This window comes from Pristiophorus japonicus, chromosome 10 (genome assembly GCF_044704955.1).
Source record: "Pristiophorus japonicus isolate sPriJap1 chromosome 10, sPriJap1.hap1, whole genome shotgun sequence".
NCBI classification, from domain to species: Eukaryota; Metazoa; Chordata; class Chondrichthyes; family Pristiophoridae; genus Pristiophorus; species Pristiophorus japonicus.
The window spans coordinates 41,372,815-41,496,577 of record NC_091986.1 but is presented as its reverse complement, the minus strand read 5'-3'; the positions used below and the strand labels follow the sequence as shown (position 1 = coordinate 41,496,577).

Sequence of the window (123,763 nt, the reverse complement as noted above, 5' to 3'; positions counted from 1 at the left end):
CCCACATCTTTGTTATCTCCAGACTCAACTATTCCATTGCTTACCTGGCCGACCTCCCATCTGCCATCCTTTGTAAACTTTAGCTCTTACAAAACTTTGCTGCCCGTATCCTATCTCGCACCTAGTCCCATTCAACCATTACCTCTGTTCTTGCTGACCTACGTTGGCTCCCAGTCCAGCAACACCGTGAATTTAAAATTCTCATGTTCAAGTCCCTCCCATTTCTAACCTCCTCCAGCCCTCCAAGAACTCATGTTCCTTCAACGCTGGCCTCTTGTCCATTCCCCACCCCACCACTGGTGGCCTTGCCTTCAGCTGTCTCGATCCTAAGCTCTGGTAATTCGCAAACTAAATATCTCAGCCTCCCTAAACCTCCATTTCCTTTAATACAACAACCTGTATTTATACAATACCTTTAAAAGTAGTAAAATATCCCAAGGCACTTCACAGGAGTGTTAAGACAAAAAAAATTGACACCAAGCCACAAGGGGAAATTAGGGCAGATCAAAGAGGTAGGTTTTAAGGAGCGTCTTAAAGGAGGAAAGAGAGGTAGAGACGGGTGAGATTTAGGGAGGGAATTCCAGAGCTTGGGGCCTCAGCAGCTGAAGGCACGGCCACCAATGGTTGAGGGATTAAAATCAGGGATGCTCAAGAGGGCAGAATTAGAGGAGTGCAGATATCTGAGGGTCGTGGGTTGGAGATTACAAAGATAGGGAGGGATGAGGCTGTGCAGAGATTTGAAAACAAGGATGTAGGTCAGTGAGCACATGGGGTAATAGGAGAACGGGACTTGGCATAAACAGCAGAGTTTTGGATGACTCATGTTTACATGGGGTAGAATGTGGGAGGCCAGCCAGGAGTGCATTGGAGTAGTCAAGTCTAGAAGTAACAAAGGCATGGTGAGGGTTTCAGCAGCAGATGAGCTGAGGCAGCGAGACACATGATATTATGGAGGTGGAAATAGGCGGTCTTAGCTATGGCTCAGATATGTGGTCGAAAGCAGATTTCAGGGTCAGATATGATTCCAAGGTTGCGAACAGTCCAGTTCAGCCTCAGACAGATGCCAGGGAGAGGAATGGAGTCAATGGCTAGGGAACAGAGTTTGTGACGGTACAAAAGACAATGGCTTCGGTCTTTCCAATATTTAATTGGTGAAAATTTCTGCTCATCCAGTACTGGATGTTGAACAAGCAGTCTGACAATTGAAAGACAGTGGAATGATCGAGAGAATACCCTCCTTGCAACCTACCTCTTTGACCAAGCTTTTGATTGACTGTCCTAATATCTCCTTTGGCTTGGACAACTTTTGTCTGATTTACATTCCTATGTACATTTTACTAAGTAAAAGGCATTATATAAATGCAAATTATTAAGTGTCTATTGATAAATGAAATATAGAATCTGACCGATCACTGAAATGTTGAATGTGTCTTTGGGCTTCCCTGCTGAGATTATGGAGTCGGCTATGAACTGGAACAACATTAAATTGAGCTTTTATAATTATAATAATTCAGCAAATTTACTGTCTGGCAGGAAAGTAAAGGCTGGCATATAAGCCATTTTTACTAAAATACCAAATTATGTTTTACCAGTTATTGGAGATCAGAGGTAGAGTTTCCACCACTTAAAAAGTACATGTTTAAAACTGGCAGTCACATATCAGCCAAAAAGCAATAACCATTATCCATTTGCATTAATGTCAATTTCAAAGTTGCTGTTCTTACGTGCCAAGTTTTCTCATTAAATCCACCTCCATTTCCAGTCCTTTCCTCTAGATTGGCATGTTCCACAGTTGCATTCTGATCTTCTTGCCCAATTCACATTCCTGTAGATTTTACACTGCCAGTTGTTAGCACTGCTTATTTTCAATTTGTTTCTTCAGCCTTCATGAGCTTTGCTAGTGTGGAGACAATTGCATTGTACAAATGGAGACCCCCGATGTAACACAATGATCACTCTGGCAATGCCTCGATTTTAAAATTCCCATTGTAGTTTTCAAATCTCTGTGGCCTCATCCCCTCCCCATGTCTGTAACCTCTTCCAGACCTACAACCCTGAGATCTCTGCACTCCTCCAATTCTGACCTCATGCACATCACCCATTCCCTTCGCTCCAGCTGCCTAGGCCCCAAGCTCTGGCATTCCCTCCCTAAACCTCTCTCTCCTCCTTTAAGAGACTCCTTAAACCCTGCCTCTTTAACCACGCTTTTCATCATCTGTCCTAATATCTTATGTGGCTCAGTGTCAAATATTGTCTGATAACACTCCTGTGAAACGCACTGAGAATTTTTACTACTTTAAAGCCCGCTAGTGCCAGAGTAAAGTTTATTTTCTCTCTCCCTGGAATGAGCCACCTGCAGCTTCCCGATTTCCAGAGGCCTCATTTGCTCTCAGCTGGACGTAAAAGATCCCATGGCACTATTTTGAAGAGCAGGGGAGTTATCTCCGGAGTTCTGGCCAATACTTATCCCATAATCAACATAACAAAACCAATTACTGGTCATCACATTGCTGTTTGAGAGCGCTTGCTGTGTGCAAAGTGGCTGCCGCGTTTCCTATATCACAACAGTGACTACACTCCAAAAGTACTTCATTGGCTGTAAAGCACTTTGAGACATCTGGTGGTCGTGAAAATGCAAGTCTTTCTTTAGTTTAAATGAATGAAACTATTAAATGGATAAGTGGTTTAAAAAAAGTGATTTTCAAATCGGGGTACTCACAGGCGGGGGACTGGACGCCACGATTAAAAATGTTTATTTTGTGTGATAAACCCATTTTCAGTGAAGTTAAACAAACTGCACCAGGTTACCACTCAAACACATCAAGGAATACTTAAAATAGAAATTAAAATTAAAATAAATGATTACGTCCTATTACACTGCCCAATTGCGCTGGTTCATAGAAGGTTTTAAGTTTGTGATCATGCAAATGAATCTTAGCGGAAACTTGGATCGTAACGTAACCAGCATTTTGGGAGTAATTTCTGGATTCTGGCCAAAGCGTAAAGTCTATCCCATGGTCTTTACAATGAAGGTATCCATCTGGTTTCTAACTTGTCAACACAGATCAACAGTATTGAGATGTTAACTACATAGGGAGTACCTGCCATCATCCCCCCCCGGGCAATATCCCCACTGACACCTGGGAGTCCCTGGCCAAAGACCGCCCTGTGGAGGAAGCGCATCCGGGAGGGTGCTGAGCACCTAGAGATTCATCGCCGAGAGCATGCAGAAATCAAGCGCAGGCAGAAGAGCGAGCGTGAGGCAAACCAGTCCCACCCACCCCTTTCCCTCAACAACACTCTGCCCCACCTGTGACAGAGACTGTGGTTCTCGTATTGGACTGTACAATCACCTAAGAACTCATGTTAAGAGTGGAAGCAAATCTTCCTCGATTCCGAGGGACTGCCTGTGATGATGATGACCTGCCATCACCTTCATAGCAGCACTCAGTGAAGCAGGCTTTTCCATTGAATTTCCTCAGAGTAGTCACCATTTCTCCACTCCTTTAAAAGGCACCGACACACTTCCAGATTGTTCCATGGAGGACCAAAGTGTTTATTCTAAATGTGAGCCTTGACAATATCACCAGTCACCATCATGGGAGGCACTGTAACCAAGCCCAAATCCTATCCTCATCCGACAAGCGTACTTTCCTTCAGGATTACTGGAGAGATGACCAGAAACAGGTACCCAGTCTGATTTTCTCCTCCACTCCGCAGCACGATGATGCCAAGGTCTGTGTGGCTTAGTGCTACATTCACTTACCATGGCAGTGAAAGTCTTGTTTAGTGAGCTCTCATTAGCTCACAAGCTGCCACTATGCAAAATACAGCAACGGTAAGCTTATGAAGTTAGGAATGAACGAGAGGCAGCACCTGCACATTTATAGCTACATACAAGGACAGCAGGGGAGGGGGAAAAGAGAGAGAGCGAGAGAAGAAAGAGAGGGAGGATAGGAGAGCGACAGCAAGGGAGGAGCAGGGGAGAGAGAGAAAGGGAAGCACCTCAAACAAGCGCAATCCTGAATCCTATCCTCATCTGATACTTATTTTCCCGCCGGGTTAATGGAGACGTGACTAAGAACAGGTATCTTCCCGATTTTCTCCTCCACACTGCAACATGGGTGGGAAGGAGGAGAGAAAAAGGGGAAAAGAGGGTCAAAGAAAGGAAGGAGGGGGAAGAGAGAAGAAGAGACGTTTGAACTAATTGATAAATAAACTAATGCTGGTGTGTGGATACAATACAAGAGAGAAAAAAAGTTCTGCACTTATTTCCAGATTTTAAAAACAGCAAATCTAAAATGCTTATTTATTTGGCAAACACCGACAGCCCCAGAACAAAACGTAATCTACAAAAAAAACTAATTACTAGGACAAGTCAGGTTTTGCATTATGTTTATTCTGAAATTGCAATTACATTAAGAGTTGCTTTCTACAGAAGTCAAATCCAAAATTTAGCAATGTGGAAAAAAAGAGAGAATGTCTAGGAAAATGAACTATAAATATTTGGAATACTGCCAAAGCAGCTATTAGCAGAATAAAAGTCTGCCATTATTCATTAAACCTCCAGCTAATTTCAAATATTTCTTTGATTCCATTGCTAAATTTACTTCTATTTTCTTCAAATTATCTAAATGTAAGGGAAATTAAGTCAGTCAGTCAGCTTTGTAAAACATCTCTTCATTTGCCCCAAATGTAAAAATAAAACATTAAAACCTGCTTTACATCCGTGCACTAACTGTAGTGCTATTCTCTGCCTCTGAACAGTAGCACCACATGGCCAACTCTAAAGTTTGCACATCTCACCAAAAAACCTTTCTACTTAAGAGCGCAAATGTCTCCATTTCCTAGTTTCAGGTTTGCATTTCCTATAAAACATACATTGGGTTGGAAGTGGCAATGTACTGAAATGTGAACGAAAATCATTGAAAGCAATGGTTGAAATATAAATAGTGCACCTTTTGAATGCATATAAATCTGCAACACCAAGCAATTTAATAATGTCACTTTTATTGATGCAATTTTGAAGTTGCATAATAAAGCAAGGTACAATTACCAATTTGTCTTTAGAAATACCCCAATCTCGTTTTCCCTCACCCACCTCTGGAAACAAATTAGCAGTGGCGGAGGACCGTCTCTGTGGGAAGGTGATATTTCACAATAGCTAAGTCACCATGTAATTCATTAGCAGATCTGTCTGTTCATGGACAACAGGACATCAAATGAAAACTGCGTTCAAGTTAATAAAGGCGCACGTCACGTAGATTTGCCATTGCATTTGATCGTTTATTGGACAGAGGTAAATGAGGTGCTGCTGGACACGTTAAAGAAATTCACATTTCAGAATTGTTTGCAGGATAGCAGTCGGCACTCAGAATTAAAAAAAAAAGAGGGCGGGATTATCTAAACAATAGCACAAATGAGAGATCTTGCATGCCGCGGTTTTAACAGGCAGGAAAATCTATTGCCTATCCGAGAAAAGACAATCGCCACACTATTTAGTAGTACAATACTAGATGTATAGAAATATCTTACCAGTTCAATGCACACCAACACTAGAGCAACTTGTTTCAAAATAGTTATGGCTGATATGAGAAAGTCCTTTTTTGTTTAAACTGACTGCATTTGTGCCATGTTTTGGTGATACAAATAGAAAAATAACTATCAGTGCTGTTAGGGGGTGGGGTATGAAGATATTCCTCTGTAATTTGCAGCAAGTCTTGTTACACAAATGTGCTGAACCACAGAGCTTCCTGCTACTCACTGTGGTCTGCATAAGTGACCCACACAACAGTTCTCTCAGAAGAGGGAGAAAAAGGACAAATCATGAATGATTTTTGCATGTTAAGAATATTTAAGGCCGTTCAAGCAGTGTTCAACAGATTTTGTATCGCTGCCTGCTGAGCTTCGTTGAGCGATGTCATGCACTCGGTCCACAGTGCCCCTGAACCCTGAAATCAAAAAGGGGAAAAAGAAAACAGGCCTTTCAGCAAATTCAACGCAGGATATTTTCAATCCAGCATAATACGTTTTGACAGTTAAGCAATCGCTACCCTCAGTAAGTAAACTGCATGTGGTATGCTTTTAGTGTCCATTAAAGTATAGCGAGAAAAAAGAGACTGTGCCAAGTATGTTTGGAAATGTTTAAGTTATATACACACATTTTTTAAAAAAGCACATCAAGTATTATGCAACATACATTCAGTTGGTACATTGTAACAAACCAGTCTGTTTTAACGGTAGAAGTTTCCCTAACTATTTTGAAATTGATAATTCTCCAACCTCCCGCCCCCCCCCCCTCCCAACCATTAGTTTTGTTTTGACATACTAACCTGTACTTGTCGAATTACATTGGCCAACCGTTTGCTACAGCCATCTTCATTCTTTATAGCTTCATTAGTAAGGCCATCAGCAATGATAGCAAACACTCTAGGAAGGCTGGAATTATTAGGCCCAAGCACAATCGGATTGTTACTGCGGAGAAAACAGTACAATGATTCTGCATGTGTAATCAGGGAGCGAGCTTTGAATTTCAGCAACAAAATTTGCCGTTTCACTCTCCCCAAACTATTTGCTAAAATTAGCCATTTTCCCCCTTGTTCTATGCCTTCGTAAATGTTTTTCCATCGGTAGTATCTTTCAGTTGTGAAAAAGGGTTTATACCCAAAACTCTGCAGCCCCATCTCTCCAAGGTCTTTCAGCCTCAACCCTCAGAGAACGCTGCGTCCCTCCAATTCTGGCCTCTTGCGGATCCCCGATTTCCTTCACCCCACCATTGGCGGCCGTGCCTTCAGCTGTCTGGGCCCGAAGTGTTGGAATTCCCTGTCTAAACCTCACCACCTCTCTCCTTGAAACCTACCTCTGAGCAAGCTTTTGGTCACCCAATATTTCCTGATGTGGCTCGGTGATCATCAATTCTTTAGGATGCCTACACTTTCTAAAAAAAAAATCAGGGTCATGCTTGCTAAGTCTAGGAAAATGTGAATAGTGTGTTGACACCCCAGAGCACCTGCTTTCACTGTGCTGTAGCACCACCGAGAGGCTCACATGTGCATACACAGCATCCAGTCCATAAACTACAGCAGCAACAGTTAACTTTCAATTATAACCACCACCACCCAATCTGTCTATGTTATGCTGGACAGCTGCTTATAAATCGGGCGAATGGCGCTGACTATTTGGCATCACTGTAGGAAGGCAATTACAAAGGTGCCGGCTATTTCAGGCAGTTTGAGTAGCTGTGCAATCTCGCAAGTCCTCACCCTCCCTATGCAAGTCTGAACAAGTGACGTTAATTGTCTATCGAGGAGCAGTTTTGCCCAGTCCAATAAACTCGGGTGACCAACAGGCAAGAGCTCTTACGAAATGGGAGGTTGTTGGGAATACGGCGACTTGGTGTTCCAGATTCAGAATCATCTTCCGACCGCCTGCCCCGTCATAGCCAAAGCGCCTTTTTAAACGGTTCCAGGGCTTTAATCTCAGCAAAGTTTACAGATTTGTCAGTGTGCTGACTGCTGGCACAAGGCCCCTTCCCCTCACCATTGTTGGGATAAATTGTTTTGCAGTAAAGCTAGGGTAAGCAAATGCTCATCCATGAGATTTGCTCTTGCGCTATGGGGTTGTCAGGGAGTCCGGCACACACAGCTCAAATCGCGTTAGGACGAGCGCGCCCGCTTTAAGAGGTGGGGACTGTATACATCTTCAGGAGCATTCAGTTGACTCATAAGCTAGTTGCTTCAGTAATAGCTTACAGTACTCAACATACCGGGGGTAGAATTCCCTTGGGAGCTTTCCCAGTCAACACACAAAACTTCAGTACGTAAATGGAGTTTCTGTCACCCAAATTCCAGCTTGGGAGAACCCCCCCACCCAACATTCCCTATAGGAGGCCCTACATCTCTGCTGGTCCTGCTCAGCCCAGGATCAACTTTTCAAAGGCCTTGCAGCCCCTTAAAGGGACCACACACAAAAAAAAAGAGAGAATATTGGCCCCACCCACCCCAAGGAGATGCCCCCCAATATTGGTGGGCCACAAACTAGGACAGCAGCATTTGAATTATTCAGTTCAGGTTCCATCGCCGCTTGTGATGTGTCTCCGGTTCAGACTTAGAAAGAGAATCAGGATCTCTCATCTACGCTTTAGCACTAAACTTGTACCCTCGCATCCTTTACCCAATTAAAAAACACCAGAGATAGATTCAACTCAGCCAAATATATTCGGGGTTCCACAATATGCATCCTTTTGTGACAAAGGCAATTTGAACACATGAAAGTTAAGATTCCTGTTCTGATAACTCTTAGTCAGGTCATTTTAGCAGGATCCTTTTAAGGCATTGGAGCTAGAAGTGGAGGCAAGTGGGATCCACTACCCCTGTGCGCAAATTATTTTGAGACTGTCAGAGTGGGTTAGGAAAGAATGACGTTGGCATTTCCCCAGAGTACTGGTTAGCAATCTCCTCTCAGGGCTCTGTCAACATAGTTAGAAGCCAGTCGTGAGAAGATGCACAAGCTTCCTTCCGGTTTTCACAGAATCATAGAATAGTACAGCACAGAAGGAGGCCATTGTGTCCATCGAGTCTGTGCCAGCTCTTTCCAAGAGCAATCCAGTTAGTTCCACTCCCCCAGCTCTTTTCCCATATCAATGCAACTTTTTCTCCTTGGGAGTGTTCATCCAATTCCTTTTTGAAGGCTACTATTGAATCTGTATCCACCACCTGAGACGTCAAACCAAGCTCTCTCAGGTGGATGTAAAAGATCCCATGGCACTATTTCGAAGAGCAGGGGAGTTCGCCCACAGTATTTATCCCTCAATAAACATCACTAAAACAGATGATCTGGTCATTGCTGTATGTGGGAGCTTGCGGTGTGTAAATTGCGTTTCCTACATTACAACAGTGACTACACTTCAAAAGTACTTCATTGGGTGTAAAGAGCTTTGGGACGCCCAGAGGTCGTGCAAGACGCTATATAAACGCAGTTTATTTATTTTCTTCCACCTATGTTTAACCTGGCTTCTTCTGCAAATCTTCAATCTCCCAACATAACAGAATTTGCACCGGGGGAAACAAAAGGGTGGTTGACTGAACCAAGCAAGATTAGCAACAGGACCAGGGAAACAGACATTACTTTCTGAATACCATGACTTTGTAGAAGAGGAGATTATTTGGTTGTTTTTGTTCTTAGAAAAAACACTGCATGAACAAAGCTAGATGACTTGGAACGGGATGCCATGTCCACAAACTGAAATCATGGTGCTTTTAGTACAGCAGCTCATAAGCTAGGTGTTCGAATCTTCTATTGGTTTTAGATCATAATTCACTGTACATGAACATAATTTATAAGCTGATTACATTAGTTCCCAGCTCACGGTTACAATAATGATCAGCATCCTTTTAATCCCCCTTAAATATTTCTAGAGTTTAAAAGCGACAGACTTCATCAACCTAAACGCTCCCTAAATAAAGTGAAGCCTCTTTGAGCACAAGAGGTTAAAATCAGTAAACAAACATGATGATCATTTTAGAATCATACAGCACAGGAGGCCATTCAGCCCATCGTGCCTGTGCTGGCTCTTTGAAAGAGCTATCCAATTAGTCCCACTCCCCCTGCTCTTTGCCCCAAAGCCGTACAAATTTTCCCTCATCCTTAGACCACTTCACAAGTTATTAGCCGGAATCAGAATGATGAGACATAAAACTTGCCTTTCAATAAGATCACACAAATAACTGAAAGTGTGAACTGCTTCTTCCTTGTCTTCATGCAGTGGTAGCCACGAGAGCCAATGAGGTAAAATCTCATTCACATTTACACATTCTGGTCTGCACTTCATTACTTTTCCTACTGCTGATATGCAGTTTTCTGTTGCATTAATATTTTCTTTGGTTTTGGACCCTTCCATTTGGATAACTCCTACCAGGAGTGGAATTGCTTCTGATGGGAGGAAAAATAAATAGCAATTGTTATGATTCTGCTACACAGATCTGACAAAATCTAACACTCTCCTTTCTGTCAGCTGCCCTCCTCACCACCACGACCATCACCCCCCAACCACAGTCTGATTCCACACAGACAAGACAATATCGGCAGATTATTTAATTGCCGATCCTGACCCTTGTTCTCGGCAATGCCTACAAGCGTGCATTCTCCAGGAAGGGCTCACTCGATACCAGTGATAAAGACCTTGGCACGTCAGCATCCAGCCTACACATGCCTCAGCTGCCTGCAGCACTCTGAGCATTGCCCAGTGAGCTAGAGTGAGGATCAAAGCTTGAACTTTGGTGCTCAATGGATTTACCACTGATTTAAACACAGTTCAACAAAAACTCAAAACCACCGATTATCAATTAGATTGAACAAAATTTGGAGGACACAATTTGGCAACCAATAAATCTTTCAATTCAAGCACGCCCCATCAAAAGTTGTTCAATTGTTTTAATTTTTTTTTAAGACAAAAGACAAAATATGGTTGAGAGAACACTTGCTTTTGTAACAATTAGACTACATAAATAAAATGCAGCTATAGTTAGAAATTCCAACTCCATGCCACATTTATCCAAAATAATGCCATTGTGACTACAGGACTTTGTCAACAGAGACAAATGTAACACATGGAGGTGCTTTTAGTTAGTATTAGAGGCATGGGGACCGAAGTATTTCTTGTCCTAATCCTCAATATTGTTTGTGGAAAAACTCCTATTTATTCTAAAACTGAGAAAGTGGAATTATCATCAAACACTATTTAACCCATTAATTAATTCGATATCAAAACATCTTTATTCCCTGCAAGCGCAAAGTGGCGGGGGGGGGGAGGGGAGATAAATAAATCTCAAGTTAGATTCCACTACAATGGAATCCCAAATCAAAGCCACTTTCAGTTGCAACATTGAAAGTTAAAAGGAGAACTCTCTGTGCAAGCCGACTTGATTATATTTGTTCAACACAACAATCTTGGCAAAACTATTAAAAAATTCAAATAAAATTACACATTGCATGCATTTCTCTCACTACAAATTAATTATATGGCACCATTTTTAAAACAGGCTCCCTCTCCTGCACATGAGAGAAAAAAAGTCACAGCGGATAAGGTTACAGGAAAACATTAATAACTATCTAAAGTTTTACGCAATCTAGGTTGCCACTGGCTTTTGAAAAGATCAGAATCCCTTTTGCGGTCAGAATGAAACAAAACAGCATGTTTCAGACAAAACTGCTACATGCTCATGGAAGCAGCTCGGATCCAGCGCTTATTTCTAACACCAATAAAATAGTTAGCCGCAGTTCAACTCTCAAGTTTCTGGCCCCTCCCTAATGGTGCACGCTCACGGTGAAATTTGATAGAAAGCATTGGTGACCAGATATGGATTAGATTGTTTAAACTGCTCATTGTCTGTTCATAAATGAAGACTCCATTTGATTAAGCAATGCTAAAATCACTGCAGCATCCTGGAATTAAGAGAATGTCAATACACATTGTAAAAAGAGATGCACAGCTAGAAGAACATTAACATCACATGCTCAGTCTCTGCTTTAACCCCACATTGTTTGTAACTCAGCTCTTTTGTTGTTCAACTGTACAAACAGAAAACCATAACCCATTAAACCTACCAGTACAGAATGGCCTGTAATTCTCTCCACCAAACTGTGCCATAACTCCAATGCCATATGCTGCTGCTTGTCTGACCTCAGGACTGTTGTCACAGACGTATTGCAACATGGGCCTCAGGAAGTACTCTGCATATTTAAAGGACGTAGGACTGCAATGCTCAATTACATCATCAAAGATGCATAAACCCCACTGCTTGTCTGCCCATGGCCTGTGTGGACACTACAGAAATGAAAAGTATGCATCAGCTTGAAAACATTGGGAGAATTGGAGTCAATGTCAAAAAAAATCTTTGAATTTTTTCGCTTCAAACTTACGATTAGATTGACTATTAGTGGTAGAATTTGTTCAAACCATGGTAGCACTTTTTCTTTGTAACAGCTGAACATTGAGTGCAAGATGTCCGAAATTTTAGTTAATATGTAAACATCACTATCATCCTGCAAGCAATTAAAACATTGCATTACATACACACAAATTTTAAATTTGCTTCTGGTAGCCACAGTAACACAAAAGGCCATTTCAGAATTCATATCAAGATCCTCAAACAATTCTCTCCCCGCAACCAAATTAATTTGTCACTGTAGGAATATTATTATAGCAGATATGTTTATTATTTAACAATCTAATAAATAATTAGATACAAAATATTACTTCGTCTTGTAAGTTTTCTTCAACTTGTTCATCATAGTCTTCATCTTGTCTTTTTGCTAAAGGCAAAAACAATGATTAAATTTCAACGTTGTAAGTTTAAGTAAAAATCTTGCATACAGAATAGGGGAGAGAGAGAGAGGAGAAAGCAAGGTAGAGAGGAGACAGAATAATGCACAAACATCATGAAGTGTGACCAACACCCCTAAAGATGCATCACATTTTTACCTTGTCTCAATTCTTGATTTTTGAAGTGTTCCTCCAATTTCCCCTTCATAATGTTTCCCAGTTCCTCGAGATGTTCCTTGTTTAAGCATCCTTCACCCATCAACTCTACACACTAAAGATCAGAGAGAAACGTGCAAGAACGGCATCAAAGTAAGATTTGAGCAGTGAAGTTAGAATTGAAATGGAGGAGAGCACAGGACATTAACATGTCAGAACAGGTCAGGCGGTGCATTTAATCGTATGGTATCTTCAAATAAATCGGTGAACATTTTGACTAAATAAATAGATGCATGGAAACATTTGAACCCAGTTAATTTTACTTCAGGCATTCAAATAAGTGACTCAAGCTTTGCTCTTTCTACAACATTTAAAGCAGCCCGACATTGCGGTCAGGTAGTCCCTTCCTCAGTGTGCCTTCCCCACTCGAGGCTGTGACCAGTGCATTTCTCTGATCACTGCACTGGTGGATTTCAGCAGCTCCTGCATTTGTAGCTGCAGTTAAATGCTTGGTGGAATCCTTTCATCACATTTAGGGAACTCTTTGGCTATGAGCACTTTTTGAAAATATATATTCGGAGCAAAAACTGTCCAGATGGCATTAGTTTTTTTTTGGGAACAGTGCAGGCTGAGCGGTAGGCTTTTAAAATGCAGGATGAGCATTTGTTTTGCACAGATTCCAAACGGCAAATTTACCAGCAATGCCTGGGCATTCAGGAAGACCGTTAGCACTGTGGTGTAGACATTACTCTCCTGATCTTTACTGGTCTTAGAAGGTAGGTAAGCAAGAGGTTACAAAGGAAGAAACTCCACCCAAGTTTGCTAGGGCCCACCAAAGTGGGCTTATGCCTGTGTACAAGTATTCTTAATTTGTGTAAATAATACACAATCAGAAGTTATGTCTCTCATCATACTTGGTGAGATCACATCTGGAATACTGTGTACAGTTTTGGTCTGCTTACCCAAAGGAGGGTATACTTGCCTTAGAGGGAGTGCAACCAAGGTTCACTAGACTGATTCTTGGGATAGGGATGGATTGTCCTATGATTGAGTAGACTAGGCCTATATTCCCTAGAGTTTAGAAGAATGAGAGATGATCTCATTGAAACCTATAAAATTCTTAAGGGGCTTGACAGGGTAGATGCTGGGTAGATGTTTCTCCTGGCTGGGGAGTCTAGAACCAGGGGCCAGAGTCCCACAATAAGCGGTCGGCCATTTAGGACTGAGCTGAGGAGAAATTTGGTCATTCAGAGGGTTGTGAATCTTTGGAATTCTCTACCCCAAAGGGCTGTGGAGGCTCAGTCGTTGAGTTTATTCAAGATCGATAAATTTTTGGAGGGGAATAAATAGGGCGATAGCGTGAGTGAGAAGGTGGAGTTGAGGTAGAAGATCAGCCATGATCTTCTGTATGTTTTTCCTATTGCGGAATTAAGCAGCTTTATGAATCAAAGGATATTGCAAGGTAGGAAAACTGGAGCCAACACTGTTCAGGTAGCAATTAATGCAGGCTACAGCATCTTGTAGCAGCATAACCATTTCTTCCTCCATGTATGATCCAAATCCTGTTGATATGAATCTTGAGGTATCCAAATGCTTTTTTCATGCAAAATAAACTTATATCAAGTTTCCTATACTCTACATAAAAGATTACCTTTGCAAAGGAATGCATAATTTCAGAAAGAACATCAGAATCCGGCTCTGTACCAATCCCTTTAATGAGAGAATCACACATAAAATGCCACATTTGTGTCACATACTCAGGCCCTTGGACCCGAGCACATTCGAGTAGCAGAGGCATCGATTCAGCTGCAGCAACACGAACACGTTTCATGGTCAAGGAAGACAGCACAGTATTAAAGATTTTAAAAAAGGCAAGCAAATTTAACCCACTGTCAAGGGGACTCAATATTAAAAATTCAGCTGTTTCCTACATTACAGCAGTGACTACACTTTCATTGGCTGCAAAGTGATTTGGAACATTGAGGTCGCCCCATGTAAATGCAAGTCCATCTATTTTTCTTTCATAACCTGGTTCTAAATCAACTACTACATGATATTAGAATTTTCTTTTCTTCAAAATCGATTTTATTTATTATTATTTTTTAATATAAAAAGAGTACCTCATACTAAATTTTCATATTTGTATTGTTGAAAACATGTATACAATAATTAAGTTTAACGTTCCTGCTAAGCCGAGTGACCGCAGGGGTCTGGAGATCCTGCACAGGCCACTCAGCGGCTTTTACATGGAAGAAACCACGCATGCGCGGAAATTTGAATGGGCCATGCAACCAGTTAAATGGACCGCGTACAATTTTATTTATTTATTTTAAAGGGAACATTGATTAAGTTGTCCCAACAGCATTTAACATTCACATAGAAAGTTTTAAAAATATACCACTCCATTGCATATCATAACACTTTTCATATACTTTTATCAAAATACAACACATTTTTTTTAATAAATAGAAATAAGACTTTTCTCCTCATTTTGTTACAGGGCCCAGGAAAATGGCAGGGGGGCAGGGGGGTGTAATTTCTTTAAAATTACATACATTTCTTTGAAAGAAAGGATATCATCATGAAAGTAAAATTTAAGAAGCGGCACCATCAGTTTTACCACTTGCTCCGTGTACTCGGCAAACCCTTCCTTCAGCTCTTTCGCATAACACACCTGAGGACAGAAATGGCAATTTGTTTATACCGTTTATTTCCCATTTGGCATTTATTTCCCCATTAAGATAGTGGTGAGCTGCCTTCTTGAACCGCTGCAGTCTGTGCGGTGAAGGTGCTCCCAGTGCTGTTTGGGGAGGGAGCTCCAGGATTTTGACCCAGCGACAACGAAAGAATGGCGATACATTTCCAAGTCAGGATGGTGGGTAACTTGGAGGGTAACTTGCAGGTGATGGTGTTCCCATGCGCCTGCTGCCCTTGTCCTTGTCGGTGGTAGAGGTCGCAGGTTTGGAAGGTGGCGAAGAATTTACGAATGACACCTCCGTGCCCAGAGAGATTCAAAAGGTCATTGTTATCGTCTGATAATACTTACATTTTCTCAACGCGTTATCATTCAGAGCCATGTGTTAGGAGAGGTGGGACCAGACAGCTTGCACAGCCTTGAAACCCCAGGCAGACACTTGAATGTGGATTTTCTCCCAACATAACAAACAAGTTGAAAGAGTACTCTCAAGCCCTAGTATGATAGATAGGATTCCTGTGATGTTAAAGTGTTGGAACATCACATCCAGGTTCAATTCTTTCCTTGCCCGATATCTCGGGTACATTTTCCAGCATGACAGTCCAGCATCCACACTTGTAGTGAGCTCTGGATCACCTTCAGGAATGGGACCAATACAATTTTTTCTTCCTTCTCAAGGCCTTGAGACCCTCGCTTGTGTCCCCCTGCCCCAGCCGAGATACTTCTCTGTTCCACTCCCACTCTATCCCCAGGCTCCTACGAAGCTCACGGAACAGCATCGTATCTTTTGATCATGCACTTTACAACCTTCTGGCCTCACTGAGTTCAACAACCTTGGATCATAACCACCGCAGGTGCTGGTAATGATTCTGCTGTAGTCATTTTCAGCTCCTCTAGACCCATCTCTCGTTTCTTTACTTGCACCATTACCATCTCTCTATTGCTTTGCGCCACCATCCCTTAAATCACACCTAGCTTTCAACCGAGCCTAGATCTTTCTTCCCTTTTGTTCTTTCCTCCCCTCCCCACTTTCCCTACCTTTGTACTTGCTTAAAAACAGTTAAATCTCTAACTTCTCCCAGTTCTGAGAAAAGGTCATCAACCTGAAACATTAACTGTTTCCCTCTCCAAAGATGCTGCTTGACCTGCTGATTGTTTTCTATTTTCTGTTATTTTAAGGGAGATCGGGGTCTTCCTGATCTGGTGTATGGTGTAGTGCATTTACCGCCCAAACCATTGGGTTAAAGTTTCAAATGTTCGCTTCTACCTTCCTTACACCAGCCAGAGTTAGCAAAACCTTCCAACTTTCCAATCCAGCTTTATAGCTCTCAACCTCACGGGTACAGTAGCATTGTGGTTATGTTGCTTGACTAGTAATCCAGAGACCTGGACTAATGATCCCACCATGCAGCTAGGAAGTTCAAATTCAGATAATTAAATAAATTTGGAATAAAAAGCGAGTAACTCCTGGATTGTCATAAAAACCGATCTGGTTCACTAATGTCCTTTCGGGAAGGAAATCTGCCGTCCTTATCCGGTCTGGCCTATGCGTGACTCCAGAACCACAGCAATGTGGTTGACTCTTAACTGCTCCTCTAAAATAGCCCAGCAAGCCACTCAATTGTATCAAAACCACTACAAAGAAGTATACGACTCCCTTCCCAACAGCACTGTGGGAGCACCTTCACTCCAGACCACAGCGGTTCAAGGCAGCAGCTCACCACCACCTTCTCAAGGGCAAGTAGGGATGGTCAATAAATGCTGGCCTTACCAGCGATGCCCACATCCCATGAACAAATAAATAACATTTTTAAAATTATAACTATGTTCCTAAAAATGACTAAAGCTTGGGTTTCCTTTTAAAAATGTGAATTTTAAATAATACTCACTGCCTGGACCTAAAGGAATAAAAATGGTACTACAGGCGTACTGTGCAATAATGTAGGCATTGCATTTTATTCCACCCGCAATGCTCAGCTAATCTAAACCTGATGTTTAAGTCTCTCCCAAGTAATTGTATATCATGCTCAGATAACTAGAACCCCATTAAAAAATTTAAAACGATAAATAAGTCTAACATGGGCTGCGTTAATCTAATAGTCAAGCTACCACTTACCAACATTTGACAAGCCGTTGCTTTCTCCTCTAACCCTGCGGTTTTGATTCCAAAGCTCTGCTGATCACCAAGGTTTACAAATTCCCAGCCATCATCCTCACTCATGTTCTCCATATCTTGTGCTAATAAAAAAATTAAAATGTACTTTTAAACATCATGCTTAACAACTTGCATTTATATAGCACCTTTAACATAGTAAAAACATCCCAAGGCAGTGTACAGCAGTGTAAATTAGACAAAATTTGACACCGAGCCACATAAGGAGCTATTAGGACAGGTGATCAACATCTTGCTCAAAGAGGTAGGTTTTAAGGAGCTTCTTAAAAGGAGAGCGAGGTGGAGAGGTGGACAGTTTTAGAGAAGGAATTCCAAACCTTAGGGCCGAGGCAGCTGAAGGCATGGCTGCCAATGATGGAGCGATGAAAATGGAGGAAGCGAGAGGCGCCAGAATTGGAGCAGTGCAGAGATCTGAGGGCTGTAGGAGGCTAAAATACCACTCAACACAACTGTCCCGGAAAACACACTTCTTTCTATTATTGCCACGTTAAACATGGACCAACTGTGAAGCCAAAAGCAAGAATAGAATTACATAGAAAGGCCATTTTGTTAGCTCTAGTACAGTAATGAACACAAGTTTAAAAAAACTTTTCCCTTCACGCAAAATGAATTAAAATTCATTGTTTAGTGCCCTGGTATTTGTTCTATTATTATTCAAATTTTGGGGAGGGTGTCAAAAAATGACATTTATAAAAAGAGCAGAGCATAATTGTACACCCATTTTAAAAGTGCAGATATGGTTGTTATACACCACTGTCACAATATCAATTAGGGAGCCATTAAATCCGAGCTAGATGATTTTTCTGCCTATTCTAATCTCAAGTTATTGGCTGTTTTATATAGTATATATAGACTTGTATTTCTATAGCACCGTTCACAACCTCAGGGCATCCCAAAGTGCTTTGCAGCCAACGTAGTACTTTTGAAGTTTGGTCACTGTTGTAATGTAGGAAACACAGCAAAATGACGATGACCTGAATCTATTTCAGGTGTTGGTTGAGGGATAAATATTGGCCAGGACACCAGGGAGAACGCCCCTCAACTTTGAAATAGTGCTACGGGATCTTTCACATCCACCAGAGGGGGACGACGGGGCCTCTCTAACATCTCTGATGAACGACAGTGCAGCACTTCATCAGTACTGCACTGAAAGTGTCAGCTGAGATTTTGTGCTCATGTCTTTGGAGTGGGAATTAAACACAACCTTCTGACTCAGATAAGAGTGCTATCCACCGAGTCACGGCTGATACCTTAATATTGAGCAGACTTCCACAGAATGGAGTTCAAAGACCTTTTTCTACCAATTCATAACTTGACAGCTGTTGACTGAAGACATTGAACACCAGCACAGACAGTATATTAGTTTCAATTTTAACAAAACATTAATTTGTGAATTGAAGACACAAATGAACCAAGCTTGCTTGGAGGGTAGAAACCAACTTGTTTTTGGAAACAAAGGGAACAGTAGGTTCCTTCTGCGAGCGTGGCCTCCATTTCAAAAGGTAGAGGCCGATTCTCAGCAACTATGCAAAAGCTTATCTACTGCCAAAAGAACACATTGTTGGTGCTCAAACGTTACTGCCACTCTGTTAGGAAACTGTTTGGTCTTGTCTGAATTTTGATGCAAGTGTCACAAGTTTAGTAACAGTAACTTCAGCCTACTCGAAGCTAAATGCTCCTCCGTTTCAGAACTGTACAGCAAGGTGTTTCATAATTATTGCTCCATCTGCCCATTTTTGGGTGGAAATTAATATCCTCTGCAATTCAGAAAATTCCTTTCCAAAAGTGAAATCAGCTTGTTAAACAAAACTTTTACCTTCTTTAAATAATGGTGTCGCTCTTGCAAGAACAGTATTGTATCAGTGCTATAAAGTGCATGAAAGAATATTTCAGTGTAATAAGTCATTGCTACATCTGAACTAAATAGCTTTTCAGGATATGCACACTTTTATTAAACTTCAACTAAAAATAGGACTATGTTTTTGGCACCCAATGCTTGCATTTGACGAATATACGTGATGTAGATTGCTTAATGCCAAATATACCTCCCTCCAACCTGCCCCAGCACCCTCTGTACTCTCCAGAAGGGAAGCATGGGTGTAGGTCCATGTCTGCTTGCAACCACTCAATTTCTCACTGAACTGGCCCACGTGGAAACTATTGAATCCAATCCTTCGCTCAGCCAACATACATAAACATCTTTATCTGTGTTCTTCTTGATACATCTTGGAGGTATATAATAAATTCCCAGAGTTTTAAAGTTTCACCAGAGTAGGCGATTATAAAAAATGCAAGAAAATAAATAAAATCTACCAGTGGACAATTTCTCCGGTGCAGCCCCCCAACCTGCCTGAGATGTCTTGTGCACCCCAGGTAACAGTTTAGGAACCCCTGTCCTAGGTGATTCGCTTGCAGATAAGACTTAGAATCGGCCTGGGAGCTATTGGTTTGTAGGGTGTAGTACCAAACTACATAGAAACATATAAAATTCTCACGGGGACTGGACAGATTAGATGCAGGAAGAATGTTCCTGATGTTGGGGAAGGAGTGTTGTTGATGCCAGTTCATTGGATATATTCAAGAGGGTGTTAGATATGGCCCTTACAGGAAAAGGGATCAAGAAGTATGGAGAGAAAGCAGGAAAGGGGTACTGAGGTGAATGAACAGCCATGATCTTATTGAATGGTGGTGCAGGCTCGAAGGGCTGAATAGCCTACTCCTGCATCCATTTTCTATGTTTCTTACAGGGCTTTACAGGGCAGATGCAAGAGGATGTTTCCTCTGGCTGGGAGTCTAGAACCAGAGGTCACAGTCTCAGAATAAGGGGTTGGCCATTTAGGACTGAGATGAGGAGAAATCTCTTCACTCAGGAGGTGAATCTTTGGCATTCTCTACCCCCAGAGGGCTGTGGAAGTTCAGTCGTTGAGTATATTCAAGACAGAGATTGATAGATTTTTGGATATCAAGGGAATCAAAGGATTATGGGGATAATGCAGGAAAGTGGAGTTGAGGTAGAAGATCAGCCATGATCTCATTGAATGCAGAGCAGGCTCAAGGGGCTGAATGGCCTACTCCTGCTCCTATTTCTTATATGATGATTTTACCCAGCAGCTATTCAGAGAGCCACAATAAGTCTTAACTTGAGCCGTGGGATAATATTCCAGGGTAGCTCGGGTATAAACAAACTGTTGTAAAGTGCAAATAAACAGTTAATATTAAATATAATTGTCAGCCACCAGCATGGGCCTGTGCTGTAAAGACTTTGTAATAATTGTACCTGCTTTCCCAAAACAATAGTCAGTAGGATTGTGGTTCATTAATAGCAAAATCACAAAGACCGCGCATTGGTTGGCGGCCTATTTTCAACTTCGAGCTCAAAACATTCCCATTTGGAGTGGATGAGGGCAGGGAGAAGAGTGCAACGAGTAGGGATCTGCTGTACTTACTGTCCAGGAGGGCTACTTCGGGTTTAATGGAAGCAGTCTTCATCAGTGGGCCCATAACAACAGGAAGGTACTGCTGAAACTCCTTACCAAGGATCTTACACATTCTTGCCCACGCAGAGATCATGTAAGATATCTATGAGAAATAGAAAATTAGCCCAGGGCTCAAATCTCATTTCCCACCACCCAAGAGAAAACAATTAAATGGCAGACCCACAGGATTGGATTGAGAAAACAAATACACACAAAACTATATATACATACGCACATATACGTAGACAGAAATGTAGGGAGATAGAAATAAGTATGGATATATATAGATGAATAAGTGTGTACATCCATATCTATCTATATATCGATACACACATATGCAACATACAGGTGTGGCAGCAATTTTAGTATTTAAAGTTTTACAGCAATATTTCATAGTGCTCAACAAAAATATATTCCAGTGAAAAAGAAGGGCGGTAAGAGAAGGGATAACCAGCCGTGGATAACCAAGGAAATAAAGGAGAGTATCAAATTAAAATCCAATGTGTATAAGGTGGCCAAGGTTAGTGGGAAACTAGAAGATTGTGAAAATTTTAAACGACAGCAAAGAAACACTAAGAAAGCAATAAAGAAAGGAAAGATAGATTACGAAAGTAAACTTGCGCAAAACATAAAAACAGATAGTAAAAGCTTTTACCGATATATAAAACGGAAAAGAGTGACTAAAGTAAATGTTGGTCCCTTAGAAGATGAGAAGGGGGATTTAATAATGGGAAATGTGGAAATGGCTGAGACCGTAAACAATTATTTTGGTTTGGTCTTCACAGTGGAAGACACAAAAACCATGCCAAAAATTGCTGGTCACAGGAATGTGGGAAGGGAGGACCTTGAGACAATTACTATCACTAGGGGGGGGTAGTGCTGGACAGGCTAATGGGACTCAAGGTAGACAAGTCCTGATGAAATGCATCCCAGGGTATTAAAAGAGATGGCGGAAGTTATAGCAGATGCATTCGTTATAATCTACCAAAATTCTCTGGACTCTGGGGAGGTACCATCGGATTGGAAAGCAGCTAATGTAACGCCTCTGTTTAAAAAATGGGGCAGACAAAAAGCAGGTAACTATAGGCAGGTTAGTTTAACATCTGTCGTGGGGAAAATGCTTGAAGCTATCATTAAGGAAGAAATAGCGGGACATCTAGATAGGAATAGTGCAATCAAGCAGACGCAACATGGATTCATGAAGGGCAAATCATGTTTAACTAATTTACTGGAATTCTTTGAGGATATAACGAGCATGGTGGATAGAGGTGTACCGATGGATGTGGTGTATTTAGATTTCCAAAAGGCATTTGATAAGGTGCCACACAAAAGGTTACTGCAGAAGATAAAGGTATGCGGAGTCAGAGGAAATGTATTAGCATGGATAGAGAATTGGCTGGCTAACAGAAAGCAGAGAGTCGGGATAAATGAGTCCTTTTCGGGTTGGAAATCGGTGGTTAGTGGTGTGCCACAGGGATCGGTGCTGGGACCACAACTGTTTACAATATACATAGATGACCTGGAAGAGGGGACAGAGTGTAGTGTAACAAAATTTGCAGATGACACAAAGATTAGTGGGAAAGCAGGTTGTGTAGAGGACACCGAGGCTGCAAAGAGATTTAGATAGGTTCAGCGAATGGGCTAAGGTTTGGCAGATGGAATACAATGTCGGAAAATGTGAGGTCATCCACCTTGGGAAAAAAAAAACAGTAAAGGGGATTATTATTTGAATGGGGAGAAATTACAACATGCTGCGGTGCAGAGGGACCTGGGGGTCCTTGTGCATGAAACTCTTTTAGGGTCCCAAAAAGTTAGTTTGCAGGTGCAGCAGATAATCAGGAAGGCGAATGGAATGTTGGCCTTCATTGCGAGAGGGATGAAGTACAAAAGCAGGGAAGTCCTGCTGCAACTGTACAGGGTATTGGTGAGGCCGCACCTGGAGTACTGCGTGCAGTTTTAGTCACCTTACTTAAGGAAGGATATACTAGCTTTGGAGGGGGTACAGAGTCGATTCACTCGGCTGATTCCGGAGATGAGGGGGTTACCTTATGATGATAGATTGAGTAGCCTGGGTCTTTACTTGTTGGAGTTCAGAAGGATGAGGGGTGATCTTATAGAAACATTTAAAATAATGAAAGGGATGGACAAGATAGAGGCAGAGAGGTTCTTTCCACTGGTCGAGGAGACTAGAACTAAGGGGCACAGCCTCAAAATACAGGGGAGCCAATTTAAAACCAAGTTGAGAAGGAATTTCTTCTCCCAGAGGGTTGTGAATCTGTGGAATTCTCTGCCCAGGGAAGCAGTTGAGGCTAGCTCATTGAATGTATTCAAATCACAGATAGATAGATTTTTAACCAATAAGGGAATTAAGGGTTATGGGGAGCGGGCGGGTAAGTGGAGCTGAGTCCACGGCCAGATCTTGTTTAGTGGCGGAGCAGGCTCGAGGGGCTAGATGGCCTACTCCTGTTCCTAATTCTTATGTTCTTATGTTCTAATATTTGTGATTTTTTAAGTTTAAGACAAAGCTAATCAAGACTGGTTTACAAAGTACAAAAGAAAATGATCAGTTTTATTAATGACATGTTAATTGGTTGATTTTTTTTAAAAAAGCGCCAAGTCATTTTAGTTTAAAAATAGATTTTTAAAAAATATACACGCAAGAAACTGACATTCTGAAGAGTGGATTACTATTGCAGTGCTCATCAAGGATGAGGCTCAGAGACTTCCTCCCATCTCGAGTAGGGGTCATGCTGAAAATCTAAGTTTGCTCATTCCATTCCCATTATGGAAAAGAGCATCAAAATGAAACAGCTTAATGTATTGTCACTCAGCTCAGTTTACAGTGGACAGATGTCAGCACAACTGTACATTGTCATTCTGATCTGGCACCATGTAGCCAAGTCAATGCCTCTCTTGTTCAGCTAATAGGATAACCCTTCCATATGGATAAACCCACTTCAAAGGCTTTTGATGGAATAAATAAGGAAAAACTGTTCCACTGGCAGGAGAGTCAGTAACCAGAGGACACATTCAAAATAATTGCCAAAAGAATCAGCGGGGAAATGAGGAGAAATGTTTTTAAGTAGTGACCTATGATGATCTGGAATTGCGACGGTGCAAGCAGATTCAATACTAACTTTCAAATGGGAATTGGATATATACAGATACGTCTCAAATCCAGCTGTCCAAAGACCGAACATTTTTGAGAAAATCCCATTTGATACTCAGTAAAATAAAATCAGGAATTATTGTCCAAAAACCGACAGGCCGGACTAGTTATCGGCTTCGCCGCTATCTTTTAAATGGCGTGCGATCGGGCCGAGTCTTGCCGAATGACCCTCAACCCGGCCTGACCCACGTCACCATTAGTACTTTGTCTCGGTAGCATACGTATTGCTCTTGACTTTCTTGTCCAAAATCCGGAAAAATCCGAAAATCAGCACGGGCTCATTCCTGATGTCGTAACTGTGCTTGAAAAGGAAATATTTGCAGGGACCAATTGGATAGCTCTTTCAAAGTGCTGACAGAGATAAAATGGGCCGAATGGTCACCTCCTGTGCTGCAAGATTCTATGAAACAGATTTTTGCCCCGGAGAAAGTAGGGTCAATTTTTTTAAAATAAAGGCAACCACCCCCTCTCCAATTTCCTCCCCCTCACCAAGACTTACGGGTGCACAGATGCCCTCTGTCCTTGGCCAAGTAGCCGCTGCTCAAATGCAAGAATTTAGTCGAATATCAGCAGGCTAATTTTAACCATGCTTAGGCTGCAATGTCGTTCCCAACCACAGGCACACACTTTCCCAGCTGGTTTTTAAGAATAGCGATCAGCAGTAGCAAACACCTGATTTTCCCCCCTTCCCTGGCCATTCAACTCAGTCCCCCTGCTCCTGGCTACAATCAGCACAGACTGGGGACTGAACATGGAATGTTCTGCTTTACATGCACACCAGGTGTTGCTGGCAATGTTTATATTAAAAAAAAGAGCAATTTGCAGCAAAAATCTTCAACTCAGATTCAAGAAAAACATGAGGAACTTTCGCTTTTTTGAAGAGCAAAATAAAGATAACCAGGATCTTTAGCAATGAAAAGATGGGTCTGATCGACGAAACTAGAAAACCAGCCCGAAACTAGAAAACCAGCCCTGCTATTTCACTGTTAGGAAGGGCACATCTCCAGCAATACAATTTACAATACAATATGATTCCTTACAGAGCGAGACTGCGCACTCAAATCCTCATTGTTTCAAAACAATTAGACATACCTGTGGGTCGTCATCCTCCAATTCGCTGGAATCGGTTTGGGTTTTTAGCAGCAACTGCATCACATCAGAGGCGTCTTGCATAAACTACAGAACACAACTAGAGTTAATGGAATGGACACCACTGCTGAATTGGGTAAAGCTTTAAAACTTTTAATAAACCAGGTTACCTTATCTTTACCAACAGCAAGACCTATCAGGCTGATACACTCAATGGTCTTTCCTCTCAGGAGTCGGAGCTCTTTCTGTACTCCGTTTTCCACAATGTGCTTGAGCGATGGCATGAACAGGTCGTAATATGGGACAAATTTCTCCTCTGCAGTGTCGGCCACAGAAGCAATGGATGTAACAACCTGTTCCAATACTAGCTTAGTTCCTTTCTGTATGAGCTAATAGGGAGAACAAATCATCAATATGTACAGTTTCCCTGCAATCTTGACATATGCAGGAATCACTGAATAAGGATATATGTAAACCTCTCTCGTCTCTGTGCAGGTCATATAGGAACAGAAGTAGGCCATTCAGCTCCTCGTGCTTGTTCCCCCGTTTAATTAGATCAAGGCCGATCTATACCTTAACGCCCTTTACCCACCTTTGAAATCATATCCCTCGATAGCTTTACTCAATAAAAAAATTCTACCAATCTCAGCCACTAAAATTTCAATTGAACCACAGCACCCAGCCTTTTGGTGGGAAAAGTGATTACTGATTTCACTCCTGAATGGCCCAGCTCTAATTTTAACTGTTATCTTTTTCTGCATTCACCCACCAGTGAAGAGAGTTTCTCCCTATGTACCCCATCAAATTCCTTTAACCAGCTCAATTAACTCACCCCTCAATTTTCTAAACTCTAGTAATACATGCCTAGTCTATGTAGCCAGTCTTCACAATTTAAAGCTTTGAGCTACTGAATCTGCACTGTACCTCTTCAAAGGCCAACTTATCCTTCCCAAGGTGCTTTGCCCAAAACTGAACGCAGTATTGCAGGTGGAGTCTGACCAAGTCTCTGTCCAACTGAAGCATAACTTCCTCCCTTTAGTATTCCAGCCCGCTTGAGGTAAAGTCTAACATTCCATTACCCTTTTTGACTACTTTTTGTAACTGCGCACTAGCTTTTAGTGATGTGTGTACCTGGGTATTCAAATCCCTTTGCTCCTCCACAGTTTCTAGTCTCTCGCCATTAAGAAAATATTCAGATTTGTCTTTCTTGGATTATCTCTCACATCCCCACATTCAGAACTCTGCCCGCCAACACTTTTGCCCACGCACTTAACCAGTCTATGTCCCTTTGTGACTTCCAGCTCCCATCTATACAACTTATTGTGCCTCCTAACTTGGTGTCATCTGAAAAGCAGAGGCCCCAGTACGGATCCCTGGGGAACTCCACTTGTCACAATCCGCCAAACCGAAAACATTCCATTTAACCCTAGCTCAATGACAAACCTCATTATTCTTAACGGATTCAAAATTTTAATTGACAAGCCAGGACAATATTTAAAAGGACTCCCCTGCCCCCAACTAAAAGCTGAAGTGGACTAACCAAAAATGGATATTGAAAGCAACTTACCTCCTGTAGTTTAGCTACCATGATAACGTGCAGGTGATTTACTAGATTATCAAGGTATGGGAGTAGCAGTGATTTGGGGCAATCCTCAGTGAAGTTAATGAGAGCAGCAGCAGCATGAGCTTGAACTCGGGGATTCGCCTGGTCTTCCATAGTTTGCAAGAGGGCTGAAATGACCTATTTAAAACCAAAAAAAAACAAGTACTGACACCCCAAACTGATTTGGTTTCCTTTATGCTCCGATTACATATGGAATTCTACAAATTCCTCAGGAAAGCCAGGCAGAATGGAGACCAATTATAATTTTCCGCCGGAACCCTAAAATCTAAAAAGGTGAACAACTGAAAAAGACAAAAAAGGTAAAACAGTTAAATTGTGAACTGCGTTCATTTTAGCACGAATCATTTAGGAGTGGATGTAAAAGTACAAGGTCTTACTATTGCTTTACAAAGATGAATATTTCAGAGGTTCATATCCAAACGAAGGATGCTTACTTTGTCGTGAAACTTTCGCTGGAACGTTGGTGCGAAGTCTGTGGCCATCTGGCCTATGGCATTACAAGCTGCATATCTAACTCTTGGGTGCTAAAATGAAATCAAAAGATTACATTTTAAATCCAGCAATATTCCTGCAGTGCATCTTAAAAAAAAAATGTAAACAACAACTTGTATTTATATAGCGCCTTTAATGTAGTGAAACATCCCAAGGTGCTTCACAGGAGTATTATGAGATTTTAAAAAATTTGACACCGAGCCGCAAAAGTAGAAATTAGCACAGGTGACCAAAAGCTTGGTCAAAGAGGGAGGTTTTAAGGAGCATATTGAAGGAGGAAAGAGAGGTAGAGAAGCGCAGACATCTTGGGAGGTTGCAGGGCTGGAGAAGGTTAGAGAGATAGGGATGGGCGAGGCCATGGAGGGACTTGAAAAGGATAAGAATTTTGAAATCGAGGCGTTGCTTAACTGGAAACCAATGTAGGTTAGCGAGCACAGGGGTGATGGGACAGCAGGACTTGGTGTGACTTAGGACATTAAAGGTTTCAATTTGTAAAATATTCATTGTTAACTGTGTAAAAACCTTGCATCTGTATACAAAATAGGAATTGGATGGACTTCAGCTGTATTTAACATTGCTCATTACAAACTGACCCCCAAAAACACACCCAGCTCACAACAACCTCTCTTCTCGCCAGAAAGTGCCGACTCATAGAAACATAGAAACACAGAAAATAGGTGCAGGAGTAGGCCATTTGGCCCTGCACCACCATTCAATATCATGCAACTTCAGTACCCCCTTCCTGTCTTTTCTTCCATGCCCCCTGATGCCTTTAGCTGTAAGGGGCACATCTAACTCCCTTTTGAAGATATCCAATGAACTGGACTCAATAACTTTCTGTGGTAGAGAATGCCATAGGTTCACAATTCTCTGGGTGAAAAAGTTTCTCCTCATCAGTCCTAGATGGCTTACCCCTTATCCTTAGGCTGTCTCTCCTGGCTCTGGACTTCCCCAACATCAGGAACATTCTTCTTGCATCTAACCTGTCCAATCCTGTCAGAATTTTATATGTTTCTATGAGATCCCCTCTCATTCTTCTAAATTCCATTCGATCCAGTCTTTCTTCACATGTCAGTCCTGCCATTCCGAAAATCAGTCTGGTGAACCTTCGTTGCACTCCCTCAATAGCAAGAATGTCCTTCCTCAGATTAAGAGACCAAAACTGCACACAATACTCAAGGTGTGGTCTCACCAAGGCCCTGTACAACTGCAGTAAGACCTCCCTGCTCCTATACTCAAATCCTCTCGCTATGAAGGCCAACATGCCATTTGCTTTCTTTACTGCCTGCTGTACCTGCATGCCTACCTTCAATGACTGATGTACTATGACACCCAAGTCTCATTGCACCTCCCCTTTTCCTAATCTGTCACCATTCATATAATATTCTGCCTTCCTGTTTTTGCCACCAAAGTGGATAACCTCACACTTATCCACATTATACTGCATCTGCCCACTCACCTTGTAGCCTCTTAGCATCCTCCTCGCAACTCACACTGCCACCCAGCTTAGTGTTATCTGCAAACTTGGAGATATCACATTCATTCAATTCCTTCGTCTAAATCATTAATATATATTGTAAATAGCTGGGGTCCCAGCACTGAACCTTGCAGTACCCCACTAGTCACTGCCTGCCATTCTGAAAAGGATCCGTTAATTCCCATTCTTTGCTTCCTGTCTGCCAACCAGTTCTCTATCCACGTCAATACATTACCCCCAATACCATTTGCCTTCATTTTGCACACTAATCTCTTGTGTGGGACCTTGTCAGAAGCCTTTTGAAAGTCCAAATACACCACATCCACTGGTTCTCCCTTATCCACTCTACTAGTTACATTCTCAAAAAATTCTAGAAGATTTGTCAAGCATGATTTCCCTTTCATAAATCCTATCACTGCTTTCCAAATGCGCTATTACATCTTTAATAATTGATTCTAGCATTTTCCCCACTACCGATGTCAGGCTAACGGGTCTATAATTCCCTGTTTTCTCTCTCCCTCCTTTTTAAAAAAAGTGGGGTTACATTAGCTACCTTCCAAACCATCGGAACTGATCCAGAGTCCATGGAATGTTGGAAAATGACCACCAATGCATCTACTATTGCCAGGGCCACTTCCTTAAGTACTCTAGGATGCAGACTATCAGGCCCTGGGGATTTATCAGCCTTCAGTTTCTCTAACACCATTTCCTGACTAATAAGGATCTCCCTCAATTCCTCCTTCTCGCTAGACCCTCGGTCCCCTAGTATTTTCGGGAGGTTATAGTGAAGACAGAACCAAAGTATTTGTTCAATTGGTCTGCCATTTCCTTGTTCCCTATTATGAATTCACCTGATTCTGACTGCAAGAGACCTACATTAGTTTTCACTAATCTTTTTCTTTTCACATATCTATAGAAGCTTTTGCTAGCTTCTATAGATACTAGCTGACGGTGCACAGATAGTAACAACCCACTGATATCTCAACCAAATGGCCATCCTTCACATGCAAGTGTTGGCCATTGGCAGGACCTTCATTCTACACATGTACTGAAGTAATACATTTGTATTTTCTTTCACTTACTGGATCTTGAAGAAATAGCAAGACAAAATTCACAATTTCATTGAGTATCCCCTCCATTTGCTGATGACAGCCTTCCCCAATAGCGGACAAGGCCATTAGGCCTGCATGCCTGTACTTCCAGTCAGCTGCAAGAAAACATCACAACTCGTGTTAACAACTTGCATTCATTTAGTCATTTTAATATTGGAAAATGTCCCAAGACGCTCCCACAAGAGTGCAGACAAAAACTGAGACCAAGCCAAAGGGGATATTGGGATAAGTGACTAAAAACTTGCTTTAAAAAAAAAGTTAAGTTTTAAGGTTAGTTTTAAAAGGAGGAGGGTTGGAGAGGTTTAGGGAGGAAATTCCAGAGCTTAGGGCCTATACGGCAGAAGGCATGGCCACCAATGGTGGGGCAAAGGAACTGCCAATTAAAGAATCGGCAATGAAGTACTTTTAAATATAGTCACTGTAGTAATATAGGCAATATGGTAGCCAATTTGCGCACAGCAAGGTCCCGCAAACAGTAATATGACCAGCTAATCTATTTTATTGATGTTAATTGTAGGATAAATGTTGGCTGTTCTTTGAATGGCCCATGACAAAACTAAGTTAATTCGAAAACAGTCTGAGGGCAAGCTATCAACTACAACACATGGTAATTTGTAGATAAGTGCAATATCCCAGTCTTCCAAGGCACACATCAATGACTCACTCAAGTATTCAAGAGCAGAATGCCAGATGGATAACATTGGAAACAGTACAACTGTACCACAAGCTAAACTGGCTTTCCAAGTGCTGGATAATTTAAGAGTTAAAATAGCTTCCATAACTTTAGATAGCACTGAGGCAAAAACAACAAGGGCAATAATCTTTAAGGGCAAGAGATCACTTTAGGGTTAGGATGAATAAGAGCAAATTTTCAGACGTATAATAAACTGGGAGTGAACGATAGTATGGGATTGTGGAAAATGTGTTTCCAATAACCTACAGCTTTCTACGAGCCAAGAGGAAATGAGGGGGACGGTTTGGATGTGAAGACAGTTTGAACACAGTAAATAGTACCTGTACTAATGTACCAAAACCAGGTGCACACTTTCAGAACCTGGATTTTTCTGCCAATTACCTCAATATTAAGTAGGCATTTTTAACAACTTGTACTTATATAACGCCTTTAACAGTGAAACATCCATCCCAAAGCGCTTCACACGAGTATTATGATATTTAAAAAATTGACGCCAAGCTGCATAAGTAGAAATTAGCACAGGTGACCAAAAGCTTGGTCAAAGAGGTATGTTTTAAGGAGTGTCTTGAAGGAGGAGAGGGGGGCAGAGGGATTGAAGGAGGGAATTCCAGAGCTTGCGGTTGAGGCAACAGAAGGCACAGCCAGCAATGGTTGAGCAATTATAATCAGGGATGCTGAAGAGGGCAGAATTAGAGGAGCGCAGACATCTCAGGGTGGGGGGGTTGTGGGGCTGGAGGAGATTCTAAAAATAGGCAGGGGGCAAAGTCATGGAGGGATTTGAAAATAAGGATGAGAATTTTGAAATCGAGGCATTGCTTAACCGGAAGTTAATTAGGTCAACGAGCACAGGGCTGATGGGTGAGTGGGACTTGGCGCGAGTTAGGATACGGGCAGCTGAGTTTTGGATCACCTCTAGTTTACGTAGGGTAGAATGTGGGAGGCAAGCCAGGAATGCATTGGAATAGTCAAGTCGAGAGGTAACAAAGGTATGGATGAGGGCTTCAGCAGATGAGCTGAGGCGAGGGCCGAGACAGGCAATGCTACACTTAGAACTATTAAGTCTCCCTGCCCAAACGAACCTCGTTACGGTGGCAGCATAGAGCTAGAGGTGAAATTGCCCTGCACCCCGATTGGGAGCGGTAACCAGCTGGGGCTGGGACTCTGCATCCGGCACAGAGGTCTTGCCCCCGCCGCTGAATTGGGTTTACCGCCCCTCAAAGGAAGTGGAGCGCAATCTCGCGTGCTCCACTTTCTTTAGGGGTGCTTCCCGGGCGGGGAGCGCACTTCACCGCCTCTCTCCTTCGCTTAAAGGGGAGGGATGCTGCACACTCTGCAAGGCCTCTGGTGGTCTCCACTCGCGGCCACCAGGGCAGCGTGGGACCAGGCCTGTAGCCCGGCACCCAAAATGGAGAGCCGAGCTGCACGGGGGCAGCCCAGACCACGTTGGGGCTGCTGTACTGGTGCCAACCGGAGTCGGCAAACCAGTAAAGATGGCGGTGCAGGGCGCTGGCACCCTCCCCTTTGAGGAGCGCCCAAAGAACGGATGTCAGACAGCTTTGCGACCCGCAATGCTGGCGTTGACATCCGCTCACGCCAGCCTCGCGGCAATTTCCCCCATGGGGTGGCGATGATGTCATCGCAGGTTGGGCCAGCGGCACGGGGTGCTACCGGGGCTATTTCCCGGGAGCTGGTAGCAGCCCCCCCACCCCATGTGGAAATTCTCTTCTAGCCTCATTAGCACCCCTTAGAGGTGCTATCGGTCCTCTTTTTTTTTTTTAAATGTCAATTTCCGCCCCCCCCCCCCCCCTAATTTTTCATGGTTCTTACAAGCTGCCACCAGAATTTTCCATTTCTGATATACACCCGAAGCTCTAACAAAAGGAACGGATATTTGGACTTGCATGAAAATCCGATGGAATGGAGAGATGATTTACACCCATTCATTATGGGTTTTGTGTTGGTGAGTTGTTGAATTATACAGTAATCAGCTGGTGCTCGGGGTCGTTACTAATTATAGGAGCTCAATATAAATAGCACTGTGTAAAAAAAAAGAGCTAGTTGGCGAACTACTCCAAACAAAATCAACATATAACACAGATCATGCAGCAGGATTCTTTTAGATTAATTAAATTAACTTAAATGAAATCAAACACAATCAATTTATACTACCCAATTAATATGAGCGTGTTCCTGGTATAATCTACACACCAGAGGAAACACACTGCACACAAATTGGCATGGTGCATTCTACTGAATTCCCTCAATCTCAAATGTAAAACGATACTAGATTTCAATTTGACAAATGCAGAGTGCTGTACAAAATCTAACCTCCCTTCTCGTGGCACACCAACATAAACAAACAGATTTTTATGTTGTGATCATCATGGACCACAAGTATCAACAAAAAATATCAGTGATGGTGTTACAGCAGTATTGTCTTTCTTCTCCCACCCCTCCCCCAGGTCCCATTGTATCGTCACTAAGATGTGGACAGGCATATTGTTCAATATAGCTTTGAAACCAACTTTCAAGAGGTGCAAGAACATGAATGTTCACTGCTGTAATGTATGCACCTGTGAGTATGCTCACAGGTTTACCAAAATAGTTGTAGGGCTATTGCATTGTGAGTGGCTTAACCAGTCACAAACATAGAAAATAGGTGCAGGAGTAGGCCATTCAGCCCTCCGAGCCTGCACCGCATTCAATAAGATCATGGCTGATCATTCCCTCAGTACCCCTTTCCTGCTTTCTCTCCATACCCCTTGATCCCCTTAGCCATTAAGGACCATATCTAACTCCCTCTTGAATATATCCAATGAACTGGCATCAACAACTCTCTGCGGCAGGGAATTCCATAGGTTAACAACTCAGTGAAGAAGTTTCTCCTCATTTCAGTCCTAAATGGCCTACCCCTTATCCTAAGATTATGTCCCCTGGTTCTGCACTTCCCCATCAGGAACATTCTTCCCACATCTAACCTGTCCAGTCCCATCAGAATTTTATACATTTCTATGAGAAACCCTCTCATCCTTCTAAACTCCAGTGAATAAAGGCCCAGTTGATCCAGTCTCTCCTCATGACAGTTCAGCCATCCCTGGAATCAGTCTGGTGAACCTTCGCTGCACTTGCTCAATAGCAAGAACGTCCTTCCTCAGATTAGAAGACCAAAACTGAACACAATATTCCAGGTGAGGCCTCACTAAGGCCCTATACAACTGCAATAAGACCTCCCTGCTCCTATACTCAAATCCCCTAGTTATGAAGGCCAACATACCATTTGCCTTCTTTACTACCTGCTGTACCTGAATGCCCATTTTCAGTGACTGATGAACCATAACACCCAGGTCTCGTTGCACCTCCCCTTTTCCTAATCTGCCGCCATTCAGATAATATTCTGCTTTCGTGTTTTGCCACCAAAGTGAATAACCTCACATTTATCCACATTATACTGCATCTGCCATGCATTTGCCCACTCACCTAACCTGTCCAAGTCACCCTGCAGCCTCTCAGCATCCTCCTCATAGCTCACACCACCACCCAAGTTTAGTGTCATCTGCAAACTTGGAGATATTACACTCAATTCCTTCCTCTAAATCGTTAATATATATTGTAAAGAGCTGGGGTCCCAGCACTGAGCCCTGCGGCACTCCACTAGTCACTGCCTGCCATTCTGAAAAGGACCCGCTTATCCTGACACTCTGCTTCCCGTCTGCCAACCAGTTCTCTATCCACGTCAGTACATTATTCCCAATACCATGTGCTTTAATTTTGCACACCAATCTCTTGTGTGGGACCTTGTCAAAAGCCTTTAGAAAGTCCAAATACACCACATCCACTGTTCTCCCTTGTCCACTCTGCTAGTTACATCCTCAAAATTCCAGAAGATTCGTCAAGCATGATTTCCCTTTCATAAATCCATGCTGACTTGGTCCGATCCTGTCACTGCTTTCCAAATGCGCTGCTATCTCCTTCTTAATGATTGATTCCAACATTTTCCCCACTACTGATGTCAGGCTAACCGGTATATAATTACCTCTTTTCTCTCTCCCTCCTTTTTTAAAAAGTGGTGTTATATTAGCTACCCTCCAGTGCATAGGGACTGATCCAGAGTCAATAGACTGTTGGAAAATGATCACCAAATGATGTTCACAAGACTCAATAAAACCCCCGTCAGTTGAGTCTAGGTCATCCACAATGAGGCATGCAATTGTGAGCCTGGTGGATGAACTGGTAATGTGTAGTGTGATTGTTAAACCTTTGCTAATAAACCAACTAGTTCTTAATAGCAATGTGTTGCTATGAATTCTTAAGCAAGAACCCATGAAGCAAATACATTACAGCTGCCTCAATGGGCAAGTGTTTTGAGAATTTATTAAATGCATTACGATTTTAACCCAATAAAATCAAAGATTAGCCTTAATCAGTGGTTTTTTTTTTCCAGAAATGGATCTGACCAAAACAGACAATTTAAGTTACTGAATGCACCATACTCACAGTTTTGTAACATCTGCATGATGTGTTCTTTTATCAGTGGAAGCACTACTTTACCACCAAGGCCACAGGCTATCCTGTCCAGGGCACTTTCACCAGCAACAGCATTGCTAGGTTAAAACAAAAAAAAAGTTTTGAGTTCCAAAAGGAAAACAGTTAAATCAGATTACTAGCAAGGCTTTTACAAATTACATTCAATCCAGGATTTTTAAAAAACTTTGAATTGCAGCAACTGATGAAGATGTGGGACACAGATGGTGACTGGGATTTTAGGGGGGAGCTATTGGTGTAGTCCACTGGGTTTCTCTTGTGTACCTCCTGCCAACCAGTTAAGAATCAGCAGCAGTAGGAGAGCTGGCTACTCTGCCTCACTCAATTCACCACAGGCTGCATAACCTTGGAGGGGAACAATTCCATTGAAAAGAAAAAAGACAAGAGACTTGCATTTAAATAACATCTTTCACAACCACCAGACATCCCAAAAGCACTTTACACTTCCAAAAATAGTACTTCATTGGCGTAAAGTAGAAAACGCAGCAGCCAATTTGCACACTGCAAGCTTCCATAAACAGCAATGCGATAATAAAAAAAAATTACTTGGTTATTATCTTAACATAAAAGTGTTGATTGAGGGATAAATATTGGCCAGGACAACAGGGATAACTCCCTAGTTCTTCTTCAAAATACTGCCATAAGATATTTTACTTACACTTGAGAGCAGATGGGGCCTCAGTTTAATGCGCCTCCAAAAGATGGCACCTCAGACAGTGCAGCACTCCCCCAGCAGTGCACTGGAGTGCAAGCCTAGATTTATGCATGCAAGTCCCTGAACCCACAACCTTTTGACTCAGGTGAAGGTGCTACCACTGAGCCACAGCTGACAGTGAAAGAAAAACTACACAAACATTACTGTTCAGCACAGTAACAATTAAAGGTTGAGGATCCTGCCAATAGGCAAGAGCATTACTTTGAAATATGCTCAGATCACTATACTCTCGACATCAAGCACAATATAGCTTCGGTAGCCTTTACCCTTCTCTGTCAATGGATGACTCTTAACCTTGGAAGTCATTCGCTGCAATGGAATCAATTTATCATGCCACAGCAAAGGATTAAATAGGCACACAAGGATCAATCTTAGTACTTTTAAATTAAACCTGCCCAGTGCAAATCACTAATTGATCAGATTTTATGGTGCTGTTGTCAAAGATAAATTAGAGACACGTCCAAATTACAGTAGATTCCTTAGTGTTCATTTGATTTCAACCCCTACACTTTTCCATAAAAAGCTAATTTTCATTAAATGCGAAGTACCTGTCAAAGTCATCATCTTCAAGTTCATCCGAATTTGACCAGTTTTCATCATTCTCTAAATCCACCATCATTGCCAGCATCTGTGGAACTGAATAAAAATATATTAATGAATAAAAACACGTATCTGTCACCGTTCACTTAAGAATAAATGCCAGTTTTTTTGAAGTAGGCCAGGGGGGGTGGGGGGGGGAAGAAAAATGAGATTGTAGCACATCAACCAGTTTAAAACATGTTCAGTGCCGGTATACCAACAGTAGCAACTAGGACAGTCCTTACAGAAGAGTATCATCTGGTATTAAAGACAGCAAGTACAAAAATATATAGCTTAAACAAAGTCATTCAGAATAGTTCTTTAATTTGATGCAGTCAATTAATTCTTAGGTAAAGCATTGGCGTGCAAGTTGCAGAAATTCACGCAATGCACACTTGTAGTCCATAAGTAAAAGAGCAACTTTGATATTATAGCCACCATCTATTTATAAAAAGAATGAGATTGTATTATTGTATTTACACACATGACAGACAGTCAGTTCCTAGGACCAATATTTATCCTTCAGTATAGGCCAATGAAGTACTTTTTTGAAGTGTAGTCACTTTTGTAATGTAGGAAATGCGGCTGCCAGTTTGCGCACAAGAAGCTCCCATAATCAGCAATGTGCTAATGACCAGATAATCTGTTTTAGTGATGCTGGTTTAGGGATAAATATTGGCCAGGACACCAGAGGTAAGTCCCCTACTCCTCTTCTAAATAGTACCTTGGGATCTTTTACATCCACCTGAGAGCAGATGGGGCCTCGGTTTAACGTCTCATCCGAAAGACGGCGCTTCCGACAGTGCAGCACTGGAGTGTCAGCCTGGAGTGGGAGTTGAATCCACAACCTTCTGACTCAGGCAAGAGTGCTATCCACTGAGCCATAGGAGTGGTCGAAGTGAATAATATAGATTCATTTAAGGGGAGGCTAGATAAGCACACAAGGGAGAAGGGAAATGAGAGTTATGCTGATACAGTAAGACGGGGAGCGGTTTGAGTGGAGCATAAACGCCAGCATGGACTGATTGGGCCGAATGACCTGTTTGTATCCTATGTAATCCTATTATTTTACACACATAGGCCCCAAGTTTCCACACGCGGCAAAACAGGCGCCCCTCCGAGCTGGGCGCCCGTTTTTCGCGCCGAAAACGGCGCCTGAAAAAAAACACGCTATTCTCGAGCACTTTGCAGCTCGATGTCAGCTTGGCGTGGCGCCCAGGGGGCGGAGCCTACCACTCGCGCCGATTTTGTAAGTAGGAGGGGACGGGTACCATTTAAATGAGTTTTTTTCGTGCCGGCAACCCTGCGCGTGAGCATTGGAGTGTTCGCGCACGCGCAGTGTGAAGGAAACATTGGCACTCGGCCATTTTTGTAGTTCCTTGTAGCTGTTCAATTTTTAACAATTTTTTAATAAAACCACATTGCCCTTCCATGATCAGCACTGAGGCTTCTTGCAGCAGTGAGAAGGCTGCAGGAAGCCTCAGAAGTTGAGGCAGCCGTTTCCCGATGGGCCTCCCCCCCCTGCCGTCGGGAATGGCTGCCTCAACTTCTGAGACTTATTGCAGCCTTCTCACTGCCTCCCTACCACTGCCATCGGTCGGGCCCTCACTGCCTTCCCCCCCCCCCCCTCCCCTGCTGTCGAGAACGGCTGCCTCCTCCCTGCCTCCCCCCCGCTGCCGTCGGTCAGGCCCTCACTGCCTCCTCCCCCTCCCCCCACCGCCGTCGGGAACGGCTGCCTCCTCCCTGCCTCCCCCCCGTTGCCGTCGGTCGGGCCCTCACTGCCTCCTCCCCCCCCTTGCCGCCGGGAACGGCTGCCTCCTCCCTGCCGCCGTCGGGAACGGCTGCCTCAACTTGTGAGGCTTCCTGCAGCCTTCTCCCTGCCTGAAGCACTTTCACACAGGTAGGAACATGGTTTATTTAATCTTTTCTTTGCTTATAAATTTTTATTCAGGTTGGAATTATTTGTATAATATTTGTATAAGTATAACTAAGGATTTATTGTAGAATGTAATGACTTCCCTTCCCCCCCCCCCACCTCGTTCCCGACGCCTAATTTGTAACCTGTGCCTGATTTTTTAATGTGTAGACAAGGTTTTTTCAGGCCTACAAAAATCTTCACTTGCTCCATTCTAAGTTAGTTTGGAGTACGTTTTCACTGTGGAAACTTTCAAATCAGGCGTCAGTGGCTGGACACACCCCCTTTTGAAAAAAAAATTCTGTTCCAAAGTGAAACTGTTCTACATGACTAGAACTGCAGAAAACTTAAATGTAGAGAATTCCGATTTCTAAGATACTCCGTTCTCCACCAGTTGCTCCTAAAAATCAGGAGCAAATCATGTGGAAACTTGGGGCCATAATGTAACTATTCTCCATTCACTGCATTTTGCTGTACTCAGGAGACTATTTGCTGTATTTTTGGTCTTGAGTTCAGAACTCTAAATAAAAACCACAAGTTCCACCCTACCTTCAACTCACTGAATGACCGTGGTGTCAGTGTTCACGGAGCTATCTGAAGCCATTTTCTGAAGTCACATTTACTCTGTATCTAGAATGTTTTTTTTAATAAATACAAAATCACAAAAGGTGCAAAAAATCCAGATTTTCCAAAGTTTTACTCCTCTGTAGAACCCTGTGCTACACAACAGATACGCTGGGGTTCCACCATAATGGTTTGTATTGGAACTGGAACTCCCGTCTATTTCACTCTACATTGCAGTAATTGGGAATCTACATCATTGGCCCACAGATAACGAGTTTGCATCGCACCTTCTTGCCGCAATGCAATGAGAACATTCAGTGGCGTGGATTTAGAAATATCACTGCCAAAATCTACACCAAGAGGCACATGCCAGCATACTTAATAACAGCTTGCATTTATATAGCACCTTTAAGATTTCACAGGAACGTTATCAAACAAAATTTGACAGCTACATAAGGAGATACTAAGATAGATAACCAAAAGCTTGGTCAAAGAGGTAGGTTTTAAGAAGTGTCTTAAAGGAGGAGAGAGAGGGAATTCCAGAGTTTAGGGCCTAGGGAGCTGAAGGCACGGCCGCCAATGGTGGAGCGATGGAAATCGGAGATGCGCAAGAAGCCAGAATTGGAGGAGCACAGAGATCGCGATGGGTTGTAGGTCTCGAGGAGATTACAGAGAGAAACAGAGTATTTCCAGTCATTGAGGGGGTCAACGAGGGACCATAGGTACAAGATTATATCCAGGAGAATTAGAACAAAGGGCAGGAGAGATTTCTTTACGCAGAGATTTCAGAGGCTGGAATTTATTTCCAGGGTTAGAGGATGAAACAGAAACAATGTTAACATTCAATAATTGACTGGATAGGTGGTTGAAGGGATACGACGATAGGGTGGGAAAATCCAATTGAGACTATCTTCTTGCATGGACAGTAAACGCAGTCACGGGCTGGTTGGGCCGAATGGCCTGTTAGAAATACATCGAGGTTACAACACACTAAGTACCAGATCTGAACAATACATGAAACCCAATCAAGGGGTTATGAAATTCCAAGTAGTGCTAAACGTTACTTACTAGCTTGTGATACAATATTGCTGTGCTTTCTCAGCATAGCAGAGGCGGTCTCCGACAAAGTCACGATCACTTCCAGTGCCAGCTGACGCTGCATGTTTTGCAGGCCAGTGTCTGCACAGAGCTGTAGATTAAAACAGGGACAAATTACCACCCATTTTCAAAGGTATTAAAGCAAGCAGATTTAATAATCTACTAAGTAGAACCACTCAACTACTATTTAAAAATCTAACTGAAAACCCAGTAACGCAAACATAAAGTTAACGGGCTTCTGAGACCAATCATCTTCAGCCCTTTCACAATTCCCTTGCACTACGGGGCAATAACATCTCCTTCAGATTCACCACTGCGCTCATGCCCACCGGGATTAAAATTACTCCATAGCACTTGGAATAGTGTTGTGGAATGAACTCTCGTACTAAATTGAATATTGTATAAATACTATACAGCGGTCACATTTTATGGCTCATGGAATAGCCTACTGTGTGATATTTATACCAATACAACAACAATGACTGGGTTTGGTTTGCAAGTTTATTTCTAAAAATAAAATGCTCAAGAATACATTTTTTTTTAAATTTCAGGAGATTCAAGTCTGTAAATGTTAAGCTGAAAGTTAACCTTCAATTAGGGATATATACGCACAAGGTGAAATTTGCAGGGCTATTGGGAAAGAGCAGGGGAGTAGAACTAATTCGATAGCTCTTTCAAAGAGCTGGCACAGACGCAATGATCTGTGCTGTATCATTCTATGACAACTGAAATATTTGGTCAAGTGGACAGCTGCTGGCTGAACTTTAGTGTTAAATTTGATTTACAACCAAGATCAAATCCAAACTACTGCAACAATCAAGTTAGGATACATTTATTCAAGTTTACCTCGACATTTAAACGGGAAAAGGAGTACAATTCTGTACAAAGCTTACCTTGAGGCTTAATGTTAAAGTGGGCTCGAGCTGAGGACGTAAATATTTTGGTGCTGTGTCTGCAAGCTCCACCAATGATTTCAACACAGAATCATCATTTTGATAGCAGGAATCATTGACAGCCTAAATCACAGAACAAAATGAGGAATAAGAGAGTAGTGCAGTGCCAACATATTGGTAACCAAAGACTTGGTCAATGGAATACCCAGCAATATTTTAAAGAGATATTGTTGCTCATGAAAATCTCCAGAATCAAAAACTCAGCCAAAACACAATTCAACATTTAGAAGTCTTCCTTGTTTATCCGAGAACCACTACTTGCTGACACCAGTATCTCACAAAGACATTTACCTGGTTTAATTGTACAACCCTCCGAGAACTCCGCGTTTCACTAATTCTGGCCTTTTTCCTTTGCCCTTAATTGGCGGCCGTGCCTTCAGCTGCCTAGGCCCCAAGCTCTGGAATTCTATTTCAATCTCTCCGCCTCTCACTCCTGAGACGCTCCTTAAAACCTACCTTTGACCAAGCTTTTGGTCACCTGTTCCAAAATCTCCTTTTGTGGCTCAGTGTCAAATTGTGTCTGATAATTTCTACGTAAAAGGAGTTCTATAAATGCAAGTTGTCGTCAATAACTTATACTGTTGCTCACAATGTTAAATAATCATGCACATCCAATTACTCAAAACACCTCCACTACTAAAAATTCAGTAGCAATAAATAAAGCATTATAAACACCTTCTCTGCAACAGTTACATAGAACTCGCAGCAAAGAAACAGGCCATTCGGCCCAACTGGTCTATGCTGGTATTTGTGCTCCACATGAGCATCCTCTCCCCCCACCAGCACATCCTTCCATTCCTTTCTCCCTCATGTACTTATTTAGCTTCCCCTTAAATGCATCTATGCTAATTTCCTCAACTATTCCATGTGGTAGCAGGCTCCACATTCTAAACACTCTCTGGATAAAGTTTCTCCTGAATTCTCTAATGGATTTATTAGTGACAACTTATATTAATGATCCCTTGTCTTGTGGAAACAACATCTCCATGGCTACCCTATCAAACCCTCAACTACTCCTTGTGGTAGCAAGTTGTCAAGTTACACATCAAATATAACTTGCCCACAAACTCTGGCTATTTACATAGGATGGGACTAGATACTAAGTTCATAAACTCTAATGGATGTACAATTATTTTTATGATTTAAGTAATACCAATGCACACCTTGGTACACTGCAAGTTTGCTCAGTTAGGAAAAAGAAAAATTCAATACCTGTAGGATTCCAGGCAGCATGTCAGCAAAGTGCTTTTGCAGGGGAGTATTATTCTCATTAGCCAGCACAAATGCTGCTGCAGCCCTGGCAGCCAGCATTCGAATCTATCAAGAAAAGCAGCATTAACAGAAGACAGCATCTTTAGAACATCTTTGGAAGAAGCATTGATCTGTCTTATTCAAAATATGCGAATAAGATTGAAGAAAACTACATCACAGTTGTCACCACCAATGAATACAGGAAGCATTCACCACAGATTTAAATGTTTGTGTTTTGGTCTTTTATACACCTTGCCCCTCTCCATCTCCATCATCATCATCGCCTCCAATTCTGGCCTCTTCAGCATCTCCAATTTTCATCGTTCCGCCATTGGTGGCCGTGCCTTCAGCTGACTTGGTCCCACGTTTTGGAATTCGCTCCCCAAAACTCTCCCTCCTCCTTTAAGACGCTCTTTAAAACCTACCTCTTTGATCAAGCTTTTGGTCACCTGTCCTGATATCTCCTTGTGACTTATAATTTTGTCTGATAACACTCCTGTGAAGCTCCTTAGGACGGTTTAATACGTTGAAGATGCTGTATAAATGCAAGTTGATGTTTTGTACGATTTCAGATTTGCTATGTTCCAGTCTTGGTATCATTACTAATCAGTGCCTCTCAATTTGGAGGTGCATAGTTTAAATTCTTTGTTCATATGCACTTTTGCGAGCAATAAATACACCATGCCATTTTATTAAAATTGCTCAATACAAACTATTGGATTTGATTTTCTTGAGTTTGAAACCACTTTGAATTGATGGGAAATCCTTATTCGTTTACAGTTTACTGCTATGTGCATTTTTAGAATTTACTGAGATGATCAATGCATTGAAGAATCCTAATTATACTAACCAAAAGGATGCAATCTGAAAATGCATTCAAATATCTAATGAGTTGTAGTCTGAAGCAACACAAAACCTTTAGCTTCTATCCGAGAGAACATTAATAGTTATTTACTTGTTAAAAACACACTTGCATCGGGACAATGTAAATCAGTAGAAGTGTATACTATTCCATTATCTATACTGCTTTCATATTCATTTCACACCAAGAGTAATAAGATTGCTTGGACAGGCAAAGTGCCTTCTTTTGTTTCATAAAGGTTATTCCTTTTAAGGGATAAATGTCCACATTTTATTTTAAGCTTTTCAGTCTTGCACCAGAAATCTAAAAGGTGGACATTGCTACTATAAAGCACATCTAACAGTATTAAACAATCATTATCATCACAGGCAATCCCTCAGAATTGAGGAAGACTTGCTTCCACTCTTAACATGAGTTCTTAGGTGGCTGTACAGTCCAATACGAGAACCACAGTCTCTGTATTAAACAGTGAAAAACCGTATTGGCAACCCTTACCGTTGAGTTTTCCTGATCCTGCATGCACTGAAGCAACATGCGTTTGATAACGTCAAGATAATGTTGTTGCTGGTTTCCAAAAATTCCTGGGAAATTCCTATTAAACATTGGATGGGCAAAGTTTACATTATTAAAATCAACTCATCAGCCAACTCATCAATCATCTTCATTATATGCTGTGGTTAGCCTTACAAAAATTCAACCCAGACTGGTCCCAGTACCATCTCCTTTTCCCTCACACCATCATCCCTTCCATCATTTAATCTCTCCTCCCTTCCACCCTATCACAGACCTTCCCTTTTGTTCTTGCCTCCCCTTCTCCTGCTTCTGTACTTGCTTAAAATCTGGCACATCTCTAATTTTTACCAGTTCTGAAACATTAACGGTTTCTCCTTCCACAGATGTTGCCCGACCTGCTGAGTAGTTCCAGCATTTTTATTCCAGATTGGGTGGAGAGAGGGGGGGGGGGGGGGGGGGGGGGAGAAATGAACTTACCGAGATGAAATGCCATTTATTTTTCAAGTACGATATGTGTAAAGGTTTCCATTTAAAAAAAAAGGTACAAATGTGGATTCCAAATCGCAGTCTTTGCAGGGAATAATGGTCTAATGGTAAAGTGATTTGAAATCACATCTGAGTAAGCTGCAACAATATTGCAAGCTTCGAGATGTCCTGGAGTTTCAAGATGCCGATATTTTTGGTACAAGGCAGAGAGAAGTCTCGTTTTTTCACCGGATCTTTAATTTATTCCAGACCATGGGGACTATATCAGAAGGAACAACTCGGCAAGATCACATTTCTGTAGATTAATGCTGGGAAACAGTATATGCCGGATAGATCAAATTTAGAATCCCAGAACGCAGTGCAAGAGATTGCATTGTAAGTACACATTTTAAAGTGAAAGACCTGAGCCATCAATTTTCAACAATAAATATGGAGTTTATCATAACCGTCAATTCATACATAAATTTGAAATTCTTAAAACAGAAGTCTATTTTTGTATTAAAATTGGTTTTGGTTTAGTCGTCACTTTTTACCTCTAGTAACAAAAACAAATTGCAAAGAAACATGTCTGCTTTGGGTTTGAAGGTTTCTTTTAAAAAAAACAGGTGGATGGTAAAAAAGGAGAATACACGGGCAATGTAAATAATACATTATCTGAACAGTGTTAAAACAAAGGAGGATTCATGTGCAAAATTTCACCAATACAGCAATTTTAGAGTGAGCTCTTTTCTTCAACTTTATACTCATTATTGGGACACAGCATTTACCAAATTCAGGTCTCCAAGTCTAAGGATAAGGGGTAAGCCATTTAGGACTGAGATGAGGAGAAACTTCTTCACTCAGAATTGTGAACCTTTGGAACTCTCTACCACAGAAAGTTGTTGAGGCCAGTTTGTTAGATTATATTCAAAAGGGAGTTAGATGTGACCCTTATGGCTAAAAGGGATCAAGGGGCATGGAAAGAAAGCAGGAACGGGGTACTGAAGTTACATGATCATATTGAATGGTGGTGCAGGCTCAAAAGGGCCGAATGGCCTACTCCTGCACCTATTTTCTATGTTCCTATATATTAGTTTACAGGTTATTCATTCACAATTAACACAGACCTCTAAAGCCCAAAGCGAAAACATTCTCATTCTTCAAAATGACAAGAGCAGTCCCTAAGGGTGATTTAATTGAGGTTTTAAGATGATTTAAAAAGAGAACGCGAGAGCGAGAGAACGCGAGAGCGAGAACGCGAGAGCGAGAACGCGAGAGCGAGAACGCGAGAGCGAGAACGCGAGAGCGAGAACGCGAGAGCGAGAACGCGAGAGCGAGAGCGAGAACGCGAGAGCGAGAACGCGAGACACTTCCTCACATAAAGGGTGGTGGAAATCTGGAACACTCTCCTCCAAAAAAAAAACTGTTGAGATTGGGGGGTCAATTGAAAATGTCAAAACTGAGATCGATAGATTTTAGTTAGGCAAGGGTATTAAGGGTTACAAAACTAAGGCAGGTTGATGGAGATAAGATACACATCAGCCATGATCTGATTGAATGATAAAAGGCTTAAGGGGCTGAATGGCCTCTTCCTGTTCTCATGTTCCTTAAAAATATTTACAGCTTGGCTTAGCGAGCCTCAGTCAAATGGTTTCAAAACATTTGGTTCAGATTTCAGTTCTGGACCTGCATTCAGTTTCCTTACAGCCAAAACTAAAATATGGAAAGTACAATGCTGTCATCAACAAGCATTTGTAGGTATTTAGTGAAGTAGTACTGTATTCAATGAAGCCAAACCTATATAAAATGATAATTTTTACTAAAAAAAAGCAAAGATCTGTAACAAAGTGACATAAATCATGCACTGGAATGTAGGAACAGGAACAGTTCTGACAAAAGGTCATTGTCGTGAAACGTTAATAGTGTTTCTCACTCCACAAATGCTGCCCGACCTGCTGAATAGTTCCTAAAATTGCTGGAACAGTAGGCAGCCATTCAGCCCCTCCTTTTACTACCAGTACAAGCCAGCGATGTGGTTCTTCAGTCTAAGAAGACATTGGTGATATCACCCTGTTTGAGATTTATAGGTGGCTGTGCTTCAAAAGGCACGTAATGGAGGGCCAGATTGGCAATGTTATCAGCTTTATTCAAGAGTTATGTCAGGGGGCTTTAATTAAGCACATTTTCCTGCTGGACACGTTGTCACACAGACTGCAGCGGTTCAAAAAGGCAGCTCACCATCACCTTCCCAAGGGCAATCAGGGATGGGCAATAAATGCCGGCCTTGCCAGCGACACCCACATCTCAAACAAATTTAAAAACAACATCTGGTGTTGTATAGGAACAGGAGGAGGCTATTCAGCCCCTCGTGCCTGTTCCACCATTCAATTAGATCATGGCTGATCTGTAACTCAACTCTATTTACCTGCCTTTGCCCCATATCCTTTTAAATAGCTTACCCCAACAAAGGCAAAATAGTACAGATGCTAGAAATTTGACATTTAAAAAAAAACAGAAAATGCTGGACAAACTCAGGTCAGGCAGCATTCAGGTCGATGACCCTTCATCAATCTAGCGATCTCAGTTTTGAATTTTCTGAGGGACAGAGTTCCAGATTTCCACTGCTAATGCAACACCATCACTTGTGCAAGTCCCCCCCACAGAAATAGCAGCCCTCCCACAAAGTGGCAGCTCCTGCACAACATTCTGATCATACAACATTCACTTGGGACACAACAGAAAAGCTCCACATACTATCATTTCTGCCAGTTAAACTCTCTCCCAGACATGATGGCAGATAGAAGGGACAGCCACTAGCTCCTGATCCAGGACTCCTGGTGCATGCATTAAAGAAAAAAACTTGCATTTATATAGCGCCTTTCACAGAATATTCCAAAGTGCTTCAAAGTGCCACACAGACTGCAGCGGTTCAAAAAGGCAGCTCACCATCCCAAGGGCAATTAGGGATGGCAATAAATGCTGGCCTTGCCAGCGACGCCCACATCTCGAACAAATTTAAAAATAACTAATGAAGCACTTTTGAAGTGTAGTCACTGTTGTAATGTTGGGAAATGTGGCAGCCAATTTGTGCACAATAAGGTCGCACAAATAGCAGATTATTGACCAGTTGGTTGAGGGACAAATATTGGTTGGGACACCAGGAAGAACTCCCCTGCTCCTCTTCGAATTATGCCACTGGATCTTTCATGTCCATCTAGAGAGCAGACAGAGGCTCGGTTTAATGTCCCAACCAAGACAATGTAGCACTCCTCCCTCAGTACTACACTGAAGTGACAAGCCTAGTTTGAAGTCAAGTCTCTGAACTAGCTTAAACCAACAACCTCAGACTCAGGTGAAATACCAAGGACGCGGATTTCAGTTATGTGGAGAGACTAGAGAAGCTGAGAGTGTTCTCCTTAGAGCAGAGAAGATTCAGGGGAGATTTAATTGTTCAAAATAAATGAAGGGTTTTGATAGTGTAAGTAGGGAGAAACTGTTTCCAGTGGCAAGGGGGGTCACTAACCAGAGGATTTAAGATAATTGGCAGAAGAACCAAAGACGAGATGAGATGATTTAAAAAAAAAACCGCAGTGGGTTGTGATGATCTGGAACGCACTGCCTGAAAGGGCAGTGGAAACGGATTCAATAGTAACTTTCAAAAGGAATGGGATTTTTAAAAAACAGAAAAGGAACATTTGCAGTACTACAGGGAAGAGCATGGGAATGGAACTAATTGGATAGCTCTTTTATAGACCTGGCATAGGCACGATGGGCCAAATTGGCCTCCTGTGCTGTAAGAATCTATTATTCTAAAGTTCTACCACTGAACCAAACCAGATACTTTCTCATGCCATGGAAAGACCAGAGCTGCAAAGACATTAAGACTTGGAGAATTTGTGGTTGAGAGTCAGTCACTCACTGGCATCAATTCTACAACATTTTCTCATCACAGTCTGCTTCAGCTGCACCTTGTATGCCACATGAAGTTCAACATGGCGAGCACCAAGAATTGGAACTTACCAGAAAATGTGCAAAGCAGCTTCACGTAATGCCATGTTCTGGGAGCTGACAGATTCGAAGAGAAATTTCAAAATTTCTGGCCACTGGTTGTTGCCATCATCATCTGAATATAAACAAGTAGCATCTTTAGCTTGAATCAATTATTTCAGGAATACTCAGGTAAGTCACTCCCTCACTTTGGATAGACTACTTGGGAAGTGGCTTCTGCATTTAAACAAGAGGCGGATTTATTTCATGGAATTTACAGCACAGAAACAAGCCATTCCACCCAACAGGTCTGTGCTGGTGTTTATGCTTCACACAAGCCACCTCTGATCCCTCTTCTAACTCCATCAGGATATCCTTGTATTCCTTTCTCCCTCGTGTGCTTATCTAACTTCCCCTTAAATGCATCAATGCTATTCGTCTCAACCACTCCAGTTTCTCCTGAATTCCCTATTGGATTTATAGGTGATCGGCCCTAGTTTCGGTCTACCCCACAAGTGGAAATATCTTCCCGACACCTTGGAAATTCCGGCCAACTGAAGTTACCAATTAGTTGCTGATTTATTTCAAGCAATCTTAGCTTTCATTGATATTGTTCAAGGTAACTGCAAATGATCAAAATGCTATTAATACTACAAGAAAAGTCAACTTCTAGAATTCCATGCCTCCAATTCCACCCTCTCTACTGAAGAAACTGACATGTTGAGGTTCGCAGGTGCCTGCAACCTTCCAATGCATCACCCAAGTGACCTGTTTCCACCTATGAGTCATCAGAGCCCAAGCATCAGCATATTTGATTTTTTTGTTGACCATGCAGCCTGATCCTGACCTTGTCCTTACCCGATACATTACATCGTTTCACTAAAGGAAATGACCACGCTAGTTTTGGGCTGCAATACACAACCCAACAAAGACAGTCTTGAGTATCCCCGAACAGATTAACTTGCACACTGTCGAAAAACGATAGACACATTACCAAAATTATGGAAAAGTTGAAGGTTAATCCTTGCATAGCACGAAATCGTGGAAACAGTAATGATCCATACATCCCAATTTGACCAGGTTTCTAGCTGGTGGCAAATTGAATTGGGCCTGACCGAAGTTGCAGTCCAATAAGATAGACTAACATGTTATGATCTTTTGGAAAGGTACTGTTAACTACCTAGAAAGCCTCTTGAACAACTGTGTTTTCAGAAAAGATGGTTCACATGATTCAAGGTCAGGGAAGAGGAAATGATTATAAAACCTCGTTGGCAGTTATAGTTTCTGATGTATCTACCTATTTTTAACATGTTGGAAAACGATCTATTTGATTGAATAGATCAGCTTGGCTGTTTTGTTAATGGCCATTGTGGAATTGTCTTGGCAAAATTTAATGTATTTATCACATTTGGGGAAGGCTTTAGGAGAAACATATTGGACAGGATAGAAATTTAAGAGAAGCTGTAAACAGTTTTTTTTAAAGAAAAGAAAAGCTGAGAAAGGGTTAAGGAGGAGGAGGAAGATCTTGCATTTCTACAGCACCTTTCACAACCTCAGGATGTTCCAAAATGCTTTACAGTCAATGAAGCACTTTTGAAGTGCAGTCACTGTAGAAATGTAGGGAAAAAGAGAGAGGAGGCTGAAGATGAAGTCCAAGCATCTCAGAGGAAAGCACAATTGGCCAACGCAATAGAAGACAGGGCTGTATATCTTATCATGTCAGGAACAGGTTGAATACTAGAAGTTACCAGCAATGCATTAAATACAGATTGTAAACTTAACTTTGCTAAGCTGCACTGTAACCTGGGAATTGAACACAACTGTCATACTATTACTAAGCAAAATCCAGCTGATATTGCGATCTTGTGATACACTTAAAACTATTGGCGTGCCTATGATTTTGCCTGATTAATATTAAATGGCCATTTATTTTACTACCATCACCTTGTGATGGTAGTGTGTTATTACAGATAATTATTAAATAAGGTAGCGTAAAGCAATTGTGCATGTCTGGATTCATTTTTGATGATTCTGGTAAGTAGAAGTTATATACACTCTAAACAGTGCTGCATCACATTGATTTGGTTTGGGTAACTATTATGTGGAACAGTCCAAAGTCAAGTAACTTGGGCATTTTATAAACCATAAATACAAATTGTAGATCCCAATCAAATTTTACAACATGCACACGGAGGGCAGGAGGGGCAGATAGAAGAGAAAGAGATTCATCAAATGCTCCACAATTATATATTTGAATTTCAGATACAATATTTTGAGATTTAGCATTGATCTACTCAACACTACAAAAAAAATCAGGTGGTGCTATTTAATGAAGTTTCAGTAAAATGCCACAGGTGTGAAAATTAATTGCTAAGAAACACGAAGTTGGATATGTAATCGAGGATATCACAAGTTACGAACCAATCAGATTCCTAGAAAGCTCTGCTGCAATGTCACAAGTCTTCTTCCTGATATTAGATGATCCCTCCATCTGGATACCCAGAAGCAGTTCATCTTTGACAGCGTTCTGCAAATCAGGGGTTAGGCTTGGGAATACCTCATCAAAAGAAGCAGACAGCATTCGCCGCATTAAAACAGCAGCCATCTGTCTTACCTGCAAATAAAGACAAATGCAATTATACACCCCCTTTAACTTCGGGATCATAGAATCGTACAGCATGGAAGGAGGCCATTCAGCCCATCATGCCCATGCCAGCTCTTTGAAAGAGCTATCCAATTAGTCCCGCTCCCTCAGCTCTTTCCCCGTAGCCCTGCAAAAAATGTTTCCTTTTCAATATTTATCCAATTCCCTTTTGAAAGTTATTAAATCTTCTTCCATCACCTTGTGCATTCCAGATCATAACTTGTTGAGTGTTAAATGTCTCCCCATCTCCCCTCTGGTTCTTTTGCCATTAACCTTAAATCTGTGTCTTCTTGTTAGGGTTAGGGTCCTGCCAGTGGAAACAGTTTCTCCTTATTTAGTCTATCAAAACTCCTCATAATTTTACAATGATACAAGGCAGTATTTACACACGAGTGATTCCCACAAGAATACAAAGCTTTAATGCTCAAAATGAAGCCGTGTTGGGGAATTAAAACATTTCCTTTGAATACCCAGTGTTAAATACTGTTGTGTTAAGTACAACACTGCCATGTACTGAATTATTCCAGGGAGTTCGAGCTTCGGGCCCACGCAACAGAAGGCACGGCCACTGATGGTTGAGCAGTTATAATCAGGGATGCTCGAGGACAGAATTAGAGGAGCACAGACATCTGAGGGTTTTGGGGCTGGAGGAGATTACAGAGATAGGGAGGGGCTAGGTCATGGATGGATTTGAAAACAATGATGAGATTTTGAAAATATCCTTAACTACAACTTTCATGGAAGGTTTTATGCTCAACAGAAAGAATGCCCTCTCACATCCCTTCACTATCAATGGCCTCTAGTGGTGCTGCCTCCTCTCACCCTCAGTTCACAGAAGCACTTGTATCTTGTAAAATTGTGAAATCAGGAATTCACATACAGAAAATTGGGTCCCTGAACAAAGTGGCAGGAAAGCATGCTGGAGAGAAAGACCTTGCATTTCATAGAATGAATTACTTTTTTAAAAAAAATAGCCATGATCGTAATGTAGGCAAAGAAAAGCACATTATCTTTCACATTCCTTAAAATACCCAAGAACATCAAATGCAAGGACCTCATTGATTTTTGTCTCCAAGATAAAGACTACCCATGCAGCTGTCCCCTCTCATCCCCAGAATGTGTCATTGCCTCTGAAATGTATGTCTATATCTCCTGTACAAGTCTCTCCAGTCTAGATTCCCCTCTTAATAAAATAACTGCCCATGCTAAAAGCACGATTGACATCCTCCGACTGTGATGCATTGGCCCTCCTTGCCCTTTCCACAACCTTTTGACTACGCCAGCCTCCTCACAATACATCTAACTCCAATGTCTGTTGATTCCACTCCTACCTATCCAAATGCAGCCAGCTCACTTGCTATCATTCACTCGCTCCCCAACACCCCCTCCCCCACACGTAGATAAGGACAACTGTGATGTTCTCCAGAGGAATTGCCTGATCATCATCACGACTCAGTTGAAAAATGACCAGGCCCTAAAGAATCAATGCCTAAAGAGAGCAACAGATAAAGAGTAACTTCATAAATGTCTTTTAAAAGTATGATATTTGCATCTGAACAACTGCATACTATGAGAAATTGAGTAGATTGGGCCTATACTATCTGGAGTTTAGAAGAATGAGAAATTATCTCATTGAAACATACAAGATTCTGAGGGGAATTGACAGGGTAGATGCTGAGAGGTAGTTTTCCTTGGCTGGAGTGTCTAGAACTAGGAGAGTCTCAGGATAAGGGATCAGCCATTTAAAACTGAGATGAGGAGAAATTTCTTCACTCAAGAGGGTTGTGAATCTTTGGAATTCTCCACCCCCAAAGGGTTGTGGAAGCTGAGTCAGAGTATATTCAAGTCTGAGATCGATAGATTTTTGGATTCATGGGGAATCAAGGGATATGAAGATCGGGCGAGAAAGTGGAGATGATATAGAAGATCAGCCATGATTTTATTGAATGGAGCAGGCTCGAGGGGCAGTATGGCCTACTCCTGCTCTTAATTCTTTATGTCCTAATGTAACAAAAAGAAAAATCATTCCACTGTCATTTTTTTCAAATCCCTCCATGATCTCACCCCCTCCCCATCTCTAACCTCCTCCAGCCCTGAGATCTCTGCGCTCTTCCAATTCTGGCCTTGTGCGCATCCCCGATTTTCAATTCTTCACCACTGGCGACCGTGCCTTCAGCTGCCAAAGCCCGAAAGCTCTGGAATTCCCTCCCTCTACTTCTCTACCCTCCTTTTAAGAGGCTCGTTAAAACCTACCTCTTTGACCAAACTTTCGGTCACTTGTCTCCATTTCTCTATGTGGCTCGGTGCCAAATTCTTTTTGATAACGCTCTTGTAAGGACCTTGGGACATTTTACTTGCATTTATATTTGTTATATAAATGCAAGTTGTTGTCCTACATTTGAGTAAAATAAAGCAATTAGGCTTTAACAAGCAGACTCCAAATTGGATTTTTTTAAAAAAAGCAAATAAGCATTTAATACATTATGAGTGGTGCAGTACAAACATTTTTTTTGGTGGCCTGGAACAGAATTACTGTTGCTCATCGAGATAGTTTCAGAATGCCCATTCGATCCTTTTATACATCCCGAAGAATTGAAACAAGTTTTGCCCACTCTGCCTGCACTAAATCGCTCCTAATCTTTTTGCTACTCATTCATAGTGAACTTTTCAACGCTGGGCTGAAGGGAAATTAAAGATTTTGATAATTACCTCTTCTGCAGCTGCTGTATTCCTGAGTGCTTGCAGAAGGAACGTCACCTTCGATTGGCCAGGGATATTCTCGTATGTCTCCTGAATAAGAGAGATTAAACCACGTGGTATTATCTAAAATTCTCTTTATATACATAGACATCTTTAGATTTTTTCTTTGAAACACAACTAAGTCTCAAATTGTGCAACATTTTTAAAATCAACCAATAGTTTCAAAATCCTATTTAACTTACAAAATACTGTGTGCATGGTGTGGGGAAAACTACCTTTGAGCTAATCATTTACTACCACAACTTAAGTGTGAAACTCACCAAGAGGATCAAATACTTCAGATCAAGATTCATTAATGAACAAATCTCAACTGATTATAGTCAGGCTGACCCTTTCAAAAAGGTTTCTTCACACAGCTATAAAATCCAAACGATTAAGCCACAAAGTTGCTTAATACAACTGGCACAGTGTCAGCTGTGGCTCAGTGGGTAGCACTCTCGCCTCAGAGTCAGAAGATTGTAGGTTCAAGTCCAACTCCAGGGATTTGAGCACAAAAATCTAAGCCGACGTGCCGTGTTGACGTGCTGTCTTTCTGATGTTAAACTGCCCCCTCAGTTGGACGTAAAAGGTCCCATGGCACTATTTCGAAGAGCAGCACAGGAGATATCAGCAGTGTTCTGGACAATATTTATCCCTCAATCAACATAACAAAAAACAGATTATCTGGTCATTATCACATTGCTGTTTGTGGGAGCTTGCAGTGCTTAATTTGGCTGCTGCGTTTCCCACATTACAACAGTGACTACACTCAAAAAGTACTTCATTGGCTATAAAGTTTTTTGGGATGTCCGATTGTCGTGAAAGGCGCTATATGAATTGCAAGTCTTTCTTTCATTACAGGTGATTTACTTGTACTACTTCTGGCACAGAGCATGTCCTCACCTCCACCCCAAAAATGCAAAAACAAAAACTGAATAAACCTATTGGTGGACCACAAGGCACCACTTCTCCATCCTGAGAGTATTCTTTTTTCAAAAGACAATTGCAGAGGATTGCACCCCGCCCCAATTGTACTGCAATAGGGAAGAGACACGAGATAACTGGCAAGGTCCAGACCCAAGAACAAATTGGAGCAATGCCAGGGCTCATATTTCACACAGCATTGAAACAGTGGATGGTCCATAACCAATGATTTTAAATCAGCCACACTAAACTCAGCAACCGTAACAGAAGCAGCAAAAGACAACACAGTATCTAGTCCATTTTACATGGTTTGCATTTCCACCAATGATCAGGTTCACAATCGAATATTTCAGCATTGTCTCTAGCTCCCTGATTATTGCATCTGCTTTGATTAGCAGGAAAAGTTTAGGCAAGTTAGAATCTCCATCAAAACACTGATGCATACGAATTAAGATAGATTCAGGGCAGTTTAAAATTTCAATGGTAGACTATTAGAGTTTCATTGTTCCAAAAGATTATTTAATGTAGCTAGGTGGCTGCTACCTTTAAATGAAGTCAATTCCCAAATCTTAGATCCATCACGTAGCTGGATTGCTTTGAGAGTCCCAAGGGAAAAAAAGTGAAATGCTTCTGGCAGGAACAGTTTAGTCACAAGCTGGGCAACTACAAGCCATTGGGACACGAATACCTCATTGCTGACCAGCAGCCCACGCAGTTAAGTATTTGACATCCAACCAGATCAAGTTTGATTCAAGCTTGCCAGTCACTCAAGCTTGTTTACCTCAACCTAATAAAGCTCGGGTTACAAATGCGAAGACAATCCTACGCAGATTAGCCTGCTGTACCCAAACACAGGCAGGTTTGCAGTCACAACAGCCCCACATATATACACTTAACAAGCAACATCACGGCAGTGGAAGATAAAAAGCCTTATGGAATGTTGGCCTTTATCTTAACGGGGGGATGGAATACAAAGGGGTTGAAGTTGCGTTACAGCTGCAGAGCACAGAATTGACCCCTTTAGAGGACTGCGTTCAGTCCTGGGCACCGCAACTCAGGGTGTGGCGCAGATTCACCAGAAATATATTGGGGTTAAATTATGAGGACAGGTTGCACAGACTAGGCTTGAAGAAGTGTAGAAACATAGATTAAGGGGTGACCTAATTGGAGGTGTTAAAGATGAATAAAGGATTTGATAGGGTAGAGAGAAACTATTGTATCTGTTGGGGAGAATCCAGAACAAGGGGGCATAACTTTAAAATTAGAGCTGGGGTGGTGACAGGAAACACCACTTCAGACAAAGGGTAGTGGGAAATCTGGAACTCTTTCCCCCACAAAATGCTGTTGAGGCTGGGAGTCAATTGCAAATTTAAAAACCGAGATCGATTGTTAGGCAAGGGTTTTAAGGGTTGCAGAACCAAGGCAGGTAAATGGAGTTACGATACAGATCAGCCATGATCTAATTGAATGACAGAAACAGGCTCGAAGGGCTGAATGGCCTCCTATTCCTAAAGCAACAGTGCAAAACTGCACAGTCCTTCAGTGCAGAGAAAACCTGATATAGGGAAATAGAATTAGCCATTTGCATTGAGACAGGACAAGTAAAAATGCAATTATTGTCAAATAATAGTCATCTATGTATGCTTGATGCCTATGATTGACACTAAATGCCTTTGAACTCTATTTACTTGAGGAATTACATAAACAGAAGTAAGAATACATATCCTCGAAGAGTGGGCTCCTGGGAGAATTGGCTGCCATTGTGGTCCACCAGATGAGGAGTGCACGGTCTTTGCAAGTGAATCATTAGTTTCACATGTGACAGACCTACCCAGAGAAATGTCTTAGAGACATTTGAGCATTTTCCAATTGAATGTTTGGTTTTAAAGCATAGTGTATTCACATAAATTAATAGTGAAATGATAGGTAGTTAAAATGCTAACGAGCGAGCTTTGATCTCGTCTTCTCACATTGCGTCACATGGAGAGGGGTCCTGTGAAAAGGAGGAAGGACAGTAGGAGTATGTTTGAGTTTGTAAAAATATATTGGCACATGCGGCAGAGCTTGGTCTCCAGTCGTCTTGGATCCCCTTGCCACTGGGCCGACCTTGCTCAGTCAAGCCCACGTGGTGGCTGGTGTGCAACAGCCACCCCACATTAAAAGAATTCACACACAGGCAGCTTCCACCGTATAAAGTCACTTGAGTACTCATCTTTAGTGTGGAAGCAAGACATCCTCGACCCAGAGGGACTGCCGATGAAAAATTCCGAACGGAGAACACAGTTACAAAGATTTGAAATGCCGTCATACTAGGTTTCCCCAATGGATCAGCGGGGCAAATTCACTGTTCAGTGTGGCACGGAGTTATACCATAATATCAGTGCACCAACTCTGCTGAGGAACTCAAGCAGGCTCACTTGCTGAAAGGATTCATCTTTACAAGCTTTATTTCCCTTTAAACAAATGAAATCAAAGTATCAATGCTGGTTAACCTTAGGATGTATAGAATGCTCCAACTAGTTCTTCACAGATCAGAGCACCCAAGCACGCGACAATGGGATTCTTCAGGTTGATGTGCGAGATCTTGGAGGGACAGTTAGGTCACTTTGCTAAAAGCTCATTGCCTGAGGACCTATGTTAAGCAATGATAAATTGTGTTCAGCTGCAGGGAGTGTACGAACTCCATATTGAACACGCAGAAAATCTACCGTGTGTAGATTTCACCAGCTGATTTAAGGACAAACTATCGGATATAAAACCTTGTTATTCCGATAGCTCAACAAGCAAAGTGGTAGGTAGCTAAACAGACCAGGTGGTCACTCCCCATGCAATGACCTTTGCTGTAAAGTCTTAACAAATGTCAGTCAAAGATAGGATGAAACACATTGAGGTTCACCAGGTAACTGCACAGTTCAATCCATGGTTTGAGCACAACTGACAAGCTAGAGAAAAAGTGCCAGATTTGCATTCCCAATTACTATCCAATTCTCCCCACCAACAAATGGAGAGTGCACACAAGTTGACAGGATTATGGAGCTATACCTCTTGGGGGAGAAAACAGAGAAGGCTTTTCTGATGGCTCCCTGAGCAAGTGTGCTGTGATACAGAGCAATGAAGTTCCAAGTTCAATCGCTACCCATGACGAGTTTATTTATCTCAATTGGAGCAGCAGAGCACAAGCTACATTTGGTCTCTGCTTCAATATCCTACAAGTAGGGACCAAAAATAAAAACAGCCCAAGATTCCCGCTCCTCAGCAATGTCCAATTATGTAAAGTTTCGAAAAACATCAGGCGAGGACAGGATCAAATACGGCTGCAATGTCCTCATGTTCACACTAAGGTTTACTCATGAATGCTGGCTGGTTAGAAGAGGAAACAGAGGGCTGACGCACCTATGGAACTCGACTCCAGCGGTTTGTCTTTTCAAGAGGTAAGGAGAATTCTTTTTTGGGGGGGGGGGGGGGTGGGGGAATAACTGACAGCTCAAATTGGAACATGAGATGGAAACGCAAGGAAAAGGAAATCCTGGACTACTTGCAATCCTCTTTCAAATGGTTAACGCACTTAAGTTATAGTGGCACCCATCATCAATGACGACCCTAACCTAACATTTTAGACCACCAATGGCAGTGGGCCTCCTTTCACAGATCCTGCACAGTCCAGTGATCACTAATGTTAACACCCCACCATAACCCTGAATGAAAGGTTTCTGAACAGAAGTACAAAAAAAACCTCTCCTGCCGGGATTACAAAATTCAGCAAGCATTAGCTCATCTATTTTCAGATCTTATAATCAATTGTCTTTTAAGAATGAATGTGCTGATTATTAAAAGTGTTGCCACTGATAAAAAGACTGGCTTTGATGACAATTCAGTGCCCAGCAGCCGCTCAGCCCTGACTAGACATATGAAGCTTATTGAATGCATAATGGAATTCCCCACCAGGCTTAAGAATAGAAACTCAAGCATTTTTAAGAATGAATGAACAAACTGAATTACAAAGAGCTCTCGTATGTAATACAAAAGCCTGCTTGGAACCAAGCACAGCATTCTGTATTTGAGGCCCACACCATAATCTAGGCTAACACTCCAGTGCAGTACTAATGCATTGCCTTGTTGGAGGTGACATCCTTCAGATGAAACCTTAAACTGATGCCCCGTTTGCAGCTTTGAGAAAGCATTACAGATACCATGGCACCATAAAAAGAGCAGTGATTTCTCAATGTCCCAGCTAAAACATTTGTCCTTCAACTAATATCACCCAACAGTTTAATGAGTCATTCATTTCATAACTATGGGACATGGTTCATGCAAAATGTCTGTATTTGCCTACATGACAGACCAACATTTCAGAAAATAAAATCCTTTGAAACATGACATTAATGGCACTATATATGTGCAGCTATGATAATAAATTATTGTTTTCTCACTTACAACTTTATTTTTTTTTAATATTCATTCATGGGATGTGGATGTCACTGGCAAGGCCAGCATTTATTGCCCATTCTCAATTGCCCTTGATAAGGTGTTGGTGAGCTGCCTTCTCAAACCGCCGCAGTCTGAGATCAATACATTCCCACAGGTAGGGAGTTCCAGGACAATGAAGAAATGGTAATATATTTCCAAGTCAAGATGGTGTGAGACGTGGAGGTGATGGTGTTCCCACGTGCCTGCTGCACTTCAAGGCGATGGGGGTCGTGGGTTTGGGAGCTTCTGTCATTGAAGCCTTGGTGAGTTGCAGCAGTGTGTCCTGCAGATAGTACAGACTGCAGCCATAGTACAGTGGAGACTGTGGATGTTTAAGGTGGCTGCTGATCAAGCAGACTGCTTTGTCCTGGATGGTATCATGCTTTGTGTTGTTGCAGCTGCACCCATCCAAGCAAGTGGAGAGTATTCCATCACCGTCCTGACCATAGCACTCTTATGAGTTTGAAGTTTGTGGGTTCCAGTCCCACTCCAGAGACTCGAGCACAAAGCAAGGCTGACACTCCAATGCAATACTGAGTGAGTGCTGCACTGTCAGAAATGCAGTCTTTCAGGTGAGGAATTATGCCAAGGTCCCATCTGCCCCCTCAGGTGGGCGTAAAAGATCCTATGGCATTATTCCAAAAAAGAACAGGAGTTCTCCTAGTGTCCTAGCCAATATTTATCCCTCAACCAACACCCAAAATCAGATTACTTGGTTATCACATTGCTGTTTGTGGGACCTTGCTAGCAACTTACAGTACAGTAGATTATTACATAGAAGCTATACTCATTAAGAAATAAATCTCAATGTTGTTCAAACTGACTGATAAATTATTTCTCAGCTTCAGTTGAATTTGTTTGATTTGACCATACAATACCGTCAACATTCCTGTCAAGGAAAGGGGAACTAAGCAGAGCAGTGAGCTAAAACCTGCTTTAAGAGTTCACTGATACTACCTGAAGACATCAACAGCTTGCTGAGGTATGGTACCATAGGTGTCATTTGCCTTTCCATTACTTCAATCAAGTCACAGTTTCTAATGTAGGGAGCATCACATCTAATCCTAACCTAAATCCTATCCTCACTTTGTCTCCACACACACTGATGAGAAGCATTTTTCCTTCCCCTCCAACTCAGCACCAGCCTTGACAGCAATTTCAATTGCACCTGTTCTTCTGAAGTCAATTATATTCCTTTCACAATCTATTACTTTATAAACATGGAAGGCAATGCAAGAACACATACATTGGGGTTACAATTAAATGACCAATTTGTACATTACCACAAAACATCACTAACTGATTTATGCAGGTATTGAAGAAAAGCATCCCACAACAGCTTTAAACTCATGATTGCTTAAAAAACAAGTTAAACAAAGCATACATCCACAGGAATGTGTGGAGAAAAACTTTATAAACAGAAATCTTGATCTCCCAGAGCTTGTAGTTAAAAAAATCAGATGGCACCCTACATTTTTTTTTTAAGTTCAATCCCTTCATTGCCCAAATAAAAAATAAGATTAAATCGGAACAGCGTTACATCAGAGGCACCACTGATGCTCGATTCCAAACAATTTTCAAAAGCCTCTGTTAAAAATTGTGCATTCAACCTGCTACAAACTCCTACCACTCCCTTGGGCCAGGTATTCCATACACAAGAATCATATAGCCCACCGTGCGTGTGCCGGCTCTTTGAAAGAGCTGTCCAATTAGCCCCACTCCCGTTCTTCCCCCATAGATAGCCCTGCAATTTTTTCCTTTTCAAGTACTTATCCAATTCCCTTTTGAAAGTTACTATTGAATCTGCTTCCTTCGTCTTTCAGGCAGTGCGTTCCAGATAATAACTTACCGCATATTTTTTTTTAATTCCTCATCTCCCCTCTGGTTCTTTTACCACTTATTTTAAATGTGCGTCCTGTGGTTACCCTCCTGCCAGTGGAAACAGTTTCTCCTGTTTAAACTGTATAAAGTTTAAATGAATGCTCCCTACAATATAAAGTGCAAATGAATGCTCCCTGTAATTGGCACATCGTTAACGCTGCCAACACCAACAAATCTTCATGTTTTAATTAAATCTAATGCCATCTCCTCCACACAGCTGAAGTTTATAAGCAGGTGGAAAAGTTATCTACAAAAGCCCTGTAGCAGCACATGGACTAATTTAATGAAACGCCAGTCAACTACACGTGGGCTGGGCCGGGGCCTTTTCCTCAGCAGCAGTTACTTGGCATTGGTTGGTGGTGTGAGGAGGAGGGGAGAAAAATGCTCATCAGCTCCTGCTGGAAGCAGCACAGCCTAAGGTAGGCCCCACACTCAGCACACCACCACCACCACTTCCCGCTTCAAGCCCGGCTGCTGATACCGGGGGGCATTCGCCGCCCTCATTCCCAAATCCAACTCTTACCTCCGCCTGTTTCCTGAGGACGTTGTCAGGGCTGAGGAGGTTGCCGAGCAAGAGATAGAACTGCTGCTGCTCCGCCATGGCGCCGAGAGAGTGAGTGAACGAGCGAGGGAAGGAAGGCCGGCTCAGCTGACCTCTGACACCTGGGGCGGCAGGCACCGCCCACCAATGGGGAAAGGGGCGGGTAGGCACGCTGACGTTACCGGACGGCGCGCGCGCAGACCGAAGCCGAGCGCTGAGCGCGCGCAAAGCCGCCCACCGGTCAACGGACGCAACGCACCCTGAGGTAAGGTATAAAAACAGAAAATGCTGGCAATCTCAGCAGGTCAGGCAGCATCTGTGGAGAGAAAGCAAGAGTTAAAGTTTCAGGTCGTGACCCTTCGTCACCTAGTAAGGTGCGTGTGTGCATCCGCTGTGAAGCGCGCAGGTCGGAGGGAGTGAAGTGAGAGGGGGTGGGGTGTGTTGTATCACCATAGAGACGGATTGCCTTTTGACGCCGCTGCGTAAACGCCATGATGCAAAAGCGGTGGAGGCTCAACGCTGTGTGAGGTGGGGGAGGGGCGGGAGCCATTGGGCTGGCGCCTGCGCAGTGCTGATTCAAAGGAGCGCGCGCGCGGGGCGAATGAAGGAGGGTCACGTTGCTGGCCGGGCGGGACTGCCTCCTCCTCCTCCTCTGATTGGTTGCAGCACAGCGCGCCAGAAAGTGACGCCGGCTCATTCACACAAAGTAGCGCGAGGAGAGTGCGATGATGTAATCATAGTAACAAGACTTGCATTTCTGTAGCGCTTTTCACAACCTCTCTCACGTCCCAAAGGGCTTTACAGCCAATTAAGTACTTTAATTTTTCAAGTGTGGTCACTGTGTAATGTGGGAACCGCGACAGCCAATTTGTACACAGAAAGCTCCCACAAAAAGCAGTGTGGTAATAGCCAGATGATCTGTTTTTAGTGATATTGATTGAGGGATAAATATTGGCTAGGACACCAGGAATAACTCCTGCTCTTCTTTGAAATAGTGCTAAGAGATCTTTTACATTCATCTAGAGGAGGCAGACATCAGTTTAACATCTCATCAGAAAGATGGCACCTCTGACAGTGCAGCACTCCCTCAGTACTGCACTGGAAGTGTGATAATGCACAGATGATCTGTTTTTAGTGATGTTGATTAAGGGATAAATATTGACTAGGACACTGGGGAGAATTCACCTGCTCTTCTTTGTAATAGTGCCACAGGATCTTTTACACCCACCTGAGCGAGCACACGAGATCTCGGTTTAACATCCCCGAAAGACAGCACCTCTGACAGCACAGCACTTCCTCGGTACTTCATTAAGTGTAATCATAGAAGTTTACAGCATGGAAGGCGGTCATTTTGACCCATCGTGTCCGTGCCGGCCAAAAGAGGCTATCCAGTGTAATCCCACTTTCCAGCTCTAGGTCTAGTGCAGGTTACGGCACTTCAATTCACATCCAAGTACTTTTTAAATGTGGTGAGGGTTTCTGCCTCTATCACTCTTTCAGGCAGTGAGTTCCAGACCCCCACAACCCTATGCGTGAAGAAACTTCCCCTCAAATCCCCTCTAAACCTTCTACCAATTACTTTAAATTTATGCACCCTGGTTGTTGACCCCTCTGCTAAGAGAAATCGGCCCTTTCTATCCACTATATGCCCCTCATAATTTTGTACACCTCAATGAGGTCTCCCCTCATCCTCCTCTGTTCCAAGGAAAACAAACCCAGCCTATCCAATCTGTCTTCATAGCTAAGATTCTTCACTCCTGGCAATATCCTCCTAAATCATTTCTGTACCCTCTCCAATGCAATCACGTCCTTCCTGTAATGCGGTGACCAGAACTGCACGCAGTACTCCAGCTGTGGCCTAACCAGTGTTTTATAAAGTTCAAGCATAACCCACCTGCTCTTAAATTCTAAGCCGCGGCTAATAAAGGCAAGCATTCCGTATGCCTTCTTAACCACCTTGTCTACCTGGCCTGCTACTTTCAGGGATCTGTGGACATGCACGCCAAGGTCTCTGGTCCTCTACACTTCTTAATGTCCTACCATTTAATGTGTATTCCCTTTCCTTGTTAGCCCTCCCGAAATGCATTACCTCATACTTCTCCTGAATTAAATTCCAGTTGCCACTGTTCTGCCCACCTGACCAGTTGATTGATATCTTCCTGCAATCCACAGCTTTCTTCTTCATTGTCAACCACACAGCCTATTTTTGTATCATCTGCAAACTTCTTAATCATACCCCCTATATTCAAGTCTAGATCATTCATGTATACCACAAAAAGCAAGGGACCCAGCACTGAGCCCTGCGGAACCCCACTGGAGACATCCTTCCAGTCCCAAAAACACCCATCAACTATTACCCTTTGCTTCCTGCCTCTGAGCCAATTTTGGATCCAACTTGCCACTTTGCCCTGGATCCCATGGGTTTTTACTTTCGTGACCAGTCTGCCATGTGGGACCTTATTTAAAAGCTTTGCTAAAACCCATGTCTTTTCTAAATGTAGATTTATCCTGTCCTTCAGGATTTTTTCCAATAAATTTCTCCCAACTGAGGTTAGGCTGACGGCCTGTAATTACTCAGTCTATCCCTTTCTCACTTCTTAAACAAAGGTACCACATTAGAAGTCCTCCAGTCCTCTGGCACCACACCTGTATCACACCTGAAGCCAGAGAGGATTGGAAAATGATGGTCAAAGCCTCTGCTATTTCCGCTTTTGCTTTGCTTAACAGCCTGGGATACATTTCATCTGGTCCTAGGGACTTATCCACTTTCAAAGCTGCTAAACCCCTTAATACCTCCTCTCTCAGTATGTTTATATCATCTAATATTTCACACTCCTCCTCCTAGATAGAACTGTCTGTATCGCCCCTCTCTTTTGTGAAAAAAGATGCAAAGTATTCATTAAGAACCATACCCACATCTTCTGCCTCCACACACCGATTACCCTCATGGTCTCTAATAAGCCCTCCCCTTTCTTTAGTTATCCTCTTGCTCTTAATATATTTATTAAACATCTTTGGGTTTTCTTGATTTTACTTGCCAAGAATTTTTCATGCTTTCTCTTTTGCTTTCCTAATATCCCTTTTGATCTCACCCTGAACTTTCTTTACTCAAGAGTAAGCCTAGATTTTGTGCTCAAGTCTTCTGACTCGGAGGCTAGAGTGCTATCCACTGAACCAGGCTGACACTGTGAAATGTAGCGTGGGCAATGGGTATTAACATATTCTGGATAAGAAGGTTTGTCTGCCATCTGCAGGCACCAGTCAGGATATCTGCCCACCTGTTAAGTAGCAGTAAAGATATAGTTAAATTATTTAAATTCACCACCAGTGGAAATCAGCTGTTTCAGGCTTAAAAATTGTCATGTATGTAGACCATGTATACTAACTATATAGTCAGATAAAGTGTGCCACCAGAGGGCACTGCGGTGGGAGACCTGAGGGTCACCTGCATAGGTGTGCAGGGCCCAGTATAAAAGGCTGGCCACCATGCTTGTGCCTCACTCTGGAGTTGCAATAAATGGAACTAAGGTCACAACAGCTCAAGTACAATACTAGACCTCGTGGAGTCATTCATAAAACTATTAAAGACATAACAACTGGTGACGAGATTACGAACTTTCACGCAAAAATGACTAACGTTGGTACATTAGAAAAGTTCTCCGAGGATGAAGATTGGGAAGCCTTTATGGAGCGGCTCGACCAATATTTAGTAGAAAATGATCTGGTAGGCGATGATCCGGCCACACTGGCAGATAAGAGCAGAGCTATCCTGTTGACCAATTGTGGGCCCGCAGTCTACGGCCTCGCCAGGAACTTGCTTGCACCAGAGAAAACAACGACCAAGTCATATGAGGAGCTGAAATTGCTAATTCGGGACCAACTCAAACCGAAGGAGAGCATCCTCACGGCCAGACATCAATTGTATATACACCGCCGCCCCGAGGGCCAGGAAATCGCGAAGTATGTTGCCGACCTCAGGAGGCTGGCAGGACCGTGTGAATTTGGCGTATTCCTTGCCGATGCGTTGCGGGACGTCTTCGTAATTGGCATCGGTCATGAGGCCCTTCTTCACAGGCTACTGTCTGCCGAAACCACCGTCACTCTGTATAAGGCTATCAGCATCAGCCAGGCGTTCATAATCTCAAGCTGCAGCTCCAAGCAGAAGATGACTCACTCTCAGAACGCAAACCTGGCAAGTACTGTAAATAGAATGGCGCCTTTCACAGGCAGAACTGTTGAACGTGAATCTGCCCAGGGCAGAGCGTACAGGCCCCCGAGTCCTTTAACTCCGAGTCTGCTGAGGGGTGCAAATGTTAGTCGAGTAGCACCATGCTGGTGTTGCAGAGGTAATCACAGGGCTTATCAGTGTCGGTTCAGAGACTATGTGTGCAAAGGCTGCAGCACAAAGGGCCACCTCCAGCGAATGTGCAAAAGAGCTGTGACTCACCACGTGGAAGAGGAGTCAGCAGATGGCTGTGAATCCAGTGCGGATTACGAGGAGATGGCTAGAGAAGCAGCTCCCAGGACGAAGTGTATGGAATATATACCTGCACCACAGATTGTCCTCCAGTGATAATGGACGTCGAGATAAATGGCGTTCCAGTCTTCATGGAAGTGCACATGGGGGCGAGTCAGTCAGTAATGAGCCAGGAAGCCTTTGAGAGGCTATGGAACGATCAAGCTGAACGACCCAAGCTAGTCCTGGTTCAGCAAAAGCACCTACACCAAGGAACTGATAATCAGTTGTTGGTAGTGCGGATGTAAGTGTATCACATGATGACGCGGTGCACAATAAACCATTGTGGATTGTTTCAGGTGATGGACCAACGCTAACTGGAAGAAGATGGATGGGGAAGATTCATTGGAACTAGGAAAACTTCATCCCTCCAGCGATCGACGTCTCCCGTGCTCAGAGGCAGAGCAAGCCCCCGCCTTCAGTTGTAAAAGACACAAGAGAGTAGATCCGTGCAGCCCCCGAGGCATAGACCGCTCATCACGACTGCGTGGCGATGATCCGGCCGAGACGACCCAAACGCGCCTTCCCAGTTTCAGTGGCAGAATCCCTGGGAAAGAAGATCGCGGCAGTCGACATCATGGACAGGGAAAAGATGGCGTCCAAACCACGAGGAGTAGCGCTAATGGAGCAACAACACATGGTTCCATGCAAGGAAGACGATTGGGGTAAAAGTAGTAAGGCCATTTTAAAGGAGACCAGCAACCCGCCATTTTTGAATGAACTGCTTGAAATTGGTAACCAATGTAAAAGTCCAGCTGTAATGAGGAAAATGTTGAGCGATGTCGGGTGCAAATTGTGAACACCTAACGGGCGTATACAGGTCTAGCGGGCTACCCAATGATGTAGCCTGAGTCCCCGGGACCAGAACGATGTATCATAAAGTGTCCCCTGACAGAAGTAGACAAGCCGCAGAGTAAACGATCCCCAGAGAGCAGAGGCACCGGTAGCGATACCCTGCCTCAGATCGGTTGAACATTGCAGGCACCCGATGGCATGATCCACCATGGGCCAGAAACAGTAAACTGCGCCTATGCTCGCAGTCGGCTACCGTCGCCCATCACCCGGGTGGAAAAGGCGTAGCCCACAAACCCACTCGCCACCACGGCAATGCCCAAGAGCGAAGGGTCACCCGTAACAGCTCCAAACGGGACCTGGACCAGCCAGGATCCCAAACTAGAGAGTGCTCACAACAGTGCCCTCAGAGAAAGCAAGTCAGTAGTCCCCTGCGAATTGCTAGACAAGACGAGGCACCCCCACGAAACGCTCACTCGCTCAGACTGCTTCCCAGGGAGCAGCAGCGACACTGTGCAAACGAAAAGGATCGGGAGGTCACAGACACATCAGCTGTCTTTGGGCCTGCCCAACACTAGGAGTAATGGCAAGAGCCCTGAGCTCTGGCAACTCGAGCAAAATGAGCTCACCTCGCCCACAGACCCACTAGCATGGGGCGCTGCGCCACCAGACAACCTGGATTTCATCCGGCCGTGCTGGAACTAGACTGTCCTTGTGTACCTGTACTGATCATGTAAATGTACCACACAAAAAGAAACGCAACTGTAATCCACCCAACAAATGTACCAAGATGTAAATGTAAAACCCATGTGATGAACTTGAATGCAACTTGCATGTAATGGGCCATTAACATGATCTCTGTGTGGGGGTGGGGGGGGGGGGGGAAGAATGGAGTAGTCATGGACTCACAACCAGAAACCACGGGGACCTCCACTGGCAACAAATCTCACTACCAACCCACCCAAGCTAGAAGCGACCCTCCAATGGTCAACCAGGAAGAGCAAAGCCCAGGTCACTGTCAATGTACAAGTCAATTTGCATGAAAGACGTTAGGGGGGGGGGGGGAAGAAGTGATGTCATATATGTAGACCATGTATACTAACTGTATAGTCACATAAGGTGTGCCATCCGAGGGCACTGCGGGGCCCAGTGTGAAAGGCTACCCACTATGCTTGTGCGTCACTCTGGAGTTACAATAAATGGGACTATGGTCACAACAGCTCAAGTACAATACTAGACCTCGAAGTCATTCATAAGAGTATTAAAGACATAACAAAAATCATGATACAATGTCAGACGTGGCCTTTTCCCCATGTGAGAGCCCCAATCTTTGTTTTGCTCTCTCTACCATTTAAAAAAAAAAGTTACAATCGAAGGAACTTATTCACTTCTTGGTTCTCGGTCTGTGAGAATTCTGTATTATGATTGGCTGCTTAGAACCACTTGTTGATATCACAGCAGCCTGCGTTAGGGATTCCCCTGAACTTAAGTTGATTTCAACTGCACGCCCAGCTTCTCGCCACAGAGATTGCGAAATCTTTGTGAGAAGCTTACTTCGGGGCCAGCGGCAAACGCCTTTGCTTTGTCGCTAACTGCAAATTATGGGCTATTGTTTCATATACCCTTCTCCACTATCTGAACAGATTGCTTTTAAACTTTCAATGGCATTTCCTCCCTCCCGCTCCCCTCCTCCCCTTTATTTTGCGCTATTCAGCAAATAGATCAAGGCTGATATATTGTACTCCTTGACTAACTAAATCCAACATCTACAGAATGCGCAAGATTGCCAGGCAGGGTACCAATGCTTACTTACCCATGTTTACATTACATTACTTAATATAATTTTAAAAAAATAAGATTGCTTACTTACTGCCTGGTTTCAGTGGGTTAGTAGCTTATTTCCAACCCAATTTCTAAAGCTGTAAAAATAAAACCTTGTTTACCAAAATCATTGAGTAGGGAACGATTTTCAGAAATGAATGGCCTTTTCTCAGCCAATATTTTTATGATGAGAGCCCTTTCATTCGCTGTGTGCTGCTTTTAAAAGCTGCATCTTACCAAAATCTATCAATTGAGACAAATGAATGGAAAATACTTCAGTTTGGTATTTGCAGCAACACCTTTATCCTCCTATTTACAATTTCTAGGTGAACAGAAGGAACCCTCCTAGTAATTAACCAATCTAGTAAGGTTTTTAAGTCGCATTTTTAATTTGCAGCAATAGCAGAAAATAGCCATCATGTAAAGGTTTAAGAAACATTGGTTCTGAGTATTATTGAAAATTAAACCAAAAATCTGTAATAGGCATCTTAATATCAACAAACCTGTTCAAATTCAACTCTGTTTCACATCATGTACACACATGCACAAATAAAATCACATAAATATGTTTACAATTTAACAATGATGCTTGGTTGACATTTCCTGAGCAATTTTAGGATACAGTAATTCAAACTAATAAATACATTTTCAAATATGGCCGGTATCATTAAGTTCTATAGGCTTTTCATAACTTTGCACGGTTTGAATGTATTATTTATTTTGTAATCTTCTGAAAATCACAATGATAAGTTTGCATCAAAGGTAATTAACATGTGTAATGTATTTGCTTCATGGGTTCTTTGCTGAAGAAATCATAGCAACACCTTGCTATTAAACCTTGTTAATAAACCAACTAGTTCTTAACAATCACACTACACATTACCAGTTCATCAACTAGGCTCACAACTGCATACCTCACCGTGAATGACCTAGACCCAACTGACTGAGGTTTTTATTGAGTCTTCTGAACATCATGTAACTGGCTAAGCCACTCACAATGCAACAGCTCTACAACTATTTTGAGCATAACTTTAAATCAGGTGCCCCCTTTTGGTAAGGGCACTAGAACCCACAAATTTACAAATAAAACTTTAAAGGAAACTTAGCTTAAATAAAAATTTGGTTGCCGGGGGTAATGATGCACTCCAGTCCCTCCGGCGCCACCTCACGCGGAAGGCTGTGAGCGTACTGGTGGACACCGCATGCTCCATCTCCAGGGACACCCTGGCGCGAACATAGCTGTGGAAGAGAGGCAGGCAGTTGGGCTGAACGACTCCCCCAACCGCCCGTTGCCTGGACCGGTTAATGACCACATTGACCAGGCCCAGGAGCAGTCCTACAAGGAGGCCCTCCCACCTGCCGCAACAGCTCGACAAACATGTGAGCATGCTCACAGGTGCATACATTACATGAATAAAGGTTACAATTTTCTCTGCTGTATCTATACAGTGGTGAATGAAGAAATAAAACATAAGGAATAGGAGCAGGAGTAGGCCCTACTGCCCCTTGAGCCTGCTCCGCCATTCAGTAAGATCATGGCTGATCTCCACTTTCCTGCCCGATCTTCATATCCCTTTATTCCCCATGACTCCAAAAATCTATCTATCTTGAATATATTCAGAGACTCAGCATCCACAGCCCTCTGGGGCAGAGAATTCCAAAGACTCACAACCCTCTGAGTGAAGAAATTGCTCCTCATCTTTGTCTTAAATGGCCTACCCCTTATCCTGAGATTGTGCCCCATAGTTCTAGACTCTCCAGCCAAGGGAAGCAACCTCTCAGCATCTACCCTGTTAATCTCCTTCACAATCATGTATGTTTCAATGAGATCACTTTAATTCTTCTAAACTCCAGAGAGTGTAGGTCCATTCTACACAATCTCTCATCATAAGACATCCCAGGAATCAATCTTGTGAACATCCGTTGTACCACCTCCAAGGCAAGTATATCCTTCTTTGGATAAGGAGACCAAAACTGTGCACAGTACTCCAGGTGTGGTCTCACCAAGGCCCTGTACAATTGTAGCTTCCTTACTCTTATACTTCTATAAAAGGACAACATGCCATTTGTCTTCCTTATTGTTTGCTGTACCTGCATGCTAGCTTTCTGTGTTTCTTGCACGAGGACACCCAAATCTCTCTGAACACCAATATTTAAAAGTTCCTTGCCATTTAAAAAAATATCCTGTTTTTCTATTATTTGTACCAAAGTGAATAACCTCAAAATTCCCTACATTTATTCTCCATCTGCCACCTTACTGCCCACTCACTTAGTCTGTCTTTAGGCCCGAAATTGATGAAGGCCAAGGCCTGCCCAAAGTGCCGCCGAGAGACCGGGTGGTACTTTGCCAAGAAGATTCCTCTGAAAGAGGTGGCAAAATAATGGCTTACGCCATCAATCTGGGCAGCAGTGGGCGGGAGCTCTCAATCTCGGCGGCAAAGGCTCTTGCCGCCCAAGTGCCGCCAAGGATGGAGTCAGGTCCAGTGAGGGTGGAAGAGCGGGAAATAAAAAGCATTACAAAAAAAAACCCAACGGAACACCTTCAAGGAACCCCATCCAGGGAAGTTGCTGTGAAAAAAATGTTAAAATTATGTTCACACACCTTTTTTTTCCGTTCTTCATACCTACCATCGGGGTTAGAACAGCCTCCATGCAGCAGTCTTTCCCCCTGCTGGCGCCGACTTCCACCCGCACCAATCTGGCATCTTGGCGGGCGGGAGGCCACTTGCGCTACTTGGTCGCCAGAGGGCGTCAGCGGGCGGTTCCCGGCGGTACCTCCCTCCCGGCCGCCCCAGGCCAAGTGGAAACTGGGAGAGACAGGAAACCGGAGGCAAAACTCGGCGGCAGCAGGCGGTAAGGCCACCAATATCGGGCCCTATATCCCTTTGCAAACACTTTGTGTTCCCTCACAGCTTATTGTCCCACCTAGCTTTGTATTATCAGCAAACTTGAATATATTACACTCGGTCCCTTTACTAGGTCATTAATATAGATTGTAAATAGCTGAGGCCCCAGCACTGATCCTTGCAACACCCACTAGTTATAGCCTGCCAACCTGAAAAAGATCCATTTATCCCTACTCTTTGTCTTCTGTCCGTTATCCATGCTAATACATTACCTCCAATCCCATGAGTCCTTATCTTGTTCATCAATGCTGTGGATTTCACAAATTCTTCATAAATTGACGTAATATTTACTGTGCCTGTATCCCAAACTGATCCAATGTAAAGGTAATACCTAAATTCATTATTAAAATTAACAAATATATTAAATAACATATTTTCGGTGTACATCATTCTCATTATACATGTTTAAGCGTTCACAGTATTAGTAAAACTATAGACTGTTTTGGTAGTTGATTCTATTGATTGTTACATTGCAGCGAGTTGTTGTGATCTAGAATGCGCTGCCTTACAATACGGTACCTTTGTAATTCCTTGTGTTACACATTCGAGGTAATTTTATAAACCAACATAATATTTACTGTGCATATAGATTGCAAGCTGCTGCAATGTAAAGGTAATACCGAAATTTATTATTAAAATTAACTAATTGTACATATTTAAAAGTCCATATTAATCACACAGTACACTTTCATGATAGTTGATTCTCTACATTGTTACTGTAAATATGGATAATGAATTTTGGGAGAATTTGCAGATCTTAACCTGCCCAGGAATTCAGGTGCACGCTGCCACCATGTTCCATCCGTTAGAAATTGTAAAACTGATTTTTGTTTGTACTTTCATCACCAATGAAGTCAGATAAAACACTTATTCCCTAACTTTCTTCCCTCTTCTCCTGAAGGTACCGATATATGAGGTAAGGATCCACAGGTTCCGACAGGTCTCCTGTACCTCACCCTCTGTCTCCACAGTAAGCACTGGCGTTGGTCAAATAAATTGGGTGTGATCCTGTTTTCACTCAATATCCACACATGGAACTCCTCTCCTGAGAGAGTTGTGCGGATAAAGTTCAATTTTATGGCCTTGGGGTAATTGGGGGGGAAATAATGAAAACTTCTCAAAGCAGGAGTGTTTGACATTGCATCAGGATGTATTTCTTCTACTTTACCAAAGAGATCCAAGAAAGTTCCTGAAATCTCATTCCCTGGCTTTGTATCTCATTTCTCCCAACCCTCTTTTTTTTTTGTGTGTGTGTAGATACACGCACGTACACACACATGCGTGTACACGTACATGTACACACATAGACACACATACACACGCGTGTGTACACATACTCATTTAAAAAGCATGCGCCTGGCTCCCACTCCTCGTCTGTTGTCAGAAGGGTTGACTTTTTCAGGAGTCTGGAATTGTGGAGTTGACTCTTCTTCTTCACTGACATTTTTCTTGGGGGTCAGGTAAGGTGCATGAAGCAGCCTGCACTCTCGGAGCTGATGAGCAGCAGATCGGCAAGCTTCTGCATTGCAGTATACTCCATCTAAAAAAAAAAGAAAGATAATCAGCAGGAATTAGTGTGTTAATAAATCACTGTTTAAAGGCGCTGCATTAAAAGTAACCAGATGTCTGACATTATATACATAGTGGCCATGGCTGAGGATTACGTTAGTGAACTATTAGTGCAAGGGTTAAATAAATGCCCTGGATTGTCCTGCAGTCAGTTTCTTTTGTATCTTGACTCCCACTTCATTAGAGCATTGTGTCACGACAGCTGCTCTTATCACTCTGCAACATGTCTTTTTTTCCCCTGAAAGTTCATAGTGTCCAATAAATAAAAAGAAGCCAGAAATTGCAGATTTCAAATATCTTTAAAATGAGATGGTGGCACAGTGGGTTAGCATGTTACTGTTTAATTTCTAGATCCAGTCGGCACTGTCGGGATCAACGTATCCTCTCTCTCAGCCCACTGTAAGGATTCTGTGAGTTGGAACAATATCAACCCAGTTCCTATTGCATGCCAGTTCACAGTACAAAACTGCCCACAATCTAGCACAAATTGGCAGTTTCACTCAGAGAAGCTGATGCGGGAAATGGAACAAAATAATTGGGCTGGTGCAGTAATGAGTGCGTTTCTGAATTTGTGATTAATGAACATTGTTGGACCAGAACAGACAAGAGTTTGACACTGTATTTGAATCTGGCCATGCCATAAATGAACTGGGATCACTTGATGCTAACGCAGGGTAACAGATTGTGAAAAATATTCCATTGTTCAGCTCTGATAACCTTCACTTTGAGCATATAGATTCACCAAGAATGTCTACATAATTGCAAAAAATAAGATTATAGCTCATATAGCTTGGCGAGATAGAAAAAACTGCGCTCTTCTTAAATCATACACTAGTTTTAACAAATCTGTGTTCCCAGCACACACAGCTCCATGTTGGAAGCACAAATCTACCCTCCTGTTCTGACCTGCCAACCCTGCCTGGCCAGGAGTGGCACTCACTCATTTTGGTTTGGAATATAATCTATTTTGGAGCATACCAATCTGACAAATAAACATCAGGGACATTTTCCATTTTGTACTTTCCCGGGAATGCTTAAGTGGAAAATTTGCCCTTACAGCTGCATTTGTTTAAATGGGTTTGCAATCGTTCCCGACATTTCCTTAAATATAGACACTATGGACTCAATTTTCCTCAGTGATTTGCGCCGTTTTTTTGGAGCAGACTGCCCTTTTTGGCCTAAGTTGAAAAACCAGAATTTCCCCAATCAATTTGCACCAGTGTAACTCAGTTAGTTACGATTTTTTGAGGTCAGTTTTTTTTTTCAGCCACCTACACCAATTCTGGTCATTTGTGGAAGTTTGGCCAGCTGAGAGTTACTGCAGTTCTGCTTAGGCCAACGTATGTGGCCTCTGCAGAAAAACCTTCTGGAGAGTTAAAGAAATTGCCATAGGTAAGGAGATCGATGCAGGTAAGTGCAGTAGATGTCCGGACATCTTTTTCAGCAGGAAAGGTAAGAGAGAGGTGGGGGGGGAGGGAGAGGGGATGGGGGGAAGCCTTTCGGGTGTAGTTAGGTGCTGGGACCAGGAGGGAGTAGGACCACTCGGCCAGGGGCCGGGGCGGGAGAATGCACCGGCAAGCCCTTCGGCCAGGGCTAGGGGACGGGAGAGTGCACCGGCAAGCCCTTGGGCCTGGGATAGGGGCGTGGGAGCGCACCGGAAGGCCAGTCAGCCTGGGTTAGGGGCAGGCGAGCAGACCGGGAGACCATTCGGCAAGGACTAGGGGCGGGAGAGCAGACCGGAAGACCACTCGGCCAGGGCTAGGGGCGGGAGAGCGCACTGGCAAGCCCTTGGGCTCGGGAGCAGACCGGGAGACCACTTGGCCAGGGCTAGGGGCGGGAGAGCGCACCGGCAAGCCTTTGGGCTCGGGAGCAGACTGGGAGACCACTCGGCCAGGGCTAGGGGCGGGAGAGCGCACCAGCAAGCCCTTGGGCTCGGGAGCAGACAGGGAGACCACTCGGCCAGGGCTAGGGGCGGGAGAGCGCACCGGCAAGCCCTTGGGCTAGGGAGCAGACCGGGAGACCACTCGGCCAGGGCTAGGGGCGGGAGAGCGCACCGGCAAGCCCTTGGGCTAGGGAGCAGACCAGGAGGCCACTCGGCCAGGGCTAGGGGCGGGTGAGCGCACCGGCAAGCCCTTCGGCCAGGGCTAGGGGCGGAAGAGCGCACCGGTAAGCCCTTCGGTCAGATACAGAGCAAGAGAGAGATCAGAGAATTGAACTGGTGGGGACCAAGAATGCGAGTGGACCAGCAAGCCCTTCCGGCAGGGTTGGAGATAAGTTGCTGTTATGTGTTTTTCTATTCTTTTAATGTGTTGGGAGCTGGCTGTATGCTTCACTTTGCAGCCTCAGCTCGCATTGTGTCCCTGGTTACCATGGCAGCCCGATCTTTTTGGCGCAGATCAAGGCTCCACCCCCAAAACTAAAGGTCTGGTTACGCCAGGCCAAAATGAAGAAATCTAACGGGGAAACTTAGAATTTTATTTTGTCGTACTTGGGTCCCCAAAAATTGGGCATATCTCTTCAAGTATGCCAAAAAAAATGCTTTGGGGAAAATTGAGCCTTATGTTTGTGCTCGACCTTCTCTTTGGTGGTAAAAGCAGTTCTTGCACCCAAAGCAGAGCAATGTTACCAAATTGACATATCAAACATGTTGGTTTTCCAATATAAACACAAAGGGCCCAAGTTTCCACATGATTTGCGCCTGATTTTTAGGAGCAACTGGTGGAGAACGGACTATCTTAGAATTCGCAATTCTCCACATTTTATTTTCTGCAGTTCTAGTCAGGTAGAACAGTTCCACTTTGGAACAGAATTTTTTCTTCAAAACGGGGCGTGTCCGGCCACTGACGCCTGATTTGAAAGTTTCCACAGTGAAAATGTACTCCAAACTAAAGTAGAATGGAGCAAGTGAAGATTTTTGTAGAACTGAAAAAACCTGTTCTACACATTAAAAAATCAGGCACAGGTTACAAATCAGGCGTCCAGAACGAGGGGGGGGGGGAAAGGGAACTCATTAAATTCTACAATAAATCCTTATTTATACTTATACAAATATTATACAAATAAATCCAACCTGAATAAACATTTATAAGCAAAGAAAAGATTAAATAAACCATCTTCCTACCTGTGTGAAAGTGCTTCAGCCAGGGAGAATGGTGCAGCAAGCCTCACAAAACAAGGGAGCCGACCGAACGCGGGCGGGAGTGAGGAGGGAGCCGACCGAACTCGGGCGGGGGCGGGCGGGGGGAGGAGGGAGCCGACCGAACGCGGGCGGGCGGGGGGGGGGAGGGAAGGGAAGGGAGCCGACGAATGCGGGGGTGGGGAAGGGAAGGGAAGGGAGCCGCCGAATGCGGGGGGGGGGGGGGGAGAGGGAAGGGAAGGGAGCCGACGAACGCGGGAGGGAGAGAGCCGACCGAACGCGGGCGGGAGGGAAGGAGGGAGCCGACCGAACGCGGGCGGGCGGGAGCCAGGGAGGGAGCCTACCGAACGCGGGGGGGCGCGGGGGGGGGGAGAGGGAGGGAGCCGACCGAATGCGGGCGGGAGGGAGGGAGCCGACCGAACGCGGGCGGGAGGGAGGGAGGGAGGGAGCCGACCGAACACAGGGGGGAAGGGAGGGATCCGACCGAACGCGGGGGGGGGGGAGGGAATGGAGGGAGCCGACCGAACGCGGGGGGGGAATGGAGCCGTTCCAGACCGCTGGCGGGAAAGAGAGAATGCTGCAGGAAGCCTCAGAAATTGAGGAGCCATTTCCCGACGGCAAAAGGGGGAGGTCGTCGGGAAATGGCTGCCTCAACTTTGAGGCTTCCTGCACCCTTCTCACTGCTACAAGAAGCCTCTGTGCTGATGGCAATGTACTTTTATTAAAAAATGTTCAAAAGCTAAACAGCTACAAAGAACTACAAAAATGGCCGAGTGCCAATGTTTTTTTCACACTGAGCATGCGCAAACGCTCCAACGCGCACGTGCAGCGTTGCCGGCAGGAAAAAACTAATTGAAATAGTACCGGCCCCCTCCCACTTACAAAATCGGCGCGAGTGTAGGCTCCGCCCCCCTGGGCGCCGCGCCAAACAGACAAGGAGCTGCAAAGCGCTCCAGAATCGCTCGTTTTTTTTCCGGCGCCGTTTTAGGCGCGAAAAACGGGCGCCCAGCTCGGAGTGGCGCCCGTTTTTTATCATGTGGAAGCTTGGGCCCAAAGTATTAATATTCTGATGAAAGGTCATCGACCTGAAATGTTCATAGATGCTGCCTGACCTGCTGAGTGTCTCCAGCATTTCCTGTTTTTATTTCAGATTTCCAGCATCCGCAGTGTTTTGCTTTTGTTTTAATATTCTGTATGTGCTCGGAATGGTAGTATTGGCAATTGAGGGAAAACTTTTCTTAATTTTAAATGAAGATTCCCCATCATTTTTAGTTATTTTTCTCTCATTCATGCCTCCACGCAGTCACTTTATGCTCCATTCCGATTAAGGTGGTACTGTTGTTTGGATGAGATTAAATCAAGGCCCCACCTATGTTAAAGGTTCCATAGGATTATTCAAAGGAGAGGAAGCAATTCTCCCAGTTCATAGGATCATAGTTTATGGCACAAACAGAGACCATTTGGCCCATTGTGTTTTGTGCAGGCCGAAAAAGAGCTAACAGCCTAATCCCACTTTCCAACTCTTGGTCTGTAGCCCTATAGGTTATGACACTTCAAGTGCACATCGAGTTACCTGACCAACATGCTTCCTGCAATAACAGAACCTGGCTAATATCCAGATACGTGGCTGACAAATGTCAGGTAATATTCACATAACTGTCAAGCAATTACTATTGAAAATAACAGAAAGCCCAACCATGGCCGGAATTTTACCTACTTGGGCGGGTCGCGACCCCACTGCTGGCTCCATCCCGCTGCTGAAAATGACTTTCCCTTAATAGGGCATATTATGCCCGCCCTGTGCGTTATCTGGCCCAATTAAATGGTACGGGTCTAGTTATGTCATCCATGACGTGTTTTCAGCCAGGATCTTTAAAAGGGCTATGGCCACATTGGATTTGAATGTCAATGTAACATAGTGCTGTCAGTGCACTACAGCATTGGAGTGCTGCAAACACTGACAATGACTGAACACGCAGGTTCTCCGATAACTCCCTCCATATGCTTATGGAGAGAGTCAGAGCACGCAGGGAAGTCCTCTTCCCTTCCAATGGGTGGAAGGACCTCACCATGAAACCAAAACATCCTGGTTGGAGATTGAAGAGGAGATCAGCAGCAGCAGCGATGTGGTCAGAGGTACCTGGCTGCAGCGCTGCAAACGTTTCAATTATCTCATTAAATCAGGAATTGTAAGTACAAAGCCACACTCAATTTCATCCTGCTGTGCCTCTCGTCACATCCTCATCACTCTGCCTTTCCAACCCTACTCCTGCACATCCTTACTCCAACATACCTTGCACGTCCACCCATCCCTCTCTATCTACATAACCAGATTCCCATCTCACTAGCTACCCCTCACACTCACACGCAGAGAAGTCCTGCTACAACTGTACAGGGTATTGGTGAGGCCACACCTGGTGTACTGCGTACAGTTTTGGTCTCCATATTTAAGAAAGGAAATACGTGCATTAGAGGCTGTTCAGAGAAGGTTCACTAGGTTGATTCCTGAGATGAAGGGGTTGACTTATGAAGAAAGGTTGAGTAGGTTAGGCCGATACTCATTGGAATTTAGAAGAATGAGAAGTGATCTTATTGAAACATATAAGATACTGAGGGGGCTTGACAGGGTAGATGCAGAGAGGATGTCTCCCCTTGTGGGGGAATCTAGAACAGGGGGGCATAGTTTCAGACTAAGGGGTCGCCCATTTAAAACTGGGATGAGGAGGAATTTCTTCTCTCAGAGGGTTGTAAATCTGTGGAATTCTCTGCCCCAGAGAGCTGTGGAGGCTGGGTCATTGAATATAATAAAGGTGGAGATAGATTTTTGAGCAATAAGGGAGTGAAGGGTTATGGGGAATGGGCAGGCAAATGGAGCTGAGCCCAAGATCAGATCAGCCATGATCTTATTGAATGGCGGAGAAGCATCGAGGGGCCAAGGATCTCAAACCTGGCACCAAGCTCATGGTCGACAGAGCAGTAGTGATACCCGCCCTCCTATATGCTTCAGAGACATGGACCATGTCCGTGTTCTCGCTCAGGCCAACATCCCCAGCATCGAAACAGTGACCACGCTCGATCAGCTCCGATGCCCGATACTAGACTCCTAAAACAAGCGCTCTACTCAGAGCTCCGACACGGCAAACGAGTCCCAGGTGGGCAGAGGAAACGCAGAGGACACTCTCAAAGCCTCTTTGAAAAAGTGAAACATCCCCACTGACACCTGGGAATTCCTGGCCCAAGACCGCTCAAAGTGGAGGGGAAGCATTGGGAAAGACGCCGAACACCTACAGTCTCTTCGGCGGGGGCACGCGGAAGCCAAACGCAAACAGCGGAAGGAACGCATGACAACCCAAGCACCCCACCCACCCGTCCCTTAAACCACCACCTGCCTCACCTGTGACAGAGACTATAGATCTCGCATTGGTCTTATCAATCACCTGAGAACTCATATTAGTGTGGAAGCAAGAAGGAGGCGTCTTGCTTAAAACCTGTTACATCTCTAACGTTTTCTAGTTTTGATGAAAGGTAATCGACCTGAAACGTTAACTCCATTTCTCACTCCACAGATGCTGCCTGACCTGATGAGTGCCTCCAGGATTTTCTGTTTGTTTCAGATTTCAACCATCGGCAGTATCTAGCCATTGTCTCATACCAGCATTTGTTCACTTTGTTTATCAATGCCTCACCAGTGAGGTGACATGTTAAGTTAAAGATGATTAAAGCACTGTATCTGCAAAAGGTCTGCACTGATGTGTTCAGCATGCACCCCCTTAAAAGGCAACATCATTTATCAACAGGTTTATCAGGCATTTGAAGCCATCATAGATTGTACAGATATCCTGTGATATAACAGGCCTCTGCACATCAATTGGAGATTGTCTGATTCGAGAGGGATAGAATTGAAAAGCCAAGACGTTATGCTAAACTTGTATCGAATCTTGGTTAGACCACACTTAGAGTAATGTGAACAGTTCTGGTTTCCATATTATAAAAAGGATATAGAGGCACTGGAAAAGGTGCAAAAAATATTTACAAAGATGATACCAGAACAGAGGTTATAATGATCAGGAAAGGCTATACAGGCTGGGTCTCATTTCTCTAGAAAAGAGAAGGCTGAGGAGTAACCTAATAGAGGTCTTTAAAATTCTGTTTGATAGGGTAGACATAGAGAAGATGTTTCCATTTGTGGGGAGACCTAAACTAGGGGCCATAAATATAAGATGGTCACTAATAAATTCAATAGGAAATTCAAGAGAAACTTTACACAGAGAGTGGTGAGAATGTGAAATAGGTGAATAGCATGGATGTCTTTCAGGGGAAGCTGTATATGCATGTAGGATATGTTGATTGGATTAGCTGAAGAGAGATGGGGACAGGTATGAGTAGAGAATAAACGGCAGCATGGACCAGTTGATACTAATGGCCTACTTCTATTGTGTAGACTCTGGTTGGAATTTTGTGTGCGTGGGGGAGGGATGGGGGTGACGGGTGGGAATGTGACAGGTGGGAAAGTTTTTTCTATGCAGCGGGTCGGAACTGTGGATTTGCCACCACTCACATTTCCCAAAGTCGGGTCTGTCAGCGCAGAGCAGACCCGACACACAGCGGCAACGGACCCAATTCAGGTCATTAGTGGCATCTTTAGAGCCTCCAAGAATTATTTTCAGCTTACCTTTTGCATTTGACAGCTCATCAACGGGATCCACACTGGTCATGGACCAGGTCTGTCAAGCTGAGACGGGATTTCAGTGGCCATTGAATCAGCTGTTGAGTTGACAGCTTCAAATGTAAAGTAAAAGCTCCCATCTTACAGAGATATCTTCCCTCAGCCACACGCTGTTCCTCACTGCATTTCCACAGCAGATTTACCATGCTGCAAGACTTTACAACAGTCTCCATCAAGTCAGATCTCATTACCTCTCACTATTGACAGCATGGGTGCCCTTTATACTCTCTCACCATGGTCCTCAGAATCCTACCACAATCAGCACCAGCAGCACCAGCAACAATACCAACCTTCTCCGCAATCAAATGATGCTGCACAAGACAGAGGGCATCAACACCTGACCACATTGCTGCCCAGGAGTCCAGAATGGCCTCACCATGGCCAGATTTACTTCATTTGATGCTGTACACCCTGGCTGCACATGGTGCACCAGGTCGGCACCACCACACCAACACCTCTCTACCTGCTACCTCTCTAAGACCCTCCTTTAAACCTACCTCTTTGACCAAACTTTTGGCCACCTGTCCTAATATCTCCTTATGTGGCTCAGTGTCAAATTTTGTTTGATAACGCTCCTTGGGATGTTTTACTACATTAAAGGCATTATATAAATGAAAGTTCTCCTATTTCTCATCTATATGCTGCCCCTTGGCGACATCATCTGAAAACATGGTGTCAGTTTCCACATGTACACTGACGACACCTAGCTCTACCTCACCACTTCTCTCGACCCCTCCACGGTCTCTTAATTGTCAGACTGCTTGTCCGACATCCAGTACTGGATGAGCAGAAATGTTCTCCAATTAAATATTGGGAAGACTGGAGCCATTTTATTTGATCCCCATCACAAACTGCGTTCCCTAGCCACCGACTCCTTCCCTCTTCCTAGCATCTGTCTGAGATTGAACCAGACTGTTTGCAACCTAGGCGTCATATTTGACCCCGAAATGAGCTTCCGGCCATATAACTAAAACTGCCTATTTCCACCTCCATAACATTGTCCGTCTCCGCCCCGGCCTCAGCTCATTTGCTACTGAAACCCTCATCCATGCCTTTGTTAACTCTAGAATTGACTACTTCAAAGCTCTCCTGGCTGGCCTGCCACATTCTACCCTACGTAAACTTGAGGTCATCCTAAACTTGGCAGCTCATGTCCTAACTCGCGCCAGGTCCTGCTCACCCATCACCCCTGCACTCACTGACCTACAATGGCTCCCGGTTAAGCAATGCGTCGATTTCAAAATTCTCATCCTTGTTTACAAATCCCTTCATGGCCAAGCAGTGAGATTAATGACTAGATCATGTTTTTTTAGTGATGTTGGTTGAGGGATAAATGTTGGCCAGAAAATGAGCTGCTGCTCTTTGAAATCGTGCCCATGAGATGTATTACATCCACCTGAGAGGGCAAACGGCTTTGGTTTAACATCTCATCTGAAAGATGGCACCTCCAACAGTGCACCACTCCCTTAGTACTGCACTGGGAGTGTCAGCCTACATTTTGTGTTCAAGTCTCTGGAGTGTGACTTGAACCCACAATCTTCCAACTCAGAAGCGAGCGCAACCCACGGAACCACAGCTGACACCTTCAAAAGTATTAATTCCATTCTTCTCCCTCCCACCCCCCGTGCTAGAATTTTCTAGGTTTAGGACTCTAATTATATTATGAATGGCCATGGCCATCCTATGTGGAGGTCCACAAGAAAACCTTCGAGACAAGAGCAAGAGCAACATTGGCAGAAACTGAAGAGTGTTGTCTAGTTGGGAATGATGCTAGTGGGTGTAAGAATGGCCAGGTGGGCAAGAGAGGAAAAAATAATGTTATAATTGAAGAAAAAATATATTAATTTGAAATGCCTATATTGAAAATATTTTTGAGTAAAAGTTCTGATAGGTGTAGCTTTGTGTTATCACAAGGTTACTGAGTGATATAAGCAATCTTCTCACCTGAGTTCACTCTATTTCGGACTTCACCATCAGCTTCCGTTTCTTCACTCTGAGCAAATTAGAGAACAAGAAAAGGTTTATGTGACTTTTTTCAAATGCTTTCAATTTTGCAGCCATCTGATTTAATTGGTTAATTCAGAAGGTCTATTCTGCACAATTTGGGATTTTGAACAGATGAGAAAACAAAAGTCATACATTAACCCAAAAGCAATCAAATCTTATGTAGGCCCATAAGAAAGCAGTACAATGTTTGAAACATGATCCAAGCAGAATTTGTGATCACCTTGTTATAACAACCTGATAGATTCTGGATTTAGGCTTTTATCAATAACTCAACCCACCCTACCTACCCACCCTTTTAGTCCCTCTTTCCCTCCTATTAATCCTTTCCTCTCACCATACACTCACACCTTTTGTCTAGGGCCCAAGCTCTGGATTTCCCTTCCTAAATCTCTCTGCCTCTACCTCCTCTTTTATGTTGCTCCTTAAAACCTACCTCTTTGACCGAGCTTTTGGTCACCTGTCCTAATATCTCCTTATATGGCTTGGTGTCAAATGTCTGTCTGATAACGCGTCTGTGAAGTGCCTCTGGACATTTTACTATGTTAAAGGTGCTATATAAATGTAAGTTGTTGTTTCCTACACTCTTGCCTTTCCTCATTTCTTTGTGTTTCCAACAGTTACCTCTCCAACACGCCCCCCACCCCCCACCTTTCTCTGTCTACTCCATCCCCACTTGCTTGCCTTTCATGACTCATATACACAGCTATTCTATATAATATGTAATGTTTTACATGTACCGGAAGGTCCAAGAGATTCGCCAGTTCTTTTGAGAAGCACTCATAATATTCATCCAAATCATGCCATGGTTCGAAGGCTGCTGTGTGACCATCCTCCACAAACAAATAATAGCACTCGGCAAAATCCTTTCCATCCATCACCTTAATGGAAATATCTCTCTTCGAAAGATCCCCCAGGGAATGCTGGACATTGCGATCTTGAAGATAGTATTTTCTTGACACCTTTATGCTCATGTTAATTTTGTTCTTGAATTTTTCATGGAAATCTATTATACGGCAACAGCAGTGATCACAAGGGTTATAAGAAAGATAATAGGTAACCGTGTATTTTTCTGTATTGGGAGAAATATTTTCCACTAAATAGTTTTCCATTTTATTTATGACTAATTCTTCTGCATGGTTTCCCTTTAGATTATTCATAGCGTAGCCCCACAGGTCAAATAATATGTTGTTGTTTTGCTTCAGTAGGAAGCAAAGTAAAGTGAAGTGTGGTTTTGTATTAGTATCAAATCCCTCATAGAAGATACTTTTAGCCACTTGTTGTCTCAAGTACAAAGGCATTTTGCCTTCAGTAATTAAATCTACAGACTTTAAGGTTGTTTCTAGGAAGGATAGGAAGAGCTAGTTCAACAAAATCATTGACTATATCCAATTTATAATGAATTCAGGAGGTGGGGCAATAGCAGCCTGAACAGCAATGGTCCTCGACCACTTATGGAATTACTGTTACTGTACTTCAATTTTGTACACAAACTGTCTTCTTCCTGCAACAAGAAAAAACACAGGGGTTGAAGTCTGTTGATTAGGATATTCAGATGGCAATGGAATTAATTATTAGAATGTTTTCCTTCAACAAAACCCATCAGTTCGTACACCGCAAATCATTATTTCTGGGGTTTCTGTGGCTCTTCATCCAAAATGATGATGGGTGATTGGGAGCCAATGGAAATTCACCTCATTTATCTGATCATTTAAGCCATTGTTGTTTATGGGATCTTGCTGTGCACAATTGGCTGCCCAAATTACAGCAGTGACTACACTCCAAAAGTACATCATTGGTTGTGAAGAACTTTGGGATGTCCTGAGGATGTGAACGGCACTATATAAATGCAAGTTCTTTTTCTTTATAAATAGGGGCATAAGAGTAACAGTAAAACAATGGTGATCAATTTGTACAAAAGACTGGCTAGACTAGGCTTAAGAGTATTATGTAAAGTTTTGGATGCTCCTTTATAGAAAGGACATTAAAGCCATAGAGAGTATAGATTCATCAGGGTGATACCAGGGATGGGAAAATATAGTACTGAGGAGATAGAGAAATGGTTGGCAGACAGGAAGCAAAGAGTGGGCAGGCAGTTACTAGTGGGATGCCGCAGGGTTCAGTGCTGGGACCCCAGCTATTTACAATATACATTAATGATTAATGAATATACATCCCCAGTATCGAAGCACTGACCACACTCGATCAGCTTCGCTGGGCAGGCCACATAATTCGCATGCCAGATACGAGACTCCCTTATGCGGAGCTCCTTCATGGTAAACAAGCGAAAGGTGGGCAGCGGAAGCGTTACAAGGACACCCTCAAAGCCTTCCTGGTAAAGTGACACCTGGGAGACCCTGGCCGAAGACCGCCCGAGGTGCATCTTCGAGTCTCAACGCAAAGAGCGTGAAGAGGTCAAGCGCAGACAGCATGAGGAGCGCGCGGCAAACCAGCCCCATCCACCCCTTTCCTCGACAAATGTCTGTCCCACCTGTGGCTCTTGTATTGGACTGTTCAGCCACCAGAGAACTCACTTTGGGAGTGGAAGCAAGTCTTCCTCGATTCCGAGGGACTGCCTATGATGATGATGACATTAATAATTTAGACAAAGGAATTGAATGTAATATTTCCAAGTTTGCAGATGACACTAAGCTGGGTGGGAGTGCGAGCTGCGAGGATGATGCTAAGAGGCTGCAGGGGGACTTGGACAGGTTAGGTGAATGGGCAAATGCATGTTAGATGCAGTATAATGTGGATAAATGTGAGGTTATCCACTTTGGTGGCAAAAACAGGAAGGCAGATTATTATCTGAATGGTGACAGATTAGTAAAAGGGGAGGTGCAATGAGACCTGGGTATCATGGTACATCAGTCATTGAAGGTAGGCATGCAGGTAGAGCAGGCAGTAAAGAAAGCAAATGGCATGCTGGCCTTCATAGCGAGGGGATTTGAGTATAGGAGCAGGGAGGTCTTACTGGAGTTGTACAGGGCCTTGGTGAGACCACACCTTGAGTATTGTGTGCAGTTTTGGTTTCCTAATCTGAGGAAGGATGTGCTTGCTATTGAGGGAGTGCAGCGAAGGTTCACCAGACTGATTCTCAGGATGGCAGGACTGACATATGAGGAAAGACTGGATCGGCTAGGCTTATACTCACTGGAATTTAGAAGAATGAGAGGGAATCATCTTAGAAACATATAAAATTCTGACGGGACTGGACAGGTTAGATGAGGAAGAATGTTTCCGATGTTGGGGAAGTCCAGAACCAGGGGACACAGTCTAAGGATAAGGGGTAAGCCATATAGGACCGAGATGAGGAGAAACTTTTCCACCCAGAGAGTTGTGAACTTGTGGAGTCCAGTTTGTTGGACATATTCAAAAGGGAGTTAGATGTGGCCCTTTTGGCTAAAGGGATCAGGGGGTATGGAGAGAAGGCTGAGGTGGGGTACTGAGATTGAATGATCGGCCATGATCATACTGAATGGCAGTGCAGGCTCGAAGGGCCGAATGGCCTGCTCCTGCACCTATTTTCTATGTTTCTATGACACATGAGGTATTAGGACAATTTCCACTGCAGCAGAGAAGATTAAGAAGAAATTTAATAGAGATTTTAAAATAATGAAAAGTTTTGATAACATGAACAGGGAAAGACTATTTCTTCTGGCTGGGAAGTCAATGATAAGGAGTCTTTGAATGTAAAATTGTCACTAACAGTGCGGAGAGAGGTTAGGAGAAATTTCTTTACACTGAGGGCTTTTGGAACATGGAATACTTTGATAAATATTTGAAGAAGGAAAAGATTTAAGGCTATGGGAGTGAACGGAGCAGTGGGATTAGTTTTGCATTGCTCTAGCAAAAGCCTAAATGACATCTTTCGGTATTATAAACCTCTGTGGATCTATAGGCAATCTGAGGTGGTCGTGAAATTGAGAGGAACAATGGAGAGTTACAGTTGGCTGTCTTTAGCATACATATGGCAGTTGATCCCACGCTAGAGGATGGTGTTGCCAATGGGCAATATGCAGATATTGGAAGAGGAAATGGATCAAAGATGTAATTCATGACTTTTCCAGTGCAGTGAGAAGAATCCTGAAGCCAGACTGGAGGGAATCGAGTCAGGTTTGGGAAAGATGCTAATGGAGCTGGGAGGCAACAACATGTTGAAAGAGACTAGAGGGGAAAGAGATGTTGGAGATTGGATAGTAGTTAGAAAAGACAGATGGATCAACGGTGACTTTTGAGGAAGGGGCAATGATAATGGTTGTGAAAAGGAGAGGGACAATGCATGAAGAAAAAGAGTCATTAACAATGTCAATTTGAAAACAAGGATGAATTTTTTTAATTGAGGTGTCGATGGACTAGGAGCCAAAGTTGGTCAATGAGTGGAGTGAATGGGACTTGATGCGAGTTAGGATACAGGCAGCAGAGTTTTGGATGAGCTCAAACTTACCGATCAGGGTTAGAATGGACAGGAGAATGGGGAGGTTGGGAGCAAGAGAAAAGGGTGGGAAGGTAGTGGCAGAGCAAGCTGTAGGGATGACCTCAATCTTGGAGATGAAGAACTCCATGAGGTATTCATCTTTTGTATTGGAAATAAGGGTGGAAACGGTGGGAGAAATGGCTTTGAGGAAGAAGTAAGTCACGGAGAAGAGCAGCCTTGGTTGTCCTTGGCCTCTAGGATGCTCCTCACTTGATTAGTAAACAAAAGCAAATAAAGACATCAATCTTTTTTTGGATAGGTAGTTAACACATACAGAACGTCAATGTTGACGAATTATTAACACTTAAAATCAAACACTTGTTTTACCAGAGACTAATCGGTTATTACTAACCTCCGCCTCAACAGCAAATTCCGAATTCCACTTTGACAGCGTCTGTCGTCTTCCGGAAACTACACTCGGAGCATGATCTAAAGCTCATCTTACTACCTGGACACCTGGACATAAGTAGTTGAAGATCAGGTGGGCAGCGGGAACTTGTTTTAAAACGACAAAAAAGTAGAATCAAAGGGATACATCTAAAGATCTGGGTCAGCCTGTTACTTGCTTTCTCCTTTGCTCAGATCCATAGACTGACAAGAGTGGGGCGAGGAGCCAAAAATAGAAAGCGGAGGCTGATAACAAAATATTTGGTATAAGACTTGGAGCTGAAAAATATGCCTGATCTTCACTAACTACAGAAGTTGGGAATTGTGTGAGGTTGGAGGTGGTGCAGGAATATTTCAGTTGCAATATGACTGATGGGCGAGATTAGATTGAACAGCTGGAAAACGGATACAGAATCACCAGTTTACACACGTCATACTTAAGGAAATGTCTCTTTTGGTTCAGTTAAACCTCGAATCATACAGGACAGAATGAGGCCATTCGGCTCATCGTGCACTGAGAGTTCTTTGAAAGAGCTATCCAATTTGGCCCCCTCCCTGCTCTTTCCCCATAGCCCTGCAACCGTTTCCTTTATATATCCAATTCCCTTGAAACGTGTCATATTCAGCGTTGCTTCCACGAACACTGGTCAAGTCGGCTGTAAGTGTGCTAACCTAGCACTTTACAAAACAGTTCAGTGGGAGAGCAGGTGGTTCTGTAAGTCGGCAGAAACATTGGCAGGAACGTTGCATAAAAAATGTGTTTTCGTCTGGTCAGAATTTGGTATTTCCTTAAGGTGCACTTATTTACATCTCTACATAAACCTTTCTGCAGATACATTTGAGACAACGTAATGCAGTAGGGGAGGGGAAACCAGGGTATGCTTAATTCCAGTCCATAAAGGTAGCAAATTCTGCACCAGTGAACACTGAGCCATTATCCAGTGCCCAGTTCCTCTGGTAAAAAGACCTGCATTTATAGAGCACCTTTCACAACCTCAGGATGTCCCAAAGTACTTTACAGCCAATAAAGTAGTTCATGAAGTGTAGTCACTGCTGTAATGTAGGAAACAAGGCAGACAATTTGTGCACAGCAAGCTCCTACCAATAGCAATGTAACTTTCTTTTGGGCAGCGCGGTCCTTCTACACATGCGTGTTTTTTTCAATTGAAAAGCCGTCACACCGGCAGCGCGGGATCTCCAAAGTGCTGCACGGCCATGCAGCTTAAAGGGAACACTGATTGTGGGGGCTGGAGGAGGTTACAGAGATAGGGAGGGGTGAAGCCATGGAGGGATGCAAAAGTGCTACATTCCTTACCGCCCTGCAGACCCCACAATTCTGCACAATTTCCTAAAGTCCTCAACAAGTCAGGCCATCAGAGGTAGCTTCTGGCCAATCCCTTTGGAACATTCCAAGGTTTTTCTCTTGAAGATCTCATTCTTTGGCACTGTATATTTGGTTTTACCATTCTTAGTCTCCAACAGACATAAACATACACCCTTCCTGCTTACAATTGGGTTCTCTGTATACGGGATTGTTTCTTAGAACAGTATGTTACAGAACCTACAAGGGAGCAAGCTATCTTCGATCTGGTCCTGTGTAATGAGACAGGAATAATAAACGATCTAGTAAAAGATCCTCTCGGAATGAGTGATCACAGTATGGTTGAATTTGTAATACAGATTGAGGGTGAGGAAATAGTGTCTCAAACGAGCGTACTATGCTTAAACAAAGGGGACTACAGTGGGATGAGGGCAGAGTTGGCTAAAGTAGACTGGAAACACAGACTAAATGGTGGCACAATTGAGGAACAGTGGAGGACTTTTAAGGAGCTCTTTCATAGTGCTCAACAAAAATATATTCCAGTGAAAAAGAAGGGCAGTAAGAGAAGGGATAACCAGCCGTGGATAACCAAGGAAATAAAGGAGAGTATCAAATTAAAAACCAATGCGTATAAGGTGGCCAAGGTTAGTGGGAAAATAGAAGATTGGGAAAATTTTAAACGACAGCAAAGAATGACTAAGAAAGCAATAAAGAAAGGAAAGATAGATTACGAAGGTAAACTTGCGCAAAACATAAAAGCGGATAGTAAAAGCTTTTACAGATATATAAAATGGAAAAGAGTGACTAAAGTAAATGTTGGTCCCTTCCTTAGAAGATGAGAAGGGGGATTTAATAATGGGAAATGTGGAAATGGCTGAGACCGTAAACAATTATTTTGCTTCAGTCTTCACAGTGGAAGACACAGAAACCATGCCAGAAATTGCTGGTCACAGGAATGTGGGAAGGGAGGACCTTGAGACAATCACTATCACTAGGGGGGTAGTGCTGGACAGGCTAATGGGACTCAAGGTAGACAAGTCCCCTGGTCCTGATGAAATGCATCCCAGGGTATTAAAAGAGATGGCGGAAGTTATAGCAGATGCATTCGTTATAATCTACCAACATTCTCTGGACTCTGGGGAGGTACCAGCGGATTGGAGAGCAGCTAATGTAACGCCTCTGTTTAAAAAAGGGGGCAGACAAAAGGCAGGTAACTATAGGCCGGTTAGTTTAACATCTGTCGTGGGGAAAATGCTTGAAACTATCATTAAGGAAGAAATAGCAGAACATCTAGATAGGAATAGTGCAATCAAACAGACGCAGCATGGATTCATGAAGGGGAAATCATGTTTAACTAATTTACTGGAATTCTTTGAGGATATAACGAGCATGGTGGATAGAGGTATACCGATGGATGTGGTGTATTTAGATTTTCAAAAGGCATTCGATAAGGTGCCACACAAAAGGTTACTGCAGAAGATAAAGGTACGCGGAGTCAGTGGAAATGTATTAGCATGGATAGAGAATTGGCTGGCTAACAGAAAGCAGGATAAATGGATCCTTTTCGGGTTGGAAATCGGTGGTTAGTGGTGTGCCACAGGGATCGGTGCTGGGACCACAACTGTTTACAATATACATAGATGACCTGGAAGAGGGGACAGAGTGTAGTGTAACAAAATTTGCAGATGACACAAAGATTAGTGGGAAAGCGGATTGTGTAGAGGACACAGAGAGGCTGCAAAGAGATTTAGATAGGTTAAGCGAATGGGCTAAGGTTTGGCAGATGGAATACAATGTCGGAAAGTGTGAGGTCATCCACCTTGGGAAAAAAAACAGTAAAAGGGAATATTATTTGAATGGGGAGAAATTACAACATGCTGCGGTGCAGAGGGACCTGGGGGTCCTTGTGCATGAATCCCAAAAAGTTAGTTTGCAGGTGCAGCAGGTAATCAGGAAGGCGAATGGAATGTTGGCCTTCATTGCGAGAGGGATGGAGTACAAAAGCAGGGAGGTCCTTCTGCAACTGTACAGGGTATTGGTGAGGCCGCACCTGGAGTACTGCGTGCAGTTTTGGTTACCTTACTGAAGGAAGGATATACTAGCTTTAGAGGGGGTACAGAGACGATTCACTAGGCTGATTCCGGAGATGAGGGGGTTACCTTATGATGATAGATTGAGTAGACTGGGTCTTCTTTACTTGTTGGAGTTCAGAAGGATGAGGGGTGATCTTATAGAAACATTTAAAATAATGAAAGGGATAGACAAGATAGAGCCAGAGAGGTTGTTTCCACTGGTCGGGGAGACTAGAACTAGGGGGCACAGCCTCAAAATACGGGGGAGCCAATTTAAAACCGAGTTGAGAAGGAATTTCTTCTCCCAGAGGGTTGTGAATCTGTGGAATTCTCTGCCCAAGGAAGCAGTTGAGGCTAGCTCATTGAATGTATTCAAGTCACAGATAGATAAATTTTTAACCAATAAGGGAATTGAGGGTTATGGGGAGCGGGCGGGTAAGTGGAGCTGAGTTCACGGCCAGATCAGCCATGATCTTGTTGAATGGCGGAGCAGGCTCGAGGTGCTAGATGGCCTACTCCTGGTCCTTATGTCCTTATGTCCTTATGTAAAAAGAACTACAGTTTTCATTTTACAAATAGTTGGTCATCCATTTATAGTTCCCTACCTGAGCAAGTAGTGGATCACTATGTGTCTCCTGAGATATATAATTTGCCAAAATGGCTCAGTGGGTAGCAGTTTTGCCTCTGATTCAGAAGGTTGTGGGTCCAAGTCTCACTCCAGAGACTTCAGAACTAAATCCAGGCTGACACTTCCAGTGCAGTACTGAGGGATATATCACCAACGATGTCTCCACAAGATCCTGCAAATCCCCTGGGAGGACAGGCGCACCAACATCAGTGTCCTCGACCAGGCTAACATCCCCAGTATTGAAGCACTGACCACACTCGATCAGCTTCGCTGGGCAGGCCACATAGTACGCACGCCAGATACAAGACTCCCTAAGCAAATGCTTTATGCGGAGCTCTTTCATGGTAAACAAGCCATAGGAGGACAGCGGAAACGTTATAAGGACACCCTCAAAGCCTCCCTGGTAAAGTGCGACATCATCACTGATACCTGGGAGAACCTGGCCGCAGACCGCCCAAGGTGGAGAAAATCCACCCGGGAGGGCGCTGAGCTCTTCGAGTCTCAACGCAAAGAGCATGAAGAGGCCAAGCGCAGGCAGCGGAAGGAGAGCACGGCAAACCTGCCCCACCGATCCCTTCCCTCGACGAATGTCTGTCCCACCTGTAACAGGGTCTGTGGCTCTTGTATCGGACTGTTCAGCCATCAAAGAACTCAGTTTGGGAGTGGAAGCAAATCTTCCTCGATTCCGAGGAACTGCCTGTGATGATGATGAGTACTGAGGGAGCGCTGCACTGTCAGAGGTGCCATCTTTCTGATGAGACGTTAAACTGAGGCCCTATCTGCCCCCTCTAGATGAATGTAAAAGATCTCTTCGCACTATTTCAAAGAAGAGCAGGGGAGTTATCCCTGGTGTCCTAGCCAATATGTATCCCTGAATTAATATCACTAAAACAGATTATCTGGTCATTATGTTGTTTGTGGAATCTTAATGTGTGCAAATCAGCTGCCGCATTACCTACATTACAACACTTCAAAAAGTACTTCATTGGCTGTAAAGCACTTTGGGACGTCCGGAGGTCATGAAAGGCGCTATATAAATGCCAGTCTTTCTTTTACTTAATTCCCCACTTAAAATGCCTCAAAAGAAATGCTGTAAAGTTAACATCTCTGGGAACTGGATTAAGCTACCAGTTTATTGGGATCATAATTAAACTTACATCAAACAAAATAATCTCTTTGTGTTAAAATATACTGATTGTGATGGCCATCATATCAAACTTATCCGCATTATGGCTCCAGTCCTCAAGGGGTTGCTCTTGCCCACTGGAATTAACAGACATAAAATTAAGAGCCGGAACGGAATGAAATGAAAGTGGTAACCATCCATCATTGTCACACGAGTAGTACAATTTGACACCTTTCTTTATTGGGCTCTCATTCATAACACAGTCACACTGTACACCAACATAATTGAGAAATCACTTTCATATCGTCATAACTCACTGACAACGATTACAGAAATTAATAAGAAAACGGATGATACAAGGACCATCACAGACATCCAGTTTGTTGGCAACATCCAAACGATATAAAGTATAGTTTGTGTGAGAGCCTATCTAAGCCAGTGTAAGAACAGATTCTCGTGGAGTTACAGTACTGTGCCTTACGAGGGACTAACTGCCAAATATAAATTTAATTAGCAACCTTTGATCATAAGAGGAAATGGCAGCAGAATTTTAAAAATATTTGACATGATGAAGTCACAGGCTTGTTCAGCAATTGTAAGTTTAACGTTTCTGTTCAGGGTGATACGTGGTATGTAATGCACATTAACCCTAACCTTCCTAAAAATATGAAAATACATTTGAGCATAACACTGTAGAAATTAATGATTAACTGGCTAACGGTTAAAGGTCCAGTAAGTATTTCTTAAATTGTTCTCGTTGCATTGATTAGGCTTGTATTCCCTCAAGTACAGAAGATTAAGGGGTGATCTAATTAAGGTGTTTAAGATGATTAAAGGGGGCTGAAATTTAAGGTGTCAGTAAAACCTGTTACCGCCACAACTGGCGGCCATGCGGCGGAATCCCGTGGCTGCCGCTTTGCCGTCAACTGGCTGCCGTGACAGAAATTTGGCCCGGGAAGTTTTGTGGTGGTGTGGACCTCTGCCCCGATCGACAGACTTGCGGCAGTGATGACGCGATCAAAGTGCGCACCGCTGCAGTTCCGCCCCGAACCCATTTTCAGTTTAAAAAAAGACGGTCATTTTACTGACAGTGCCCCCGCCAGCTTTTTGGGTCAGTGCAGTGGGAGAGCGCCAGCTGGTTTGCCAAGAGGTCTTTTGTGCATCAAAATTTATCGGAGATTTTTGTGCAACATTTCAAAAACGGCAGCAGGATTCTGAAAACTTTTGCTGAGTGATAAAATGTTTTCCCTGTCTCTCATTAGTCATGGCCGGTGTGAGTAAATCTCTGCTACACAGAGGGTTGTACCTCCACTCATAATGGGCTCAGTGTTGGCAGGGGAATGCCTGCTCCACATTGTCAGAGGTAGGGTGGCATGCAGGAGGAGGCATTGCTGTCACCAACAAGTCCTCAGGCAGCGGGCAAGGGAAGCAGCAGCCATGGCTGCCCAACATGTAGAGGGGCCTGCAGATGTCTGCAGACGTCAACGTCCAGAGGCTGGACAGCAGGGAGAGGCCGAGGAGGAGGGTGAGGTATGCTGACTCCCCTCACTAGATAGTGGGCGAGGAGCCTGTTGTATTCGCGTAAATAACTGACAAACTGAGCCAGGAGAAAAGTAACTTAAACTGTGTGCTTTATACAAAATGGTGTCTCCAAGCCAGCCTGAACTAGCTTGTTTATAGCAACTGTGAATAGCTCCCGCAGGGTCCTAATGCTCATACTGTGCTATGTCACAAACAAATAGATTGGCCCAGAAATCCTGGTCGGCTGCTTCCCATGGGCGATCGAGGGAAAAACTTTTATGTTCCTGCTGCGCGAACGCGAGTTGCCGGTCCTGAGGCCTCCAGTGACTGCGCGTCAGAGCGTGTGCATATCAGGACGTGTGCAGGGCTGAAGCTGCAGTCACATGGCTCTGGGCAGCCAAACCAGGTAAAGTATGTTCTCATTCATAATAATGGGAACTAACACAAAACTCTAATAAAAAATAGAAAAAAATACATCATATTTTTATTCATTTAAATTAGTTATTTATGCATTATAAAAAAAAACATTTTTCCGATTAAAAAAAAATTAATTATGGTTTAAAATAAACTTACCGTAGTGAGGAGGGTTTTAATAATAAAATGTGTTTTTATAATTTTATTTTAAAATGTTTTGTGTATTTTAAAACTCTTACGCCTGTAAAAGTAGGTGTTGCGCAAGAATTTTGAGGACATTTGCTGGGCAAGAAATGGGTAAATACCGCAATCTTGCCCTTGCAAATGTCCTTGCTCCCGAGATGCAGAGGACCTGTTTGATCGGAAAAGCCGGTTTTCAGTGCATGCACATTGTGCGCTGAAAACCGGCTTTTGCGATGCCTTCCCGGGTCCGTACGCACTCCGTATGGACCCGGGAGGCCGGAATTTCTGAGCCAGTATGAACACAACATATTTCCCCCCTTTTTGAAACCACAGTCTATGTACAGACAAAATACTTGAGATAGCCAGGTCATGTTTTGATACGCTGAGACTGGCATGGAGCTTGCGGTGTTTGATTGAGGTTTTCGGTTGGTAAACAGAATGGTGCCTCTGTGCCATACTGCTGGTCTGTGAGTTGAGATTAGTCTACGAGCGTTCCATCGAGTTCCATCATTGAACTCGTAGGTGTGAGGGCTGAACTTTCGTCCGATCTGTTTTGGAGGCGAAAGTGAAGATGCGAGCTTATGATTACGGTTTGGGCGCTTAACTCTGACCCAATCTCCGTTCTTCAGTTGGGGCTTTTGAGCACGTCGTTTTGTCAGTGTACGACTATGCTTTTCATTGGTGTTCCGAAATCTGGGATGCGAGTGTGGTTATCTTTGTGCTAGGTTTGGCTGGGGGTTTGAGAATGTCCAGTAGCCAGCGAAAATTCCGCCCAATCATGAGCTCAGCGAATGTCTTCCCCGTTAACGAGTGCTTTGTCGAACGGTATGTGCGGAGAATGGTCTGAACTGCTTCATCGAATGTTTGGCCTGCTGCGAGGTTGGCTTTCAAACCCTCTTTGATGACACGGTTAAAACGCTCAACACCTCTATTACTTTGAGGATTGTACCGAGCAGTAAGGCAATGCTCGATATGAGGAAATCGGCAAACTGGTCGGGCACAAACTGTGGTCCATTGTCAGTGATTACGACCTCTGGGAGGCTCCACTTCGTGAACATACGCTGCAGAATAGTGACGATTGTTGATGAGGTTACTGAACTTGTAACGATTTCTGGCCATTTGGAATGCAGGTGACGCACTACAACAAGGAATCGCTGGTGCTGTGGAGCTGCTTCAACTGGACCGAAGATATCCAACTGAAGTTGTTGCTATGGTCTTTGTGGCCATGGAATGGGCTTCATTGGCGCTGGTCGGATGTTTGTGGCCTTTTCACTCAGACTGCGTGCTTCGCAGTGTGAGACGAACTCCTCAATGAGAGTGTCAATCCCAGGCCACCATACTGAATCACGACATCCCTGCTTCATGCGGACAATGTCAGGATGTCCACTGTGTGCTAATGAAAATGCACTGTTGAAGTGACTTGGGAATTACTGCTCTATCACCACAAGCTAGGCAGCCTTCGTTTCAAGTGGAAAATTAATTGCAAAGTCTGTGGAATGTTTTCAACTCTTCCGGAATTTGCTTAGGCCACTGGAGGAAGTGGCACACATGCTGGAGCGTAGCTGGTGTTCGGTTTTGAGTTCGTCACCGGAAACAAGGTTTCTGATGGACTGAGTGATGATCGACGTGACATATGTGTCATCATCTGTGAACAAGTCAGCACCAGGGTCCGAAACAGGTGTCGAGCGGCTGAGCATGTCAGCTATGTGGTTGCGACTACCAGCGACGTACGATACTTCAAAGTTATACTGATGAAGGCGATCTGACCACCGGCTCATTCTAGTGGTCCGTGCCCAGATACAGTTGTAGCCAGTAGCTTAGTTAGCACTTGGTGATCTGAACGGTGGGTAAATTTCCTGCCATAGAGGTAGATGTGCCAGCGTGCACATGCAGAGATGCAAGCGAGTGCTTTGCGTTCCCCTGTAGAGTATTTACATTCTGCAGACAGGAGTATGCGACAGGCAAAGGCGACTGGCCATTCCAGGCTGTCAATCCACTGCGAGAGCACAGCACCCATGGTGGTGCCTGATGCATCCGTGGTGATGTACGTAGTGACCCTGAAACAGGGCCATTAGATTTCTGGGCACTAAGAGAATCAAGGGATATGGGGATAGGGAGCGGGAATGTGGAATTGAGGTTGAAGATCAGCCATGAAATTATTGAATGGCCGAGCAGGCTCGAGGGGCCATATGGCCTACTCCTGCTCCTAATTCTTATGTTTCATCTACAAATCATACCATGATCTCGCTACTCCATACCTCTGTAAGATACTCCAGCCTTGCATCCCCCACCCACCCCACTTCATTCTACCTTCGTCCATCTTGTTACCCCACTTCAGATCTCTCGCCCTCTCTTCCTCTTCCTCAAACCCTACCTTTTCAACTGCACTTTCAGCCTCCTCCCATCATATTCCTTCTCCTGCTGCTCAAATTAGCTCAAACTATGACGAACTAGGACATTTTTCTATGTTAAAGACACTACCAATGTGGGCAGTTGTCACGGACAGTTATGTAGAGGGCAAATAGCGGTCCGGAAATTGGTGCGGTCCCGGCTTGCAAGACCATAAGTAGGCCGGGGCCATTAGAGGGAGTAACATGTGGCGGCGTGCCAATGCAGGGAGCAGGGCGTGCTGCTGCAAGAGGGCGACGGCTTCGAAGAGAGCGATTCGATTTGACGTCACCCAAATCCAGGTCGCTGACTGCAGTGTGGGCAGGTACAGCAGGAGCGGGGAGGTCGGGCCAAAGAGCAGCAAGAGTTCATAGGAACGTGATCGGGGCCCTGGAGAGGCGTGAGTTTAGGGCCCAGAAGAGGCGAGGGCCCAGGGGCAGCACGGGCCAGTCCACACTGCAATATGTGTGTGCACTAGGTCCGTGCAGCAGAGCTTGGTCTCTAGTTGTTCTGGTTAATCCTTAGCCACTGGACCAAGACCTAGTTCTGTCAAGCCCATGTGGTGGCTGGTGTGCAACGGCCACCACACGTTAAAACAAAATCCACGCACAGGCACCTTCCACCCTTCAAGATGTAGTTCGGGATCTGGAATATTAGGTCCTTCATTGAAACACCTGTGAACTCATCCTTTTTTGGCGTGGAAGCAAATCATCCTCGATTCGAGGGACTGCCTATGATGATGATGCTGACGTAGTGGCATTCGGATCGAAGTGCATTCGGATAGGAGGGGATGTGATTTTCTCCTTAAGTGTGCTGAATGCCTGAGCCTGGGAATCTGTCCATTCCCAAGGGATGTCCTTGCGCAGTAACTTGCAAAGTGGTTCGGCAGCGTGCGCGTAGTGTGGGACAAACTTCAGATAGAAGTTGCAAGTGCCGAGGAATTATGAAAGTTCTTTGATGTTGGTACCTCCTGCATTCGCTGGATCGCGTCAATGTTGTCAAGTGTTGGCTTGACATCTTGTGCTGTGACTCTGTAGCCCAGAAAGTTTATTTCTCCAGCAGCGAATATACACTTATCGGCATTAAGTGTAATGTTATGTGTAGCAAGTTGAGCCATAACTGCGGGAAGTCGCTGGTCATGTTCTTCCATTGTCCGTCCATGGATGACGATATCGTCAAGCAGATTGAGGGCTCTCTCTATGCCTGCTACCATAGTAGTGACAATCTTCTGAAATGCACTTGGTGCAGAAGATAGTTTGTAGGACATGTGTCAACACTGATACAGACCATCATGCGTCGTGAATGTCGTGTGCGGTTTGCTGTCCTCCACTAGGAACATTTGCAGGTAACTGTGGCGCATGTCGAGTTTCGTAAAAACTGTTGAGCCGTGGAATTCTGAAGACAATTTATCGATGGTAGGAAGAGGGTACTTGTCGGGGTTGATGGCCTTATTGACCTCTTTCAGGTCGATGCATAGGCGGATCTCCCCATTTTTATGCCAAGCAATGACTAAGTTTGAGATCCAGGGTGAGGAGTCGAAGCTCTCAATGATTCCCTGAGATTTGAATCACGTTAATTCTGCGCATACTTGTTCGTGAACCGCGAATGGGAGACAGCGAAGTCGCTGCGTAACTGGTTTGACAGAAGGGTCAACATGGGGATGATGGCAGAATTTTGTTGTCACTCCAAACCCTGTGAAGATTGAGGGATACTGCTTGTCAAAGTCCACCATGTACACAGGTGTGTCCGTTGGATCGTAAACTTTGAACCCAAGCTTGTCAAAAAGGTCAACACCCATGAGGCTTTGTTCCTTTGTGACATAAAAGGAAAAGTTCTCCAATGTTATGTCCTTGTAGTATATCGGGACTGATATGGCCCCAAGTACCTCAATTTTGGAGTCGGAGTACGCATGTAGAATGGAAGTTGCGGGCTGCAGTTGACAGTGCGTGAAGTAGGTTTCGTACACAGCCTCACTCAAAATGGAAACTTTGGCTCCAAGGTCAATGAGGAGGCAGCAGGACGTGCCATCAATGTTTACCTCACAGTCCTTGAATTTGCCCGAACCGATGTGCTAAATGTCATTAACGGTGTAAACCATATTGGGTTTATCACGATCGGGGTTGTCCACTTGTCGAATATGCTGCGATGAGCGACAGACACGAGCAACATGGTTCATTTTACCACATGCAGAGCATTTCTTCCCACGTGCAGGGCAGTTAAGACTCTTTGCTGAATGTGACTTGTCCCCACAGTTAAAGCAGTGGAAGTTAGGCCCGTGAATGGGCTAGGATAGATTGGTGAATGATACTTAAGGGGTTGACAGTGGATGGGCAATGGCAGACATTTAGAGACCTCATGGATGAACTACAACAATTGTACATCCCTGTCTGGCATAAAAATAAAAAGGGAAGGTGGCTCCATCGTGGCTATCAAGGGAAATCAGGGATAGTATTAAAGCCAAGGAAGTGGCATACAAATTGGCCAGAAATAGAAGTGAACCCGGGGACTGGGAGAAATTTAGAACTCAGCAGAGGAGGACAAAGGGTTTGATTAGGGCAGGGAAAATGGAGTACGAGAGGAAGCTTGCAGGGAACATTAAAATAGACTGCAAAAGCTTCTATGTATATGTAAAGAGAAAAAGGTTAGTAAAGACAAACGTAGGTGCCCTGCAGTCAGAATCAGGGGATGTCATAACTGGGAACAAAGAAATGGCAGACCAATTGAACAAGTACTTTGGTTCGGTATTCACTAAGGAGGACACAAACAACCTTCCGGATATAAAAAGGGTCAGAGGGTCTAGTAAGAAGGAGGAACTGAGGGAAATCTTTATTAGTCGGGAAATTGTGTTGGGGAAATTAATGGGATTGAAGGCCGATAAATCCCCAGGGCCTGATGGTCTGCATCCCAGAGTACTTAAGGAGGTGGCCTTGGAAATAGCGGATGCATTGACAGTCATTTTCCAACATTCCATAGACTCTGGATCAGTTCCTATGGAGTGGAGGGTAGTCAATGTAACCCCACTTTTTAAAAAAGGAGGGAGAGAGAAAACAGGGAATTATAGACCGGTCAGCCTGACATCGGTAGTGGGTAAAATGATGGAATCAATTATTAAGGATGTCATAGCAGCGCATTTGGAAAGAGGTGACATGATAGGTCCAAGTCAGCATGGATTTGTGAAAGGGAAATCATGCTTGACAAATCTTCTGGAATTTTTTGAGGATGTTTCCAGTAGAGTGGACAAGGGAGAACCAGTTGATGTGGTGCATTTGGACTTTCAGAAGGCTTTCGACAAGGTCCCACACAGGAGATTAATGTGCAAAGTTAAAGCACATGGGATTGGGGGTAGCGTGCTGACATGGATTGAGAACTGGTTGGCAGACAGGAAGCAAAGAGTAGGAGTAAATGGGTACTTTTCAGAATGGCAGGCAGTGACTAATGGGGTACCGCAAGGTTCTGTGCTGGGGTCCCAGCTGTTTACATTGTACATTAATGATTTAGACGAGGGGATTAAATGCAGTATCTCCAAATTTGCGGATGACACTAAGTTGGGTGGCAGTGTGAGCTGCGAGAAGGATGCTATGAGGCTGCAGAGTGACTTGTATAGGTTAGGTAAGTGGGCAAATGCATGGCAGATGAAGTATAATGTGGATAAATGTGAGGTTATCCACTTTGGTTGTAAAAACAGAGAGACAGACTATTATCTGAATGGTGACAGATTAGGAAAAAGGGAGGTGCAACGAGACCTGGGTGTCATGGTACATCAGTCATTGAAGGTTGGCATGCAGGTACAGCAGGCGGTTAAGAAGGCAAATGGTATGTTGGCCTTCATAGCGAGAGGATTTGAGTACAGGGGCAGGGAGGTGTTGCTACAGTTGTACAGGGCCTTGGTGAGGCCACACCTGGAGTATTGTGTACAGTTTTGGTCTCCTAACTTGAGGAAGGACATTCTTGCTATTGAGGGAATGCAGCGAAGGTTCACCAGACTGATTCACGGGATGGCGGGACTGACATATCAAGAAAGACTGGATCAACTGGACTTGTATTCACTGGAGTTCAGAAGAATAAGAGGGGATCTCATAGAAACGTTTAAAATTCTGACGGGTTTAGACAGGTTAGATGCAGGAAGAATGTTCCCAATGTTGGGGAAGTCCAGAACCAGGGGTCACAGTCTAAGGATAAGGGGTAAGCCATTTAGGACCGAGATGAGGAGAAACATCTTCACCCAGAGAGTGGTGAACCTGTGGAATTATCTACCACAGAAAGTTGTTGAGGCCAATTCACTAAATATATTCAAAAAGGAGTTAGATGTAGTCCTTACTACTAGGGGGATCAAGGGGTATGGCGAGAAAGCAGGAATGGGGTACTGAAGTTGCATGTTCAGCCATGATCTCATTGAATGGCGGTGCAGACTCGAAGGGCCGAATGGCCTACTCCTGCACCTATTTTCTATGTTCTATGTTTCTATGATCCATAGTGGGTGGCTTATTACTAGCCCTGAGTCTCTGCTGTGATTTCCACTTTGGACGCACGCCTTGCACGTGGGCTGTAGCTGCAGTCTGCTGCACAAGGGGAGCAGGGGATCTGATCGCTTTTGAATTGGAAAGCGCTGATTCGATTTGGATGGCCAAATTAGTTGCTTTATCCAATGTTAATTTGCCATCCTCCATTAGCAAGCATACCCGAATGAGGGGGATCGTTGTTTTCTCAATAATTTGATCCCTGATCATTTCCTCTCCAAAGTTACACGTAGCGGCCAGTTCAGTTAATGAAATGATATACTGTTTGATTGGTTTACCATTCCCTTGCCCTCTTTTACGAAATTGGTATCTCTCCATCACGATACTTTTCTTTGGCCCAAAATAGTTCTCTAGGGCGCTTACCATTTGTCGTAGGACTCCGTGTCTTCGATTTGGCCAAAGATGCGTTGGCCTTCGGTGCCGAGGCAGTGAATAAGTACTGCACGACGGTGAGCTGGTGTTACGTTGTCGCTGTCTGTCATGTATCTCACACTACTGTACATAACTGTATCTTATCATGTTATACATGACTGTAACTAGAGATGACCTGTAACCACTAGCTTACCTGACCACCAGGGCTGCACTTGCAGGAGACACTGGATACCTGTCCCAGACAGATATATAAGGACAAGTCTCAGGCAAGTGTGGCATTCGAGAGCTGTGTAATAAAGGTGCAGGTCCTCAGTGACCTTGACTTCAGCATGTGCCTCGTGTGAGTTTGTACTGCAGGGACAGGACTTTACAATGGCGACGAATTACAGGATTACAGAATCCACAGAATGGCGACCAACGGCTCAGATGAAAAATACAATGCTGGAGATAATTGGGAGGACTTTATAGAAAGGCTCCAGCAAAGCTTCGTAACCAAAGTCTGGTTAGGCGACGATAAGGCAGACAAGAGAAGAGCCCATCTCTTGACCAGCTGTGGCTCGAAAACATACGCCTTAATGAAGGACCTGCTGGCACCCGAGAAACCAGCAAGCAAGTCGTTTGAAGAGTTGAGCACACTGGTAAGAGACCACCTGAAGCCAGCGAGCAGCCTACACATGGCCAGACACAGGTTCTACAACTGCAGACGCTGTGTGAGCCAGAGCATACCCGACTTCGTGGTGGAACTTCGGAGGTTGGCTAGCTTATGTGAGTTCTCCGATGAACTAAGGAGAGAAGTACTGAGAGACTTTTTTATTGAGGGAATAGGCCACGCAGGCATATTCCAAAAGCTCATAGAGATCAAGAAATTGACCCTAGAGGCAGCAGCACTGGTTGCACAGACATTCTTGGCAGGAGAAGAAGAAACGAGGTTGATCTACATTGCGGGTACGACAACTAACGAAACATTAGAACAAGGGGTTCACAGCGTGAAACAAGCCCCACACACAGACAAAGGCAGGAGAGCAGGCCCTCAATAGCAGGAAGTGGCGCCAGAAGCCATCAAGGGCCACATGAACAGCCGTTCACACCTCATCAATCCACAATGCAAACAATCAACTACAAACTGAGAGAAGCTCAAGAAAGATCAGCCAGATGCAGCTCATCCTTTGGAAACAATGGAAGCTGTCTGTGCTGGAGACGTGGGGGAAGGCACTCATCAAGGGAGTGTCGATTTCAGCATGCTGTTTGCAGAAACTGCGACTATACAGGGCATCTGGCCTGCATCTGCAGAAAAACGACAGCTCGGCTGGTATACGAATCGGAAGGGTCGGAAAGCGAACCAGAAGATGGTGGGGACAGTACCCGGGACACCGATGTACAGTGGGTCAACACGGTCAATGACCACTGCTCTTACAACAAGACGCCTCCAATAATGATGAGGGTCCTACTCAACGGGATATCCGTCAACATGGAGCTGGATAAGGGAGCGAGTCAATCTTTCATGAGCGCTCAACAATTTGAACAGCTGTGGCCGCACAAAAGAGACAGACCAAAGCTCACAAGGGTCGACACCAAACTAAGGGCCTATACCAAAGAAATCGTCCCAGTCCTTGGCAGCGCCATGCTCTCAGTCACACACAAAGGGACAGTGAACCAACTTCCGCTGTGGATTATCCCCGGAGATCTCCCAGCACTGCTGGGGAGAAGCTGGCTGGCAAAACTAAATTGGAAATGGGATGATGTTCACGCCATGTCGTCAGAGGAACGGACCTCCTGCTCAACAGTTCTAAGTCGATTTGAACATCTCTTTCAGCCAGGTGTGGGCACCTTCAAAGGGGCTAAAGTCAAAATCTACATCACACAGGATGCCAGACCGGTCCATCACAAGGGAAGAGCTGTGCTCTATGTGATGAGGGACAAGATTGAATATGAACTGGACAGGCTTCTGCGGAAAGGCATTATCTCACCCGTGGAATTTAGCGACTGGGCAAGTCCCATCGTCCCAGTCATGAAGCCTGATGGATCTGTACAAATCTGTGGGGACTACAAATCTACCATAAACAGAGTCTCCCTACAAGACCAATACCCGCTGCCCAGAGTGGAGGACTTATTTGCCACATTGGCTGGAGGAAAACTTTCCTCAAAACTAGATCTCACATCTGCTTATATGACGCAAGAATTGACCGACGAGTCTAAGCTACTCACCACCATCAACACACATCGAGGCCTTTTCATGTACAATCGATGCCCATACGGCATCAGGTCGGCAGCTGCTATATTTTAGCGCAACATGGAGAGTCTGCTCAAGTCCATCCCGGGGACTTGAGCCCATACTTATCACGGGCAGGGACACCGACTCCCATCTCTGCAATTTGGAGAAGTACTAAAGCAGTCGGATCGGGTAGGCGTAAGAGTTAAGAAATCCAAGTGCCTGTTTCTCGCCCTCGAGGTTGAATTTTTGGGCAGAAGGATTGCTGCTGATGGAATCCGCCCAACAGAGTCCAAAACCGAAGCAATTCGTCTGGCACCCAGGCCCCGGAATGTCTCAGAACTGAGCGCCTTTCTCGGGCTACTTAATTACTTTGGGAACTTTATGCAGAACTTAAGCACGCTGCTGGAGCCTCTCAGAAAGGGGTGTGATTGGTTTTGGGGGGATGCCCAGGAACGCGCCTTCAATAAGGCACGCAACCTTCTGTGTTCCAACAGTGTTTTGGCTTTCTTTGATCCAGGTAAAAAGCTAGTTCTTACATGTGATGCGTCAGCGTACGGGGTCGGGTGCGTTTTACAACATGTCAATAGTGCGGGTAAATTACAACCCATAGCTTAGGCCTCCAGGTCACTTTCGCGGGTGGAGCGCGGGTACGGAATGGCTCGCGTGCGTGTATGGTGTCAAAAAGATGCACCAATACCTTTTCGGGGCCAAGTTCGCATTCGAACCGACCACAAGCCCCTCACGTCCCTACTATCTGAGAGCAAGCCAATAAACGGCAACGCCTCGGCGCGCATTCAACAGTGGGCACTCATGCTGGCCTCTTACGATTACACCATAAGGCACAGACCAGGCACAGACAACTGTGCCGATGCGCTTAGCAGGCTACCCCTGGCAACCACGGAAGGGTCTGACGAACAGGACTGTGAGATGGTCATGACAATCAATGCCTTTGAGTCCACAGGTTCGCCCATGACGGCTCACCAAATCAGAGCCTGGACGACCAGCGACCCCACGTTATCCCTAGTAAAAAGTTGTGTCTTAACCGGTGACTGGGCAGAGGCTCGCGATGCCTGACCCGAGGAGATCAAACCTTTCCATAGGCGCATGCATGAGCTGTCACTACAAGCAGACTGCCTGATGTGGGGCAGCCGAGTAGTCATGCCTCTGCAAGGCAGAGAGGCATTTGTCCGGGAGCTCCACCGCGAGCACCCGAGGATCGTTCTCATGAAGGCCATAGCCAAATCCCATGTCTGGTGGCCTGGCATTGACGCGGACTTGGAGCTCTGCATCCGACGGTGCACTATTTGTGCCCAACTCAGTAATGCCATCAGGGAGGCTCCCCTGAGCCCCTGGCCGTGGCCCACGAAACCGTGGTCGCGGATGCATGTAGACTATGTGGGCCCATCCATGGGCAAAATGTTCCTCGTAGTTGTAGATGCATTTTCAAAGTGGATCGAATGCACCATTTTAAACCTGAGCACCACCTCCACCACTGTGGAGAGCCTTGGAACCATGTTCGCAACGCACGGCATTCCTGACATATTGGTCAGTGATAATGGTCCGTGCTTCACCAGCGCAGAATTCCAAGATTTTATGAGTGACCACGGCATAAATCACATTAGGACGGCACCGTACAAGCTGGCCTCCAACGGCCAGGTGGAGCGAGCAGTGCAGATCATTAAACAATGCATGCTCAGAATCCAAGGTCCCACGCTGCAGGGCCGCCTGTCGCGCCTGCTGCTGGCATACAGATCTCGTCTGCATTCATTGACTGGAATTCCCCCCGGGCAACTATTGATGAAACGGACCTTAAAGACAAGGCTCTCATTAATCCTCCCAGACATGCATGAAATCGTTGAGGTAAAGCGCCGTAAGCTAACTGAGTACCATGACCGAAATTTGAGGGGGAGGTGGAATGAGATAGGGGACAAAGTGTTTGTGCTAAACTATGGCAGGGGTCCCAAATGGCTTGCAGGGACAGTAACAGGCAAGGAAGGAAACAGGCTACTGGTGGTACAAATGGACAATGGTCAAACCTGCCGGAGGCATGTAGACCAAGTCAAAAGTAGATTTACCAACAACACTGCTGAACCAGAAGCAGACTACAATGTGGAACTCACACCACACCTGGTGGACAGACAGAGGGAACAACCTGAGGAAAGGGCAATCCCAACAGACACCAACAATCATACTGAACGAAACAGACATCCCAGGCGAGATATCAGCAATCACACCGAAAGCAAAACAGGCACCAAGGCAAACAACTAAGACGCTCCACGCAAGACCATAGACCATCTGAGAGACTGAACCTATAAAGACAGTAAGACCTTGGGGGAGGGTGATGTCATGTATCTCACACTACTGGCCATAACTGTATCTTACCATGCTATACATGACTGTAACTAGAGATGACCTGTAACCACTAGCTTACCTTACCACCAGGGGTGCACTTGCAGGAGACACTGGATACCTGTCCCAGACAGATATATAGGGACAAGTCTCAGGCAAGTGTGGCATTTGAGAGCTGTGTAATAAAGGTGCAGGTCCTGAGTGACCTTGACTTCAGCATGTGCCTCATGTGAGGGACAGGACTTTACACTGTCTAACTCACTCACCGTGATGTATGTAGAAAAACCTTTTATCCATCTCGGCCACAGAATTAGAGGGTCCCCGGGTGTGGAGAGGAAAGGCAAGGTTAATTGAATCATCCTTGTCGCCAAATTATGTTGTGTATGCGTAAATAACTGACAAACTGAGCCAGAAGAAAAGTAATTTAAACCGTGTGCTTTAGACAACAACCCAAAATGGTGTCTCCAAGCCAGCCTGAATTAGCTTGTTTACAGCAACTGTGAATAGCTCCCGCAGGGTCCTAATGCCCGTTCTGTGAGCTGTAACAAACAAATAGAGTATGAACACAACAGAGCCTTGCCAGCAGCAGCCTGCAGAGGCTCCACAATATGATGAGGAAGAGGGAGAAGGTGCTCATCCAGCTGGCATGATAGGGGCCCAGCACATACCTCTGTGATGTATGTAGAAAAACTTTTTATCCATCTTGGCCACGAAATTAGAGGGTCCCCGGGTGTGGAGAGGAAAGGCGAGGAGGCCCTACCGTCCTAGGTTGTGTGTCCGTGACATGCAGCTGTAAATGTGAGATGAGAGGGCTTCCATTGCAAACTCGCACACACAATATATATAGGCCTCAGCAATGAAATGCTGCGTCAGTGACTAAAGAGTGAAAGTGGGAAATAAGAGAAGGATGAAGGAGAGATTCGCAGATGGAAGGTGAGTATTTGGTAGAACAGGTATTCACTTTCATCAAACAAATGATATCGTCCAGCCTTTTCCTAAATTGGGTTGCCGCCTGATCATAGATGGAGGTGTTATGTACAGAATAAAGTAACGTGATTGAGTACTGTAGGCGTGAGTAAGTGTGACCTTAGTCTCTTTATTCTAACTCCAGAGTGCTGGTACAGCATGGGAGGCCTGCTTATATACAGTGCTTCCAAGGGATGCTGGGATCCGTTAGGACTCCAGCAGATATGCCCTCTGGTGGCGATAGACTGCTGGTTACATAGGGTTGCATACATAACATCACTCTCTTCCAAAGTCAACTTATTTACAGGATGAGACGACCTGGGGCTTTGCGCTCCCTAGTCGATCGTCTCCGTACAAATGCAGGTGCAGGTGAGTTGGTTGGTTCTTCGCTGGGCTGCTGCATAGTTGGTCTTGCTAGGCTGCTGGGGATGATGCGTTCAGCTTCGTGGTCAGCCATGATGTCGGTTGCCACTTGTGTGTGTGTCGGAGGGTCAAAGTTGGTGGTGTCCTCTTCAGGTTGCTCGTGGCTGTCTGTGAATCGCAGTTTGGTTTGGTCCAAATGCTTTCTGCAAGTTAGTCTATTTGCGAGTTTGACCTGAAACAACCTACTCCTTTCTTTGGCTATGACAGTGCCAGCAAGCCATTTGGGACCATGTCTATAGTTGAGTACAAATACACGTCGCGTGACAAATTTGCGCGATCATGGTATATGCTTTGTTAATGCCGCCTGCCCTCGACGTGATCCTGGAGATCAGGGTGGACGAGAGAGAGCCTTGTTTTGCATGCCCTTATCATGAGCAGCTCGGCTGGGGGAACCCCAGTGAGCGAGTGGGGTCTGGTGCGGTAGCTGAGCAGGACTCGGGTCTGCAGGGAGCCTTCTGACATGCGTTTCAAGCTTTGCTTGATGGTTTGGACTGCCCGTTCTGCCTGGCCATTGGATGCGGGCTTGAACGGGGCAGATGTGACATGCTTGATCCCATTGCAGGTCATGAATTCCTTGAATTCAGCGCTGGTGAAGCATGGCCCGTTGTCGCTGACAAGGACATCAGGCAGGCCGTGCATGGCAAACATGGCTCGTAGGTTTTCGATGGTGGCAGTGGACGTGCTTACAGACATTATTACACACTCAATCCACTTTGAATAAGCATCCACAACTACCAAGAACATTTTGCCAAGAAACGGGCCAGCGAAGTCAACGTGGATCCGAGACCACGGTTTGGAGGGCCATGACCACAAACTTAGCGGTGCCTCCCTGGGTACATTGCTCAGTTGAAAGCAAGTGTTGCATTGGTGCACGCAAGACTCCAAATCTGAGTCGATGCCGGGCCACCACACATGGGATCTGGCTATAGCTTTCATCATTACTATGCCTAGGTGGGTACTGTGTAGGTCGCGTATGAACATTTCCCTGCCTTTCTTGGGTAAAACCACGCGATTACCCCACAAAAGACAGTCCGCCTGTATGGACATTGTCATGTATCTCACATTACTGTATATAACTGTATCTTACCATGCTATACATGACTGTAACTGGATATGACTTGTAACAATAAGCATACCTTACCACCAGGGGTGCACTTGCAAGAGACACTCCATACCTGTCCCACGAGGTATATAAAGGGAGGTCTCAGGCAAGTGCAGCACTGGAGAGTTGGAATTAAAGGTGCAGGTCCTGAGTGACCTTGACTTCAGCATGTGTCTCATGTAAGTCAGTACATTAGAATCAGGACTTAACAGTGGCGACGAATTACGGGATCACAGAATCCACAGAATGGCTACCAACAGCTCAGATGAGAAATACTATGCTGGAGACAATTGGGATGACTTAATAGAAAGGCTCCAGCAAAGCTTTGTGACCAAAGACTGGCTGGGTGACGATAAGGCAGACAAGAGAAGAGCCCATCTTTTGACCAGCTGTGGCTCGAAAACATACGCTTTAATGAAAGACCTGCTGGCACCCGAGAAACCAGCAAGCTAGTTGTTTGAGGAGTTGAGCACACTGGTGAGAGACCACCTGAAGCCAGCGAGCAGCCTACACATGGCCAGACACAGGTTCTACAACTACAGACGCTGTGTGGGCCAAAGCATACCCGACTTCGTGGCGGAACTTCGGAGGCTGGCTAGTTCATGTCAGTTCCCCGATGAACTAAGGAGAGAAGTACTGAGAAACTTTCTTATTGAAGGAATAGGCCACGCTGGCACATTCCGAAAGCTTATAGAGACTAAGAACTTGACTCTAGAGGCAGCAGCACTGGTCGCACAGACGTTCTTGGCAGGCGAAGAAGAAACGAGGCTGATCTATACTTCGGGTACAACAACCAACGAGGCATCGGAACAAGGGGTTCACATTGTGAAACAAACCGCTACCCCCACACACAGACAAAGGCAGGAGAGCAGGCCTTCAACAGCAGACAGTGCCGCCAGAAGCCATCAAAATCAAGGGCCACATGAATGGCTGATCACACCTCATCAACCCACAATGCGAGCAATCAACAATAGATTGAGAGAATCTCAAGGGAGATCAGCCAGTCGCAGCTCATCCTTCGGAAACAATGGAAACGGTCTGTGTTGGAGATGTGGGGGAAGGCACTCAACCGGGGTGTGTCGATTTCAGCATGCCGTTTGCAGAAACTGCAACTACACAGGACATCTGGCTCGCATGTGCAGAAAAACAGCAGCTCGGCTGGTATATGAATCGGAAGGGTCGGAAAGCGGACCAGAAGACGATTGGAACAGTGCATGGGACGCCGAGCTACAGCGGGTTAACACGATCAATGTCCACTGTTCTTACACCAAGACGCCTCTAATTATGATGAGGGTTCTACTCAATGGGATACCCGTCAACATGGAAATGGACATGGGGGCCAGTCAATCCCTCATGAGCCTTCAACAATTTGAACAGCTGTGGTCGCACAAAAGCAACAGACCAAAACTCACAAAGATCGACACCAAACTAGAAACATAGAAACATAGAAAATAGGTGCAGAAGTAGGCCATTCGGCCCTTCTAGCCTGCACCGCCATTCAATGAGTTCATGGCTGAACATGCAACTTCAGTATCCCATTCCTGCTTTCTCATCATACCCCTTGATTCCCCTAGTAGTAAGGACTTTATCTAACTCCTTTTTGAATATATTTAGTGAATTGGCCTCAACAACTTTCTGTGGTAGAGAATTCCACAGGTTCACCACTCTCTGGGTGAAGAAATTCCTCCTCATCTCGGTCCTAAATGGCTTCCCCCTTATCCTTAGACTGTGTCCCCTGGTTCTGGACTTCCCCAACATTGGGAACATTCTTCCTGCATCTAACCTGTCTAACCCCGTCAGAATTTTAAACATTTCTATGAGGTCCCCTCTCATTCTTCTGAACTCCAGTGAATACAAGCCCAGTTGATCCAGTCTTTCTTGATAGGTCAGTCCCGCCATCCCGGGAATCAGTCTGGTGAACCTTCGCTGCACTCCTTCAATAGCAAGAATGTCCTTCCTCAGGTTAGGAGACCAAAACTGTACACAATACTCCAGGTGTGGCCTCACCAAGGCCCTGTACAATTGTAGCAACACCTCCTTGCCCCTGTACTCAAATCCCCTCGCTATGAAGGCCAACATGCCATTTGCTTTCTTAACCGCCTGCCGTACCTGCATGCCAACCTTCAATGACTGATGTACCATGACACCCAGGTCTCTTTGCACCTTCCCTTTTCCTAATCTGTCACCATTCAGATAATAGTCTGTCTCTCTGTTTTTACCACCAAAGTGGATAACCTCACATTTATCCACATTATACTTCATCTGCCATGCATTTGTCCACTCACCTAACCTATCTAAGTCGCTCTGCAGCCTCATAGCATCCTCCTCGCAGCTCACACTGCCACCCAACTTAATGTCATCCGCAAATTTGGAGATACTACATTTAATCCCCTCGTCTAAATCATTAATGTACAGTGTAAACAGCTGGGGCCCCAGCACAGAACCTTGCGGTACCCCACTAGTCACTGCCTGCCATTCTGAAAAGTCCCCATTTACCCCTACTCTTTGCTTCCTGTCTGACAACCAGTTCTCAATCCATGTCAGCACACTACCCCCAATCCCATGTGCTTTAACTTTGCACATTAATTTCTTGTGTGGGACCTTGTCGAAAGCCTTCTGAAAGTCCAAATATACCACATCAACTGGTTCTCCCTTGTCCACTTTACTGGAAACATCCTCAAAAAATTCCAGAAGATTTGTCAAGCATGATTTCCCTTTCACAAATCCATGTTGACTTGGACCTATCATATTACCTCTTTCCAAATGCACTGCTATGACATCCTTAATAATTGATTCCATCATTTTACCCACTACCGATGTCAGGCTGACCGGTCTATAATTCCCTGTTTTCTCTCTCCCTCCTTTTTTAAAAAGTGGGGTTACATTGGCTACCCTCCACTCCATAGGAACTGATCCAGAGTCAATGGAATGTTGGAAAATGACTGTCAATGCATCCACTATTTCCAAGGCCACCTCCTTAAGTACTCTGGGATGCAGTCCATCAGGCCCTGGGGATTTATTGGCCTTCAATCCCATCAATTTCCCCAACACAGTTTCCCGACTAATAAGGATTTCCCTCAGTTCCTCCTCCTTACTAGACCCTCCGGCCCCTTTTATATCCGGAAGGTTGTTTGTGTCCTCCTCAGTGAATACCGAACCAAAGTACTTGTTCAATTGGTCCGCCATTTCTTTGTTCCCCGTTATGACTTCCCCTGATTCTGACTGCAGGGGACCTACGTTTGTCTTTACTAACCTTTTTCTCTTTACATATCTATAGAAACTTTTGCAATCCGTCTTAATGTTCCCTGCAAGCTTCTTCTCGTACTCCATTTTCCCTGCCCTAATCAAACCCTTTGTCCTCCTCTGCTGAGTTCTAAATTTCTCCCAGTCCCCGGGTTCGCTGCTATTTCTGGCCAATTTGTATGCCACTTCCTTGGCTTTAATGCTATCCCTGATTTCCCTTGATAGCCACGGTTGAGCCACCTTCCCTTTTTTATTTTTACGCCAGACAGGAATGTACAATTGTTGTAGTTCATCCATGCGGTCTCTAAATATCTGCCATTGCCCATCCACAGTGAACCCCTTCAGTATCATTCGCCAATCTATCCTAGCCAATTCACGCCTCATACCTTCAAAGTTACCCTTCTTTAAGTTCTGGACCATGGTCTCTGAATTAACTGTTTCATTCTCCATCCTAATGCAGAATTCCACCATATTATGGTCACTCTTCCCCAAGGGGCCTCGCACAACGAGATTGTTAATTAATCCTCTCTCATTACACAACACCCAGTCTAAGATGGCCTCCCCCCTAGTTGGTTCCTCGACATATTGGTCTAAAAAACCATCCTTTATGCACTCTAGGAAATCCTCCTCCACCGTATTGCTTCCAGTTTGGTTAACCCAATCTATGTGCATATTAAAGTCACCCATTATAACTGCTGCACCTTTATTGCACGCACCCCTAATTTCATGTTTGATGCCCTCCCCAACATCACTACTACTGTTTGGAGGTCAGTACACAACTCCCACTAACGTTTTTTGCCCTTTGGTATTCTGCAGCTCTACCCATATAGATTCCACATCATCCAAGCTAATGTCCTTCCAAACTATTGCCTTAATTTGCTCCTTAACCAGCAATGCTACCCCACCTCCTTTTCCTTTTATTCTATCTTTCCTGAATGTTGAATACCCCTGGATGTTGAGTTCCCAGCCCTGATCATCCTGGAGCCACGTCTCCGTAATCCCAATCACATCATATTTGTTAACATCTATTTGCACAGTTAATTCATCCACCTTATTGCGGATACTCCTTGCATTAAGACACAAAGCCTTCAGGCTTGTTTTTTTAACACCCTTTGTCCTTTTAGAATTTTGCTGTACAGTGGCCCTTTTTGTTCTTTGCCTTGGGTTTCTGTGCCCTCCACTTTTCCTCATCTCCTTTCTGTCTTTTGCTTTTGTCTCCTTTTTGTTTCCCTCTGTCTCCCTGCATTGGTTCCCATCCCCCTGCCATATTAGTTTAAATCCTCCCCAACAGCACTAGTAAACACTCCCCCATGGACATTGGTTCCGGTCCTGCCCAGGTGCAGACCGTCCGGTTTGTACTGGTCCCAACTCCCCCAGAACCGGTTCCAATGCCCCAGGAATTTGAATTCCTCCCTGCTGCACCACTGCTCAAGCCACGTATTCATCTGCGCTATCCTGCGATTCCTACTCTGACTATCACGTGGCACTGGTAGCAATCCTGAGATTACTACTTTTGAGGTCCTACTTTTTAATTTAGCTCCTAGCTCCTTAAATTCGTTTCGTAGGACCTCATCCCTTTTTTTACCTATGTCGTTGGTACCAATGTGCACCACGACAACTGGCTGTTCTCCCTCCCTTTTTAGAATGTCCTGCACCCGCTCCGAGACATCCTTGACCCTTGCACAAGGGAGGCAACATACCATCCTGGAGTCTCGGTTGCGGCCGCAGAAACGCCTATCTATTCCCCTCACCGTTGAATCCCCAATCACTATTGCTCTCCCACTTTTTTTCCTGCCCTCCTGTGCAGCAGTGCCAGCCATGGTGCCATGAACTTGGCTGCTGCTGCCCTCCCCCGATGAGTCATCCCCCTCAACAGTACCCAAAGCAGTGTATCTGTTTTTCAGGGGGATGACCACATGGGACTCCTGCACTACCTTCCTTGCACTGATCTTCCTGCTGGTCTTCCATTCCCTATCTGGCTGTGGACCCTTTCCCTGCGGTACGACCAACTCGCTACACGTGATACTCACGTCATTCTCAGCATCGTGGATGCTCCAGAGTGAATCCACCCTCAGCTCCAACTCCGCAACGCGGACCGTCAGGAGCTTGAGGTGGATACACTTCCTGCAGATATAGTCGTCAGGGACACTGGTGTCGTCCCTGAGTTCCCACATGGTACAAGAGGAGCATAACACCCGACCGAGCTCTCCTGCCATGACTTAACCCTTAGATACACTTAAATTGGCAATAACAATGTTAAAAGTTACTCACTGTTATAGAAGAGAAAAAAGAAAAACTACTCACCAATCACCAGCCAATCACTTACCCTCTTGGCTGTGACGTCACCTTTAGATTTCTTTCTACTTCTTTTTTGCCTTCTCCCTGTAGCTGCACAAGTCACGCCTTTTATAGGCCTCTCCACGCACCTCCTCGACGCTGCTCCCGACTGCCGCCGACGCTGGGCCCCGGACTCCCTGCTGTGCCTTTTATAGGCCTCACCACGCACCTCCTCGACGCTGCTCCCGACTGCCGCCGACGCTGGGCCCCGGACTCCCTGCTGTGCCTTTTATAGGCCTCTCCACGCACCTCCTCGACGCTGCTCCCGACTGCCGCCGACACTGGGCCCCGGACTCCCTGCTGTGCCTTTTATAGGCCTCTCCACGCACCTCCTCGACGCTGCTCCCGACTGCCGCCGACGCTGGGCCCCGGACTCCCTGCTGTGCCTTTTATAGGCCTCTCCACGCACCTCCTCGACGCTGCTCCCGACTGCCGCCGACGCTGGGCCCCGGACTCCCTGCTGTGCCTTTTATAGGCCTCTCCACGCAACTCCTCGATGCTGCTCCCGACTGCCGCCGACTAAGGATCTATACTAAAGAAATCATCCCAGTCCTTGGCAGCACCATGCTCTCAGTCACACACAAAGGGATGGTGCACCGACTTTCCCTGTGGATTGTCCCCGGGGATCTCCCAGCCCTGTTGGGGAGAAGCTGGCTAGCAGAACTTAATTGGAAATGGGATGATGTTCATGCCATGATGTCAGAGGAATGGACCTCCTGCTCAACAGTTCTAAGCTGAGTTGAACATCTCTTTCAGCCAGGTGTGGGCACCTTCAAAGGGGCTAAAGTTAGAATCTACATCACACAGAATGCCAGACCGGTCCATCACAAGGCGAGAGTTGTGCCTTATGTGATGAGGGAAAAGATTGAAAACGAACTGGACCGGCTTCTGCGGGAAGGCATAATTTCTCCCGTGGAATTCAGCGACTGGGCAAGCCCCATCGTCCCCGTCATGAAGCCTAATGGATCCGTGCGAATCTGTGGGGATTACAAGTCTACCATAAACAGAGTCTCCCCACAGGACCAATACCCGCTGTCCAGAGCGGAGGACCTATTTGCCACATTGGCTGGAGGAAAACTTTTCTCGAAACTAGATCTCACATCTGCGTAGATGACGCAAGAACTGACCGAAGAGTCTAAGCTACTCACCACCATCAACACACATCGAGGCCTTTTTGTGTACAATCGATGCCCATTCGGCATCAGGTCGACAGCTGCTATATTTTAGCGCAACATGGAGAGTCTGCTCAAGTCCATCCCGGGGACGGTTGTGTTTCAAGATGACATACTCATCACGGGCAGGGCCAACGACTCTCATCTCCGCAATCTTGAGGAAGTACTAAGTCGATTGGATCGGGTAGGCCTAAGAGCTAAGAAATCCAAGTGTCTGTTTCTCGCGCCTGAGGTTGAATTTTTGGGCAGAAGGATTGCCGCTGATGGAATCCGCCCAACCGAATCTAAAACCTAAGCGTTTCGCTTGGCACCCAGGCCCCGGAATGTCTCTGAACTGCGCGCCTTTCTCGGGCTACTCAATTACTTTGGGAACTTTATGCAGAACTTGAGCACGCTGCTGGAGCCTCTCCACGTGCTACTCAGAAAGGGGTGCAATTGGTTTTGGGGGGACGCCCAAGAACGCGCCTTCAATAAGGCACACAACCTTCTATGTTCCAAGATGTTTTAGCCTTTTTTGACCCAGGTAAAAAGTTAGTCCTTACGTGTGATGCGTCAGCGTACGGGGTCGGGTGCATTTTACAGCACGTCAATGATGCGGGTAAATTGAAACCCGTTGCTTATGCCTCCAGGTCAATTTTGCGGGCGGAGTGCGGGTACGGTATGGTTGAGAAGGAGGCGCTCGCCTGCGTGTACGGTGTCAAAAAGATGCACCAATACCTTTTCGGGGCCAAGTTTGCGATAGAAACCGACCACAAACCCCTCATGTCCCTACTATCTGAGTGCAAGGTAATCAACGGCAACGCCTCGGCGTACAATCAGCGGTGGGCACTCATAGCTGGCGGCTTACGACTACACGATAAGGCACAGACCAGGCACAGACAACTGTGCCGACGCGCTTAGCAGGCTACCCCTGGCGACCACAGAAGGGTCCGACGAACAGGACTGTGAGATGGTCATGGCAATCAATGCCTTTGAATCCACAGGTTCGCCCATGACGGCTCACCAAATCAGAGCCTGGACGACCAGCGACCCCACATTATCTCTGGTTACAAGATGTGTTTTAACCGGTGACTGGACAGAGGCTCGCGATGCCTGCCCCGAGGAGGTCAAACCCTTCCATAGGCGCATGCATGAACTCTCACTACAAGCAGACTGCCTGATGTAGGGCAGCCAAGTAGTTATGCCCTTACGAGGCAGGGAGGCGTTTGTCCGGCAGCTCCATCTGGAGCACCCGGGGATCGTCCTTATGAAGGCCATAGCCAGATCTCATGTCTGGTGGCCTGGCATTGATGCGGACTTGGAGCTCTGCGTCCATCGGTGCACCATTTGTGCCCAACTCAGTAATGCCCCCAGGGAGGCCCCCCTAAGCCCCTGGCCCTGGCCCACCAAACCGTGGTCGTGGGCACATGTAGACTATGCGGGCCCATTCATGGGCAAAATGTTCCTCGTAGTCGTTGATGCATTTTCAAAATGGATCGAGTGCACCATTTTAAACTCGAGTACCACGTCCACCACTGTGGAGAGTCTTAGAACCATGTTTGCAACGCATGGCATTCCTGACATATTGGTCAGTGATAATGGTCCGTGCTTCACCAGCGCAGAATTTCATGATTTTATAGTTGACCACGGTATAAATCACGTTAAGACGGCACCTTTCAAGCCGGCCTCCAATGGCCAGGTGGAGCGAGCAGTGCAGATCATTAAACAAGGCATGCTCAGAATCCAAGGTCCCACGCTGCAGGGCCACCTGTCGCGACTGATGCTGGCGCATTCGTTGACTGGGGTTCCCCCCGCGCAACTATTGATGAAATGAACCTTAAAGACCAGGCTCTCGTTAATCCTCCCAGACATGCATGAAATTGTTGAGGCTAAGCATCAAAAGCTAACTGAGCACCATGACCGAAATTCGAGGGGGAGGTGGAATGAGATAGGGGACAAAGTGTTTGTGCTAAACTATGGCCAGGGTCCCAAATGGCTTGCAGGGACAGTAAGAGACAAAGAGGGAAACAGGCTACTGGTTGTACAAATGGAGAATGGCCAAACCTGCCGGAGGCATGTAGACCAAGTAAAAAGTAGATTCACTGACAACACTGAAGAACCAGAGGCAGACTACAATGTGGAACTCACACCACACCTGGTGGACAGACAGGTGGAACAACCTGAGGAAAGGGCAGTCTCAACAGACAGCCCAGGCGCGATACCAGCAATCACACCGAATGAAATGGACAGCCCAGGCGAGATATCAGCAATCATACAGAACAAAAAACAGGCACCAAGGCAAACAACTGAACCACAACTAAGACGCTCCACATGAGAGCGCAGACCACCTGAGAGACTGAATCTATAAAGGCAATAAGACCTTGGTGGAGGGTGATGTCATGTATCTCACATTACTGTATATAACAGTATCTTACCATGCTATACATGACTGTAATGGGATATGACCTGTAACAATAAGCATACCTTACCACCAAGGATGCACTTGCAAGAGACACTCCATACCTGTCCCACTGAGGTATATAAAGGGAGGTCTCAGGCAAGTGCAGCACTGGAGAGTTGGAATTAAAGGTGCAGGTCCTGAGTGACCTTGACTTCAGCATGTGTCTCGTGTAAGTCAGTACATTAGAGTCAGGACTTAACAGACATTTCATCTTTACGCTGCTGGAACGGCTTGATCTCTTCATGCATCTCCGTTGGGATGCTGGACCAGCTCCCATAGAGGACACAGTTTTTTACAAGGGACAGTAAAGGGTCCTGGCTGGTCCAGGTCCTGGTCTGGCGGGCCGTAACGGGTGACTTTTCATTTTCAACTGCATCCATCACCAAGAGCAAGTCTGCAGGCTGTGCCATTTCCACCCTGTTGGTGGGCAATGGTAGCCGACTGAGGGCATCAGCGCAGTTCTCTGTGCCTGGTCTGTGGCAAATTACATAGTTATATGCAGACAGCATGAGCGCCCATCTTTGGATGCGAGCAGAGGCATTGGTATTGATTCCTTTGCTCTCTGATAATCGCGATATGAGCGGCTTATGGTCAGTTTCTAACTCGAACTTAAGCCCAAACAGATACTAATGCATTTTTTTTACCCCGTAAACGCATGCCAGAGCTTTTTTTTCAATCATGCTGTAGGCCCTTTCGGCCTTGGACAAGCTCCTGGATGTATAAGTGACCGGTTGCAATGTCCCCGATTCGTTTGCTTGTTGTAACACACACCCGGCCCCGTACGAAGACGCATCGCAAGCTAGCACTAAACATCACAAGGATCAGACAGGACAAGCATAACATAACAGATTTTGGGTTTTCTCAAAAGCTGTTTCTTGTGATTTCCCCCATACCCAGTCATCTCCCTTGCGTAGCAACACGTGTAGAGGTTCTAGCAAGGTGCTTAACCCGGGCAGGAAATTACCAAAATAATTGAGGAGTCCCAGGAACGACCACAGCTCCGTCACATTCTGTAGTCTCGGCACGTTCTTGATGGCCTCCGTTTGGCGTTGGTGGGTCTGATGCCATCTGCCGCGATTTTTTTCCCTAAGAACTCGACCTCTAGTGCCAGGAAAACACACTTTGAACGTTTCAACCAGAGTCCCACATGATCGAGCTGACTTAGAACCTCTTCCAGGTTCTGCAAGTGTTCGATGTGAACAGTATGTCGTCCTGGAAAACCACGGTGCGCGGAATCGACTTTAGCAGACTCTGCCTGTTCCTTTGAAAAATAGCCGCGGCCGATCGAATCCCAAACGGGCATCTATTGTAGATGAACAGAGCTTTGTGTGTGTTGATGCAGGTGAGGCCTTTCGAAGATTGCGCCAGCTCCTTCACCATGTAGGCCAAGGTCATCTTGGTGAACGTCTTTCCTCCTACCAGCGTCGCAAATAGGTCGTCTGCCTTGGGTAGTGGATACTAGTCCTGCAGCAAAAAACAGTTAATCATTACTTTATAGTCCCCGCAAATTTTGACTGGGCCATCACCCTTGAGAACCGGAATAATCAAACTGGCTCACTCGTTGAACTCAACTGGCATGATGATGCCCTCTCGTTGCAGCCTGTCTAGCTCGATCTCTACTTTCTTTCGCATCATATATGGCACCACCCGTGCCTTTTGGTGGATGGGTCGTGCACCGGGAATCAAGTGTGTCATGTATGTAACCTCTATGTAACACCACTGCAATACTGTATATACTTAAGCAATGCACACCTTGACCACAGGGGGTGAACTTGTGGGAGACACTCCTTACCTGGTCATCCAGGTATATAAAGGGAGGTCCCACGCAGGGTCATCACTTCTTGGTCCTGTGAATAAAGGTTCAGGTCATAGAGTGACCTTGTCCATAGAATGTGCCTCGTGTGGGTTTTGTTCCATTGAATAAGGACTTTACATTTTCGACGAGAAACGGGAATCAACGACCCACGAGAATGGCCACCGGTAGCACAGAGGAACGGTACTGTGTTGGTGAGGACTGGGACGATTTCATTGAGAGGCTCCAGCAAAGCTTTGTCATGAAAGAATGGCTGGGAGATGCAGTGGCTGACAAACGAAGGTCCAAATCTGCTGACCAGCTGTGGACCTAAGACTTACGCGCTCATGAAGATCCTACTAACACCCGAAAAGCCGGCGGACAAAACCTTTGAAGAGCTCAGCAAACTAATTGGTGAGCACCTCAAACCGGTGAGGACTTTACAAAGTGGATCGGCACCTTCGCCCCCGAGAAACTTCCGATGCCTGGCTCAAATGACGGAAACTTGCTCAGAACCTGGGCACATGAGGCATCGTCGACGGACAAAAGAACTCGGATGTCGTCCCAGTTCCAGCAGATTTTTCCCAGACAGCTTCTGCCGAACAGTGTGGGGCCACCTTCTGGTACTATCCATAGTAGTAGTTCATGCACTGCTCCATCATAGAAGACTTTTACTGCTGCGCTGCTAATTACAGGGTTCAGCTCTTTAGTGTAAGTTCTCAGCTTGGTGTAAATGGGGCTCAGCTTGGGCCTGTGTGCCGTGTTGCACCACAGCCTGTCAAAGGCCTTTTTGCTCATGATGGACTGACTCGCACCCGTGTCCAATTCCATGGATACTGGAATTCCGTTCAGTTCAACTTTTAACATGATCGGTGGACATTTCGTGGTACCCCGTACACTTCTGCCTCCTCAGTTCGAGTCTCTAGTTCAGTTTGATCTGCCATGGATCGGTCTTCCTCTGCAATGTGGTAGTTTGCTAGGTTTGTAGCTCGTCTGCACATTCGCTGGAGGTGTCCCATTGTTCCACAGCCTTTGCACGCATAGTGTTTGAAGTGGTATTGATGGGCTCGATGATCACCTCCGCAGCACCAACAAGGTGTTGACTGCCTCGCATTAACGCTTGATGGTGGACTCTGGGTCATCTGAGGTCATGCAGCTGCAAGCATGTACGTTCTGTCATATGCATTCCTGCCTGAAAACGACGTTACTTTGTGTACAATACTTGCCAAAACATCTTTCTGCTGCGAAATCTGTTTGGTGTTATCGCTGGTGGACATAAATGCCTGGGCTATCGTTATGGCTTTGCTCAGGTTCGGTGTTTCAACAGTCTGCGAAGGATAACCTCATGGCCAATGTTAAGCACAAAAAAGTCTCTTAGCATTTGCTCCAGGAATCCATCAAATTCGCAATGTCCTGCAAGGCGCCTTAGTTCGGCGACGTAGCTCGCCACTTCCTGGCCTTCAGACCGTTGACATGTGTAAAATCGATACCTTGCCATCAGAACACTCTCCTTCGGATTTAGGTGCTCCCGGACCAGTGTACACAGTTCTTCATACGATTTGGTTGTTGGTTTCACTGGAGCAAGAAGATTCTTCATGAGGCCATAGTTTGTTGCCCCGCAGACAGTGAGGAGGATCGCCCTTTGTTTGGCAGCGTTCACACTCCCTTCCAGCTCGTTGGCCATGAAGTAAGTATTGGTCGAGTCGCTCCACGAAGGCCTCCCAATCGTCCCCTTCTGAGAATTTCTCCAGGATACCAACAGTTCTCTGCATTTTCGCGTGATGATTCGTTATCTCGTCGCCAGTTGTTATGTCCAGAATAAAGCAATGTGATTGAGTACAGTAGACGTGAGTAAGTGTGACCTTAGTCTCTTTATTCTAACTCCAGAGTGCTGGTACAGCATTGGAGGCCTGCTTATATACAGTGTTCCCAAGGGATGCTGGGATCCCTTGGGACTCCAACAGGTACACCCTCTGGTGGCGGTAGAATGCTGGTTACATAGGGTTGCATACATAACAGGAGGTACCCGACACCTCTACAGCGATCTCCCTCCAGGCATTACTAAAGACTTGGCGAGTTGGTCTCCCTGCATCTGGATACAGGACTCGTCTCCTTCCCTCGACCCCGTGCATCAGGGACTCCAGCTCAGCATCGGAAAATCGCGTTGCCCTCCTTCCCACAGTAGCACCAGCTAGCCTTGCACACAACTCCTTTCCTCCTCAAGGTCTAGTTGAAAACCCGAGCCTTTAAGAAGGCCAGGGAGCAGCTGGCTCGTTGGCTACAAATCACCCTAAGGGTGAATTTCCCTGTGGGAATACTGCCACAATTAACCCATCCACACCACTGCAAACTATCAGTTTTGAAGGGCAATTAGCGCAGGAGGACTTTTTTGGGGGAGAAAAGTTGAATATGGATCCATTGGCTGCCGCAACCATAGCGGCGCTAACCGCGGGAAAAGGACGGTAACACCGCCAGCTTTCTGTCGGCACTGAATTTTGGCCCCAAGGAGTGCATAGGGTAGATAGGAGAGAAACTATTTCCTCTGGTGGGAGAGTCCAGAACAAGGGGGCAGAACCTTAAAATTAGAGCCAGGCCGTTCAGGGGTGATGTCAGGAAGCACTTCTTCACACAAAGAGTAGTGGAAATCTGGAACTTCTCCACCAAAAAGCTGGTGAGGCTGGGGGTCAATTGAACATTTCAAAACTGAGATTGATACGATCTTTGTTAGGCAAGGGTATTAAGGGTTATGAAACCAAGGCAGGTAGATGGAGTTAAGATACAGATCAGCCGTGATCTAATTGAATGGCGGGACAGGCACGATGGGCTGAATGGCCTCCTCCTGTTCCTAGGTTCTGCATTAATTCATATCTCTTTTTGAATTTGAACTATTCTGCCCTCTCCCCCCTTTCCTCTCCTGAAGGCTGGGATGTAGTTCTAATAGATGGCACCAACCCTCCGTTACCTCACACCAAGACTGGTTCGACGAGAACGTCCAGGAGATCCAGGAGCTAGTTAGCCACAAGTGCAAGGCATTTCTGAAACTTAAAACAGCAACACAACTTGAGAACAAGAAAGTAGCTCTACAGACGGCTGAAGGGCGAGGTCCAACAAAAAAAACAGTGACCTGAAAAACAGATGGTGGGTGGAGAAAGCACAGGTGATTCCGCAGTTAGCCGACAACCATGACGTGCGTGGATTCTTCAGCGCAGTCAAGACCACTATGGCCCAAGCACCCAAGGCCCTACCCCACTGCTGGCCAAGAACGGTGAGGTACTCATCAAGGACAGAGGCAGTCAGTGCCCGTTGGAAGGAGCATTTCGAAGATCTCCTTAATCGAGACTCTGTCTAAGACGCGAGTGCCCTCAACTCCATCCCGCAGCATGCTACCTGCCACCATCCCAGCCCGGCACGAGGTAGAAAAGGCCATCCATCAGCTGAAGAATAACAAGGCAACAGGAGCAAATGAAATTCCGCCGAAGCACTAAAGCATGGTGGAGAAGCACTTTTGGCACGAATACATGACCTCATTTCTCTTTATTTGGAAGGAGAAGAGCATGCCAGGAGATCTCAGGGATGCCATAATCGTAACCACCTTCAAAAAAGGGGACAAGTCCGACTGCGGTAACTACAGAGGAATCTCCCTGTTGTCGACCACAGGGAAAATCATTGCAAGAATCCTCCTCAATCGTCTTCTCCCTATGGCTGAAGAGCTCCTCCCAGAGTCACAATGCA

General features: G+C 44.6%; 2 protein-coding genes across 5 annotated transcripts; both read right to left on the bottom strand.

Moving 5' to 3' along the window:
- Positions 1 to 4,993: 4,993 nt before the first annotated feature.
- Positions 4,994 to 61,246, bottom strand: kpnb3 (karyopherin (importin) beta 3). Its single transcript, XM_070891760.1, has 26 exons — positions 61,102 to 61,246; positions 53,277 to 53,357; positions 50,345 to 50,537; positions 47,957 to 48,059; positions 43,454 to 43,550; positions 42,058 to 42,162; positions 40,786 to 40,908; positions 39,863 to 39,983; positions 36,285 to 36,372; positions 34,974 to 35,080; positions 29,756 to 29,880; positions 27,139 to 27,228; positions 26,648 to 26,821; positions 25,251 to 25,469; positions 25,084 to 25,167; positions 20,793 to 20,925; positions 17,290 to 17,411; positions 15,056 to 15,152; positions 14,130 to 14,302; positions 12,482 to 12,593; positions 12,257 to 12,312; positions 11,920 to 12,042; positions 11,605 to 11,824; positions 9,702 to 9,930; positions 6,333 to 6,474; positions 4,994 to 5,951 (listed from the first exon to the last, which is right to left on the bottom strand). The coding sequence occupies exons 1-26, from the start codon at positions 61,177 to 61,179 to the stop codon at positions 5,865 to 5,867; spliced, it is 3,282 nt and encodes a 1,093-aa protein (XP_070747861.1). The 5' UTR covers positions 61,180 to 61,246; the 3' UTR covers positions 4,994 to 5,864.
- Positions 61,247 to 68,596: 7,350 nt separating this feature from the next.
- Positions 68,597 to 107,017, bottom strand: LOC139274969 (DNA dC->dU-editing enzyme APOBEC-3H-like). 4 transcript variants are annotated; one of them, XM_070891763.1, is made up of 4 exons: positions 106,823 to 107,017; positions 83,330 to 84,093; positions 82,530 to 82,578; positions 68,597 to 72,694 (listed from the first exon to the last, which is right to left on the bottom strand). In XM_070891763.1, exons 2-4 carry the CDS (start codon positions 83,888 to 83,890, stop codon positions 72,492 to 72,494), a joined length of 813 nt encoding a protein of 270 aa, XP_070747864.1. In that variant the 5' UTR covers positions 83,891 to 84,093; positions 106,823 to 107,017; the 3' UTR covers positions 68,597 to 72,491. The 4 variants fall into 4 exon arrangements, with proteins under 4 accessions (XP_070747864.1, XP_070747865.1, XP_070747863.1 ...); XM_070891764.1 differs by having other exon boundaries at positions 83,330 to 83,595; XM_070891762.1 differs by lacking the exon at positions 106,823 to 107,017 and adding an exon at positions 87,419 to 88,432.
- Between the last annotated feature and the right edge of the window lie 16,746 nt (positions 107,018 to 123,763).

Bases quoted from the DNA above. Each gene is read 5' to 3' on its own strand.
- kpnb3 (XM_070891760.1), bottom strand. From the start codon at position 61,179: ATGGCGGAGCAGCAGCAGTTCTATCTCTTGCTCGGCAACCTCCTCAGC. The intron at 42,163-43,453 runs GTAAGGGTTGCC...TTTTCTTGATAG, and splicing joins AGGATCAGGAAAACTCAACG to ATTCGAATGCTGGCTGCCAG. The intron at 25,470-26,647 runs GTAAGTTGCTTT...TCTCCCTATTAG, and splicing joins TGGTAGCTAAACTACAGGAG to CTCATACAGAAAGGAACTAA.
- LOC139274969 (XM_070891763.1), bottom strand. From the start codon at position 83,890: ATGCCTTTGTACTTGAGACAACAAGTGGCTAAAAGTATCTTCTATGAG. The intron at 82,579-83,329 runs GTACATGTAAAA...TAATTTGCTCAG, and splicing joins CGAATCTCTTGGACCTTCCG to AGTGAAGAAACGGAAGCTGA. The intron at 72,695-82,529 runs GTGAGAAGATTG...TTTTTTTTTTAG, and splicing joins CCGAAATAGAGTGAACTCAG to ATGGAGTATACTGCAATGCA.